The sequence below is a fragment of the Polypterus senegalus genome, chromosome 13 (genome assembly GCF_016835505.1).
Source record: "Polypterus senegalus isolate Bchr_013 chromosome 13, ASM1683550v1, whole genome shotgun sequence".
Lineage (NCBI taxonomy): Eukaryota > Metazoa > Chordata > Cladistia > Polypteriformes > Polypteridae > Polypterus > Polypterus senegalus.
Window position 1 is genome coordinate 28,835,926 of NC_053166.1, and position 144,179 is coordinate 28,980,104.

The window sequence follows — 144,179 nt, forward strand, 5'->3', positions numbered from 1 at the left end:
AAGGCGATACAGACCATCACCGCCTTCACAAACTTAGTGTTGTACTGAACAAAAGTCAGATCCCACAGGTTAAATTTGTAGAAGCCCATGTAGTGACAAACGGCACAATTAAGACAAGTACTTGTACAACATAACTAGATTTATGTGGCACCACTATTAATAGACCTGAATTTGTTTGGTGAATCTTCAATAACGTGTGTGAAGCGCGGTCAAATTAATCGAATTAAATTAACGCATTTAGGGTTTTTTTTTTTTTTTAAATTAACATGTTAATCGCACTGTTTAACGGCGATTAAATCAGCAGCCCATGTTATATTCACACACGTGAAAACCAACCAAAATGTAATTGGCTAAACATCCATCTATTTTCAAACCGTTATATCTTGAACATTGGGCACAAAGCAGGAACAATCCCTGGAAAAGTGGCAGTCCATCACAGGGCTCCATCTTACACACAGTCGTTACAAGTTACCTGCATCCATTTGTCCGATTACCCACAGTCCATGACAAAATAATTTGAAAATGGTGTATGTATGCTGCACCGAGTATGAAATCGGGAGAGCGGTAAACTTCTCTAGTATGAATAAGTGTGGATGACATGAACGGATATCCTGGATTATCTCCTCTCCTTACGCCTGATGGCCTAGAATAAGGAGGACGAGAAAATGTAGATTAAATTATACCCACATCGAGCTCCAGTGACTCCGAGTTACACAAGATTACCAAACCACCTTGGATCAAAGTAGGGTTCCTGGAGTCTGGCCTAGTAGCACTGGGCACATGATAATTGCAGGTCCTGCGCTCTCACACACACAGAGACAGATGTTAATTTAACGTGTATGTCAGCAGGGGGAAAAAATCGACAGGGAACCTACAAACGTAATATTGATACACCTAGCCAGGGCATTCAAACCTATGACAGTGTCCAAGACACAACTGTGTCATCACAGTGCCATTCCAATTAGAAGGTGGCCTTTAGGAGTAAAGCAGCTGTATTCTGTGAACGATGACCTGCCCCACTGCAACACACTAACCATGCAATTTCGATGCAACACGCACACAACCAGGGCCGACTCAAGGATATATGGCGCCCCCAGGTCGGTGTCAACTCGACCTTAGCCAAGAACAGGCCCTGCAGGTCACCATACTGTGATGGCACAGATCACACACGACATCGTCTTCTCTTTACATATGTGGCCGCAAGGGTTGGCCAGTTTCAGATGATCTGTTAAATTTGAACATCAGCTTAATAGAAGGACTTCATACCTGAAGCTGCATATCACCACATTATAATTATAGCGCCCTGCCGTTTGCAGTGTTCGCTGTTAGCATCCTACTCAGTTCATCACTGTCACGGTGTACGATCTCAAAGAAATCGAAGTGCAAGAAAGAAAGCAGCGTTGGTTTTAAATGGTACAAAATTTTCTGCGCCCGTTTGAAAATGTCAAAGAAATACTGCATCTATCTAATAGGGAGTTAGTATCGAGCTGTACCTTGCAAAAATACAATTTAAAAATTTCCTCCATAAGAATGTCAATAGTGAAGTCTTTTCTGAAAATCAACACCAATTTCTAACAAATTTTGAAATGTCAAAGATTTTGGCTTTGCCAAAATTCCAAATTAAATGCAAGGATCAAATATAAGCGCTCCTTCTCATGTCTAGAGCGAGTTCTGCAATTTCATTAGGTCTTTCCTTCACGCAACGTGACAATTAAGCTTCCGGGTCACTTGCGTCATTCGCGCGAGTGTTCTTAACGTTGGACCAATGAGAGGAGTCTGCGTGAGAATTCCTTTAGTCTGATTGGCCCACGCCACCCCAAATGCCAGCGTGTTATTGAGCTGGCATGTCATTATCACTATGTTAATAACGTGCAAAAGAAACAGCTCACTTTTAACAGTGCTCGTCTTATTCATGTTTGATACATTTAAAACAATACACACACGCCACAGCATTAAAAGGAGAAGCTAAATAGAAGCGGAAGAAAACGCACACTACAGATAACTGGGTGATGAAACAAGTGTACGCCGGTGAGTTTACTTTAAGCCTTGGTAAGAATGGACTTCTCGAGAAAGAAATGTTTACAAAAACAACTTGCTCTGTGGCCTGTACGTTCAACATCATTAGCAATTACATGTAATGACTGTACGCTATGTAAGTTACGACAGAAGTGGTAATATATTTTAACGTATCCGCTAAATAAAATTTTAAACAAGAAAGTGATGAACGTCCGAGGAGGTTTACCTTTACAATTGTTGGTCTTCGGCAGGGGTATCAAGCTCAGTTCCCAGAGGACCGCAGAGATTTAACTTTTCTTCCGGCCACAGTCTTAATCAGCAATCAATTACTGCGGCTGATTTGGCAGTCTGCTTTTGCCGTCAACCTAAATTTTTTTTTCCTTTAACCGGCTAAACCAACAAACAATATTGTGATGTAAAGGCATCCAAACTACCAAGCAGCTAACTTCGAGGTGTTATACCATTATTCGAAGACCACCAATTTCAATCCAACCAATCTCTTGTTCATCTGTTAATGAAGCCTTGTTATTTAATTTTCTGGCCTCTTAGTGCTTCAATTCTTCCATATCAATCATTTGTAATTTTCTCTTATTCATATGATTTGCCCACCAAATATTTCTCGAACCTTCACTTTTTTTTTCTTTTTACATATTTTATTAAAGCATAATAAATGAAGTACACACACTACTTGGAAGTAGGATCTCAGTTAACCTGTTCCAATGCTGGTTCACTTTACATTTCATTATTATTTGGCTGCCAGTTAAAAGAATCAAAACAATTAAAAGTCAAAACAAGTTAAGGTGTCCGATTAGCATCAGATTAACATCAATTGTGCCATAATTCTCTGGATACTGGTTTTTAAACCATAAGGCTGTCTGTTTGATTCTTGATCTTGGCACTCTGTCATTCTGAGCAAGTTGATAAACTGCTGTGTTTTTCAGTTGTTTAAAGACAAAAGTGCATAGTTGTAGCATCTCTTAATCTTGTAATTAGCTTGTGATAAGTGTGTCACACAAATGGGCAGTAATGACAGTGAAAGGTAAAGCAGTGTGTGACTGCTTCTCTGTCACTGCCCGTTTCAAAAAGCCACTTCTTAGATGATGAGGGTTATTTAAAATGGAGAGTAAAATCTGGAAATCACACTCCATGTCAGTACATTCAGTATTCCTATAAAACACGGGTGCCGAACTCCAGTCCTGGAGGGCCACAATGGCTGCAGGTTTTCATTCTAACCATCTTCTTAATGAGTGAGCTGTTTTTGATGCTAATTAACTTTTTCTATAATTTTAATTAACTTGACTCAGGCCCCTTAGTTGTATTTCTTCCTTAATTAGCAGCCAAACAATAATGAGACACAAAATGAGCTGACCCATGATCAGCTCACCTATCCCCAGCACACAATATCTGAAAATAAAGAAAGGTGGAGGTCTCAGTAAGGTTGATCTCTCAGGTCACCAGAAGATCTTGATGGTGTTCTTAGAAAAAACAGAAAAATCAACAGTTTTGGAAATGTCTGCTGTGGTAGAACAAGAGCAGCAACAAGCCATGGAATTAAATAACGGTGTTTAATTAACAGCAAGAATCAACTTCTCGTTAAGAGACTGGTTTGAGATTTGGTTGGAGTTTGAAATCCCAGTTTAGTTGGTCATCCATTGGCTTGTTTCACATCTCATTTCTGTTTGGCTGTCATTTAATGAAGAAATGAATCTAATTTAGAGGACTGAATCCTTAAAAACTAGGGTTATTAAAATGAAAGGAAAAGAAGTTAATTAGCAGTGAAAACTGGTCACTGATTAGGAAAACAGAATGAAAAGCTGCAGCCATTGCTGCCCTCCAGGCCTGGAGTTCGACACCCCAAAAGATAAGCAATTCCAGATATTTCTGAATTTTTTTTCATGTTCTCATGCTCACCATCTGTCTTGATGTCACAAGTACACTACCAAGTCAAAAGCTATTAAAGGAAATTAAGTCTTGCAAGTTGAAGCAGACAATTTGTACAGGTTTTCCAACTTCTGTCGAATACTTAAAATCCCCATGTCTGTCTTAAAACAGAGTTGGAAGAGACTGTGTTACCACACCCTCTGAAGTCCTACTTGGACAATATTACAGTGATAATGGCAAGAAAACAAAGCAATTTACAAATGGCTCGGTTCATATGAATATGTTGGTTTGCATGTGTGTGTATGTGGCCTGCCAAGGAATACTAATCCTCTCAGGATGGGTCCTGATTTGTGCCCAGTACTGCCAGGGCCTAGACTCCACAGGCAGGTTCTTAATATGGATGGATTATTTTTTAAGTTTTTTTTACCACCATGAAAATTTAAATTAACAAGGCCCATTTGTTATAACAACATTTTTTGTGTAGTTTATTTCAGCAAAGTACAGAAATGATGACAACACGAAACCTGCCCCCTTCCACTTCCAAAAGAATTAAAATGGTTTCCCTGGTAATAGTAATACTTATCCTCCCTATTGGCGTCGCTGACAGAGCTCAAGTAAGTGATTTTAAAATGAAGTTTGTAATCTTCAAAGCTGTGATTTGTGAGGGCACACTTTAAACAGTTGCTTAAGTTTATTTATTTTGCGTGTACAGTACATAACCCGATTTGTAAAATCCATTTCGAAGGTGATTATTTCTTTTAAACATTTTACAGGATATAATTTTTTTTAAATTGGTAAAATGTAGATAAAGTCTGCAGGGCCTTATATTTGACGTTTCGGTTTCCCTTTTCACCATGATTTATTGCTGACCATCATATGTTTTCCATTTCTTTCACCATTCTTTTTTTTTCCCCATTCTTCTACAGGAGACATCAGCCCTTACGGTTACGCAGAATGACGGCATGGATGAGGATGTTCAAGTAGATGATGACCTGGACCCTGAAGATCTGGAAGTATTTCAGCCTACAAATCAATGGCAGTCTCTCAAGCCAGGTAAAGAAAACTACTGTTGTGTTTTGATCCAAATCTGATGTTTAATTAACAGACAACTCTGGTTTGGATCCTTCCTGAAATTCAAAATGGTCTTGAGTAGCATTTAGGGTTTAAATGTCTGCTGTGTCAAATTAGAGATAATAGACTGCAGGATTGTTCGCCTTCTGCATACATCTGTGTGCGTGTTATCTCAGCAGTGCCATATAGACCCATGATGTGAACGGCCTTTCTTTAGGTATGTAAGCTCTGTCTTGTTTCTTTTGTATTCACATTTTAATTGCACCAAGCTGACTGATTACACCTTCACTTATGAGCTTGCTGGAACACAAGTCACAGTCAGTCATTATCCAACCCGTGTTATCCTAACACAGGGTCTCTTGGGGGGGGAGGCGTCTGCTGGAGCCAATGCCAGCCAACACAGGGTGCAAGGCAGAAACAAATCCCGGGCAGGTTGCCAGCCCACCGCAGGACTGGAACACAAGTTTTATCAGAATTCTTTTCTTTTTGGACTTACAGTACTTCTGTATTACTTCTTTATCATTGTCACAGCACTGGGAATTATTTTGTTTCTTTCACGTGTTCAAGTTCAAAGTTTATTGTCATGTGCACATTAAGGATCCACATTTCCCGGTACAATGAAATTTTCTTTGCTGTCCACACCAAATGACAAAACCAACGCATAAAGATAAACATAAATAATAAGTAGCAGATAGATAATAAGTAACAGAGGCAGCATAAAGTATAAAAACAGAACAGAAGTTTAAAGTGTAATGTGCAGGTAGGTGTGTGATGGACAAGTCAAATACAGTTGTGTGAGGTAGATAGAATTAGGTGAATCATTGTTATAAACTGCAGTCTGTTATTTAGGAATCTAATGGCCTTTGGGAAATAAAGAGTTCTTTAGCCTGGAAGTCCTGCATTTCATACTTCTATACCTCCTGCCTGAGGGTAGAAGTGTGAACAGTTCATGATGGGGGTGGGTGGGATCCCAGAGGATCGAGGAAGTTCCCCTGCGGACTCTGCAGTTGTAGATACTCTGCAGAGAGGACAGTAGGGTCCTGGTGATCTTCTCAGCAGTCTTTACCACTCTCTGCAGGCGTTTGCGGTCCATAGCAGTAGTGTTGCCGTACCTCACGGTGATGCAGCTGGTCAAGATGCTCAACAATGCAGCTGTAAAAGCTGCTGAGGGTCTTAGTCGACATACGAAACTTCCTCAACCTCGTTTGAAAGTACAGCCATTGTTGAGCCCTCTTGACCAGCTGTGTGGTGTTAAGTGTCCACTGCATGAACTGAAAATTCCCTTGCCCTTAACGAGCGTGCATTTGAACGAGGAGTAGCACCTCATCCAGGACTGGCTCCTATTTTGTGCCTTAGATTCCTGGGATAGGATCTGGTGCCCCCTAACATCCTGAATCTAATTAAGCAAGTTTGAATTGATTATATGGAGCAAGAGTAGCGTTTGGGGGTGGAAAGTGGGGTGATATATTATATAAAATTTGAGATGCTTCTGAGAGGAACCATTTTAAAATCCCTCTTCAAGGTCATATTCTGCCCATGTACGACTTTGAAAACATTTCATAGTCCACCTTCATCGCCCGAAAAGGGTCGCCAGTATAATCCCTTCCTAAAATAAGTTTAGCCCATTAGTCACTGGGTTGGCTTCTGCTTTCTATAGAAAAAGACATTGCATCCAGATTAGACTACAAAGGTGTCATCAATGACTTTTCCAATCGCAAGGCAAGAAAAGTGGATTTTCGTCTCTGAACCTGGAAACCGGTAAGAGATTTCATGATGATTCCTCTATGTTAATTTCACACTTCCTGTCGAAACACTGAAACTCACATTTTATTTGTATGCCATAAACATGTCCGAACATTAATGCACAAAAACATGACAACCAGCTGACATGACATCAACATGTGTTACAACTGTGACTTTTCTAGAAGAGGCCATACTAATTTACACATGACACCATATTGTCATGAATTATGGTATTGTTATGAATTATGAATTGCACTTTTTTAATAGATTAGATGGTTATAGTTTAATATCTTGTTATCTTGTAAAAAGTTACCTGAATACTGTAATGAAAAAATCCAGTGTATGTTAGCATTATTTTTATTAAATTTGCGTGCAAGTTTATATAGTCGACACATACCGGTAGCCGCGTTTGATGTAACCGGCTCCGCGTGGGGTTGGTCAGCCCTAGGCCCCGCACACCCCTAAGGCTGCCTCTGCTATGGAACTACATTAAATTTTTTTTTTTCCACTATTTATTTATTTATCACATCTTTGTCAAATAAATATTTTTTATGTTATCGAAGGCTGCACATTTAGCAGCTGTTGCGGGAGAGAAATCAGGGAAATACGAATGTGATTATTTTCATATATAATCTCTTGCTTGTGTCTGAGGAGTGCCATCACCTCTAGTTTAAATAATAATCTCTCGAAGTGGATAATAAAAGACCTAGGTCTAAAGGTATTTGATCCGCGTATGCGATAAGCCGTTGCTATCTCAGAATCTGAAATTAAAGTCCTCTCCAATTATTTTAGAGAATAGTTCAGCAGCGAATTTCACTAGGTTTGGACTTTCACGATTCTCAGGTAGACTTTTGATTCCAATATTATTCCTTCTGCTTCCATCTTCCAGAGCAGCAAGTCTGTCTCCGAGTTTTTTGCATTCGTCGTTGGCTGCTGTTGCTTTTCCTTCAGCAGTGGCAGCTAGATTTTCGGCTGTTTCAATCTGAGTCGTGAATGTCTCCTTGACATCCTCCAGCTGATCAGCAAGTGTGCTCAGTTTAGACGTGGTTTCCTGAATATGCTCTTCAATTTTACCCAGCATATCTTTAAAGACTGCCTCAAAGCGAATATATATGCGTTTCTCCAAGTCTTTATTATCCTGCTGCAGCTCCCGTCGCAGCTTCTCATTTGCCTTCTCACTTGCCTTTTCATTTGCCTTCTCGCTTTTCCTTATACAGTTATCCCTCCTCGATCGCGGGGGTTGCGTTCCAGAACCCCCCGCGATAGGTGAAAATCTGCGAAGTAGAAACCATATGTTTGTATGGTTAATTTTATATATTTTAGGCCCTTAGAAACTCTCCCACACTATTTATAAATATTCTCCGCACAGTTATACAGTAAACCCTCGTTTATTGCGGTTAATACGCTCCAGATAGATAAATGAATTTCCATGAAGTAGGATTCTTTATTTATAAATCTAATATTTTCGCAGTTAGAGCATTGAAAACCTTTTTATGACCTTCTAAATACGTTTTTTTAATATTATTAGAGCCCTCTAGACATGAAATAACACCCTTTAGTCAAAAGTTTAAACTGTGCTCCATGACAAGACAGAGATGGCAGTTCTTTCTCACAATTAAAAGAATGCAAACATATCTTCCTCTTCAAGGTGCACGTCAGGAGCGGAGAATGTCAGAGAGAGAGTAAAGTAAACAATCAAAAATCAATAGGGCTTTTGAGCTTTTAAGTATGCAAGCACCGCGATAAAGCGGCCACAATGAAGGGATCGATGTGACGGTAGCCTTTCAGCATTTTTTAGAGGAGCGTCCGTATCTTCTAAGCAAACAGCCACTGTGCAAACAGCCCCTCTGCTCACACCCCCTCCGTCAGGAGCAGAGAATGTCAGAGAGAGTGAAATCAATACGGGCTGTTAGAGCTTAGAAGTGTGCAAAGCACACGTATCGTATATCATTGAGGAGTTTTATTTAATATGTAATACGTGCTATGATTGGGTAGATTCTCAGCCATCTGCCAATAGCGTCCCTTGTATGAAATCAACTGGGCAAACAAACTGAGGAAGCATGTACCATAAATTAAAAGACCCATTGTCCGCAGAAATCCGCGAACCAGCGAAAAATCCGTGATATATATTTAGTTATGCTTACATTTAAAATCCGGAATGGAGTGAAGCCGTGAAAGTCGAAGCACAATATAGCGAAGGGATCACTGTATCTTTCTTTATCTCTTGCTTGAGGTCAGCGATCATCACCTTCAATTCAGACAGATCATTTCTGCTTTCGTGCACCGTAGGTGAGGCGGCGGGCTCTATTACAGCTGCTGTTCCTGGCTCGCGTGGAGTAGTTGAAAGCGCGGACTGCAAGGCCTTTTCCAGTGTCAGATGATCTTCTCCAATCTGCGAGCTATCGTGACCTGCGTCACTCTCACTCGTACATTCGCTCCCCATTTTGCTCTCAGCCGGAGATGATGTAACGGGCCGTGGTCCCGAGGAGTCTGGGCTTTCGCCCATCTGATCCAGGTCAGTCTCTGAAAAGCCATACCTTGAGTTTGAACTTGGACTTGTCGGTCTAAGCTTGAATGTAGCTTTATTTTTCATTTCTTTCTGAGGCCCTTTCTTGTTGGCCGTGTTTATATATGCTTGCATATACTGTAGTAGTACCCTCAGGTTGGATACAGGATATCTCAGGATTATAAGATGTTAATATAAAAAAAATAACATCGCTGCTAACGGAGCTCCGCTTCAGACGTCCATCTCTGATGACATTTAACTTTTAAAAATGTATTCTTGAAAAGTAATTACTAAACAGTTCTTTTCAGTTTGCATTTTTACATGAAAGAGGGCATTAATCTTCTCACCATTTTGAACATATTTGAATGTTAAAACCATAGAGATTTACATGTAAAGCTGCCCAGCGTGCCATTAAATAGCAGAATAAATATAGCTGCTTTGATCGTAGCTAAATGGCTAAATACCCATGGCCTTTATAAGTTTTTGGCAAACAGCAATACAACATTTTCTTTTTCCTTACAATTAAGCCTGTGTATTTTTTTTTCTGTAACTGATCACAAATTTTAAACATAAATTGTGGAATGTGCACTGTTTGAAGACATTACAGAATATGGAGTGTACGTTCATTAGATACCTTCCAATGAAAGAGTTTGCTCTGTAGTGGCCTATAAGGTCTGCTCACTTTTTGGCTCGTGTTTACTTTAAAGCTCTTACTGATTTCTTGGGGGCAAATCTCTTTTGTGCATAGCTCATTCTGTCTCATCCCCCACTTGCTAGATGGGATTGAGATCTGAAGACTTGGGTTGTCACATCATTAGCCCAAATTCAGTTCCGCATTTCTGGAAAACCCACAGAACCTTTTTTTTGTTTACTAGCACGGAACATCATCCTGCTGAAAAACCCCATTCAGCACTTTGTTTATTACACCTGTTACACAATTCATCCAATCAGGGATGTTGAAATAGCCTGTGGCATTCAAGCATTGTTCTGCTCATCGTAGAAAAGTGGTTGAGAGTCTGGAAAGTTGGAGCCAACAACAACCTTCCACTCAATTCCAAGAAAACAAAGGAACTCATTCTGGACTTCAGGAGACTGAACTACAATGGCCACCATCCCATAAGCAATAACAGCAAGAGGATGGAGACAGTCCAGAGTTTCAGATTTTTGGGAGTCCACATCTGCCAGGACCTGTCATGGACAACAAACCAATGACCAAGAAAGGTCTCCAGAGGCTTCAGTTACTGAGGAGCCTGAAGAAATCACAACTCCCACAACAGCTGCTGGTTAACTTCTACAGGTGCACCATAGAGATCTGTCATCATGTATTGCATTACAGCGTGGTACCAGATCTGGCTGCACCTCTGAAAACTGGAAGACCCTCCAGTGTATTCTCAAAATGGCTCAGAGAATCCCTGGCACTCGGCTGCCATCACTGGAAAATATCCACTAATCGCTGCAGCACAAAAGCAAAGAACATTTGTAAAGATTCACCTATACCGGCCATAGCATTTTCACTGTTCTGCCCTCTGGCAGGTGCTTCAGAGCTCTGCATGCCCGCATTGCCAGGCTGAAGAAGAGTTTTTATCTCAAAGCAATCAACTTATTAAATGCACAGTGATCACTGCCCCTTTCTATAACAGAAGCCACAGCTGATTGAACTGAACATGTGACACAACCACACATGTCACACACTTATACATGACCCATGTGGAACTCATTTAGCCGGTTAGTCATTCTCCAACCTGCTATAACCTAACAGAAGGTCACGGGACGTCTGCTGGAGCCAATCCCAGCCAGGACAGGGCGCAAGGCAGGAACAAATCCCAGGCAGGGCGCCAGCCCACCGCAGGGCACACACACACACACTAGGGACAATTTAGGATCGCCAACGCACCTAACCTGCATGTCTTTGGACTGTGGGAGGAAACCCACGCGGACACAGGGAGAACCCGGGAAGCGAATCCAGGTCTCCTAACTGTGAGAGGCAGCAGCGCTACCCACTGCACCACCATGCCACCCAGAACTCTCTGTATTTACGCTTACATGTTTACCTTTACTGTGTATACTCAGAACTGTTAATAGTAACTGTGCTTCTCATAGTTTTAAGGTTTAGTTTATTATCTACTCTTGTATACCTTTATTTAAGGCATCCATAGGCTTACTCCAAATGATATTTCATTGTATTGTACAATGACAATAAAGGCATCTTGCATCTTCAAGGTATCAAATATAGAACCTGAAAGCGCAGGCCAGACTTTTACACTTGTCACTACTAGCCTGCATTGGCGACAGCTGTCCTTTTCATCTGGATGACTTGGCAGAAACTAGGGTTCATCATGCTAGGTGGTACTTTCCCATTTTTTTTTTAGTAGTCAGTGTTTGTTGAAACTCTGTTGGGTCATTGAATGGATATAAAGCAAGATGGGCTATCCATTATTGTGCTGCTTTTGCTAACACTATTATCCATGGATTTCATTTGACTGAGGGTAGCCTGTCCATTATTCTATCCAAGTAGCGTAAGCCATGATTGCCCCTATCATTAACAGTGTCTTTTTCTCTCTGATCACTGAGCCGTTACTGATCATGCCAACAGATGGGAAATCCAAGCTGGCTAATAGTTCTTGAGGTGCTCATGCCATTGTATCTGTGGCCCATTATACTATTTCACAATTTTAAAGCCTTTTAAATCTTCTCCAACACACATACACTCACACCAACACTCGGGGGGGCCACCTGCTTACCTGGTTTGAATTTGTCGAGATTGGTGACGTAGTCCCTGGACAGTCACTTATGTAGAGAGGTTGGGTAGACCACTTCTTGTATATAAATATTCTAGTGATAAATGCTGGTATTTTGGAAGAGTCCCGTTTAAATGTTACACAAAGGTGAGGTATGTATTTGAAAATTGTTTTGATTATGACCTCTTTAAATGTCTTCAGTTTTAATTTTATTTGTTTCAAAAATGAGTGCGCTTTTTACATTGTTGTTTTTAATCTTCTTGAGACTTTGGATTTTTGTCGGATCTTAGTACTTATTTGCTGTCCTTTCCTACTTCTGAGTTTCTTTAAACTTTAATTAAAGTTAAACATTTTTTAATCCGCTTTGTTCACATGAAATTTAATTGTGTGGATCAATTTGACTGTGCATTCTGTAATATGCCACTGCTTTCTCTGTTATTTTTTAGGCCAAGCAGTTCCTGCAGGATCCCACGTGCGTTTGAACCTCCAGACCGGAGAGAGAGAAGCCAAGCTACCTGACAGCATAAAAGAGACCACTGGACTAAAGTAATGGAAAGGAAAAGGGGCATTTCGGAGCATTTTAAAATATTTTTTAGCTTAAGTGTTCCCAATGAAAGGAAGGGACTTGTTATTAATTCTATATCTTACTGACAATGTATGAAATGCAGGCATTGTATAGAATGTCTAGGCAATATATAGAATGCCTGCTGTTTTTGTGCAAAGAATGAAAAATCTAAAATTATTTTAAAATTATATTTACTTCCCCTAAGCATTTTATGCAATACCTAGACATTATATAGAATGACAAATGCTGTTTAGGCAAAGAATTAAAAGAGAGTCATGAAAAGGATTTTATTTAAAAGGCGTATATGAAAAAGAAAGAAACACAAAATAAAGTATAGGACTTTCTTATTGAGGTAAACGAGAGAAAATAAAATATGAACCTGCTTGTTGCAACAAGGAAGGAAACATTTTATTTTAAATTGCACTGAAATGCAACTCGGGAATTCTCCATCTGAGGCAAGCGTCAAAAGTCGCGTGACATTAGAAACGTCATTAGCGGGAGTATTTTATACTTTGCTGGTTTGTCTTGTGGCATTGCATAGAATGCTTAGGAAATGCGTGAAATGTTAAGCGTTTCATACTTTGACGTCCAATTTTTGGCATTCTCTTCATTGCCTGCATTTCATACATTGCCGGTAACATATACTGTACATTAAAAGCTATAATTGTATGCACCTAATGTAGTTACTTCCTTTTTAAAATTTGAATTGACATTCATTATAGGAGTTTTTCTTTCTTGAGCATAAATCATTGATTATAGTATGTCATAGTTTGTTGCATCATGCTGTTTTGGTAAAATTGTTTCCATACATTAGTCCACTGTTAACTTTGTTCATTTGAGGATACAGGAGGCAAACATTCATGTAAAAAGTGTTTCTGTGCAGGTGTCTTAACTACATTATCAGACCTTCTGAGTTAGCCTGATAACATACACAAGTGTACTTGAGTGAACTGGTGTCCTGTCCATCATTGGCCCCTGCCTTGTGCTTTATGCTGCTCTCACAGACTACATACAACCCTAGTGTTTGTGAACTACATGTGTTTGGTAATGGATTAAGTATATTCCAAAATGGATAGATGGATTCATTTTGTCTTTTTTTTACAGTAGGAACAAGGTCACAGCTAAAGACTCACACTCCTTTTCAGCTCAAGAACTCAAGGAGGCTCTGAAAAAGTTAAAAGAAGAGGCAATCAGCTCTGCAGATGAGGTAAAAACATTTAGTTTTTATTTTCATTGCTTAATACAACTGGTGCAAACCTTCACAAAGTGGCTCATCAAACTGTTACTAAATTATTTGTCATATGTTTGGTTGACACTTAGTTTATATTAAAATTCAACTGCCATATGTTTCCTTAGTTCCAAATTGTACCTTACTTATTGATGGCAGGCTCTAATGGTGGAGGTCGCTAGCACTGCTGCCTCATAGCTTCTTCCCATATCACGGCTAATTTGTAACTCTAAATTGGTCGTTTGTGTGACTGTGCTGTGTGATGGACTGGCAGCCCATCCAGGGATTGTTCCTGCCTTGTTCTCAATGCTGCTGGTATTGGCTTCAGTCCTACACATCACTTCCATTAAGAATGCCAACCATCTTTGCATCTTTGTGCTCTGCTAGAAAAGAATATTTGAAAATTAACTTCAAGTGAGATGATGAGTGAAAAAAGCAGCCTTAAAAAGTGATTTGGCTGTTGAAATTTCTGGAAAAGAAGATTATCTCGAATGCCTGGCATTCACACATACTGTATTCTTGCCAGTCCCATTCACAACTGTTTTCTACCTTAAAAAAACAAAGAACCCAAGACCATAGATCGGACTGAGCAAGTTAAGAAAATAGTGGAAGGATTATTTATAATATCCATTATGCACTTCAAGGCTGCAAACATTACATTCCTTTTTTTCAACCTGTTGTCCTTATTTTTACACTGTGATTAACTGGGGCTTAGCTGTCAGTAGCTGCACAGACAGTTGGGTGGAAACCAGTTATGCCATTTTATACATCATTCTGAACCTTATATAATGGCATTCCAGTGTGTTTGTGAATAAATGTGTTTTTTGTTTTTAATGGTAGACCTTGTTACAATTAAGGTTTATGGCTTATTGTTAGCATAAATAGGATTTAAGAGTGAATATGTTTATGAAAATAAATAGATTGTTTAGGAATTTGTTGAAAATGTTTTACATATAGGTTGCCTAATAACTGATAGCTGGTTTTATTAATGCCTGCTAAGTGTGTGTGTGTGTGTGTGTGTGTGTGTATAATACATCTCTATAATGAATAGAACAATGCCTGAATGCCACAGGGTATTCCATACTGATTGGATGAATTATATAATAAGCAAAGTGCTGAATGGGGTTTTTCAGCAGGATGACGTTTCATGCTAGTAAACAAAAAAGGTTCTGCAGCTTTTCCAGGAACAGGGAACTGAATTTGGCCTAATGACGTTACACCCCAAGTCTTCAGATCTCAATCCCATCAAGCATGTGGGGAATGAGAGAGAATGAGCTTTGCACAAAAGAGATTTGCCTCCAAGAAATCAGTAAGAGCTTTGAAGTCGACATGAGCCTAAAAGTGAACAGACCTTGTAGGCCACTAGGGAGCGAACTCTTTCATGGTAAGGTATCTAATGAATGTACACTTCGTCTTCTGTAATCTCTTCATTCAGTGCACATTCCACAATTGTTGTTTATAAATTTGTAATCAGTTACAGAAAAAAAAAATGCACAGGCGTAATTTTAAGAAAAACAAATGTTGTATAGCTATTTGCCAATAACTTATAAAGGCCATGGGCACTTAGCCATTTAGCTATGGTCTAAGTGGCTAGATTTATTCTGATATTTAATGGCACGCTAGGCAGCTTTACATGTAAATCTCTTAAATGGTTTTAACATTCAAATATGTTCAAAATGGCGAGAAGATTAACACTCCCATGTAAAAATGCAAACTGAAAAGAATTGTTTAGTAATCACTTTTCAAGAATACATTTTTAAAAGTTAAATGTAGCTCCATGTAATCATTTCAAACTTGCTTAATTAGATTCAGGATCTTAGGGGGTGCCAGATACTATCCCAGTAATCCAAGGCACAAAGTAGGAGCCAGTCCTGGATGAGGTGCTACTCCATCACAGAACACATTCAAATGTGCACTCGTTAAGGGCCAATTTAGGGCGATCAATTAAAAGAATCCACACATCTTTGGAGATGAGGGGTAAAAATACAAGTAATGCAGAAGAACACACACACACAGGTGAGGGGAGAAAGTGCAGTTCCACAGTTAGCAAAGCCAGGATGCTAACCATTGCACCACCGTGCTGCTCATACTCCACACGCGCCGAGCAAATTCTTAGGATCACTGCACTCATACAGAAAGGCCTTCCTTTTTCTCTGAAAACGACTTCAGTTCTTCATGGCTTTAATTCCACAAGATGTTCGACACATTCCTTTGAGATTCTGATCCATGTTAACAGGATTGCATCACGCAGTTTCTGCAGATGTGTCAGCCACATGTACATGCTGAGAATCTCACATGTTAAAGGTGTTTTATAGGATTCAGATCCACAGACTATCTATTTATTTATTTAGTGAGCTTCTGTAAAAAGCCGCAGTTTTCCCCCTGTGGACAAATAAAGTTCTGTCTAACAATTTAGAAAGAGCAACTTAGCAACCAGGAATTTCAGTTCACGCAGTGAACACGTGAAGGAAATAAAATAATTTCCAGTGTTGCGACAATGATAAAGAAGTAGTACAGAAGTACTGTATGCCCAAAAAGAAAAGAGTTCTGATAAAACTTGTGCTGTAGCAAGTTCTTTAGTGAAGGTTTAACCAGTGAGCTTGGTGTAATTAAAATGTGAATACAAAAGAAACAAGGCAGAGCTTACATACCTAAAGAGAGGCCGCCTGTTCACATCATGGGTTTATATGGCACTGCTGAGATAACATGCATACAGACGTGTGCAGCTGGTGAACGATCCTGCAGTCTGTTATCTCTAATTTGACACAGCAGACATATAATATATAAACTCCCCAGCTCTTAATCTCATTGAGAACCTGTGCTCAGTTCTCAAAAAGCAGGTGGACAAGCAGAAGCCAACAAATTGTGATCAACTCCAAGCACTAAAAATGCAAGAATGGATCACCATCAGAAGCTGATACAGTTATGAAGAAGGGTCAACACTGTACACATCAATTCTTTACATATATTTCATGTATTTGTCAATAAAAGCCTTTGAACCTTATGAAATGTTTATAATTGTTCTTCAGGATACCATAGAAATGTAAAAAAAAATAATGTGAAAATGCTGAAGCAGCAAAGTTTTTAAAACATCGCATTTGTGTCCCTGCCAAAACTTTTGGCCATTACTGTAGACACAATCGTGCAAACTGTTGACTTGCAGAAGGTTGTCTTCTGACTCTGCTGTGGTGTTGGGTCTGCCAGGCCTGTTCCAGTTAGATGTTCCTGCAGTTTCCAGGTTCCTCTTGATGGTGTAGGACACTACACTCACTGACAGCTTGGCTCGCTTTGCGATTTGTCGAAAGGAAAGACCTCCGCTTTTGAGACTTACAATGGTCTGTGTGTCTTCCTTTGTCAATTGCCTTTTGCGTGAGATTTATGACAGCAGTATACAGTGAAATATTGGGTGTAGTAATGCAGTTTGTTCAAACATTACTTTGTAAGTATTCAACAAGGGTTGGAACTTCTGTAGGAATCGTTTACATCAACTTCCAAGGCTTAATGAACTTCCATTGCTGAAGAAAAGCTGTAGGTTGTTACCCATTACGGGTTCCCTGATAAAGATCTTTTGGTATAATTATGAAAATTACATTCTTTTTTCAGTTTTTTTTTAACCTCCTGCATTTTGTACATTTTCAGGTTATTCACTACACTTGAAATGTTTAAATTACAGTAAAAATATTGGTGTTGTAAAACTTTATGACTTGAGTTTGTGTGTGTGTGTGTTTTACATATACTTTACATAGATTAATCTATCTTATCGATTTGTACTCTCCACCTTAATAAGAGGAAAAATGTATGTGTCCATCCAGTTGCAATGTCTCTATCATTCCAACAAATGTCACATCACAAAAATTAACACTACTTTTATGAATCTCATACCAAATGGCATATAACAAGAGACTTGTGCATTGCATTTGCCATTCCAACAGCTGGTACATCACAAATGTTTTTAGTAATGCATTTTATCACACATAATGTTATATTGTGTGTGTGTGTGTGTGTGTGTGTGTATTTGCATGGGTTTCATTTCATTAAAAAAGTTTCAACACATAATTTACTTACTTATGTACGTGTACACATGCTTTGTATATAGTGTATGTATGCATCTGGTAAAGCACTTTGAGGTATATTCTGTTTATGAAAATGTGCTATAGAAATACATGTTATAAGCACATTCACATGTCCTCTCCTTATAATTTATTTTATTTTATTTTTTTAAAAATGTATATTTTTATTTATAAATATTCTGAAAAACTCTCTCTTGCAGGAGGCACAGGCAGCTGTTCGCTCCCAATATCGGCCACTGGAGGAACTAAAAAAAGACCTGGAAGATCTGAGTGCAATGATGGAGACTGATTTTCAGGTCATGACAAGGCTTGTGCAGCAGTTTAATAATTCACAGGCCTCTCTGGAGGAAAAGGTCACTGCACTTCTTGATCTTGAGTACCTTGTGCATCAGGTAAAGCCTACAATTTGTTACCAATTTCAAGACTGCAGTTTAGTACACCACAATTTATGCACTAACACGATCTCAACACATTCATCTGATTTTTGTTTGGTTGTAGTTTAGCCATTCCGCTGAAGCTGTAACTGTTGTGTTAGATCATTGTCATAACTGCTTATCTTTAACAATGGCTTTTTTTGTTTTGCTGCAGGTTGATAATGCTCAAGATTTGATCTCTCTTGGGGGCCTCCAATTGATTATCAATACACTTAACAGTTCTGAGCCCATCTTGCAAGAGCATGCTGCCTTTGTACTTGGTTCTGCTGTCTCTAGGTAACGGAGTTGACATTTACAAACAATGCTTGTCATGTTTTCTTGATGTTGTGATCTTACCCGGCACGGTGACGTTTGTGCCTCCCCCCTGTACTCTTCCCATGTTTTCCTATGGATGTTCTAGCATTTCACTTGCATCATGAAGGAAGAAATGTGTTGGGATAAATGCCAGCTCTATACAGACCGGATGTTCGTGAAATTGTGAGTGTTGTGTCTGCCATATGACAGACTATTGCACCGTGTAGAGTTTGTCTCTACCTTGCACACTGTGCTACAATGACTTGTTTTGGCTGGATGGATAAATGTTGTGAACTCTGTCTTACAAAATGAGATTCTCAAATGTAAGTACATTGTATAGTTTATTTAACCTTGCCTTTCAGTAGCTGTTATTTGCTTTCTTCTCTTTAGAAAAATCCCAAGTCCAGAGTTCTGTATTGGATTTGGCAGCTTCTCCTGAGATTTTTGATGAGATATAGGTTTAGTTGTAACTCGGATTCCTTGTATGCTTGCATACTTGGCCAATAAATCTGATTCTGATTCTAAAAAAGCCATTAGCCAGAGCCCTGTAAGGATCGTAAACCAGGAGTCAGTCCAGAACAAGGGGCAAAACAAGAGCTCAGAACTGAAGTCCTTTAACCAGAAAGGCAACAAAAAACATTTTGTGGAAAATAACTTTATCCAGTCTCGCATACAATGTAATGGATGCACTGAAACTTTATATGGTCACAATAATAGCGTAGCATAGCATTAAAAATAATACACTTTCACATGAAATCTTGATTCCCCAAATAAATGTCAGAATTGAATTCCATAGGTGTCATAGAGTGGCTGATGGAACTGTCCTTACGTATTATACTGCAGTTGTGACCCACTGGGCTGGCTACTTTGAGCAGTTGTTTAAAGCTGATCCTCTGGCTAGGACGTTGGATATCTCTGGGTCTACGGTTCTTGAGGCTGATCCTCCAATTAGCTGTGAACCACCCAGTCTCACTGAGATTGCACAAGTGGTGAACCAGCTGAGGGGAGGAAAGGCTGCAGGGATCTGTGGTATCCAGGGTGAACTTCTCCAGGCTGGTGGTAAGGTTGTCCTCCTGGCATTGCAAGCAATCTTTTGTTTCCATTTGGGAGACTGGCATCATCCCAACTGACTGGAAAATGGGTCTTGTCCCATCTGGAAAGGGAAGGGTGATCGCCTGGATTGCAGCAACTACAGGGGGATAACACTGCTCTCAGTGTCAAATAAGGTCCTTTTTAGGGTCGCCCTCAATAGGATCCGTGATCACTTGCTCACCTACCAGCGACTGGAACAGTCTGGTTTTACGCCTAAGGAGTCTACCATCGACCGCATCCTGGCACTGAGGGTTCTCACGGAGCACAAAAGCAATTATCGGCAGAGTTTCTTTTCAGCCTTTGTCGATTTTCATAATGCACATTGAGCTGCCCTGTTGGACATCCTGAGGGTTTGCGGGATCCCCTCGAGGTTGCTGGATATCATGGCTGGCCTGTACACTGGTACTGTGAGTGCTATGCAGAGTAGAGGCAGGACTTCTGTGTTTTTCAAAGTTGATTCTGGGATTCGTCATGGGTGTGTTCTGCTCCTACTCTGTTCAATGCATGTACGGACTGGGTGTTCGGCAAGGTCGTGGGGTCCAGCAGCTGTGGGGCATCTGTTGGTGAAGAAAGATTCACTTATATTGACTTTGCTGATGATGCTGTGATCTTCGCTGAGTCAATGGAGGCTTTGATCTGGGTGCTCGAGAGACTGAGTGAGGAATCTGAGTATCTCGACTTGTGAGTGTCTTGGATTAAAAACCAAGATCCAGGCCTTTAATGACCTCTTGGGCACAGCCATCAGCAGTGTGTCTGTTTTCGGAGAGAGTGTTGACCTTGTCGAGAGGTTTAATTACCTTGGCAGTGACACTATCCAGTAACCTAAGACGAAGACTGGACTCCTTTGGTACTGTGTCTCTCCGGAAAATCCTTGGGTACCACAGGTTTGACTTTGTGTCGAATGAGCGGTTGCTCATAGAGTCCCGAATGAGGCACATTACCTGCATTTTGAGGGAGCGTCAGTTACGGCACTACGGCCATGTGGCACGATTACCCGAGGTTGACCCAGCTCGTAAGATCCTCATTGTTGGGGACCTGAGTGGCTGGACCAGGCCAAGGGGTCGCCCACGTAACACCTGGCTGTGGCAGATAGAGGGTCATTTCCAGAGGGTGGGACTGGACCGCGTGTCTGCCTGGGGGGTTGCAAACCGGAATCCCGAGTTGTTTTGTCATGTAGTGGATGCGGCAACACACTGTAACAGTGTGTGCTCCCCGACTTGACTTGGTGTCACAAAAGATGTATAAATTGCCCCAAATAATTCCAAGTAGGTGTGAGAAAAACGAAATAAAGAAATTATTCATAACACTTCCTGCCTTGTGATTGGTTTCCACCTTGAATCCAGTGCTGCTAGGTAAGATTTTGGCCTGGTGTAACCCTAAAAATTAGACTAACCATTTTCAGAAAATGGATAGAATGTAAAAATATGAATTGGTGTATTAAGATTGTGTTAAATGGTGGGTAATTTAAGCGCCTAATCTTAAATTTCTTACTTATATACTACCTTTTGAGTAGTGGTGTTACATAGTGCTGTACAACATATGTTTTTCTTAGGAGTTTTGATGTCATTTTAAAGTGCTTGCACTATATAAGGTGTGAAAGAAATATAACAACAAAGAAAAAGGTTTGGGGTTCCACTATGTAGATTAACAATACGGTCTCAAAGATGAAGTGAAAGAAACAGAGTAGTCTCAAATGACAGTCCAGGATGGGAATGACTGGGGGAAACCAATGAGCTGGCTTTATAGACAGAGGGGAGGAAGAGGAGTGTCCAGATGGCTCTAGGTGGAAGTGAGGTCAGAAACAGGGCGGGGATTGGAGCCGGACATAGAATCTGTTTGGGTGTTGGGTTTAAGTAGGCTTTCTTTCTGATGATCTGCAGAGGAGGGAGAAAAGAGGTTAGTGCACTTTGTCACCCCCCGAACAGCATTTTACAGTTAGTTAAGCTCATTGACTGCCTACCATGCACATGTGTGGCAAAGGTTATGAGGTACGTGCTGTAGCTGATATGATGTGCTCAGCCTGTTTTAGAGTATAAGCTGTTTTCAGATAAAATGGTAAATTGCATTTAATTTTTTTCCTTGCTAACCTGTCTTCAGTAACCCACGGGTTCAAGTTGAAGCAATGGAAGGAGGAGCGCTGCAGAAACTGCTTCTTTTACTAGGTACTGATCAGCCCCTACCTGTCAAGAAGAAGGTAAATGAATTTGATCACTGCCACATTGAAATTCAGTTGTTGTTTAATAACATTATTTGTTAAATTTCAGGTATTTTGTTTTAAATTAGTGTTTTTTTAATCTTTTGAAAACTGTGTAATTCATTACCATACCACATTTATTTAGAGGTTTTCAGGTATTACTTGGGTGATGTATTTTTTTTTTTTGTTCTACTGTAACTCCTTTCTGCCATCCAAGGTGAATGGTGTGACAGCATTTCACACCCAGAATAACACCAAGGATGTAAAATAAACATTGGGGAGAGATGAACACAAGGAGAAACGTAAAAGACAAAATATCTAAGCTTTCTTTGCCTACCTAAATGGTAGTTGACCTTGGTCTGTCACCAGAGGTCACCAGTCATCCCACCAGTAAGACTTTGTCTCAGTCTCCTTCTGACTCAAACCCCAATGTGTGTGTCCAAGGCTTCAGACAGATTTTAAACCCCTTCTCAAGCTTACTTCTCTTCAAGTTCTGGAAACAATTTCAAAGTCTTGTGTGACAAGTACACCAGGCTACAACTGCAAGTAGAGGTCCCTGATGACCCTGAACCTCAAATATCTAGCTGGCTTGAAGTAAGGCTAGGGTTTTCCGGTATCTTCTATCCTGTTTGTGTTAGAGAAGCAAGCTGATCTTAAGTTTTGAGTTACAGTCCTGGAGGTTCATCAACATGTCCGGTATCTCACTCACTTATCCTCTTTGGGAAACATTTCAGTATTCTTTCCAGAATAGCTTTCACTTTTGCCCACTTGGAACCTTACGTCCACTTATGCTGCATCTATGCAAGTCAAAGCCACTGTTGACAGTGTTCTCTTTGCTATGTTTTGAGACTTGACACAGTCATATGCCTTTGTTACCCCAGGCAGTCTTTTTAAGCTAGGCACTCTGTAGTGAGGGCGAACAGAGAGGGAGTGCCTGCTTCATATAAGACATCCTTACAGTTGCAGTTAAAAATCTGAAGTTTTCCTTTTCTCACTTGAACAAAGAGATTTCCCTTCTAAGTCAATTGGGGTTTATGACTCTAAGGCCCCAAATTTGTAACCAGCCTGTCATTGTGAGGATGGCTCTGTGTGATTTCTCACCTGTGACAGCATCTTTCACAGTATTTAAACATATGACCTATGAGACAATGTGGGATTATCTGTTAGCTAATTTATGTTTTCTATTAAATACAATGACAAGCTTATATTTTAGCAAATTCTTATTTACCCTGGTGTCTGCAATGTCTTGTTTTTGGTTGGACAAACTGATAAGAATTTCAAAGTATTATGGGCACGTAACAATTCTACTACTACTATTTTATAATGGCAGTGAGAGACAAAAAGCAGAAACAGACAAGAAATGCGAGTGTCTTCAGGGATAGACGCTGGCTTGGTTCAAGAAGGGTCAGAATATCAGGAGCTTTTGTCAAAGCCAGAAACACTAAATCAGATGCATCATCAAACAAGGGAAATGCAGAAAGGTCCAGACACTAAAGTCCTCATTGAAATACCTTTTTGCTTCCACTAACAATAAACGGGAGGCTGAGAGGCAGAATAGAGGAAAATATTTGTGGATGAGTAGATAAATAAGCTGCCAACTTTTTAAAAATGTATGTAATAATGTAGCAATTGAACACCATTGACATCACAAACCTGGTGCTGTCTGCAAGAAAACAAAAATCCGAAACAGCACAGACTTTGCCACCATCATGACAACAGAGAATATTAATGACCAGAAAAAAACGTCCAAATTAGGAAAACACATAAACCAGATCCTGCTGAAGAAAAACTCTGGATTACCACCAATACTATTATTGCTACTATTATCTGATTGACATTGTACTGTACTTTTCAGATTGGTTTTATCTGTGATGGCTTCTTGGTGCCTGCTTGTTTTTTATGGGTATAACCGCTCTCTTAAAGTGTGTAAATGAAGGTTGTTCATTTTTGTGTCTAGTTCTTCCTATCATTATATATAATACGCTACTGTGGCTGTCCGTTTGTCTGTCCAGGATTTTAAATCACCTGTAGCTCGCAAACCGTTTGAACTATTGACCTGAAATTTGGTACACATATACTACGTGACGTCTACTATCCTCTTTCAGGCTGATGATTGACCTCCAAAGTTATTCTTCTTTTTATTTTTATTTTATTTTATTGTAGAATCAACTCTCGGCAGTGGCCAGCAGGGCAGCCATGTGGCGCATGTGTACAGGCGCTGTTCTCATGCCTACCACCTTCGCTGTCACTTATCTTACCTCTTCATATCTTAAGTCATCAATCAGCCTCAAGAATGATTTAAGTGCCAGCTTAGGTGAAAAATTAAGGAAAACGTACTAAGTAATTGCAACACAAACACTGACTTAATCAGTTTTAATGGAAGAAGATGCCAATGAAAGAAGATAAGAAGCGGGCCACTACAGTGGAGAAAAGATGAGCTGCTCAGGAAGCAGCAAGCACATCAACCTCTGAGCAAACGAATGCTAAACGTACAGAGAAAGAGGATGAAAACTAGGAATGCTCAAGTCAAGTGGATTCACTGCACGGCACGTTACCGTGCAGTGCGCTGTTGCTGGTTCAGTCATAACAATGAAAAGGGCACAAAGCGTACAGTAAATATTCACGTATAAGTCGGTCTTGAAAAATCAATCTTAAAATGAGACCCCGACTTATACACCTGTTCAACAATATGACACTTACATTTTTTTTTTTGTTTTGTTTTACCTTCCCATCCACCAACCAGGACATACTTGCATGTTTTTGTGGAGACCACTGTGAGTTCTAAAAGAGCTTACAAAATTCACATAGATTCCAGTTTAGAGTCAGAGAAGAGTGTTCTAAGTGTTGTCCCTGCTGCCATATTGCCAGATAATCAGTTTACTGTTGTATATATTTTATGTATATTTTGATACATGTTCCTGGTTGTGGGGGATCGGGGGGGGGGGCTTTAAATGTATTTATCCCATATTATATGTCTTGCAGGCACTCTTTGCTTTGGCCTCCCTTCTACGTCACTTCCCCTTTGCACAACAGCACTTCTTGAAGTTGGGGGGATTACAGGTGCTGACGGCATTATTTCGTTCCCGAGGGAGTGAGTCCCTGCGTGTGCGTGTAGTCACTCTGCTATATGACATGATCATTGAGAAGGTGAGTGGAATATTGGGATCCTAGGTAGGTTTTGACTTCCGTTGACGTTCTCTGGTCTCCATTGTTAAAGTTGTGTTTTTGTTTTTTAAATGTGTGTCTCATCTTCTTATCACTAATGGGGAGGAAAATGTAATTTTTGTCAAGGAGTTGGTACATTTACCGCATGTCTGCTTGGGTTTTCCTTTAAAATCCCATATCCAGCAGTTGTGGCCCCCTATGAATGAGTGTACATGACCTGGGTGGGTGGGTGTGCTGACCAGGGTCGTTGTGTTCCTTGCTCCCAATGCTGCAGGAACAGGCACTGGCTGTCGTTTACATTGAACTAGATAAGAGTGTTGGAAATGGATCGGATGTATTCCCGAACTATTAAATTCTTTGCACCATTTTTAAAACCTTATCATTTGACCTGATGTGTATGTATCATTGCAGGAGCTAATCTCGCAGTCTGGACTGGATGCTGTCCCAGATGCCTCTCATGAAGAGCGGCTACGGCAGTACTCCCAGGTAGCACTTCTTCCCCTGTTGTCTGAACAAGGCTGGTGCAACCTCGTCCCTGAACTGTTGGCCTCCCCAGAGCATGACATGCGTGAGAAGGCTCTGCGTTCCATCCTTGTAATAATGACGCCATGCAGAGACTTCTACCGCCAGGATAGTGGGCTGGCCAGCTTTTTGACTTCCATCCAAGAACAGTACACTGCACTAGCAGAAAGTGAACGGGAGCACGGAGAAGATGATGGCTACTTTGGTGAACTGCTGGCATTGGTTGAAAGTGTTCTTGGAAAGCTGAGGTAACACTGGACGGATAGACTGTTGTCACAGAAGATGGAGTCACAAATTTGGAAATGCAAGAGTTCTCCGAAAATGTTACCCCTTTAATGATATTTAATTGTTTGTACGTTTAAATAATGTGGACGAAGCTGACATTCAGTTTCATCCACATTAGTTTTTTGAGGGAGTGTTTGTTTCTGAGGTTTATCTCAGTCTGTCCGTCATTGTACACAACAGAGAAAACACCCAACAAGGTGTATGATGCTCATACACATGCCCAGTGAAGGGAGTATAGGCAACATGGAGTGCTTTTAAAGAAGTAAAACCAATAAGACTTGTACCAGAATCCCTCCCTGTGTGTGTCAATAACTTGCTGTATTGCTCACACACTTCTTTTCACCCTCATGTCTTTACCTGGTCACCGTTATTCTTGTCAGTGAACCTTTGACAAAACTTGGCTCTGAAATTGAGACTGTGGATTGGAAGACTGAAAACCTTCTTTAAGGATCTTAAATCACTAAAAAGTGTATCGATGCAATCTTTGTTAAAGTAACATTGTGTTGTCCAGACATTGTCTTGCTGTAGTTTCTTATGGGTGTTTATCACCATTTCATGATTTTAAATTGCAGCACTCCAGACCTGCCATCACAGCCCTGTGGTCAACTTTAAACTACAGTGTAAAGCAGTTATCATACACTTGACCCATGGGAGACCAAATCCTGGTTAGTTATCCCATGAGTGTATGTGGAACGGTCTTCATCTTGAACTTTGTTTTGGGAGCTTATGCTTTTATTTCTTCACCAAATCAAAACAGCTTGCCTGTCTATTCTGTAAAGTAGATTTTATAACAAAACCAGAATCGATAAAGGCCATTAAAATAATCGGCAGGTTTTCAACCAAAACTTTTATTCACAGTTTGTGCAGAAACTTTCAGTAAGAGAGATTCATGGTGTTCAGATGTGACGGTTTGGTTATATATTCACTGAAGGGAGGCTGATATCCTGTCACCGAATTAAATTAGAGACAATGTGGATTGTGGATTTTTTCAGTGTGCATTCCCTTGTGTTGCAGATGCTTGAAAACCCTGGATTAGTCCGTGTAATTAATTTGCTTTATTACAGTTTGTGGCAATCGGTTGTATGCACTTCTTTTGCTTTAATAAATTATACTGCACTTGGTATTTATTTTTTTACATATCCGTTAAAAATCATCCAAGTAATGTGCTTATGCATTTTTTTTTTTATTATTGCTTACAGAATAAATATGTAGGGGTTTTTCTGTTTCAGTTCAACAAATGGCCTTTGCCTCATTTGGTTCTGATTTTGATGAAACCCATCGTATGAATTTTGTTATCTGCAATGTGGGAGAAGCAGGTATTGTTTAGAATGCCTTGGAAATCTATATGAGTGATGTGTGATGTTTTTAGGCAAAGCATGAAATGTCTGTGTTACTTTAATATGCTATAATATTTTCCCTGTGCATTGTATATACTGTAATACCTAGGTATTATACAGAATGACAAATACTATTTAGGCAAAGTATGAAAAGTGAGTCAGGAAAAGGCCTTTATTGAACAGACATACTGTATATGAAAATGAAAAAAAGAAACACAAAATAAAGTACAGGACTTTCTTACTGAAAATACTGAAAATCTATGAGAGCGACCTGATAATGGAAATTGAAATCCGAAAATAACGACTGGTTTCAGTGCCACAAGTTTTGTTTTGTTTTCTGGCTCAGCTCACAAAGGTGAATTTACGGTTTGACATCATGACGTTTAAAGTTCTCGTACTTGGGTGAAAGTTCTTTCAACGTTCTGTCACGTCCTCCATGGCCGATGACCAAATGAGAAGAAGTATGCCTTTTGGCATTGCATACAAGGCCTAGGAAATGTTTGAAATTTTGATTGTTTAATAATTTAACGTCCCATTTTTGTCATTCTATAGATTTCTACACAATGCCTAATTTCACACATTGATTTTAACATATCTGCTCTGAAATGTTTCTCATTTATGTTTTATAAACTTTCCTTTGTCATATAGGAACCTTACCACCAATGGCGTAAAAATGATCAAGTGGAGTATTTTCTTACAAACTGTTTTAACTTTTTTTTTCTCCTATCAAAGCTACATAGCTCAGCTATGGCTCATTAGAAAGTTAAAGATATTTTGTGGTTCAGGAAGGGGCAGGTGTACTTAATTTGGCAACTTTCATCTAAATCAACACACTATGCGACTCTTCAATTCTACCCGGGGGAGTAAATGCTAACATTAATTTTTTTTTTCATTTTTTCATTTTTTTTTTTTTCATTTTTTCATTTTTTTACTATTTAATTTAATATTGTTTCTTTGTATCAGTATACTGCTGCTGGATTATGTGAATTTCCCCTTGGGATTAATAAAGTATCTATCTATCTATCTATCTATCTATCTATCTATCTATCTATCTATCTATCTATCTATCTATCTATCTATCTATCTATCTATCTATCTATCTATCTATCTATCTATCTATCTATCTATCTATCTATCTATCTATCTATCTATCTATCTATCTATCTATCTATCTATCTATCTATCTATCTATCTATCTATCTATCAGTGGTGACGTAAAAACTTTTCTGAGCATTTGTTGAATTAAAATAGAATGACCTGTGGTGACAATGCATTGATAGAATGGGATGCTGCTACCATCCTGCCCAGGATTGGTTCTTGATGTGCAGTTGATGCCAAAGTGCTACTGGGTGACGTGACTTCAGGAATGGATGGATGGACTCTGTGACCCCGTACTGGATAAACGGGTTAGGAAATGGATGGATTGATAGTTCAGTAAAGAAAAAACTGGGAGTGAGCAGCAGTTCAGTTAATGAAAGACATCAGAAGAATGGACAGAATCAGTCAAGCCATAATAATTCAAGTGGCAGCTCTTTATAAAAGTGGCGCTGCCTTGATCTGCTGATAACAGGAAGGTGAGACCACAGAGGGCACACATTCTCAAAAACGTGGTGACTCCAGACTGTCGTCCAAATGTCAGTAGACACAGTAATGTCTACTGTGACATGCACAAATTCAAGACTTTGTCATAAGCACCACACGTCAGTTACAGATCGGGACAAACCGTGTATTGCTGTGGACTTGAATACCACACGACCTCTCAGTTTGCAAAGTTGCACTGTGGTGGCCTGGCAGTAAAAAAGCATTTCCTCTTGTTTTAAATACATTTTCTGACACCTTGTTGCAGGATTCACATGTTAGGGAGTACATGTGTGCTTTTGTGTTGAGAATTTAATTACAAGTTAATATAATGTTACAATCACTTATTTATATGTGTGTCCCATCACCATTTTGTGACGTTTGTTTCTGTGTCAGTTGCATTGTTGTTAGGGCCCCCAGTCCACTCACCAACATTGAAGGCCCAATGTGCATCAGTAGACCACCTGAGATTACGAATTCATCTCTCAAATGACGCTGCTCTAGCGCTCTTCATATTTGATGTCTTTGGGTTTGCAACTCCAAGCGTTCCACGTCTCAGCTCAATGGTAATCTTCAATTTAGTGACTTAGCTTAGTATCCTTACTCAAGGGCCCAACGGAGTAGAGTGGTTTAGTCATGGATGAATTGGGTAAAAGAACATTTTTAACTTAACCCCCTTGATCAGAGCCGAGGTTGGGTCTTTTTTGCCGTCCGCCCACCACCCTCTACGGCCTGCGTCTTTTCGTTTTGACGCTGGCCGCTGCTCATTTACAGGTGACGGAGAACGCGGTGCCACTTTACTCACTTCAATGCGATTCACACTCGGGCCGGCTGGAGTGATTGTGTTTTTATTTAGCTACACACTTGATTCTTTGTGAAATACATTGTTTTGGTTTTTTCTTTTTTTTTTTTTACTTAGAACTGGTAGTTAGTAATGTCCTGCACTCTCCACGGTTCTTGATTTTGATCTTCCCCCTGAAAAAGAGAAATAAATAGAACAGCTTGATTAAAGAAGTGGAAAGGGGAATGTAAATTCTACACTTGTTTTCATTTAAGGGATTAGTCCTTTCAAAAATGATTCTTTTTTTAAATTCTATGTTACCGCATGTAGTTGGTAGTGGTGGCCGAGAAAAATATTTAATCTCACATTTTTTTTGTGCAAAATGGAGAGAAAAAAATGTTTGGGAAGTCAATAGTGAGCAGTGCTTTAAAATGGCAAGCGATGTGAAAAATAATCACGAAAGACTAAAAGAAAACCTCACGGTACTCGTGTCACATAATCCACATGTCGGTATCCAGTTGTATGCTAAAAATGTGCAAAACGCATGTCTTTTTTGCTAAAATAATGTTAAATAGTTATTTCCAAAATACTCGCCGGACGTAAATAGAATAGCTCGAGCCTCCTGGAGGTCACATTTTGTACTGAAGACCCATCACCCCCTGCATTTGTTGGTCAAGAGTCCATTCTTCAGTTCAAAACGTAACTCCCATGAGGCTCTACATTTCATGTTTATGATATGCGCTGATTATTCCAGAAATGTCTACTGTCACACACATGGGGGGAGCTTAAAGGCTCTGTGCTAGTAAGTCCTTGCCGAACCACTGGGTGACGCTCTATTCTAACACTTCTTTTCTTCCTCCCACTGCAGATTGGATGATCGACAAACTCATCGTCTTTAACAATATTTTAGCAAAAAAACACGCGTTTTGTATGTTTTGAGTATACAACTGGGTAACTGATGTGTGGATTTGGTGCCACAAGTAACAGAAGATTTTTTTTTTCCTTTGTTTCCATGGACATTTTTCAAATTGTTTGCCATTGCACAGCTGTGGTCACTTTTGGCTTAATAATAATAATCATAATTCTTTACGTTTATAGTGCTTTTCTTGCTACTCAAATCGTTCTTCACGCAGGGAGGACTTAGAACGCAAACTGTTATATATTTTATTTTCTCTCCATTCTGTATTAAAACATGAGATTGCAATTTTTTCTTAGCCACCTATCTATATGCAATGGGTGACTCCTCAGCATCACAATAGCTCAGATGGAGTGGAACAGTGTTGAGGATTTTTATGGTGGCCGGAGTGTTAATTCTGCCACTAACCCCCAAGTTTTTCCCTGCAGGTTGGAGGGCTGGGTGCAGATTAACGTCATACCCAGGACAGAGCAATTGCAGTGTAAGGGCCTTGATCAAGGGCCCAATGAAGTAGAGTCACTGTTGGCGTTTATGGGGTTTGAACCGACAACCTTCTGATTACCAGTGCAGATCCCCAGCCTCAGAGCCACGTTACATTGAAATGCTAGAGAACTTTTTGCTGCCCCAACTGGAAGAAATGGATCAAGCAACAGCTCATATGATGCAGAGATCCATGCAAGTGTTGTGGGAGATGTTTCCCAGTGAAGCTGCATGGCGATGTCGGATGGCCTTCACATTTGCCTGATCACGCTCTCTGCGATTTCTTCTTGTGGGTTTATCTCAGGGTGAAGGTAAACATGTACCAACCTCAAGACCTTGAAACCCTCGATCACTATTTTCCACAAAATCGCCGCTATTCCCCTTAAAATGGCTGAATCAGTCATGCAAGTGTTCAGAAATCGTCTTGAGGAGTGTATCGCTAATGATGGCCACCATCATGAAGACATCATTTTTAAAACAGTGAAAAAAATCTATTTTGTATACCCTTTCTTGTGTCATATTGAAATTTATTAAGTTTTTGTAGAATAGACATTTGAAATGTGTTGCTTTTTTGGCTCACCCTGTGTGTGTGTGTGTGTGTGTGTATCTCATTTTGGGTGAAGATTTCCTTAGAAGCACAGAAAGGTCCTTACACCATCCCCACCCTCACCAAATCAGTAAAGAGGTGTCCACATTTATTTACTTTCCTCCATGTTGCCCCCCGGGTGCTGTCACACAGGACGTGTACTCGGCAGAAGACGCGGACAGACCCTGGGTGGGCTGGGGGGAATTATAGCTTCTGCCTGGCCTGGAACTGTCGCTAGACCTATTTGAAGAGTGTCTGCTGTGTTGAACTCCTTGTGTTGTCACCATGATCATAATAAGAACAAATGTAGTGACCAAGGATTAGCTCCAGACGCAGAGACTAATTCAGTTAAGAACATGCTTGAGAAATCAGCCAGGGTGACCATCTGCACTGTGCAGCCTCCCCATTGTGTATTTGTTGTATATTAATTATGTTCCATGTTTTTAACCTCAGCCCTGAGGGGGCTGAAGCTTGACGTGGCAGTACTGGGCACAAGGAAGGGAACAGAGCACCAGTTCATTGTAAGGTCCACTTCCATATCTATGCTGACATTCACACAACAACAACAACGTTTATTTCTATTACATATTTTCATACATTGTAGTACAAAATGGACATTGCCCATCCTGCTAGACTTTTTAGTGGACAGCCGGCCTCTTAGGACGGCTGATTACCAGGGATGCAGAAATCTAGCAACTCCAGACAGCCTTCTAATTCATTGGGCCACAAAGGTGTAACTCAGAGTTGAGCGGACATCTTTGCAGAAGCCCCTTCAGACCAGAAGGCACCAAATGGGACACTTGACTTCAGAGAGAGTTATTGATTCAATGAATGAAACCTGTGAAGGACAAAATAACGCGCCTATGAGTAGCTACTAATTTTGTAACTGGAAGTGACTATAATCCAGTCCTCTTATGGGGGATACCTGGTGGCACTTTCCAAAATGACCTCCTGCACGCTCTGCAACCTGCTTATCCTCTGCAACCAAAAAGCTGATGAGCCGCTCCCTCTTTGGGGGGTGCAGAGAGCTGTAGTAATACAGTTTATTATGAGAAATGTTTGTGAGGTACCATCTGTTGGAATGACAAATGCAATGCATTTTATTACTGCATGCATTACAAAAAGCATTCCAATAGATGGTGCACTGTAAACATTAATGCTGGGGTCTATGATGGGTAGCGTAGCTAGTAAATAGATAAATATTTAATAAGTGAATAGAGTTCCTGCCTTGTGCCCTGTGTTGGCTGGGATTGGCTCCAGCAGACCCCCGTGACCCTGTATTCGGATTCAGCGGGTTAGAAAATGGATGGATGGATGGAAATCTGAGGGTAGGAGAGCAGCTCAGAGTACAGAGTCTGGACCGCCAATGGGTAGAAGCTGTTGCTGAACCTGTCAGAACTGGTTTGGATATGCTACAGTACCTTCTGCCAGATGGAAGTGGGACAAAGAGAGGTGGGAGCGATCCTTCACAATGCTGTAGGCTTTACGGATGCAATGCTTTATAAAGATTTCTTTAGTGGAAGGCAGTGGGGTCCTAATGATCTTTTATGTTTTAGGGGCACCAGAGTTCCCAGTGGACAATCCATTTAGACATGCTGGACGAACCTGCAAATGATCCTCGGAAGATTAAGATTCAGGTGCAGGATTTGAACCCAGGATGCTAGACTGTTGAGGTAAATCCCCACATCCTGTCTTCCATGTTGTTAAGACACTTCTCCTCAGTGAACTTGAGCACCATGTACAGAATGCAGGCACCACACCAGTTCAGCAATAATTGAATTGCTAGCAAGCTGTCTTAACTATGGGAAACACATTATGAGGAACTTTTGTAGCATTCCCACCACTTGAACTTGGGCCATTTGTAATTGTCCTACTTCAGGGTGTGAACTTTTTGCTGACCAAAGAACTATTGTGGGTGGGGCTCAGGCGATGAATTGTGCTGATTGGTTGACCACAATCGCTGGCACTGCCTTACAAATCTGTTAGTAGTTTGAACTTTGGAGAGTTAGTGGTGAAGATGGAGAGAGAATCGTTCTTCATAGCCGCCTCTCTGGTGCGCCACGCCATGCGCCATATCGAAGCAATTCTATCTCCCATGAAGCTGCGATTGCTTTGAAGCAGTAAGGTGGAGGCGTCACTTCTGAACTCCTCAGTGTGAATCATTTTGCACCATATCTCTCTTCTGTACACCTCACATATTTTGTATAAAGGCTGCAGTTCCTGTTGGGTTGGTGTGAAAGTGGCCTGGGACCACAAGTGGTTTCAGGAACTCCTTGATCCCTGTGGTGGGGAAGTGCCTCTAGCTAATGCTCTCGCAAGATGTGCACAGCAGTGTGAGCTCACAGATGCCAGCATTACAAAGCAGGGCTTTTAGCACCACCTGCTGTTTTCTTTATCTGTGTCACCGTTTCACCTTAAATGAGCCAGCTGCAGCTAGACCCTTCTCAGAAGTGCCAGCTTGTTCTGTTACAGCCACGGTTTGTTCCCTGGTTTATTTATTATTTTATTTTTGATTTATTTCTCATGTGTTTCTTGTTTTTATATTCAAATCACACTACATACGCACTGTGAGGGCTTTTTTATACAAAGTTATTGTCTGTTATACCTGCATTTTTGTCACTCTTTCATTTAATATTGTTTTTTATCAGTATGCTGCTGCTGGAGTATTTGAATTTCCCCTTGGGATTAATAAAGTATCTATCTATCTATCTATCTATCTATCTATCTATCTATCTATCTATCTATCTATCTATCTAATAGTTTATGCGCCTGAGTTTCAGGTTTTGGTGTTGAAGATCTGAAGTTGTCATTGTAGATCAGGACATGTCTTGGCAGGACAATCCTGCACTTTTAAAGTCATTTCCTATCAAGCGGTCAGAGAGAGAAGATGGCAAACACATCAACTGCCAAGTCTACGAAGAAACGGATGTATGGCAGCATTGTTCCAACATTGAATATCTTACAAAGGAAATCCATGAGAGGTTGAATGCTGTTTATGGTGAAGATGCACCTTTATACTAGAAGGTAAAGTTTTGGGCCAAGTTATTTAAATGGGGTCAGGAGTTGAATGAAGATGACCCCTACATGGGGTGTCCTGTGGTGGCATCTTCACTGGAAATGTGCCAGAGACGGAGAGTTGTAATTATGAAAGAACATAATTTTAAAGTTAATGTTATGGCCCAATGAACTGGACATTTCAGCTAGCATGCAGTTTCCACAATCAGTCATACTGCTCTGGTGAGTTCCCAGTCCTGCCTTAGAATCAGAAAGCAGGAATTCACTCACAAGAAGTTGGACCTTCATCAAGAAAACCCTACTGATGGATTGTTAGTGAGGATGAAATGTGGGTTCACCACCATGATTCTCAAACCAGGTGTGCCAGGGGGAATCCTTTGCTGTCCTGAAAGACCATCAGGGTAAAACTAAAGGTTGCCCACCTCGGCAAAGACCAAAACCTCTGAAACACTGCATTCTCGAAAGACAAACAAAATTATTTGGCCAAAGTACCAGCAGAACTTTTTGGTGAAAACCAAAGCCAGCATTTCACCAGAAAAAACCTGATTCCAGCTGTAAAGCATGGTGTTGGATTTGTTCTGGTTTGGAGCTGCTTTGCCGCATCAGGGTCTGGCAAACTTGACATCAACGAATCCATTAGCTCTTGGGGGCTTGAGGATAATGTGAAACCCCCTATCAGAAGACTGAAACCCAACCAAAAGTAGACCTTGCCGTATGATAATGACCCTAAACATTTCAGGAAATCAAGCAAGAAATTGCAGAAAAGCAACACATGGAGAGTTCTGGAATGGTTAAGTCAAAGCCTGGAGCTGAATCCCATCGAGATGCTGTGGGTGGGAGGATTTGAAACGAGCTGTGGATGCAAGACACCCCCTCAGAAATTAAACAGCTGAAAGAATTCTGCACGGTGGAGAGGGGAAAACTTTCTCCCATTCGATTTCTAGACAGGAATGTTTACTTGAGGGGGCAAAAATAAAATATTTGGAAAGAATTAGAAAGGGAAAAAAATGGTAAAGACCTCAGTTAGTTGGAGGACATCATAATAAAGGAAACATCTACAAGAAGAGGACTTGACGTGGCAGAATGAAGCCCACTGTTATCAAAGTGGAGGAGCTACTAGTTAAATACAAACAGCTGTGCCCTGGGCAGCCCCCAGGACTGAACCTGAGGAAATGACCCAGAGGTTGTGGTCTTCACACACGATGACAAGGATACAGGATTCTAATGTGCATAGCGCACTGCCACGTATTAGTATTCTTATGGTTTATATACAGAGGAATGCAAAACTTAGGGCCCCTTGTTTAAAATGTCTGTTACTGTGAAGACTTAAGTGAGCAGAAGATGAGCTGATCGGCAAAAGGCATCAAGTTAAAGATGACACATTTCTTTAATATTTTAAGCAAGATTACGTTTTATTTCCATCATTCACAGGTACGAAATACCAATGAAATGAAAAGGGCCTGAAGCAAACGTTTAAGCACCCGACATGGTCAGTACTTATTAAGACCCCCTTTGGCAAGCTTGTAAATGCTTTTTGTTGCCAGCTTAGAGTCTATCAGGTCTTACTTGGGGTATTTTGGCCTATTTGTCCTTGCAAAAGGCTTCTAATTCTTCAAGATTCTTGGTCTGTCTTACATGCACTGCTCTTTTGAGAATTGTCCACAGATTTTCAGTGATGTTTCGGCGACTGTGAGGGCCAAACCATCAGCCTGCACCACCTGAGGTATTCTATTGTAGATTTGGAGGTGTGTTTCAGATCATTATCTTGTTTAGGACCCATCCTCTTTTTAACTTCAATATTTTTACAGACTGTGGTGTTTGCTTCCAGAATTTGCTGGTATTTTTAATTCTTCTTCTCTCTACCAATGACATGTTCCGTGTGCCACTGGCTGCAACACAAGCCCAAAGCATGATCGCCTGACTCCCATGCTTAATAGTTGGAGCGTGGTCTTTTCCTGGAATTCTTTTTCTCCAAATATACCTTTGCACATTGTGATAGGGGGTCTGCTGTGTTGAACTCCTTGTGTTGTCACCATGATCATAATAAGAACAAATGTAGTGACCAAGGATTAGCTCCAGACGCAGAGACTAATTCAGTTAAGAACATGCTTGAGAAATCAGCCAGGGTGACCATCTGCACTGTGCAGCCTCCCCATTGTGTATTTGTTGTATATTAATTATGTTCCATGTTTTTAACCTCAGCCCTGAGGGGGCTGAAGCTTGACGTGGCAGTACTGGGCACAAGGAAGGGAACAGAGCACCAGTTCATTGTAAGGTCCACTTCCATATCTATGCTGACATTCACACAACAACAACAACGTTTATTTCTATTACATATTTTCATACATTGTAGTACAAAATGGACATTGCCCATCCTGCTAGACTTTTTAGTGGACAGCCGGCCTCTTAGGACGGCTGATTACCAGGGATGCAGAAATCTAGCAACTCCAGACAGCCTTCTAATTCATTGGGCCACAAAGGTGTAACTCAGAGTTGAGCGGACATCTTTGCAGAAGCCCCTTCAGACCAGAAGGCACCAAATGGGACACTTGACTTCAGAGAGAGTTATTGATTCAATGAATGAAACCTGTGAAGGACAAAATACACGCCTATGAGTAGCTACTAATTTTGTAACTGGAAGTGACTATAATCCAGTCCTCTTATGGGGGATACCTGGTGGCACTTTCCAAAATGACCTCCTGCACGCTCTGCAACCTGCTTATCCTCTGCAACCAAAAGCTGATGAGCCGCTCCCTCTTTGGGGGGTGCAGAGAGCTGTAGTAATACAGTTTATTATGAGAAATGTTTGTGAGGTACCATCTGTTGGAATGACAAATGCAATGCATTTTATTACTGCATGCATTACAAAAAGCATTCCAATAGATGGTGCACTATAAACATTAATGCTGGGGTCTATGATGGGTAGCGTAGCTAGTAAATAGATAAATATTTAATAAGTGAATAGAGTTCCTGCCTTGTGCCCTGTGTTGGCTGGGATTGGCTCCAGCAGACCCCCGTGACCCTGTATTCGGATTCAGCGGGTTAGAAAATGGATGGATGGATGGAAATCTGAGGGTAGGAGAGCAGCTCAGAGTACAGAGTCTGGACCGCCAATGGGTAGAAGCTGTTGCTGAACCTGTCAGAACTGGTTTGGATATGCTACAGTACCTTCTGCCAGATGGAAGTGGGACAAAGAGAGGTGGGAGCGATCCTTCACAATGCTGTAGGCTTCGGATGCAATGCTTTATAAAGATTTCTTTAGTGGAAGGCAGTGGGGTCCTAATGATCTTTTATGTTTTAGGGGCACCAGAGTTCCCAGTGGACAATCCATTTAGACATGCTGGACGAACCTGCAAATGATCCTCGGAAGATTAAGATTCAGGTGCAGGATTTGAACCCAGGATGCTAGACTGTTGAGGTAAATCCCCATCCTGTCTTCCATGTTGTTAAGACACTTCTCCTCAGTGAACTTGAGCACCATGTACAGAATGCAGGCACCACACCAGTTCAGCAATAATTGAATTGCTAGCAAGCTGTCTTAACTATGGGAAACACATTATGAGGAACTTTTGTAGCATTCCCACCACTTGAACTTGGGCCATTTGTAATTGTCCTACTTCAGGGTGTGAACTTTTTGCTGACCAAAGAACTATTGTGGGTGGGGCTCAGGCGATGGTTGTGCTGATTGGTTGACCACAATCGCTGGCACTGCCTTACAAATCTGTTAGTAGTTTGAACTTTGGAGAGTTAGTGGTGAAGATGGAGAGAGAATCGTTCTTCATAGCCGCCTCTCTGGTGCGCACGCCATGCGCCATATCGAAGCAATTCTATCTCCCATGAAGCTGCGATTGCTTTGAAGCAGTAAGGTGGAGGCGTCACTTCTGAACTCCTCAGTGTGAATCATTTTGCACCATATCTCTCTTCTGTACACCTCACATATTTTGTATAAAGGCTGCAGTTCCTGTTGGGTTGGTGTGAAAGTGGCCTGGGACCACAAGTGGTTTCAGGAACTCCTTGATCCCTGTGGTGGGGAAGTGCCTCTAGCTAATGCTCTCGCAAGATGTGCACAGCAGTGTGAGCTCACAGATGCCAGCATTACAAAGCAGGGCTTTTAGCACCACCTGCTGTTTTCTTTATCTGTGTCACCGTTTCACCTTAAATGAGCCAGCTGCAGCTAGAACCTTCTCAGAAGTGCCAGCTTGTTCTGTTACAGCCACGGTTTGTTCCCTGGTTTATTTATTATTTTATTTTTGATTTATTTCTCATGTGTTTCTTGTTTTTATATTCAAATCACACTACATACGCACTGTGAGGGCTTTTTTATACAAAGTTATTGTCTGTTATACCTGCATTTTGTCACTCTTTCATTTAATATTGTTTTTATCAGTATGCTGCTGCTGGAGTATTTGAATTTCCCCTTGGGATTAATAAAGTATCTATCTATCTATCTATCTATCTATCTATCTATCTATCTATCTATCTATCTAATAGTTTATGCGCCTGAGTTTCAGGTTTTGGTGTTGAAGATCTGAAGTTGTCATTGTAGATCAGGACATGTCTTGGCAGGACAATCCTGCACTTTTAAAGTCATTTCCTATCAAGCGGTCAGAGAGAGAAGATGGCAAACACATCAACTGCCAAGTCTACTGAAGAAACGGATGTATGGCAGCATTGTTCCAACATTGAATATCTTACAAAGGAAATCCATGAGAGGTTGAATGCTGTTTATGGTGAAGATGCACCTTTATACTAGAAGGTAAAGTTTTGGGCCAAGTTATTTAAATGGGGTCAGGAGTTGAATGAAGATGACCCCTACATGGGGTGTCCTGTGGTGGCATCTTCACTGGAAATGTGCCAGAGACGGAGAGTTGTAATTATGAAAGAACATAATTTTAAAGTTAATGTTATGGCCCAATGAACTGGACATTTCAGCTAGCATGCAGTTTCCACAATCAGTCATACTGCTCTGGTGAGTTCCCAGTCCTGCCTTAGAATCAGAAAGCAGAATTCACTCACAAGAAGTTGGACCTTCATCAAGAAAACCCTACTGATGGATTGTTAGTGAGGATGAAATGTGGGTTCACCACCATGATTCTCAAACCAGGTGTGCCAGGGGGAATCCTTTGCTGTCCTGAAAGACCATCAGGGTAAAACTAAAGGTTGCCCACCTCGGCAAAGACCAAAACCTCTGAAACACTGCATTCTCGAAAGACAAACAAAATTATTTGGCCAAAGTACCAGCAGAACTTTTTGGTGAAAACCAAAGCCAGCATTTCACCAGAAAAAACCTGATTCCAGCTGTAAAGCATGGTGTTGGATTTGTTCTGGTTTGGAGCTGCTTTGCCGCATCAGGGTCTGGCAAACTTGACATCAACGAATCCATTAGCTCTTGGGGGCTTGAGGATAATGTGAAACCCCCTATCAGAAGACTGAAACCCAACCAAAAGTAGACCTTGCCGTATGATAATGACCCTAAACATTTCAGGAAATCAAGCAAGAAATTGCAGAAAAGCAACACATGGAGAGTTCTGGAATGGTTAAGTCAAAGCCTGGAGCTGAATCCCATCGAGATGCTGTGGGTGGGAGGATTTGAAACGAGCTGTGGATGCAAGACACCCCCTCAGAAATTAAACAGCTGAAAGAATTCTGCACGGTGGAGAGGGGAAAACTTTCTCCCATTCGATTTCTAGACAGGAATGTTTACTTGAGGGGGCAAAAATAAAATATTTGGAAAGAATTAGAAAGTTAGTTGGAGGACATCATAATAAAGGAAACATCTACAAGAAGAGGACTTGACGCTACTTAGAATAAAGCAGGTTTTGAAACTGGAGGGAAGGATGGATGAGAACCGAATACTAGAAATGTTAGCAATGTCCTCTTATAATTTCCCATTTTAAGGTATTCACATGATGTGGATGTCCTTTTTTAAGTATACAAATCCCACTGTACTGTATTAATTACTTGAGTTGCACAATGGATCGGTATTTTCACATAAATCAAGCTTACTTGGTTTCCTTGCAGAACACACACTCATTTGCATAAAGGATGTTATTGGCGCCACATACTGGGCCATACTCCTTGGTACAACCAGCGTCCAGGTACTTCCCACAGTCAGCCTAAGGAGAAAAAGAAGATGATTTGTGGCACATTTCAGCTTTACATGTTTACAACAGAACACAGTGCCCCCTGGTGGTTTAAGGTTTAAATATACACTGATGAGCAAAAACATTATGAGCACCTGCCAAACATGCTGTTGCTCCTCCGAGACACCGAGGCATGGACTCTGCAGGTGTCCTGTGATATGTGGCACCAGGGTGTCAGCAGCAGATCCTCCAACTCCTGTAAGTTGAGAAGTGGAGCCACCAGTGATCAGACTTGCTGAGCTAACACATCCCTCAGATGCTTAATTGGATTGAGATTGGTGGAATTTGGAGACCAGAGCGACACCTTGATATCTTCATCATGTTCCTCAAACATGGTAGGGTGTGTTATGCTGCTACAATAACATGTCATTTCCATCAGGGAATACCACTGGCATGGAGGGGGGTGTACTTGGCCTGGAGTTATGGTTAGGTAGGTGAAATGTGCCAAATTAAAATCCACATGAATGCCCGGACTGAGAGTTTCTGAGGAGAGCCTTAGCTATACCATCACACTTCCTCCACTGGCATATGTTCTTCCCATTTGTTGGGTATTTATGTGTATACGAGCCACAATGCATATCAAAGACAGGTAATAGAATCATTTACAAATATTGGCTATCTCTAGCTCTTGTCACGCATGCACGTTGGAGGACCTCCTCACAGGATCAGTCAAGATATGTAATAACCTGCTGAGACGAGAGGGGGCGCTGTTGTTAACCCTGTCATCTTTTTCCTATCTCCACAGTGCTCAAAAGCTGCCCAGTGAGGGCTATTGACTCCGCCCCTTCTGGTTCAGCAGCCATAACAACCCGGGCGTCCTGGAAGGAGGCATCATTACTGGCTCGTGCGAAACGACCGAACAACTTGCCTCTCCAGCCCAACAAGCTTACTTTATTGATTTATTTATCATCCTGCATAACAGGAAGTACAACAAAGAGTGTTTTCTTCTGTTGTGCTTTGTTCTGTCTCCGGACAATAAGCAGGACAACACAATTGGCGCCCCCAAATTTTTCCGAGTAGTGGAGCTTTCATTCCTGCATCCGGCCACACCCTATGTGTAGCGCCTTTCCTTTTACTTGCATGTCTCCGAACCTCTCTTCACCGGTGCTTCCTTTCTCTTGCGTGTTCCCATAAAACCTGCTTCTCAGACTCTCTCATTATTTTCGAGGCGCCTTTCTCGCCTCCTGTCCTCTATTATACTTTGAAGGCGACTCTCTCAGCGTGCTCCTTTATTCCTCCTCGTGGGTCTCACACTCGCACTTCTTCTTTCGTTGCGTCAGTAAAGCCAGACTGACCAATCAGGTTGCTCTGAGGGACTGGACACATAGACCTTAGTGTTTTACACAGTAGGTATGTGTTTCATTGTCATCTCTGTTAATTATGAATGATTATGTGTCTTCATTTTATGTTATTTCTGTTGATTTTGTTTATTATTAGTTAATTATGTACTGCATCTTTAAATGTCACCATGTGCCTTGTGCTTTGTGGGTGGAGCCCCAGGAGGCAAGGGCACCCTGACGTCACTCCTGCTAGACCAGCAGTTTCAGGATGGAAGTGACGTCACCATTTCTAGGCGAGCACAACATTCTCGAGCACAAAGCTAATTCAAAGAGTGATTATTACTTTTATTGTAATCATAAGAAGTGTACAGTTTTGAAAATGTATTTACAAACAGGTGAAAAAGTGAACTTAACAGTACATATATATTTCCTTTGTTTTTTGGCTAGCCAGCTAATTGTTAATGACTGTAACACTAGTTACGGTGTTGTTCAGTTTGGCTCGTAAATACTGGGGCGATCAACAACTCATGTCGTATTGCCAGCAAATTACTATAAAAGGACATTTTGCCCAAACAGTCTATTTTCCTGTTGAATGGAAAATTCCCAGTACATCTTTAAAATATTTTAATCACATGTCTTATTAACTTTTTCATTAAAATGACGGTGACATGATGTATACATTGTAATTTTATTGTTTACTGTGTTCACGAAGGTAAGCAATCTATTTTCAAGTAAAACACATTTTAATGATTTTAATTTTGTCTAGATGTTAAATGATTCTCACAGGCCCAAACGCAAGGTAAAGGTTAATAGTGTATTTTACAGAAATGATGTGTGTTGTTTAGTTTGATCTGTGACACGACATGAGGGCAGAAACCCTCTGAACTTCACAATGATGTGTATTGTTTGGTTTGATGTACTGCTTTTCCTTCTCATTTTTATTGCTTAATTTTTGAAAGGGTCCATGGCACGACTTCCGGACTTTGTTGAGACCCACTGAAATCTTCCGAACGTCATCTTCTGAAGTCTGTTGTGAAATTGCGCGACGTCTGCCCTGTAACTGCTGGTCTAGATCTGTGGTGATGTGTGATGCTGTGGCTCTGATGTTGCTTCACTCTGGCTATTTAAACCCCAAGCTGAGGAAGCTGCAGCAGGAGAACGTTCTCATGTGTGAGGGAGTTTATTTTGTGAGTGTTGCCATTTCTTGTTTTTTTGATTTTTGCTAGTTTTTGTGATCTTTCTGCTCTGTTTAGTGAATTCTGCTTCTGTTTTTGGACTTTATTTATTTTACACAACTCCCTTTTTACCTGTCTTGCTCTGAGAACCACTCTACTTGTATTTTTACTATTTTTGTTAATAATTTTTTTTTAATATGTAAAGGTAATTTTGATGCCTTTTTGTTCACAAGCCGAGGTTTACATTGACCCTCTTACTTGTGGGGCTTCTTGGTACTAATTCTTTGGAAGGCTTCAGTCCCCGCCAGGACTGCTAGACCTTAAGCAGGCCAGTTAAGCAAGTTATTAAGGCCCACTTGGGTGAGGCTTGTTGCAGGCAGACCCTGCCCAGTAAAGCTATCAACGGAGACACCCATCGTGCTGTGTTTGGGACTCCATATTGTATCACCACAGTCCGTCATAGTGCCATCTCTTCCCCAGAATAGTGATGCAGGTGAACCCAGACGCAAACATTATACAACAGAAAACTGGATTCATCAGAACAGGCACTTTTGATTGGGGACAGGAGTTAGCAAGGGCTCTCTGACTGGCCAGCAGCCTCTCAGTCCCATACACAGTAGGGCTTGATGCATTGTGAGGGCTCGTGACACATGACTCCCATAACTGTCATTAATATTACACTAAATCCTCAGTATATGTGGATTCCATTCCGGCAGATTTGCTTATCTGATGTAAAAAGTGTAACTCATTTTGCTTGTCCTTGTGGTTATGTTTGGCAAAAAAAAAAATTCTGAGGGACCTGTCATGCAGTAGCAAAACGGGAGACTGCCCAATGATGCCTTTAGACGTGTGCTACACTGAATGGATCCACATGTGTCTGCATGGCGCTGAGAGGTGTGGGTAAGCCGTTGAACTCCATTTGTGATGGTGACTCGCAGTTGTTCTCCATGAAGTAAATGTGAATCATAAGCCTGTACTGAAGAAGTCCATGCTTTTAGTACACACTGCCCATCGCTACTACAGATTGGATGGTTTAGTGAGGTTTTTGCATCAACTATCCTGCTGCGGTCGATTGTGGCCTCTGGCAGAATGCCTACAAGACAACTGAACTTAAGAGGAAGTAAAAGTACTGTACATTAATAAAAAGATGTGCATAGATGAACCTGTGAAAGGAACAGTACTGAACCTCAAGGGGAGATAGTGGTGGGTTGGCATGTCCTCCAGACCATGTCTACCCACTCCTGGTCCTCTCCCTGAGCCGGCGTTCTACCAGAACCTAACCCCATTTTTTTCATATCTGCAGGTTCCATTTTCTCTGGTTTTTCAGGTATGTAACCCACCGCGGATAACAAGAATTGAGTGTTTCTGTGATTTGTGCCACAGTAACCCTTCCATTGGGTCATAGCAGATTAAATGGCCTTCATTGACCTCTGGCATCAATGAGCTTTGGCTGCCCAACACCCTGTTGGACCCAACAAACCTTTGCATTATAGAAATGCTCTGACGTAGTCGTCTGGCTATAATGATTTGGCTCTTCTCAAAGTCACTCGGGTCTTTACACCCAATCAGGCCTTCTGTACTGGACACATCAACTCGGATTACCTAATGGCAGCTTCCTGTCTAACACACCCCTGTCCATGGCATGCGCCGTTGTTACGAGAGAGCTGATGGCATTCGCTTCTAGTGTGAGCGCTCAGAACATTTTGGCTCATCAGTGTACATTTACTTTCATTTACTTTGCTGACACTTCTGCCCAAAGCAACTTACAAATCAGGTCAACATAATCGATTCAACATCAGTTATGGATCAGTTTTGAAGCAAGTGTTACATAACTAGGAAACAAAAATTGACCAAAACATGGAAAAAAAATGCTCTCAACAACAAACAAGCATCAAAGCAATTAAAATCCAAGTCAAATGAACCTTAGTGCAACCACAAAAGAAGGTCACATCAAAATCAGTTTACACTGGAGCACATAAAACTCGGCAGTTACATTTACAGAAATTAAGAATAAGAATCGCATACAGACAATAAATTACAACTTAATCCAAAGAAGACATAACAATGAGAAAACAGGCAAGGAGAGAACATTGTAGATAAACAGGGAGACTTTGATGGGGTCAAGTCGCCATATTTGGGGACTGCAATGGATTCACAAAGTATTCTGACCCCTTCACTTTCTGTGCCATAGATGTCATTTTAAATGGATACATTCAATAAACCACAACGACAAAGCTAAATTATGTTTTCAGAAAGGTTTGCAAATTTACCAAAAACCAAAAATGGAAACATCTCTTTCATATAAGCATTCAGACCCTTTGCTGTGGCACTCCTGGTTGTGTTCAGGCGCCCCCAGTTTGCTGTAATTGTCCTTGAGATGTGTCAAGTACTTGATTGGAGTCCAATAGTAGCAAACTGCATTGATTGGATGTCATTTAAAAACACCTGCGTATATGAGGTCCCACAATTCACACTAAATGTCGGGAGAAAAACCAAAGACCATGAAGTCAAATGGACCTTTCTGTAGACCTTCATGATCAAATTGTGGTGAGACACAGAGCAGGGCAAAGGGATAAAACCGTTTCTAAAGCTTTGATTGTTCCCAGGAGCACAGTGGCTTCAATAAGTGAGATTCAAGATATGCTCTTCTTAGAGTTGGCGATCCAGTCAAACTGGGTAACTGGACCTAAAGGGCCTTCTCATGTGCAATGGGAAAAACTAGTATCTGCCACTTTTTTCAAAACTGAGTTTTTTTTTAGTTTTTGGAACTACTAAGTCTTTCCTTATAGTATAAGGTAGTGGTGATGGCCAAATATGTCTTCATTTGGTCATAGCACGATGAAAAAAGCTAGTATGTACACAATATTTTACATATTGCAAGACAAAAACCTAGCAACTCCACTGACCAATGAGGAAAGACTGCCAACCAATGAAAATGTTGGATTACGATCATGTGGTACTGCGTGATTTAAATGGCAGGTGTTGTTGATTCGTGGAAAAAATAATATTGTGTACGTGAAGCTCGGGAAAAACAAAATCTACAGATTGTTAATTATGGGGGCGACATATTTTCTCAATTTGCCAAAAGCTTGAAAGATGTGGTATAATAGGTTTTGTCCATAGTTGGTGAGCCTTAATCAAGGAGGAGACCAAGAACCCAATGGTCAGTCTAAAAGAGCTTCAGATGTCCTCTGCTGACACGGGTGAAACTCTCAGAAGGTTGACCGTCACAGTAGCACTCCATCATTCGGGCATTAATGGTAGAATGGGTGGATGGAAACAGCTCTTGAGTATAAGCGCTTACCAAACGGTATTCAGAGGACAAAAATGGAACTCTTTGGGCAGAACTGATGAAAACCAAGGACTGTTCATCACCTACCTAATGTCATCCCTAGTAAGTAAGTAAAAATGTATTTATAGAGCGCCTATCGCTGTTGAACTAGTGTGGTGCTGAGGTGTCACCCATTGCACGGCTGCGCTTGGGTCCTAATTTGGGATCCTGAGGTGGTTTGTCGTGTGGTGGGTGCAGCAACGCACTGTATCAGTGCATCGTCCCAACCTCTCACAGACAAAAGTCACAAAGCATAGAACAATAAATCATAGAGTAAAAAGATATATTAAAAACATAGAGAACATAGAATATATCAAAATGTAAATCATAGAATAAAATGAAATATCAAGAAGTAAAATATAAAGCAAGGCTACCCAAATGCCTGTCTGATCAGATACGTGTTAAGCTGACACTTCAACATTTCAGTGGATTCTGCGAATCTCAACGACAGTGGAAGACTGTTCCATAACCTTGAAGAAATTGCTTGTAATGTGCGATCCCCATGTGTCTTTTCCGAGGTACGAGAAATCGAAAAGAGATGAAAATGAGCTGATCTAAGAGCGAGGCCCGAGGTGTACTGCTGGAGGAGGCTCGTAATGTACTGGGGAGCTTGACCATGCAGAGCTCTGTAAGTAGGACCCAGAAATTTGAATTTCACTGAGATCCAATGTGGAGAGTGTTAAAATGTGGGTCTGTTTGTATGAACGTGTTAAAAGCCTGGCAGCTGCATTTTGGACAATCTGAAGACGGGACAAACCAGCTTTATTTAGACAGGTAAAGAGGGAATTGCAATCATCCAGACGGGATGAGGTGAAAGCAAGGATAAGCATTTCCACCTCAGTCCTGGTAACAACGGACCTCAGCCTGGATACATTTCTTAAATAATCAAAAAAAAAAAAACCAAAACAAAACCACGACTGAGACACCTGACATGAGCATCAAACAAAAACAACATTTATTTCTATAGCACATTTTCATACAAAAGATGTAGCTCAAAGTGCTTTACAGGATGAAGAAAGAGAAAAAAAGACAAAATATAAAAATAAAATTAGGCAATACTAATTAACATAGAATAAAATTAAGGTCCTATGGCCAGTGAGAACAGAAAAAAAAACAAACAAAAAAAAAAACTCCAAACGGCTGGAGAAAAAAAAAAGCTAAATCTGCAGGGATTCCAGGCCACGAGACCACCCAACTACCTCTAGGCATTCTATCAAACATAAATGATCTCAATCAGTCCTCAAAACTCAAAGATTGAGCAAATATGACATCTAAATTACGTAGGGATGCATGAGAAAAGGCAAAGATGGTGGAAAGTTTTTGAGAAACTGCCAGGTGCAGATCGGGAAGGGCAAAGATTTAAAGCGTCAGTATGTTTTCGGAGTAGTTAACTAAGTAGTTGGCAAGTAGCTCATTATCGACATGATATTCAGACAGTCGACCACAGAAGACAACCTGTGTATTTCATTTGACTTAAAAAAACAATAAAGCTGAATAACATCAGCGTAAAAATGGTAGGAGATACCATTCAAAAAATCTATTAGAGTTGATGATCTCTATAATGAAGTATGGTGATGGAAGCATGGTGGTGCTCCTTGTTGGTAGGGACAGGGAGACAGGTCAGATTGGAGATCAAGGATGAATGCAACCAAACACAGAGAAGCCCCTGCAGAAAGCCTGTGAACACAACCTCAACTTTCAACACAGCAATGACCTAAAGCAGAGACAACACTGCGATGGATTCAGGAAAAGTCTCTGAGTGTGTTTGAGCGACCAAGCCAAAGCCCAGATGTAAACTCCATAGAACGGTTTCCCAACATGTGTGCTAGCCCAATGTTTCACAGCTGATCGTCCACAGCCTTCTTCACTCATTGTGTTGTTAGTAAGTCTGGACACTCGAAATTCAAAGTGTGAATCCCCCAACCCAACACCCTGGTAGTACATCTGGATGTTAGGAACTCCAAGAAGGTCTCCCCCGAGACTCCACCCTTTCCAGTTCCCACCTACATAGTTGATGATGAGCTTCTCATACCTCAGCTGGTTCACAAGTCAAAAAGGATGAAAAGTGCTGCCATAGAACATCTGGGGGGGAGACCTGAAGTTGGCCGTTTATGGACGCTTACCATCCAATCCCGCAGAGCTTGAGAGGATCTGCCAGAAAGAATGGGATCAACTGCCTGAATCCAGGTGGACAAAGCTTGTAAAGACTTGTCTAAGAAGGGTTAAAGCTGGAACTGCTGCCAAAGGGGCTTCTACAAAGTTTTGAATTGAGGGTCTCAATACATATATGAAAGAGATTTTAGTTTTTTAATCTCTCTCTCTCTATATATAGATATATATATATATATGAAATCCAATGTCTGTCTGTCTGTCTGTCTGTCTCTCCGCTTTTCACGAGAGAACTACTTCACAGATTTAGATTGGGTTTTTTGTATAATTTGCTTGAACATTCCGGTTGATTTTATGACTTCTCTCATCACGCTAAGTATCGTAGTTTGTTTGCTCAAAGCCAAGAGAGATGCTGCCCCCCTTAGGAGATTGGGGAGGTCCCTCCTCCCTCATGCGCCAGCCTCCAAAGTTCGAGTTGCTCTACCTGTCCCCACGTGTTGGAGCGCACCTTGCCTCTGCTTAGCTAGTGATGCCTTTTTGTTCAACAAATTATCATCTAGAGATTGTTAAAGAGTAGCGTTTGATGTTTTTGAGAGAAAACAGCTAGTTTTTAATAAATGTGCAAACCTTTCTGAAAGCACGTTTCCACGTTGTCATTGTTAGTTATTGAGTGTAGTGGGCATAAACAGCAAATGTATACTTTTTAAATGAAATCTACAACAGAATAAAGAGTCCAGACCGTGAAGGACCCGAGTACGTTCTGAATCCACTGTAGTGTTGTTTGCCAACTGGAATTTCTAGGTGCCATCTGCTGCATGAGAGCTCATCTGTTTACGGGCCTCCATGACACAGTTTTCAAAATGGCACCCTTGGAGAATTAAGGCATCCTGTCCAGCTAGAGGGGGTTACTGCCCACTGCTGTCTCCTGCCTGCCCAAAGAGAGACTTTCCTATTAGTATTCTTTTTAAATGACTTCCCCTGTCGCCATTCTGCCCCATTATTTACATTATACAGTACAAAAAAAATAATCCAAAGAGCAGGCAAATTTCTATGAGTACATTAGGGTAATTACTTTTAAAATATAAATGAAATAAAAGTTAGATAACCTCTTCGCCTGTGCCAGCAGGTATATCTTCTGACATGATTCCTAGAAAAAGAAAAGAGAAAAATGTAAATAGAAAGATGTGACTAGCTGCTCCGCGTCATTTTAGCTCGTCTCTGCTGTGCAACCTGCGCCACTCTTTTATTACAGCACACAGTCCAAGATAATATTTGTCACACACGTCTGCATTGGATACGGTTTAAGGACTCGAATAATTGTAATTACCCGTCAAGCCAGGGGTTGGCGCTGTCCACTGATACTTTCTTTCTTACTCCCTCTGCAGACCAGCAGACTGAACTCCATACCTCTGATGTCACTTCCAGTTCCTGTGCCTCTGAACCCGCCCCATCCTGTCTACCGACCATATAAACTGCCATCTTGTCACTTGTACTCTGTTCTGTTTTGAACTCCTCTCTGTAGTGAGAAGTTAAGGAAAGTGACACCTTTTACTGGGCGGCATAGTAGCGCAGTGGGTAGCGCTGCTGCCTCGCAGTTAGGAGACACGGGTTTGCTTCCCGGGTCCTCCGTGCGTGGAGTTTGCATGTTCTCCCCGTGTCTGTGTGGGTTTCTTCCCACAGTCCAAACACATGCAGGTTAGGTGCATTGGCGATCCCAGTGTGTGGGGCTGTGTGTGTGTGCGCACCCTGTGGTGGGCTGGCATCCTGCCCAGGGTTTGTTTCCTGCCTTGCACCCTGTGTTGGCTGGGATTGGCTTCAGCAGACCCCCGTGACCCTGTAGTTAGGATATAGCGGGTTGGATAATGGATGGACAACTTTTAGTAGCTAACTAAAAAGGTGAGACACAGGGAACTCCAGTCTCTGTATTACATCTTGCCTGAAGACGGGGCCTGAGTTGCCTCGAAATCTTGCATATTGTAATCTTTTTACTTTGCCAATAAAAGGTGTCATGTTGCTTAACTTCTCACTACATCCATAATGGCAAGCACGGTACAACAAACTAATACTACAAACTCCTCTCTGTTAAGACAAAACCTTTTATTTTTCCCAACCAGATTCAACTATATAGGGTTTTCACAGCGGCAATCCTGAATCTTTATTGGTCTTTATTTCACATCTCTCTATTGTAAAAAAAAAAAAAAATTGCGACAAGACTTTTTCCTGGGGACGAGACGTGGGACCGAGAGACACTTTCACGTCCCGCGAGACGGACAAGTCACGTCATACTTACAACCTTCAGATGCAAGTCCCGTGATACTCATGCAAAGCAGGTTAGAGATAATGGAAGCAGGAAAATTCAAAAATCTCAAAAAATGAGAGTAAAGATCGCATTAGTGCAAACAATCTGAAAATATTACTTGGGGAAATAACGAAACAGCGAAAAGAGGTTAAATATTCAGATGCAGTGCAGGCTTTTAAACGTTTGAAGCTCCGCACCAAATGCAGATCATGTGATACGCAGCAGCAGCAAGCCAACAGCTGATCGAGTAAAGAGGAGGTAAAAAAAACACCTGTTACTTGTTTCCCAATGTATCGCCATTTAAGAAGGGTTTCGGAGGAGTAGCCGTGTCTCCTTGGTGTGTGCTCAGCCTAGGAGTATTATAAAAATAAATGTTTACTGTGCATCCCAGGGTCTGGTGGCATTAGGAGCAGGGCAGGGAGCAGGATGGGACACACACCCTCACTCACTCCAGTTTAAAAGAACCTTTCAAAATGGAGGTGTGCACATTGGATAAATGAAAAAGCATGCGACAGATTGTGATGTGACCTGTCAAAAAGTGTGCCAAGGCAGCACGCAACAGGAACCCTCCAGAAACACGGCCCCTCTGTCCACAGTGAAGACCTTGACATGTCAGACCCTCCTATCAGGTGTCCAATGAGCTCCAAGAGCAGGAGCAGGGAATTCCGAGGACGAATTCAGTGTTTTATTTTATAAAAGATAAGTTTGGTTACCTTTTCAGATAAGTCACAGTTTAATTCTTCATATTCATGGCATTTACTAATTTCCCAGATAAAATTCTGTTCTAAAGTTAAGCATTATTTTATAAATGTTAAAATAAAAGTCATGTGGCAGGGGTTCCAACGGGAAAAACCAAAGCCTTAAAACTCACCAAATACGTCCACTTTGAAGCAGCCAAGGTTTCCATTGAAGTAAATGTGCCTTCTGCATTTCTGAGGCGTTCTTATGAGCGCAAAAGTAAGAAAAAAATGAAAGTCATCAGTGCTGGTGTGCCGGAGAGGAGACGTGCAGCATTGTTCAGAATCGCACTCAGCTTCATTTTAGTTTTCTTGTTTGCCACCACCTCCTGGTGCTTCCTGTCTTTCTATATGGTAGTGAGACATGGATGCTATCCAGTGACCTGAGATGAAGACTGGACTCCTTTGGCACTGTGTCTTTTCGGAGAATCCTTGGCTGCCGCTGGTTTGACTTTGTGTTGCTCATGACCTGCATTGTGAGGGAGCGTTAGTTATGGCACTACGGCCATGTAATACGATTACCTGAGGGTGACCCTCATTGTTGGGGACTTGGACAGCATACAGGCTTGGGCAGATTTGTGGCAGATGAAATTTAATGCCAGTAAATGTAAAGCATTAGGCTTGAGTACACAATGGGCAGTCGGAAAATTGTGAGTACACCTTATGAGAAGGATTTAGGAGTCGTAGTGGACTCTACACTATCAAAAGAAGCCATTAAGAAGACTAACAGAATATCATGTTATATAGCGCCCTGATGTATGGAGTACAAATCCAAGGAGGTTCTGCTCAAGCTGGTGAGGCCTCATCTTAGGTACTGTGTATAGTTTTGGTCTCCAGCCTACAAAAAGCACATAGCAGCTCTAGAAAATGTCCAGAGAAGAGCGACTAGGCTGATTCCAGGGCTACAGGGGATGAGTTATAAAGAAATATTAAAAGAGCTGAGCCTTTACAGTTTAAACAAAAGAAGACTAAGAGAAGACATGACTGAAGTGTTTAAAATCATGAAGGGAATTATTACAGTGGATCTAGACGGTGACTTTAAAATGAGTTTATCAAGAACACGGGGACACAGCTGGAAACTCTACTGGGACTTTGTTCACCTTGGCTTGCCTTCTCATTACAGGATATCCCCCTCTAGTGGCCATTATTGGAAGTGTTTGGGACTACATAGTGCTTGGACCCCCACATGACGGCGCACAAGTTTGTGCCCTGCCCGTGAGCTGAGCCCAGGCTTTTAAATGTATGAGGTAGCAGACTGATTCCTTCTCCACTACCTTTTGTGAAGTATGTGATATCTGAACTCATAACACAGTTTTCAAACTCTGTCTGTTTTCCCACACATGTTAAAGTACCTCACTGTTTTTGGGAAGGATGTGGTTGCATGAAACCTTTGGAGAGCTCTGCTGATCAGATCTCCTTCAACAGTGCATATAATACCGTAATTAATAATTTAATCCAATTTATGTATTGCAGAATTCCTAAGGGGTCCAGGTGGTCTTTTGGCCTTAGCTTTATTCTCTTCAGCATCCTTCCAGCTGCAGTTTTTGATTTCCTCCCCTTCCTGGCCATCTGACCATAGCCTCGAGCTCTGACTTTTACCATTACAAGTTGCAGAGACTTAAAAAATATGTCTAGGTAATAATACTGTAGGTTATACTTTAAATTCTATTTTAATTTTATCTTTTGGTTTGTTTGCTAGGGGTGGCACGGTGGCGCAGTGGTGGCGCTGCTGTCTTGCACCAAGGATTGCAACGCTTGTGTCCCTGGTCCTTGGGTTCTCCCCGTGTCTATGTGGGTTTCCTCTCACAGTCCAAAGACTTGCAGGTTAGGTGGATTAGCGACACTAAATTGGCCCCAGTGTGTGTTCGTGTTCGCTCTGTGATGGCCTGGCACCCCATCCAGGGTTTCTTCCTGCCTTGCACCCTATGCTGGCTGGGATGGGCTCAAGCACCCCCATGACCCTGTTCAGGACAAAGCGGATTAGAAAATGAACGAATGAACATTTGATAGATAGATAGATAGATAGATAGATAGATAGATAGATAGATATTTTATTAATCCCAAGGGGAAATTCACATATTGATTGCTAATTTGTGTTTTCTATTTTTTTTCTTTATAATTGTAACTCTTTTACTTCTCGTAATTCACTTTCAGCTACGCTTTGTGTATGAAAATGAAAATAAACCAATATTACTGTTGTTTGTTCAGTGTCATTGTTTGACTTCTTCCTGTAAAAATTCCGTCTTTCCTTTTTTTCTTTGTTAACCTAACAATCACCAGATACTGTTTTCTGCTAGCAATTGTGAAGGAAATTACGTTTTTATATACAAGGGTGGACCCCAAAATTTCTGGAATTATTTAAAAAAAAACCCTTTATTATAAACCTACCAGAGAGTCCCTTGAAGCCCCCTTCACGTACTCTCCTTGAGATGCGATGCCCGCTCTCCTCCCACTCCTGTTAACATTTCCTGTACTCGTCTTTTGTCGCTGTGTCTGGAGTCTCCTGCATTTTTTCCTGGATTTCTTTCATGGTACCAAATCTGCTTCCGTTCAGTCTCAATTTTGAATTTCTAGAGTGAGATCTGGTGAATGTGAGGGTTTCAACGCAACAAGCACATTGTTTTGGATCAAAAACTCTTTGGCTGACAACGTGGTGTGTGCGGGTGCACCATCGTGGGTGAGCCACTGCTTTTATTTTCCTGATGCTTTCCATTTAAAGTCTCAGCACTTCAGTTTAATGTCACTGATTATCAGTCGTTCATGGGGAGCAAACTCTTTATGAACTTTATGAATGAACAGGTCTGCCCATGTCAAAAAACGCAAAGATCATTGTCTTTTGAAAATCTGGCATGGTGGCTTGGAGCAAAGCAAAAATGACTCAAGTCACGTGCACGATTGTAGAACAAATGCAAAAATATGCACAGTGCCATGATCATTATAAACACTATACACCCTCCTCCTGTGCCATTGTCTGATTCTGGGATTTTTTGGGTACCCCCTTGTATATTGTTATATGTGGTGGACAGCTGGGACTGGAGAATGGAAGGACCGGGAGAAAGACAATACCTTCCCTGGGACACGAGAGGGCAGCCGCCCTGGTTTGTATCGGGGTCACGGAGTCAGAGCTTAGAAGCCACCAGGGGGCACTGAGATGGTTATGGAGCCATGGACGGCAGCACTTCCACTACACCAGGAAGTGCTGCAGGAAGGTCATCAGGAAGCACCTGGAGCACAGCTGAGTGAACTATAAAAGGGGTCACCTCACTCCATTCAAGGAGCCGGAGTCGGGAGGTAGAAGACGGAGCTTGTGGGAGAGGAGTGGAGAAAGAAAAGTCAAAGTAAAGGACTGAGTTTACTGTGGTGATTGGTGCAGAAGAAAAAGAAAATAAACTTGTGTGTTCTGGACTTGCGTGTCCTGCTGTCTGTCTGTGTCGAAGTTGATCTTCCACACATAGAAGATAAAGTCAGGCCGGCAATCTGCTTGGGATGAATAACGTTGGCTTACACAGGCAGGGGGCCATCATAACAAATGGAGAGCAGGAGATGGCCTCATGTGTTCTGCCAGTACACTGGGTGGCAGCGTCCCCCTCATGGAGGTCCCATCTGAACACCAGCAGAACCGGGTGGGAGCCGCAACTCCAAGGGGCAACTCTGCTGGGTTTCTCGGGTGCCATGAGAGGGTACTGCTGGGGGAGTAGGGGGGACTCCTCTGCTCTCGAAAGGTTCCATCTCATCCTGAGTGCTTCCTGGACGTAATAAATTATTTACTTAAATTCCCTTCAGGATCAATAAAATATCTATCTATCTATCTATCTATCTATCTATCTATCTATCTATCTATCTATCTATCTATCTATCTATCTATCTATCTTTCTATCTTTCTTATTGCACAGTTTAAAATTACAAATCAAACAATTCAGACGAGGTTAAAGTGCACATTGCAGACTTTCATTAAAGGGGATTTGCACACATTTCAGTCCCACCATGTAGAAATGACAACACTTTTTCTGTAGAGTTCCCCCACTTTAAGGCACCGTAATATGTGGGACAGTTGGTGTCCAAGGTGTTTGTGATTCCTCAGGTGGGTTTCATGGCTTCATCAGATACCTCAGCTTGCTTCTGCCCTTTGGAGTCTGGTGTTGCTGTTGTTCAGCATTAAAAGAGCTGTGCCAATGAGAGTCAAAGAAGCCATTATGAGTTTGAAAAACAAGAGTTAAACCATTGGTGACATCAGAAAAACCTTAGGATGACCAAAATCAACTGTCTGGAGTATCATTAAAAAGAAAGAACACACTGGTGAGCTCAGTAATTACAAAGGGACTGGTAGGCCAAGGAAGACCTCCATTGCTGATGACAGAAGAATCCTCACTATGGTAAAGAAAAATCGCCCAATGCCTGTGTGACAGATCAGAGACAGTCTTCAGAGGACAGATGTGGAGCTGTCAGAGATGACTATCAGCAGAAGACTTCATGAACAGAAATACAGAAGACACACTGCAAGATGCAGACCACTCTTTAGCCACAAAAACAGGATGCCCAATTATAGCTTGTGAGAAAAGGACTTCAAAGAGCCAGAGACTGAAAAGGGACTGCCCAAGATCCAAAGAAGACCACCTCATCTGTTATGGCTGCCACAAGTCCTGGCACACTTCTCTTCATTGATGATGGATCTGCTGATGGCAGTGGTGCAGTGAATTCTGAGATGAAAACAAACATCTGATCTACTCATGGTCCAGTAAATGCCTCCAAACTCATTGAGCGGCACTTCATCTTACAACAAGATAATGAGCCAAACATTACTGCTGAGGGAACTCACAAGTTTATCAAAGCTAAGAAATGGAGAATTCTTGAATGGCCAAGCCGGTCACCCGATTTAAATCCAGTTGAGCAGGCCTTCCATATGCTGATGAACCCCCTGAAACAAGCAGGAGCTGAAGATGGCTGCATTAGAGGCTTGGCAGAGCATCACTAGAGAAGATCCTCAGTGTCTGCTGACGTCTATGAACTGCACATTTCAAGTAGTCATTGCATGTGAGGGATCTGCGACAAAGAACTAAATATGACAATGGCTTTAACAGACCTGCCATTGCTGTGTCCAAACATTATGGTGTCCTGAAATGGAAGGACCTTGTAGATAAAGTGTTGCATTTCTACATGGTGTGACCAAAATGAAAGTCTGCAATGTGCACTTTAGTCACGTCTGAATTTTTGTAATTTTAAACTGTGGAGCAGGTCAAGAAAAACTGTGTCTTTATCCCAAACATTATGGAGCGCACCGCATCTCCATTTTTATTCATATATACAGTATATTCTTATATTCATCATTTACACATCCTTCTGTTTTATTTTCTGTACCTTTTGTTGTCCGTTGCAGGATCATGGGAACCTGGAGCAGTTGGTTCAAGACAGGAACAAAACCTGGACAGAATGGCAGGTCATACTGGGCAGAGTGCCACACACAGTCATACTGGGGCACGTTTCAGTTATAAAAATCTTTTGAGACTGCCATATTTGTCATTTGTGGTAAAGTTAAACATTTTTCTTATCGGTTTGGCTATCATCATTTGCAGATACTTATTACTGTTACCAGAATTATTTTCCAAATGATCACAATATAGACCAATATTGTCTCCAAAAGTACTGAATTATTTTGAAAATTTGACTGTGTCACTTCACAAAAGATATTTCATTATCCCAAAAATCTATTTGTGATATCTCTCTATTATAATAAAAAAATTTTGGGAAGAGAGACAAGATGTGACTTTCACAGAGAGATACTTTCACTTCCTGCAAGACGAGACTTTGTGCCAAGAGATTTCACCACACCCGGAGCCGGAAATAAAAGACAAAGAGTAGATGGCAAAGTAGAAGTCGTAAAGAATTCAAAAACTTTGGCGCTATACACATTCAGAGCAGATTAGAGATAATGGAAGTATGAAAATTCAAAAGTCTCAAAAAATGATAGTAAAGATTGCATTAGTGCAAACAAACGGAAATTATTACTCGGTGAAATAACGGAACAGCGAAAAGAGATTGAATATATTTTTCAGATTTAAAGTTTAAGTCAGAGACTTGTAGATCATCTAATTCATGTTGCCGTCAGGGAAAAGTAGTGTTGCCTCCCAATGAAGAGGCGTATCCGCGAGAATTAAAAGATTTGTTGTTTGGTGAAAGTGAAATTCCGCAAGAAAAAATTTCAAGCCCTGCGAAACAAGACTTTATGCAAAGAGATTTGGAAAAGTCCTGCCCACATCTAAAACATTTATAACCACGCACACGGTTCAATCATTTCTCGTTTATGTGAATGCTATTGTCAGACACAGTTCGTGTAGAGAGAAGGATACGATATTCACTCACGAGCAGTTATACATTGTGTTGTCATGATGTAATTCCAAACACGGAATCAAAATTCAATGCGATATTGACGAATAGGTAAAAAGGGAAAAGAGATCAAATGTATGGACAGAGGTGATATGACAGAAGTATGTAGATATTGTTTGGCTTTAAACTTTAAGTTGGTGACTTGTAGATCGTCTAATTCGTGTTGCCATCAGGGAAAAGTAGTGTTTCTTTCCAATGAAGAGGCATATTCTCAAGAATTAAGTGTTTTGTTGCTTGGTGAAAGTGAAATCCACATATACAAGCGGCAGAGACACGAAGTTGCTGGCGCAAAGTACAGATAGGGGGGTTGCCGAGCAAAGCGAGCAGGGGGCAAAGCCCCCTAGTTTCACCAAAATAAAAATCACTGCAGAAGGCTATGAACCCAAACCTGTCTATTCAGCTTTTTTGCAGATTGAAGGTTATTCCATGTGACCTTGATTATTTTGTGCCCAAGCCAAGCTTATTAGTGCACCAGCCGACTGTCCCGTAGCTTTTTCTCCCCCTTATGATCTGCGCCCTAGTCAAAAAGCTTAGTGGGGGCACCGGCCCTGCATGTGACAGACTGCCAAGATACTGCAGATTTCATATGAAGGTGTCTATTACTGTCTTGAGAGACGAGGGCGGACTGGATCTAACCAGGACAGAAGAAGAAGAGGATGGTCCGGAGGGAAAACTGCATGAGAGGAGAAGAATATCAGAGTTTGTAGTGTGAGAAATAAACACCTTACAGGTCCTCACGGCATACACACTTAATATAAACTGTCGATTATGATGTACTTCTCCTCTTACGCAGTTGTGCTTATGGGCCTTCCCCATCTTATTTTATCCTGGTTACCTCAGTTTCCCCTCTTCTGCTAAAGAGAAATAGACACATTTGTATGAACTCTTCATTCTCTTGCCAACCTGACACATGGAATAATATTCATTCAGCACATAAACATGCTCCTCATGGGCTCACCACCTATGGGAGGGGCCAAGGAGGTTGGGTGCAGTGTGAGTTGGGTGGTGGCCGAAGGCGGGGACCTTGGCGGTCTGATCCTCGGCTACAGAAACTGGCTCTTGGGACGTGGAATGTCACCTCTTTGAAGGGGAAGGAGCCTGAGCTAGTGCGCGAGGTCGAGAGGTTCCGGCTAGATATAGTCGGACTCACCTCGACGCACAGCTTGGACTCTGGAACCAATCTCCTTGAGAGGGGCTGGACTCTCTACCACTCTGGAGTTGCCCCGGTGAGGCGCCGAGCAGGTGTGGGCATACTTATTGCCCCGACTCGGAGCCTGTGCATTGGGGTTTACCCCGGTGGACAAGAGGGTGGCCTCCCTCCGCCTTCGGGTGGGGAAGGGTCCTGACTGTTGTTTGTGCGTATGCGCCGAACAGCAGTTTGGAGTATCCACCCTTTTTGGAGTCTCTGGAGGGGTTGCTAGAGGGCATACCTTCTGGGATTCCCTCGTTTTGCTGGGAGACTTCAATGCTCACGTGGGCAATGACAGTGAGACCTGGAAGGCGTGATTGGGAGGAATGGCCCCCCCGATCTGAACCCGAGCGGTGTTTTGTTATTGGACTTCTGTGCTCGTCACGGATTGTCCATAACGAACACCATGTTCAAGCATAAGGGTGTTCATATGTGCACTTGGCACCAGGACACCCTAGGCCTCAGGTCGATGATGACTTTGTGGTCGTGTCGCCGGACTTGCGGCCATATGTCTTGGACACTCGGGTGAAGAGAGGGGCGGAGCTGTCAACTGATCACCACCTGGTGGTGAGTTGGCTTCGATGGTGGGGGAAGATGCCGGTCAGACCTGGTAGGCCCAAACGTGTTGTGAGGGTCTGCTGGGAACGGCTGGCAGAGTCCCCTGTCAGAAGTAGCTTCAACTCCCACCTCCGGCAGAACTTCAACCCGTCCCAGGGAGGTGGGGACATTGAGTCCAATGGGCCATGTTCCGTGCCTCTATTGTTGAGGCGGCTGACGGAGCTGTGGCCGCAAGGTGGTCGGTGCCTGTCGTGGCGGCAATCCCGAACCCGTTGGTGGACACCGGTGAGGGATGCCGTCAAGCTGAAGAAGGAGTCCTATAGGACTTTTTTGTCCTGTGGGTCTCTGGAGGCAGCTGATAGGTACCGGCAGGCCAAGCGGAACGGCTTCGTTGCTGAGGCAAAACTTCGGGCATGGGAGGAGTTTGGAGAGGCCATGGAGAGCGACTTTCGGACGGCTTCGAGGAGATTCTGGTCCACCGTCCGGCGTCTCAGGAGGGGGAAGCAGTGCAGTGTCAACACCGTATATGGTGGGGATGGTGCGCTGCTGACCTCACTCGGGCGTTAGGGTCGGTGGGGGAGTACTTGAAGACCTCCTCAATCCCACTAACATGCCTTCCAATGAGGAAGCAGAGCCTGGGGACTCTGAGGTGGGCTCTCCCATCTCTGGGACTGAAGTCACCGAGGTTGTCAAAAAACTCCTTGGTGGCCGGGCCCCGGGGGTGGATGAGATACGCCGAGTTCCTTAAGGCTCTGGATGTTGTAGGACTGTCTTGGTTGACACGTTTCTGCAACATTGCATGGACATCGGGACAGTGCCTCTGGATTGGCAGACCGGGGTGGTGGTCCCCCTCTTTAAAAAGGGGGACCGGAGGGTGTGTTCCAACTATAGAGGGATCACACTCCTCAGCCTCCCTGGAAAAGTCTATTCGGGGTTCTGGAGAGGAGGGTCCGTGGATAGTCGAACCTCGGATTCAGGAGGAACAGTGTGGTTTTCGCCCTGGTCGCGGAACAGTGGACCAGCTCTTCACCCTTAGCAGAGTCCTGGAGGGTGCATGGGAGTTTGCCCACCAGTCTACATGTGTTTTGTGGACTTGGAAAAGGCATTCGACCGTGTCCCTCGGGAATCCTGTGGGGGTGCTCCGGGAGTATGGGGTACCGGACCCCTGATAAGAGCTGTTGGTCCCTGTACAACCGTGTCAGAGCTTGGTCCGCATTGCCGGCAGTAAGTCGAGCCCGTTTCCAGTGAGAGTTGGACTCCGCCAGGGCTGCCCTTTGTCACCATTCTGTTCATAACTTTTATGGACAGAATTTCTAGGCGCAGCCAGGGTGTTGAAGGGGTCCGTTTGGTGGACTCAGGATTGGGTCACTGCTTTTGCAGATGATGTTGTCCTGTTTGCTTCATCAGGCCGTGATCTTCAGCTCTCTGGATCGGTTCGCAGCTGAGTGTGAAGCGGCTGGGATGAGAATCAGCACCTCCAAATCCGAGACCATGGTCCTCAGCCGGAAAAGGGTGGAGTGCCCTCTCAGGGTTGGGGGAGAGATCCTGCCCCAAGTGGAGGAGTTCAAGTATCTCGGGTCTTGTTCACGAGTGAGGGAAGAATGGAGCGTGAGATGACAGGCGGATCGGTGCGGCATCCGCAGTGATGCGGCTCTGCATCGGTCTGTCGTGGTGAAAAGGAGCTGAGCCGTAAGGCAAAGCTCTCAATTTACCAGTCGATCTACGCTTCCTACCCTCACCTATGGTCATGAGCTATGGGTAGTGACCAAAGAACGAGATCGCAATACAAGCGGCTGAAATGAGTTTCCTCGCAGGGTGTCTGGGCTTTCCCTTAAAGATAGGGTGAGAAGCTCAGTCATCCGGGAGGGGCTCAGAGTAGAGCTGCTGCTCCTCCACATCGAGAGGAGTCAGATGAGGTGGCTCGGGCATCTGATCAGGATGCCTCCTGGACGCCTCCCTGGTGAGGTGTTCCGGGCACGTCCAACGGGAGGAGGCCCGGGAAAGACCCAGGACACGCTGGAGGGACTATGTCTCCTGGCTGGCCAGAGAACACCTTGGAATTCTCCCGGAAGAGCTGGAAGAAGTGGCCGGGGAGAGGGAAGTCTGGGCCTCTCTGCTTAAGCTGCTGCCCCAGGGACCCGACCTCGGATAAGCGGAAGAGGATGGATGGATGGATGGATGGATGGATGGATGGACATAAACAATAAAGGGACTTGCTTCTTGAGAAAGCTGTTTCATTTTGGCCATTTATGAACTTTAGGAATGCCAGTACCTTTAAAACTAACGTGAACACAATAACCGGTGTCATTGGTGCTAATGCACTTGCAAAAATGTTTCTCTAATAATCAATTAGCATTTAAATATGATTAATTAAGTATAAGCTAAGGGAGTTGAACAGTGAAGAAATGGCTACTTAAAATGAATGAATAATAAATTAAAGCCCTAATAGCTACTAGCAACATCAATACATAAGAAAATAAGAAATTTGACAAACAAGAGGAGACCGTTCAGTCCATCAAGCCTGTTTGTTTAGCTAATAGCTAAAATGTCCTAATATCTCATCCAGATACTTCTGAATTGACCCAGTAGTTTGTTTCAGATTCCGATTAGCAACACTATTAATGTCTTGGCTGTGTTTTAAAATCAATTTAATGGAATTTTGATAACCAAAGGCATCAATTTCTATGAAAAACATAGACATTTCTGGGTGTGTCCAGATATTTGCTGGAAGTGTGTATGTATGTGTGTGTATGTATGTATGTGCGTATATATGTATATATATATATAGACCCATGCACGGCTGGGATGCCCCTTTGGCATTGGGTCCGGGCGAACAGTCATGGGATGCAACCTACATCCCTGGAATGTGTGGTGGCAGCCCTCCTGGGTTACATTGGGGCCACAGATATGGGATTTCAGGGCTCAGCCCTGTTGGGCTCCATGGCCACCACCTGGACGTGCTGCAGCTGGGACTCCCAACCACATGGAGCACTTCCAGGTGGACAATAAAAGGGGCCAGCAGCCACCACTGAAGAAGCCAGAGTCAGGAGGAGGAGGACTACACTTGCCGGGAGGAGTGGTGGTGGGGCAAAGGAAAGTGTGTTGTGGTGACTTTCTATCGGTGTGCTTTGGGATTGTGTTGTGCCTGTGGGACACGGGGAAGATGTGCCCCACAGGGGAAGAAAAATCAAAGTTTATTTGTTTTTATACGTGCCTCCGGTGTGAGTTTGTGTTGGGTCAGCCACCCATATAGCACCTTTTGTTACTATATTATATATTATATATATATATATATATATATATATATATATATATATATATATATATATATATTGTGGCAGACAGCTGGGGTCCCTACCCAGCCTGGATGCCTGGACGGACCAGGAGAGGGACAATACCACTCCTCGACCACGAGAGGGCAGCCGCTCTGGTTTGAATGGGGGGTGCGGAAGCAGAGCTGGGAAGCTCATCCCTGTTAGGGCCCATGGCCACTGCCAGGGGGTGCCCGGAAGACTAACGAGTCCTGGAATGCAGCACTTCGCCACAACCAGAAGTTCTGCTGGAGCTAAGTCCAGGAACACCCATAGTGCTTCTGGGTGCTCATAAGGCACTTCCGCCACACCAGGAAGTGTCGTCAGCAAACAATCAGGAAGCACCTGAAGCACATCCAGGGTGCTATAAAAGGGGCCGCCTCACTCCTGCTGACGAGTCGGAGTTTGGAGGAGGAAGACGAAGCTTGCAAGGAGGAGAGTAGAGGCGAGAGAAGAGACTGTTGGTGAATAAGGCATTGTAATGCTGAGGTTTAAAATAAAGTGTGTGTTTTAGAACATTTGGTTTCTGTCTCTCTGTCCGTATCAGGGGGCTGTCTTTCTACTATATATATATATATATATATATATATATATATATATATATACAGTATATATAAATATATATATATATATATAAATTTAGCATAGTTTTACTGTCAAAAACACACTCACTGCACCCCCAAGAGGCTTCGCCTGTGACGCTGACATCCGAGGTTCGATTCCCGAGAGGGGATGCAGTGAGTGTGTACGCCTGATGAGCCCAGAATTAGGGCGAAATACGTGTCACCTACTCTTTGCATTATTTGACAGTGAACTATTCAACCATTCTATGATCTGCTTCTCGCAATTGAAAGAGGGCACCATGGCGGAAGGTTGCCGACTTGCAGACCAACCACAAGTGTTATCTGGTAGGTAACCACCCATACAATCAAATTGTGATTCAGATAAATGCCATATATATACAGGTATATATATATATACATACACACATACATTTAACCAATTTGCCATGTAACCGGTCGACAATTTTCGCGTTAATTCATTTTACTTCATATTTAGATGAATGGGTGATTCTAAACTGGATCTTCTTAAGTGTGTGCGTGTGTTCATAAGTAAGCCCTTTAATGGATTTGTGTCTGTCCAGGTTAAGTGCCGGAATGCACCTGATTACTGTGGTCTTGATTGAAAATACTTGTAAGTATGGCGTGACTTGAAAGAATCCCATGGTAAAAGTCTCTGTCTCACGGGACTTCCTTCCAAAAAGACTCTTCAAAAAGTCACGTCAAGTCTTGTGTCATTCCAAGATTTTGTTATTATAATAGATATATATATATATAAAATATATATATATATATATATATATATATATATATATATATATATATATATATATATATATATATATATATATACAGTATATAAATATTTAATGTGCATATATTTTCTTTTTCTAAACCCTCTTTATTTGCATTAGAATCACAGGGGAGCGTAACCTAGAAAACATGGAGTGCAAGACAGGATCAATCTCTGGACAGGGTGCCACTTCACCGCAGGATGAACACACACACACACAGATGTCACAGGCCAGTTTAGCACTGCCAGTCTATCTAACCTGCATGCCTTTGGACTGTAGGAGGAAACTCACGCAGATACGTGAAGAACCCCAGGCCTCCTTTTTGCAGGAGGCAGTGTGCCCACTATGCTGCCCCAATACAGTATGTACATACATACATACATACATACATACATACACAGTAAATACACTATATAATTTCTTACTCAATAAATGTTTGTATTACTACTCACCTGAACAATAAAACACTCCCACAATGGCAAATAAGAAGAGAGTCTTCATGATTGTTCCGCTGTGCAGATCTGTGTTCGCTTTTCCTACCTGGGCAGGTAGGCCTCCTCTCTGTCTCTTTATGGTTCAAACTTCTTTTGTTCTTTAGCCTTGCTGTCCCACCCAGGCCGGCTCTGATGTTTCCTGTCGACAGCTGTACTCTCAAGGGCACAGCCTTGAAAATGGTGCAGATGGCCTCTTTTTTCCTTTGATTGTTTCAGCTGCTTGAGGGATCCATGCTAACCACAATAAAACAATGAGCTCCTCGTAGACAGACTGCACCCTGTCTGTGACACACTTCACAATGACCGCCCTCTTCCACAGAACATACAGAGTACAATGCTTGTGAGAAATAGATTATAAAAGAACAACTGTAAAGCTTTATGCCCGTGATTCTCCGAATTCTCACTGACCATTTTGTGGAGGATAGTAAATGCATCAATATGTTCCAGAGGATTTCTTGATAATAAGGGGATCAGTTGGTAGCCTACTTGAAAGGTCTCAAATTTTAGTCTCATATTCTTAAATTGGTCATTTTTGTTCTGCTTTAAGAAAAAATACTCTCGATGAAAAGAGCCTTTTTATACTTCAGAACATTCTGAACTTGGTGTATATTTGGGATGAGTTACAAGCTCTCCAAACCAGAAACTTGTATACGAATGCAGCAAGAGCTCAAATGAGAAAGAACAATTATGAAATACTCAATGGTGACGACACAAATAATGTCCTTATTGTTACAGGATAACAGAATGAAATCATAATTGTGGAAGAGTGGAATCATAATTACCTGAAGAAGGAATTTGATTTTGTTTCTCTAAAGACATCTTGTTATCTACAATGCCCTCCATAATGTTTGGGACACAGCAATGGCAGGTCTATTAAAGCCGTTATCTTATTTAGTTCTTTGTCACATGTCCCTCACATGCAATGACAGCTTGAAGTCTGCGATTCACAGATATCAGCAGGTGCTGAGAATCTTCTCTCGTGATGCTCTGCCAGGCCTCTAATGGAGCCATCTTCTGCTCCTGCTTGTCCTCTTAAATTTTCTCTTCAACATAAGGAAGGCCTGCTCAATTGGATTTAAATCAGGTGACTGGCTTGGCCATTCAAGAATTTTCCATTTTTCAGCTTTGATAAACTCCTGTGTGGCCTGAGCAGTCTGTTTGGCTCATTATCTAGATGTAAGATTAAGTGCTGTCCAATGAGTTTGTGAGACTTACTGTAAGACCACCATCAGCAGCTCCATCATCAATGAAGATTAGTGTGCCAGTACCTGTGGCAGTCACACATGTCCTACCCATAACACCCCCACCACTATGTTTAACAGGTCTGATTTAGATCTTGGGCAGTTCCTTCTGGTCTCCACACTTTGCTCTTGTCATCACTCTCATACAAGTTCAACATTGTCTTGTTTGTCAGCAACACCCTTTACCAGAATTCTGCAGGCTCTTTTAAGTCCTTTTTTCCCAAACTGTAACCTGGCCATCCAGTGTTTGTGACTAACTACTGGTCCGCATCTTGCAATGTGATCTCTGTATTTCTGTCCATGACGTCTTCTGCTGATAGCTGTCTCTTGACTCACACACATCTACCTCCTGAAGACTGTCTCTGATGATTTTATTCTTGTTTTTCAAACTCATAGTGGCTTCTTTGACTTTCATTGGCTCAGCTGTTGTCCTCATGTTGAACAGCAGCAACTGTGGACTGCAAAGGGTAGAAGTAAGCCGAGGTATCTGATGAAGCAATGAAACCCACCTGAGGAATCACAAACACCTGGGACACCAATTGCGACAAACATTATGGTGCCCTGAAATGGGGGGACCACATATAAAAAGTGATGCACTTTCTACGTGGTGTGACTGAAATGTGTGCAAATCTCCTTAAATGAAAGTCTGCAATGTGCACGTTAACCTCGTCTGAATTGTTTGATTTGTAATTTTAAACTGTGCAATAAGAAAGATAGATAGATAGATAGATAGATAGATAGATGTACAAGGCACTATATAATAGATAGATAGATGATAGATAGATAGATAGATAGATAGATAGATAGATAGATGTAAAAGGCACTATATGATAGATAGATAGATGGACATGAAAGGCACTATATAATAGATAGATATGAAAGGCAGTATATAATAGATAGATAGATAGATAGATAGATAGATAGATAGATAGATAGATAGATAGACAGATAGATAGATAGATAGATAGATAAAGGTGAAAGGCACTATATAATAGATAGATAGATAGATGTAAAAGGCACCATATAATGGATAGATAGATAGATGTACAAGGCACTATATAACAGATATCCATCCATCCATTGTCTAACCCGCTGAATCCGAATACAGGGTCACGGGGGTCTGCCGGAGCCAATCCCAGCCAACACAGGGCACAAGACATGAACCAAACCTGGGCAGGGTGCCAACCCACCGCAGGACACACACAAACACACCCACAGACCAAGCACACACTAGGGCCAATTTAGAATCGCCAATCCACCTAACCTGCATGTCTTTGGATTGTGGGAGGAAACCGGAGTGCCCGGAGGAAACCCACGCAGACACCGGGAGAACATGCAAACTCCACGCAGGGAGGACCCGGGAAGCGAACCCGGGTCTCCTAACTGCGAGGCAGCAGCGCTACCACTGCGCCACCGTGCCGCCATATAACAGATAGATAGATGTAAAAGGCACTATATGGTAGATAGATAGATAGATAGATAGATAGATAGATAGATAGATAGATAGATAGACCATGAATAGTTATTATAATGAATTGAAGATACAGAGTATCAGGATTAAATTCAGGATTAAATCAAGGAAAATTGTGTCTTTGTCTCAAACATCGGGGCGCCCTGTACATTAATTATTCCAGTTTTGGCTTCAGGGCAGCGGGACTGCCGGGTCCGGCCCTGATGACATCACTTCCTCTACTTTCATTTAAAGGCCGCCATTTTAAGGCAGCAAGGCAGTTCTGTTTTGGACTCAGTCGTGTAAACATTTTGCAGCCAGGAAATATTATACAGGTGGCTGCCCCAAACCTTTCCAATGTCTCTTTGTCGTTCTTGTGTGCTGTTGATTATATTAATGGTTTTGATTGATGTAAAATCATGTTTTTCTTTGATTATATTTTGTTTAATCATTTGATTTGCAAGTACTGTGTTTATATGTTGTCTTTGTGGATAGAAACCCCCAAGAGGCAGGACCACCATGACATCAGGTCTGAAGGACCACCCTCACCCTTTATATTGTGAAAATAAACAGCAGATCCAGTAACGCTCAAAAGTGTACTTTGTAAGGACTGATTTTTCTTACTTTTATGGATTTTGCTTCTGTTTTATGGATTCTGTGCAGATGCACGGTGCCATTTTGTTCTTTACTCCATTGTTTGATACTTTCTTGACTTTAAAATAAATACCCTTAATTGTAAAGATTCTGCTTTGGCCTTGTCCTTCCAAGCTAGATGTTTTTCTTTAATGTTTCATCTCTCTTTGCCGGTTCAAATCCCGTAAATGCCAAAAGTAACTCTCACTTTGTTGAGCCCTTGAGCAAGGCCCTTAACCTGCAATTGCTCCGTCCTGGGTATGACGTTAATCTGCATCCAGCCCTGTATGTCAGCCCTCCAACCTGCAGGGAAAAACTTGGGGGTTGGTGGCAGAATTGGCACTCCAGCCACCATAAAAAACCTCACACTGTTCCACTCCATCTGAACTTGTGTGGTGCTGAGATGTCACCCACTACATGACTGCACTGGGGTCCTTATCTGGGATTCTAAATTGGTTTGTCATGTGGTGGGTGCAGCAATGCAGTGTATCAACGCCTGCTCCTAACCTTCATCTCTCTTGAAAGGTATCTTTGACATATTTAGGATATTTTTAAACTGTAAAAACCCTCTCCCTCCTTTATAAGCCTGTGCAGGCTGAAGCCTGTCTGTGAAGTTGGGAGCTTAGGCTGCCTTGGGTGAGGTCTATTTTAGACAGATTAGGCAAGACACTGGCCTGGTTTAGGGGTTTTCTCAAGGCCTCAGCTCTTTTTGCTATTTCTTGTGCACTCAATCACAACATTGGGCTTTGAAGATATTGAGATTACAATTTGTCTGGAAACTGCCACTGTTGAAATGACAGTTAGTACAAGGGGCTATTAATTATGTCCATGGCACTTTTCAAAACATTCTATGGTCATCCAAATCGCTTTTCAAATTATGACAGCACAGTATCATTTCTGCCAGTGGCTGCTAATTCCACATGCTGTAGTCTCACAACCCTTTTGTGCTGTTTATCACTGCTTATACAAAAGTCGCACACAACAGGGATGGAGTGAAAACCATGAGCAAACCCCTCAGTGTGTACTTTAGTAAGCTTCTGAAAAACCTTTTAGTTTAAGGACCTCATCTAATGTTTTTCAATTCCTTAGATGTTTTTCATTTTTGCCATTGGCCGAGTTTAAGGTGTTTCCAAGCGGGACCTGCCCCTGTCAACAGATGCACTATGCTATTAAAATAAGTCTCAAATAAAGGGTATTGTTTTCCCTCAAATGTGTTGAAGGACACAAAAACATTTAAATATGTTAATAATTGGGCTGGGAATCAATTAAAAAAATGAACTAATTAATTGCATAAATGTATGCAATGACGATTAATCGCATTTAACATTAAAACATGTAATTATAAAGTCAATACATAAATCATGAAGTAAATACACACTGAATCACAATTTAATATCCAGTAGAATCAACACAAAGGAATTGAAAAATAGTAATGGCATAAGTTAAACTTAAACAGTTACCTTAAACCTGAACTCTGTTAACACAATACTACTTGAGCAAGTACTGTACAACATGAATTTGAATGCCATTGTAAAAGGCAAGTTGAAAAGAAGGCAATAAGAAAACGAGGCCAATGTATTAATTCTCACATTGGTGTAGATTATGAGACACAGACGTGTCGAAGTAAAACACAATCAAAATGACTGTTGACTTTGAATGCACTGCTAAAGACTGATTTAATTGAAATAATATACAAAACTTGTGTTAAAACTCCACAAATACTATCCTCAATTGTTCATCACAGTCAACGACTTAATAATTATACTCTACACAAGTGTTTTTCAACGGGTACGCCATGGAAATAACAGTGTAGTCTGGGTCCGGACCTGAGAGAGGCATCCTGCTCAGGTGGTCGAGGAGGAGGACGCGACTACCTGGAGAAGCTCTGTGATCGCCGGTTTGCAGATAGTTTAGCACGTGTATAGATTTAATGCTTTAATATGAGATGTGCCTTCTGATTTTGTGTGTTACAGAAAAACGGTTGGAAAACACTGCTCTGCCTACACATTTGCTCCTGGCACACTAAAAATGATCTTGGTAGCTTTTATCTCGCTTAAAAACTGACACCTGTCACACACTTACAAGTAGGAGGCAGCTACAGGGCTCGAGTAATTGTAATACCTCATCAGACCAGGGGGCAGCAGGGTGCACTCACTGTCTTTCTCAGTTCCTTACAGACCCTTTCTTGGAAGTCTGGCCGGGTTCCGGTGCCTTCGATGACATCACTTCTGGACCAGTTCCGGCCCATTTGATGATGTCACTTCCTCTACAGGCCTTTAAAGCCACCACCTTGCTTTTAGTTAATCAGTTCTGTTTTGGACTCAGTCTTGTGAACAACTCTGTTTGAAATCTCAGCCTTTTGCAGCCAGGGTATATTATACAGGTGGCTGCCCCAACTTACACACCATACATCATTTGGATGATAAGATACTGCAAACTACAGTAATGGGTGGGGGTAATCATTACACTTGTACTTTGTAGAATTGTATCATTATATTCTGGCAGTCAGCACTGAAAGCTACCTGACAGTTCGGTGAGTTAAATATAGAGGTACTGGAGACTTATTTTGGTTTTAGTGCCACTCAAAAATAACATTTTGCACTTAGGTGGTATGACTTTGATTTGATCTTCTTACAGGAACATGAAGAGAGAGAGTGTGTAATTTTTACCATTAGATAGATAGATAGATAGATAGATAGATAGATAGATAGATAGATAGATAGATAGATAGATAGATAGATAGATAGATAGATACTTTATTAATTCCAAGGGGAAATTCACATAATCCAGCAGCAGTATACTGATACAAAAAACAATATTAAATTAAATAGTAATAAAAATGCATGTAAAAGCAGACAATAACTTTGAGTAATGTTAGCATTTACTCCCCTGGGTGGAATTGAAGAGTCGCATAGTATGGGGGAGGAATGATCTCCTCAGTCTGTCAGTGGAGCAGGACGGTGACAAAAGTCTGTCACTGAAGCTGCTCCTCTGCCTGGAAATATTATTATATTTATTATAATCATTATAACGTTTCTCTAGCATTGCACCATGACTGCCATAAACCACCCTTCCCACCCCCTTTTCCTTCCACTCCCCTGCACCAACTATGTTAATTTGTACAAATCAAAGAAATGAACACCAGTGCTACATATTGACACGTGGCATACTGTCGTGAACCACATAACACAAAATGTTAAAACTTTACATGAAAATTTTATTTAATAAAATTTTTAAAGGTAGTCGGCGGTGGGCTGGCGCCCAGCCCAGGGTTTGTTCTTGCCTTGCGCCCTGTGCTGGCTGGGATTGTCTCCAGTGGGTTGGAAAATGACTGACTGACTGACTGACTTTTCAAGGTAGTATATAAACACGGTACTGGATGTGTATGTAATTCTTTAGGTACACACTTAATTTTTTTGTATTATTGTTTTGTAATGTTAAAAAAATAAATTACATGAAAATGCCACCCTGACCAAAGCACTGCCTGAGGCGTTTGCCTCATTGCCGGCCCTGGATGTGACAATATGTTTCAACTCATTAAACAGACCACATTAATAGCACAAATTAACATGTTAACTTTCCCAGGCCTAGTTAATAATTAAAGATTACACAGCATGGTGTTGCAGTAGCGCTGCTGCTTCACAGTTTGTGGTTTGTGTCTCGGGTGTTCCCTATGTGGAATTTGCATGTGGGTTTGCTGCTCTTTCCTCCCACCATCCAAGGATGTGCAGGTTAGGTGAACTGGTGCTTCTAAACTGGCCTGTGTGTGTCTGTATGTGTGTGCGTATTCAACGTGTGATGGGCAGACGCCCTGCGCAGGGATTGTTCCTGCCTGCACCTGCTGCTTGCTGGGATAGGCTGCAGCTGCCTTGTGACTTGGCAAGCAGGTTTAAAAAATGGATGGATTATCAAATACTCTAATCTGCCCTGTCCTAAGTAACACTCTCTCAGACAGAGAAAACACTCTGTACAGTTTCAACTGGGTGGCACAGTGGGCAGGAGACCTGGGTTCGCTTCCCGGGTCCTCCCTGCATGGAGTTTGCATGTTCTCCCCGTGTCTGTGTGGGCCTCCTCCCACAGTCCATAGACATGCAGGTTAGGCATATTGGTGATCCTAAATTGTGCTTGGTGTGTGTGTGTGTGACCTGTGGTGGGCTGGCGCCCTGCCCAGGGTTTGTTTCCTGCCTTTGCCCTGTGTTGACTGGGATTGGCTCCAGCAGACCCCCGTGACCCTGTAGTTAGGATATAGTGGGTTAGAAAATGACTGACTGACTGACAGTTTCAACTACGGATTAGTTTACTGTTTCAGATTTAGCTTGAGGAAGGTTATTTCGACTGGTATAATTTGCATGCAGTACTTTAGTTTTGTTTTTTTATATACACTTCTGATAGCTGCTTCTGTCAGCACAACAGATCCCTGCTGCTTATCCCTGCCTGTACAAACTATGGCATGGTGGTCTGAAGCAAACCTCCATCACGCTCACCCCTATGGCAAAATATTAAACCAAAAAAAGTGATATTGTCTCATTGATGAAGCAAATAAATAACTGAGAACACTCCAACTTCATTGATGAACTCTCCCATTTAAACTCAGCTAAGTAAGACCAAAATCAGAATGTTACTCCATGTGTAAATTTTCTAACTTATTAGAGAAAGAGAAAGTGCTTATTATCCCGCAATTACAATAAGTAGACATACAAACTTAAAAAAAGATTTCTGTCAATTAAATATCATTAATGATATGTGTGTACTTTTTTGTAATTTTGAAGTTTAGATTAAGAACAATTTCTGATATCTGGCATCTGGGATGGAAGGCAAATTCAGTATGCAGCAGTGCAGCTGTTACTATAAAAATGCAGTTATCTTTAAAGGCTCGTCTGCCCCCTAAGCCTAAATGTCAAACTCTTTCCATGATTTGTGAAAGTTTGGATTTTTTTCTTTGCTCTTCGTGTGCCTTTCTCTTTGTTTTGACTTAAATTTTGATTTCGTGCTTTGCTAAAATGTATGCAAATTGTTTTACTTTTATCTGTGGCTTTTTGACATTACACCTGTCATGGCTCCCATCTTTGCTATCATCCATAAAGCTCACCTGAATCCACAAACAATACTCTTCTCACAAAGTCAGCAGTGCCTTGATTAAAGGTCTCTGGACTCAAAGCTGGCCTCCTGCAGGGAGTGGGGTGGCATGGAGGCTGGTTCCTCCCTGTATGGGCCTTGCATGTTTTCCCTGTGTCCGTGTGGATTTCCTCTCACTGTCTAAAGACATGCAGGTTAAGTGAATTGGTGACGCTAAACTGGCCCCAGTGTGATTGGGGTTTTGTGTGGACTGGCACCCCATCCAGGGTTTCTTCCTGTCTTGCACCCTATGCTGGCTGGGACGGGCTCAAGCACCCCTGTGACCCCGTTCAGGACAAAATGGATTAGAAAATGAACGAATGAACATTTGATTGCTTTTTTGTGTTTTCTCTTTTTTATTTTTTTTTTATTTTTTTTTTTTTTTCTCCGGCCGTCTGGAGTTTTTTTTTTTCTGTCCCCCCTGGCCATTGGACCTTACTCTTATTCTATGTTAATTAATGTTGACTTATTTTATTTTCTTACTGTGTCTCTTATTTTTCTATTCTTCATTATGTAAAGCACTTTGAGCTACATTTTTTTGTATGAAAATGTGCTATATAAATAAATGTTGTTGTTGTTTTATTTTTCTTTATAATTGTAACTCTTCTACTTCTCGTAATTCACTTTGGGCTACACTTTGTGTAGGTTAAGTGAATTGGTGATGCTAAATTGTCCCTAGTGTGTGTTTGCCCTGTGATGGACTGGCACTCTGGACTGTCAGGGGTGTGTTACTGCCTTGCACCCTCTGCTGGCTGGGATAGGCCCCAGCACCCCACCATGACAGTGGTCTGGGTTAAGCAGGTTAGAAAAGGACATGACAAGACTTTGCAGTACTGTGCTATGTACCAGGTGCAATCTAGTGGTGAGGCCGTGCAGCAAGAACGTGACATGACCAGCATGCCACCATTTACTATAAAGGAAAGACATTTTCTTAATACTTAAGGACAGACTTACCCACATTTAAAGTGAGGCCAAAAGTGTTACCCCCATCCTCCTGCCCATCACTAACGTTTGAACTGAAATGGATACATCATCTGTGTAAAAAGTGACCAGACGGAAGCACAATAAAGGGCTAACAGCCGCACTATAAAACACCTGGTGTTTGTAAGAAAACACCTGGCAGACGGAAACAGTGTGACAAAAGATCCCGTGGCTTCATGAAATTTGCATTGAATTCAAAGTGAGCAAACGACATCACCCACATAACAGCCTCTCTGTCGTGAAACGCAGTGTCAGCATTACATGGTTCGGATACTTGTCAGTATCCAGTACTGAAAACACTTGATAGAATAGAAAAAAGCAATGGATAGCAAGGTATGGAAAAACAGGTGCTGCACTAGGAATGAGAGACTGAACCACCTAAACCTGGCAGCATGGTGGCGCAATGGTGGCGCTGATGCCTCGCAGTAAGGAGATCTGGGTTCACTTCCTGGGTCCTCCCTGCGTGGAATTTGCATGTTCTCCCCGTGTCTGCTCCGGTGTCCTCCCACAGGCCAAAGACATGCAGGTTAGGTGCATTGGCGATCCTATATTGTGCTTTGTGTGTGTGTCCGTACTGACCCCTACTCTCTCTTCTGTTTCTTTTTCCGTTTTCTCTGTGGTGGCGGCCTGCGCCACCACCAACCTACTCAAAGCACCATGATGCCCCAGCATTGATGGACTAAAAGCCAGAAGTCCACGTGATCATCATCATCATCATCATCATCAAATCCTTCCGTGAGAACCCTAAATCCAAAGAGGACTGTTTCATTTATGTTAGGTAGATTGCCCAGAGGGGACTGGGTGGTCTCATGGCCTGGAATCCCTGCAGAATTTATTTTTTTTCTCCGGCCGTCTGGAGTTTTTTTTTTTTGTTTTTTCTGTCCCCCCTGGCCATTGGACCTTACTTATTCTATGTTAATTAATGTTGACTTATTTTATTTTCTTACTGTGTCTCTTATTTTTCTATTCTTCATTATGTAAAGCACTTTGAGCTACTGTTTGTATGAAAATGTGCTATATAAATAAATGTTGTTGTTGTTGTTGTTGTTGTGTGTGCGCCCTGCGGTGGGATGGCGCCCTGTTCCTGCCTTGCACCCTGTGTTGGCTGAGATTGGCTCCAGCAGACCCCCGTGACCCTGTGTTAGGATATAGCGGGTTGGATAATGACTGACTGACTGACTAAACCCCATAATCAAAATTTAAATCTGTGAAAAGTACTAAAAATAGCAATTGAATTGTGCTCTCCTTTCAGTTTGACTAGGCCGGTGATCACAGACAGCACTGAATAAATGTTCATTCTACATGCCAGCTTTAAATGGACAACTTCCCATCTTAGTATGTCCCAAAATCCTTGAAAAATACCCACAATGCTGGTCTCAATCGAGTCTCCTTGAACAACATAAATGTATCTTCAGGCTGCACTTGATTTATGTCTTACTACTGATGCATTATGTGCTTAATGCTTCTATCTAGTCAAACATACCATGTCCATTTATTGTAGCACATTATTATTTTCATGTGGTTAATGTTTTGTAATCGGTCTGAACTCAAAAATCTGCACAGCATTCTAATTTACCATAAAAGACAAACTGAAATGGATTATCTAGGGAGTTTACCTTGCAGGTAGCTGGTGTCCCATTCTGACCACTGCTAGCTCAGATCATCAATGCTGGAGCGTGTTGACTATGATTAGTATAAATGTGGTTGAGAAAATAAATAAAATTGAAGCATATGAACAATACACACTGCGAAATTATTAGAGAAACCTCAATTATCTTTTATCGTTTATGCAATTCATTTCATCCTTCAAAAGACCCATTTTCCACACACTAATTACCAATATAGCAGTCAATATCTAACTCACAATTATATTCAGTAACATAAAAATGAAATATATGCAAGAAACATGCATATGTACTACACATACTTTCTACTGTACTAGTATATAATTTCTTAAAGTTTTTAAAGATCCACTGTAACTCTCAGATTCCAATGTATTATGTCTGCTATTCTCTGAAATGAACTGCGACTCAGGTAACTGCTGACAATTAAAGCTGAATGCCACAAAGGTCTGATGATGGGTCCATCACTGCCAAACCCACATATGCACACACTACAAGGAAGAAAAAGAAACAGGAGATACTTAATAATTATCAAAATGACATTCATTTAAAAAGCAATACGAACAGTATTAGCAGCCTGTTTAAAAAGTGTACTCTGTCAGGTCAAGTCAAGTTGGGGAGCATGCACTGATACAGCGCGTTGCTGCACCCTCCACATGACGAAACAGGTTGTGATCTCGGTTGGCAACTCCCCAGGCAGACACCCGGTCCAGTCTCACCCCTCCGGAAATGACCCTCTATCTGCCGCAGCCAGGTGTTAACTGTGCGACCCCTTGTCTTGGTCCAGCCACTCTGGTCCTCAACAATGAGAATCTTGTGAGCCCAATTACACTCAGGGAAACGTGCCACATGGCCGTAGTGCAGTAACTGACGCTCCCTCAAAATGCAGGTAATGTGCTTCATTCGGGACTCCATGAGCAACACAAAGTCAAACCAGCGGTACCCAAGGATTCTCCAGAGAGACGCAGTACCAAAGGAGTCCAGTCTTTGTCTCAGGTCACTGGATAGCATCCTCTGTGCTAAAATAATAAAGAGTGTTGTCCCTAAAACTGACTGGGACAGTCTGATATGCTTAGGTGGATCACTTCAAACTTTACAGGCTCTGCCACCTAAAGTAATTTAGCAAAGATAATATGATTTGGCACTTAATTTTTTTACTTTTAATTCTTGTAGACAATAAAATGTGTTAAACTTGAAAACCCAAGGTGGTAGGTTTGGATTCTGTTGTGTGGTCCTGGCAATTCAGTTGTGTATACTACCACCAGCTTTGCTCAGATTACTAAATCCATTCCTCCATCACTCACATCCCCAGGGCAATGTTATATATTAACGGGTTTGAATTGTGTCTGCTACAGGCTTGTGCCCTGCTGGATTTGAACCCACAATGTGGAAGACTTAACTTAGAATGCTAAAAGCACATTCTTTTACCCTGGCAACTCACGCATCATGAAGTGCACTGGCCACTACATGGCCCTTCAGACAGATCATCCCCATCATATTTTCATTTCTCCAACTAGGGGGCTTTACCCCCTGCTTGCTTCGCTTGCCAACCCCCCCGTGTGGGCACTGAGCACAAGCCACTTTGAGGCTCTGCTGCTCGTGTATGCGGAAGCGGATGTACAATTTAAACAGATTGTTATTTTCATGGGAATTGTTACATATGCATAATAGAACTAACTATTCTACATTACAGCAAGTAATTAACCATATTAAAAAAGAGTCAAATGTAATAAATTGAAAGAAAATTATGTTTCATGCTGCGTTAGAGGTATTTGTTGAGTTATACATTTTTGTTCTATTTGGATTTGAAATTAACACGTAAATACCTTTTAAACTTACACTTTTACTGTAAAACTTCAGTAACAACAATATTTGGAATTAACTTTTCTTCAATATTGCACTGAATTTTGATTCTGTGTTTGGATGTACATCATGACAACTCAACATATAACTGCCTGTGAGTGAATATCGTTTCTTTCTCTCTAATAAATAAACCTGTGATTTAGCAGTCAAGCTCCAGCCTCACTGGGTCACATGTTCTGGGCCTGCACCAAATTAACATCATTCTGGACCAAAATTTTTAATTACCTCTCAGACAGCCTTGGTGTCACAATCCCTCCTAACCCATTAACAGCTGTGTTTGGTGTTCTTCCAGAGGGGTTTAAAGTGGAGAAGGACAAACAAACTGTGATTGTATTCACAACACTTTTGGCACGCAGACGTATCTTGCTAAACTGGAAGAATCCTGACTCTCCTCTTTTAAGTCAGTGGGAAACTGATCTGTTATACTAATTGAAATTGGAAAAAATCAAATACTCAGAGTTTCTGTACAGATTTTTTCTAAAACATGGCAGGATCTAATCAATAATATTTTAGAATAAGCTCTTAAAGCACCGAGGAAGCAATTATTTCTGCATTTCTTTTTCTTCTCCATTCATCTCTATTGGCCTATCAAACTCATCAATTTAGGTATGCTTACAAGCTTTAAGCTTTACCCCGTTGGCCATGCTCTCTCTCTCAGGGGTGGGGGTCGAATTTTCTCAATCCTATTTTTTGTAAAAATTGATCGATTTGTATGGAATGATTGCAAAAAAATTATTTAAAAAAAAAATAAACCTGTGATTTGTTAAGCTATTCTAATGGGAAACTGTAAACGTTTTAATACGAATGGCATATGAAGAACTCCTTTGGTGTCTAATGTTATCCACGGAAGATGTATTACATTACCTTTCTTGTGGCCAGTTAAAATTTTACATGTCAGAATTGTTCGACCAATTTTGAATACAACTAATCTTGTCCTATTGCATAGCCCATCACTCAGACATAAATTACACAATAACATTACGATACATCCTTCTTTCAGCAGTAATTTGGCTGGTGGAAGACCGGATGGTGTTAACGGTTGTAGATATTCTATGGGATATTATAAGTTGATGTTTTCATCTTCCACACCATCACCACCAACTGTTCAGCACAGTCTATTGATATGCATTTAAACAATTTGCTGTGTAACCGATCAACATTTTTCACGTTAATTCATTTGACTTTGTTTCTTGGTGCTAGGATTGCCCATGTACTCATTTCTTCTGATGATACCTTTGGGATGAAATTCTTCAATAAGATTTGGACATAATACATCTTCTTTTATTGGGAACTTAAGGTGAGGAAAACGTAAAAATTTATAAGAGCTGAGAGCGCAGGAACTGTGTCTGACAAAGGCATTTAAACGAATGAGAAGTGAGAGGACCGTGGGCCATTAACCATAAATGGTTGAGAGGAGGGCGGGACTTGAAAAAATCTCTTGGCAATTGTTTCGTCTCGTCTCAAAATTTTAATTTATAATAGAGAGTGTCCAATAATCTGGGATGGATTACCAATAGATTTGATATATTACAATGGATTTAGAAGCTCCAATAGTCCCTACTAAATTAACAGATAGTGAAAGCAATCCAGAATATCTGGCCTGAGGTGAGTGACCCACTTGGTCATTTTACAAATATAGACAATTCTGGTCCAGGAGGACTGCATTGGAACGAGGATGTTTTTGCAATCAGCCTCATAATGAGATACCAATGGTTTTAGTTTCTGGAATTCTTATACTTGTTATTATTCTGATGTAGGAAGGTCACCTTACACATAGATAGATAGATAGATAGATAGATAGATAGATAGATAGATAGATAGATAGATAGATAGATAGATAGATAGATAGATAGATAGATAGAAAGTATTGTATTTCTTATACTTGCTATTATTCTGATGTAGGAAGGTCACCTTCCAGATAGATAGATAGATAGATAGATAGATAGATAGATAGATAGATAGATAGATAGATAGATAGTATTGTATGTGTCAGCCTGCGTCTGCAAAAAAGAGGTAAAGGAAATTTACATACTAAAAAAATACAAAAGAAGGATAGTGACATAATGTTTTTCCTGTATAGCCTTCATCATTGGCTTAGTGTATTACTCCATGTCACACAAACAATAGCATTTTTTTCTTACTTTCCTTCATTAAAATTTATTTTGTTTTTAACAAAAAGAGATAGTAAACAATGTAAAATCCCTGGCAAGAAACTTAATTTTGAAGCAAAATAGCTCAAAAATAAAGAAATAACTGTTTGCTAAAAGCCATCGCAATTGCAAAACATCTTTCTGGATTTCATGGTGAAGTAAAAGTCACATTATTAGTATTTTCTAAAGAAGCAGATAGAGTGCTAAAGAAGGCTTCAATTAACAGCTAGATTGATGTTAAATTAGATCAAATGAAAAAAAGAGCTGCGACTCTCCTCAAAAGTACACAAAGGTATGTTTTTGAACCACTAGGTGGCAGCAGGACACTCCAGGAAGAACTGCAGGGCTCTGTTAGCTGATGACAATGACAGGCAGCTCATCCTGCTTAGTTGGCTTTTTCATACAATGTCAGGCATAACTGGATCCTAGGACCTCAGGAGGACATGATGGCCTGGGGGCTGGAGGGGGGCAGTACTTTATATGGAAGTCTTGACCTTGGAGTTAATTCTTAAGATTCCTCTAGAAGAAACTCGAGGTGGAAAATAAAATGACACTTTATCTTTTCTCTATCAAATATGGAGTAAAAGAGCAGAGTCTAGCCTTCTCTGTTGGGGTTGAGGCCTTGAAGCCGAAAGCAAAAATATTTCTAGTAGAGGATGAATTATGGATTTATGAACTAAGCAGGCAAGCTGTCTCCATTATATTGTGAGAGATTACATTGCATTTGTCCCACTGAAAGACATGTATTGTATTCTCATCTTTTTTGTGTCTTATTCATCGCTGTTTAACCCTCCCTTATTTGTATTTAAATAATAGACCTTACTCTCTTTTCTTTCAGACCTAGCCTACATTTGCTGATTCCAGGAGAGCTTTATGAAAAGCCGGTGCCAGCCTTGCTCTGACTAGGAGTAAAAACTCGTTCACACGCTCAAATTACTTAAAGATCCCATTTATAGAGATTACCTGCATGAATATACTGTACATATTGTTCATTTTATCTTTTACAGACAATATATGCACTACCAGTTAAAACTTTGGGCACACCTAGACATTTTTATGTTTTTGATTAATATTGATTCGTTTTTTTTATCAAGATACCATTGAATTGATTTAAAAAACCAAGACATTACTAGTGTTGCTAATGGCTATTATAGCTTGAAATGGCTGACTTTAAATTATTATTCATGCAATTGTTCATCTGGGCCTTCCCCTTCTTTTTCTGTCCTGCTTAATTCCAGTTAGCCTTCTTCTCCTGAGTCAGTAATAGATAGATAGATAGATAGATAGATAGATAGATAGACACCTTTGTATGAAACCTTCAGTTTCTTGCCAGTCTGTCACATGTAATTACCTTCGGTCTACAAAAAAGCAAATACACATGTTTCTTGAGAAATCTGTTTTTTAACTTATAGCTGAGCTGTCCCAGTATCTAATCCAAATACTTCTTAAAGTTGTCAAGACTTTTGCTTCAACTGTGTGGCTTGGTACTGTGTTGCAGATTCCAACAACTCTTGCCACAAAGAAGTGCTTTCTTGTTTTAGTCCTAAATCCACTTCTTCTTAATTTCCACTGGCGTCCTCAAGCACATGAAAGGAGTCTGCTGGATCTACTTTATCAATGCCTTTGATGATTTTGAAGACCTGGATTAGGTCACCACGCAGTCTCCTCTGCTTAGACTAAAACAGGTTTCATTCTGTGAGCCTGTCACAATAGGATATGTCCTTAATGCTGCGTAACATTTTAAGTGGGAAGTCAGAATTTCCAGGTTCCTAGTTGGAATTTTCAACTGGAACACCCCCTTAAGTTCGATTTCCAAATTGGAAACTCTGTGCTGGTTTGTCAAGTTCTAGTTTGTCCGAATTCAGATAGTGACATCATTCCAAAATGGTGACGTACTCCACAAACTTTAGTGAAAGCTGTAGTATTATACTTTTTATTAGCACTTCTGCCTATTTATGTCTTAATAAATTAGTCGTACACACAGTATTGGCCAACTTCAATTTGTGGGCATGTTGCACTGCTGTTTGGATATACAAAATACCATGTAATGTTTTGTTATCAACTGCTATTTATTCCAATGCAGCAAGCACAACAAAGGTTTTCCTGGACACGTCCATATTGGTTTTATGCATGTTTTACTGGAACGTGATTGACACTGGTGTGATATCATTCCCAGCTCCAACATATGAATTCTGAGGTAAGTGGAAGACAGTGCAATTCCTGGGACGCATGTCCTCTGCACAGCTTCAACTGCTGCTATGTCTTTTTTGTACAGTGGTGACCAGAATTGCACATAATATCCAGATGTGGTCTCACTAGTGTGTTTTATAGTCTGAATATTAATGTCTTGGCTGTATTTTAAAATTAGTTTAAATTGTATCTTAATGAAAAAGGTATCAATTTCTATCAAAAACAGGAAAAACGGTGGGTGTGTCCAAACTTTTGACTGATAGTGTACATAAAACATTTCAATACGTATATTTAAAAATTTCATAATACACTCACTTAGCAGTTAAACTCAACTCTTTTGATGTATGCACCACATCTACAATGTGTAGATGAAATAAACATTTTCCTCCTTTGATTGACCCACTTGGTGATTGTATTTACTTCTATGTGTACTTGCTTCCTGTCTACTGGTTTTTGTACAGTGGTGTTAGTATTTGCCTTGTATACACCACATTGTTGTATTGCTTTTGGTGAAAAGCGATATTAAATAGTGGCTAAGTAATATGACAGTGACAGTTGGCTTAGTGATCTACTAGAAAGGTCAGTCCACTGGATAACCTGCCTGTACTACCCAATACGTATAAACAAACTGTGCTAATGCATTGATCTAAGATAGTGATAAAATGTTTGCGGTGTTTGATTTCATTCATGTCCTCTATGTATGATATTCTAAAATTAGAAAAGTACAGGCGCATAACGTTGACATGCGCAGAGACAAACGGTGACTCACTGCTGAGTAGTGGACAAGCAACCTATCGTTTATTTCCAAGTATTTATCCACAAAGAATTACCTGTGAGCATCCTAACCAGACACGATTGATTTCATACAGCATTCAAATGTCTACCGGATGTTTTGCAGTCACACGCAAACTGCGATTAAGCAACACGGATACAGGCGTGAGGCGATGAGTCATGACGCAATCCCTGTATGGGGCGGGGTTACCTTGCACGAGCGCAGGCGCAGTTCGCTCTCCCACGCTTTAATTTTTTTTCCCCGGCGAGCGGATGAGTGTGACGTCCCGACACCGCCCCACGCGCCGAGCCATCTCTCCCAGAATACCTTGCGTCACCCCTCTCTCTGTGAAGAAGCTCATCATCGCGACCTGACCAAAGGAATGACAAGATGGCGGAGTGAATAAGCTGCGAGTTGGAGTATCAGGAATTTGAGGGCTAAAAATTCCAGTGTAGCAGCGAGTTGGAGACGACTCGGCTCCAACTCGAGCGGTAACAGTGGGGCAGGCAGCCGTGACACAGCTGAATTGCCGAGTCATTTTCTGCCCTCTTCATCTCAAATATTGTAGGACTTCTGACGCTGGAAGAAAGGAACAGAGTAAACAGCGGCTGGAAGAATCTCTATATGTAATCCCTGTATTGTAGAAAAGATACTTCTTATGACTGTACCACAGTCTTAAAAATCGGATTTGCCGGCATCACTGCGGAACCTTTTCATTTTTAAGCCGGGACCTGCTTTGGGACGCTTTATGTTCGTCTAGTAGAAAGGATAAAAGGACGGCGGAGATTCCCAGACTTTTATCACCTTTTCCCTGCTCGGGCGTCGCTGGCGATTCAGGGGACATGGCAAGCAGTAGCGGCTCGAAAGCCGAGTTTATAGTCGGTGGGAAATACAAACTCGTACGGAAAATTGGATCCGGATCTTTCGGGGACATTTATTTGGCTATTAATATCACAAATGGGGAGGTAAAGACAATTCGAGTAGTTATATCCATGTGTTGTCAGCCATTTTTTTTCGTAGCCCCTGTGTTTTGGGACTGCGAAAGTTTATTTGCTCATATTTTGCTCTACAGTACATCATAATTGTATCTTGTTTGTGTAACAGTTAACGCTGAAAGGATACGTGTCGTGTTTCTGTTGTCAGGTGCGGATGTGTGCTTGGTTTTAATACTGCGTTTGAACTGACTTTTGCAATGAATATATTTAGGAGTCGAGGCTGTTTAGTTACCATAACTTGTTATTGTTTGTTAACAGGAAGTAGCTGTAAAATTGGAGTCCCAGAAAGCCAGACATCCACAGCTACTCTATGAAAGTAAACTGTATAAAATTTTGCAGGGGGGCGTCGGAATTCCACACATTCGGTAAGTTTTAATTTTTTTTTTTGAGTAACATTCGTTTAACCTTTTAAACTTCCAACAGACAGTGTAAAATATTCGCGGGTGTGGCGGATGATTGTGGCTGTTATGACCATAAAATGACACTAGTTCAGTGGTCGGTTAATATCAACGTATTGGGTTGTTGAAAGAGTTTTACAGTTGGGCCTGCTACGGGTTGGGGGTGTATAGGTCTTGTATCCAACACAACAATGAAGCGGCGTTTCGCAAGGGCAGCTCGATGCTACCTTAAAAGGGAGGGCGGGGGATATCCTGGCGTTTTTTATTTGTCTTAAAATGACCCCTCCTAACCCACCCTCGCTCCTTTTGTCTTTACTGAAATCCGATATCTCGTTGCCTTGGCCTCCTCGTTCGAGGTTATTTCCTCCCATAGTAGGCTCTTTTGGAAATGGCCGCTCCTCTTTTGTGTTTGCGTTTCAACATGTCTTCCTACTCGCCTAGAAAATGGCGGCGGGAACGCGGGGCAGCAAAACTTTGCTAGGTTGTCTTCTTTCCTGGGGGATTGCGTCTTGATGGTCGTTTTCCTGCTGCATTCTGGTTGACCACCACCTAGTAGTGGAGCTAGGCTAGGAGCTCTTTTCAACAACGACATGACAGCTGTCAAACTTCCGTTTTAAAGTGTAATAAATCTGTACGTTCGAATTTGTTAACGTCAAGACTTTATTATTTAAAACCCTAACTGATTCTTTTTGCAGCTTTTCCCTTATGCCTGTGTGAGAAATTTGCAAAGCGCACGCGTGTTGTCTTTGCGGTATCTGCTTTGCTTTTTTTTAAATGACGATTTTGGCCGTGTTCCTGTTTTTAGATTTAAAGGAAGACGATTAAATTACACGTACCGAGTTTATCCGTTAATTCACACTTGTTACTTCAGAATGTTTTGACAAGGTTTATCACATAAAAACAAGTCCTCATTCTTACATGGAATTGTTCCTAAAGTAGTTTTACGATTTAAGTGACCTGTCCTAGCACTGCTTAGAGCTAGGTTTGGAGGAGTAAATTTGAAGAAATCTTAGATTTTAGGTTAGTTGAGTAAGATGAATAGTACAGTTTTTAACTGTCATTGTCGAATTAAGGTAATGTGGCCTATTTTACCTTTGTTACTTTTGGATGAAGGAAGTCTTAAGGCTTTTGGCCTTCAAACCCTGAGGATGTGGGTTCAGATCCTGATACTGTGTGACCGTGAATCACTCGCCTAACCTGCCCTTCAATTGAAAAAACCTAAGAATTGTAACAGTGCAAGTCTCATTGGATAAAAGAATCATGAAATACAGTGATAAAAGGGACGCTAAAACCTTTTTTCGCTTACAAATATGATGCCCCATGATCACAGACCTCTGTTGGTAGATCTTGTAAATCATGACAGAGCTGCACCAGTGGCAAGTGAGGAGGCCAATAAGACTTCAGTACAGAAGTGAATAGCTTTCATTGAGAAACTACAGAATTAAAGTGGTACAGTGCAGATACATGAATTATCTAATTTGAAAAATTCTGTCCATAAAACCAATGCCTTGAGGAGTGTAAGATATCAAAATAAACACTTTCAAAATCCAACAGAAACTCTTCGCAATGTAGTCCCTACATTTTAACTTTTAGGGCATCAGAACAAATTCCTCCTATGTAGCTCTCTGAATCCCGAATTGCCAGCTCCATCCATACCTGCACCAGACTCTGCTGTTTGCCTTCTACCAATGCATCTATGCTGTGGATCCCGTTTCCCATTCCTGCCGCAGCTCCATTCTCAACTGCTCTTTCACTGAAAATCAGTGTGCTCCAATTCCACCAAGCAGTGAAACGTTTTGTAAGTCATCGTTCATTTTCCCTATCCTGTTTCTCTGAAGGGCCAATGCTGCCTTTTCTGACTACTCCTCACCAAATATACCCCACAAGCTCCTGTTATCATGATTAATCATTCTTTGTCTGTTTCTCATATTCTGGTCCTTTCTAGCATTTACTGTGTTCCTATTTATATCTGCTTCACCCCAGTTTGTGTCTATTAAATTCCGTACTACTTACCTTTAATCTAGCAGTCAGGCTTTTTTCATGTGCGCACTTGTACAGTGTTTAAAAATCTCTAACATCAATAAATAAGTTAGTCCTTTAAAATTCCCCATGACCTATTACAAGTAACATGTTATATTTACAATTACAACAGCACATTTACTTTTGTGTCTCATTTTAAATGCTCAACTAAAACCCTCTCTACTGTGTTGTCATCATCATCATTATTACTACTGCGACGACATCTGTCTTGATTCCTTTATCTAAGGTGACTTGTAACCTTTTGAGATGCAAATGGTTGCATTTATTTTGTTTTACCCCACTTTGGGTAAACACAAGTGACTTCTCATGTGCACACCATGTCAGTAGTAGAATTCAAGCCCATAGGGTTTGAAATCCAAAATCTTAACCACTACTCCACACTGCTTTTCTTACTACATAATACCTTTTTGGTATAGACTTAAATGATTAGTGTTTACTGTTATGAAATCTTGCATTTCAAAAAAATGACATGGTAATTTGATGACATTAATTTTATTCATTAAATATTTTTGGGAAAAACTGCAAGTTAATGATTAGTGTCCAGAGTTTAAACCATCTTGGGTTATTGGCACAAACTCTTACTTAGTTATGAACCTATATGTCAGATAGGATGAGGGTGGTTACTTTTTTTAATTGTATTAAGTTGAGGTTTTATTTAAAGTGACATTTTGCATTTTACATTTTGTTTTTAAACTACCCAGGTGTACAGGCAGCTTAAATGAGGAATTATTTTTATATATTGGTATGGCTGGAAAAGCCTGCTGTTTTAACAGTGCTCTCTCATTTGAAGTTTAAATTCTTGGTTTATGTGCGCTTTTTTTTTTTATATAAACACATTTGTGTTTGGAGGAAGTCAGCTGGTGAACAAATATTGATCACTATGCTTGGCCTTTACTAAAAACTGGTAACAAAAGTGAGAAAGATAAGACATCAGTCTTCTTCTGTAGGGTTTTCAAGCACGCCCAAGTTAAGGTTTTGTTTAACATTAACTTTTAGTATTTAGTTTTGTATTTTCATTATAAAGTGTAGTTTAATCACCGCCTATGCAGTTTTGGATGATGAAATTGTTTAGAATTGCAAATTCAAAATAACTTGCCTAAATACAAGAGAGTTTTTATCTTTCTCCCTTAAAAAATTCATTCCCTGTTAAATGTATTCAGTTTAGAAAAAAATATTCATCCTTGCCTATTATACATATAACCGGCTTACAGACTATCTAATAATTTCAAGAATAAGAAATGTTATCCATGTTCTGTATGTTAACACTTGTGTTGGAATCAATAGTCAACTTTTTTGAGATTGTGTGTAATAAATACAATAATAATCTTGTGTACATATCATTAAATTTGACTTGAATGTGGAGTTTGTGCTATTCCTTAACTTGGAATGCTACAGATGCCTAATATTAAAATTCCAAAAATGTATTTACACTTGCCAAATATGGTAAAATAACACTTATTTGTTTAGCACGTTTTCATACAAATGATGTAGCTCAAAGTACTTTACAAGATGGAGAGAGAAATATTAACATTAGGCAATGCAAATTAAAGAATACATTCAGGTGTGGTGGCCAGGGAGGACAGAAAAAACTCTTCACTCCAGAGGGCTGGAGAGAGAGAACCCAATCTGCAGGGGTTCTGAGTCCACAAGACCACCCAGCCCACACTCTGCATTCTACCTAACAAATTATCTAAATTAGTCCTCGTGGTTTTCAGGCTTCATGTGGAAGAATTTGATGAGTCATGTAGACTTCTGGCCTTCAATCCATCAGTGAGAGGACTGCAAGGTGCAGGAGGTGGTGGTGCAGCTTGCCGCCACAGAAAACTGGAAAAAGTACAGCAGAGAAAGTAGTGGTTAGTACGGATTGTGGAGGCATGATAAAAAGAATTAAATGCATATTCAGAATATCAGGGTCATATTAAAATGAAGCTATAAGAAAGCCATATTAAAATAATCGGTTTTTAGCATTTTTTTAAAAATGTACCTCTGTATTAGCCTGGCCTTTTGTTGGTAAGCTATTCCAGATTTTAGGGGCATTACAGCAGAAGGCCACCTCACCACGTTTAACTTTAGCTCTTGGAGTTATAAGCAGACTCATTTGAAGATCCAAGGTTACGATTTGGAGTGTATGGTGACAGACATTCTGAAATAGAGGATGGAGTGAGATTATTTAAGGCTTAGTAAACCATAAGCAGTATTTTAAAGTCCATTCTAAATGGAACAGGTAACCAGTGTAGTGACATCAAAACTGGAGAGATGTGCTCGGATTCTTTTCCTAGTTAAGATTCTGATAGCTGCATTCTGCACTCGTTGTAACTGATTCTTTTCTGGTTAGTTCTGCAAGGACTGCATTACAGTAATCTAGTCTACTAAAAACAAAAGCATAAACAAATTTTTGAGCATCTTGCAAAGTTATAAGGGATCTATGGCTGTCCTAGTAATCTGATTAATGTGATTTAAAATTTAGGTCAGAGTCAACAATTACCCCTAAATTCTTTATCTCTGTCTTGACTTAAGCCTAATGGATCAAGTTTATTTCTAATATCCTCATTATATCCATTTTTGCCAATCACTAACATTTCTGTTTTCTTGTTTACTTTGAGAAAGTTTACTACTCATCCACTCAAACACGAGTAAGACATTGGGTTAGTGAACCAAGAGAGTCAGGATCATTTGGCAAATGGCAAATTTTTTTATGAAAAAAAAGTGGTTCACTAATTAAAATGTCTTCAAAGCTTCCATTGTTAGTTTTATTGCATCATTTACTGAGAGCTCAAGAATAAAAATACATGAATTATGTATTTTGGGTCCTATCGCCAAGCTCTTGATTTGATCCTGTTTTACCTTGCATCTTGATCTCGAATGATGATTGTAAATGGTAGCAAGGTAATTAACTGGCTAGTAAGATGATTGATTACTCTGATTGGTTGCATAACCTGTCCTTTGAGTGTAACAGAAAAGGCTATGGGTATTTCTTTAAATCCACTTTTTATCCTGCTTATTGGGTTCATGGTGGTGGGAATAGATGCCTATTTTGCAGTACTGAACACGGGTCAGATAATGACCTTTTAATGGGTGCCATTCAGTTGCAAGGCACATTTGTGGGACACCACACACATGCTCATAAGGAAAAGTTTAAAGCTACCAATTAGTGTAATCTTGATGTCTTGTGGATGGGGTTTGGAGGATGTTGGGGTTGGTTGACATGAAAATGCGGGGAGGACAAACTTAGCACAGGTAGTGCCATTAATGGCTGTTGCAAATAAAAACTGAGATGTGCTTTTAGAAAGTATTTTACAACAGTGATATTTCCTGATAATGTAAAGCCCTTCAAACACCACGGTATACTGTGTCTGAAATAGCTTTTACAGAACTTCCAATGATTATACAGAACTTTCTGTTTTCAGTATGAAATATGCCAAGTTATGTGCCTTGCATTTCCAAAAATGTCAATGATTTGAAATAGAACACAGGAATGTGTTTTTTAATAACATTTTGGTTTAGTGACATCTCAGTTAATTTTAAAAAATTATAATTTTTGAGAATAATCAAGCAACCAGGGTTGAACCCTTTGGGTTATTTATTACATATTGTATGAGCTAATGTTTCCACTTTTTGCAAGCAGCCACACTGGCCCAATATTTATGTTGCTTAGATGTCGCATTGAAACAGACTGCTGAAATAGTGTAGCATCTGATGTGTCAGCATCACAGATTCAGAGGTGCACAGTCCACAGGATGGCTTAGTCAACAATTCATTGTTAAACAAATTTATAGGGTACTTTTGAGTTTTGTAGTTTTTGAAGACAATTCTGACACGTGATATTAAAGCTCGTGACACTAATTTGAAAGTAAAAAAGCAACTGATTTGCAGTCTTGATGTTACAAGTACATTGCTGCAGTTAAAAGAGAAGAGCCAAGCAAAATGACACCTTTTATTGCCTAACTAAAAATATTACAATATGCAAGCTTTCGAGGCAACTCGGGCCCCTTCTTCAGGCAAGATGTAATACAGATGTAATTCTTGCCTGAAGAAGGGGCCTGAGTTGCCTTGAAAGCTTGCATATTGTAATCTTTTTAGTTAGCCAATAAAAGGTGTCATTTTGCTTGGCTCTTCTCTACATTCATAATGGCTAACACGGTACAACACCCTAGTACTGCAGTTAAAGACCAATTTTTGTCCAGTAGCTAATTCTCATTAAGTCCACTGGCATAACAAACAACAAATGCCTGATCAATTGTTTGTAGTACTTTGAAAGGTATGTGTTTTCTTTTCAGAGATTTGGTTTTTACAAAGACAATCGTAAAGTGAGAGTAAATGTAAGAAAAAAGGAGTTATTCATAAAATGTGAAACACAACATACTAATGCTGCTTCAGACTAATACTTTTGGCTTGTCTTAACTATTACTTTCAATAAGAGGTATTATCCAGCTCATGTGCGATTTGTATCCATCAGTATGTGCATGAAACACCAAATGTCAAACTTGGCAAAGTGACTTGCTGATATCATTTTTAAAGTGTATCATTACACTTTTGTAAGTTGATTTTAAGCAGTATTTTTTTCAGTTGCCAAATAGGGGATGAGTTATATAAGCACACACATTTTTTAATACACATTTGTAGTTTTATCTAGGGAAATTTGTTCCCTTTACCCTCAGATGAAATTCCATACATTTTGTGGTATGGAGGTTTTTCTGTTGTCCAGTGTTTTGTATTTTCAGAGCATTTCTGTTTTAATTAATGCGTGTGCTATTTATTATTAAATTCGTGCCTAGATTGGTGATTCTTAAGGTTTGAATCGGGTATGGATATATGGTGGATTACTTATGGTCAGCAGTCATTTCCTTGTGTATTCCAGCTTTAGTTGCCATATTTATTTTGTTACAGATGTTCATGTGAAAAATACTAAGATTCATGTCTGGTGGTGTTGGGTTTGCATTTCATAGATGAGGATTTCACCGAGTCTTCCAATATAATTACTTGTCTGTGAAGTGAATTGGCAGCCTGACAGCTTTGATATAACGGATATGGTGTGTCTGTGGTCAAATGCTTTTTATGGGATGGACTTTGTTGGGGTTGGGCTGCTTTGGCTTGACGACGTATATGCTTGACATATTGACTTCAATGTCCTGTTTGTGTGTTATTAATCTCCATGTAGACACCCTTCAGCTAAACTGTTAACCAAATTTATTCCCCTATTGGATATTTAAAGAAATCAAAGTTACAGCTGGAGCACTTGTCTCTTTGATTCTACAAGTTACACATCTTTAGTAGCTCACTTTTGTATCACAAACTGCTCTGAAAATTCCCCACATCTGTTTTAAGTGTCTAAGATGCTTAAGAGATAATAATAATAAAGAAGAAACCATTTTATGCAAAGTAGTAAAGTGCTTTTCTGTAGAAAGCTTTCAGGTGCATTAGTGCAATCTACTGGATTGGATGCCCAAAACAAACATAAGCAAAAATCTACATATAGTAATTGAGTGGGTTAAAGATTCATTAGATCGATCTTGAGATTATAAAAATCTGTATAAAATTTAAATGAAAAATAACAATCAGAAAATCAATATTCTTACACAGGCCTGGCTGTGATAAACCTTCCACTTAATGGGACATTTACATTCTTCAGTTTTTTTTTGTAGCCATTTCCTGCCATGTACATTTAAGATTTGTTTTTCACATCATGGGGTCGATGGGGTGGTGGTTTGGGGTTGTGAAAGATGGGGTGGTACTGTCTGCTAATGGTTCTGTTCCCACTCACTGAGTTGAAATCTGGAGGCTCTATATGATGAATCAGAATTTTCATATAATACAAGGTTGGAATTTTTGCAGTTCACTATTTTAAGAGATCATTTATTTACATTTAGGTTTCGGAACTGCGAGCTGAATGAAGAGATGACTGCTTGTATGAAGGCTTAAACGGTTGATATACTGTATAAAATGACATTGTTTATATCCAGTAACTTTTTTGGTTAGAAAGTAGATAACTGTTATGCTTACATCAACATTCCCGTTCAATTTATGCATATGTGGATATACTAGTGCAGGCATAACTATTACTAATCTGTATACAGTAATCCCTCCTCGATCGCGGGGGTTGCGTTCCAGACCCCCCTACCCGCGATAGGTGAAAATCCGCGAAGTAGAAACCATATGTTTATATGGTTATTTTTGTATATTTTAAGCCCTTATAAACTCTCCCACCCTGTTAACATAATTAAAGCCCTCTAGACATGAAATAACACCCTTTAGTCAAACGTTTAAACTGTGCTCCATTACAAGACAGAAATGACAGTTCTTTTTCACAATTAAAAGAATGCAAACATATCTTCTCTTCAAAGGAGCGCTGTCAGGAGCAGAGAATGTCGGAGAGAGCGCTAGCTAAGAAAAGCAAACAATCAAAAAATCAATACGTGCTTTTAAGTATACAGAAGCACCAGTGATAAAGCAGCATTTTGTAGAGGAGCGTCCGTGTCCTCTGTGCAAACAGCCCCTCTGCTCACACCCCCTCCGTCAGGCAGAGAGAGAGCGAGAAAGATAGAGAGAAGCAAACAAGCACCGCGCGGGAAGCATATCTTATAGCATTGAGGAGTTTTAGTTAATATGTAATACATGCTCTGATTGGGTAGCTTCTAAGCCAACCGCCAATAGCATCCCTTGTATGAAATCAACTGGGCAATCAAACTGAGGAAGCATGTAACCTAAATTAAAGACCCATTGTCCGCAGAAAGCGGCAAACCAGAGAAAAATCCGTGATATATATTTAGATGTGCTTACATTTAAAATCCGTGATAGAGTGAAGCCGCGAAAGTCGAAGCGCGATATAGCGAGGGATTACTGTACTGTATTTTAAAATTTACTAGAGGCAAAAAAGTCATACTGGGGTTACTTTTTATATGCAGGTTGAATTTATTACCATTTTTGAGTTTTACTTGGTGCACAAACTAAATTTTAATTGAATGTCCTAATTTTCTTGTTCTGGTGAATGCTTGCAGTGGATAGTGTTGCTCCCGCTTAGCTCCAATATTCTGAGGTTGATTTTTTTGCTGTTTTCAGTTAGTCTTATATGTACATTACGTTATGTGTAAATTGGACCACTTTTGGGATGTTTGATAATGCCCTGCAGTCACCTACTACTTTGCCCAGTGTCCATGTACTGCTCTGGCTGCTGCTAGGGTAGATGTTGTTCTTGTAACCCTAATCTGGTGTTTGCACTTGAAGTTGGAAAAATGAGTTTCTTTTTATTTCTGTTTCACATAAACGTACATTAATTGCTCCTTTTTCAGTCTCTCAAAGATGTTAGAATTTTGCTGGGAGGTCTAAATCACCTTGCTGAGTGTGAGCTTACCTAGTAGTAAACTTGTATCCCACCTAAGGTTGCTTCAGGTTTTATAATTTTGATGCTGCCTATCTGAAATCAGACTTAATTTAAAAAGTAGTTTTAACCATTTCTCTAACAAAATATATTTTCACACAATTGCCATTGGCAATTAGACACTGCTTAAATGTAAATATACATGCACTTATAGGTTTTGATAATTTTAAGTCATTGAATACGCTACACAGCTTTTTTGCTGTTAACTACATTTTTTTTCTTTTTTTAGCGTATCCGCTAGATGTTTAATTCTTGATGTTCTAAATATGGGTTAACATTTTATTTGTGTTGTACTTGTTTCTTACCAAAATTTGTACTGTATTACATAAAGCAAGAAATGATAAACATAGTCCAAATCTTTATAAAAGGCACAAATGTATCAAATGATCATCAAGTGGACATAAGATTAACAATCTTAACAAGTTTGAGTAAGATGTATTTTGCTGTTAATCTAACAAGCCTGTTTGCTAAGCAGTAAATTCAAATTAGTTTTTCTTTTCCAAGTCGAAATGTAAACTGCTGCACTTAAAATAAGCTCATTGTCTAAACTCAAACGGTGTCCGTTTTTAATTTAAAGGACAAATTAAAAAAAGGTCTGAATTCATTAAAGAAGCACTTATTGCTGTTTTGTCTTAATCGCACACAACTCCTTTGATTCCTTTTTCTTTAACTCCACTTTCTATAAAGTAAAGGCTAATATTCCAATCACCTCTTGCTCTATGCTATACATAATAGTCTTGTTGCTAAAACAAGCCTCGATTTGCTGCTTGTTTATACTGCAGGAAGTGTGATGCAGAAAAAGGCTGTGCTGGTACATCTACCATAATATTGCGTAAAGAAGCACTGCAACTAAATTACTGTAATGTTCAGATTTTTTTTTTTTGTGTGAATTGATAGATGTAGGTTGCTGGCCAGTCAGACCATCTCTTCTATTAAGATATAAATGAAAATGAAAGCATTTTTTTGGTTTAACAGTCGCTTTTGATTATACTGCTAGACAACATAATCCATTATTGTGAACAGTTGTTTTGGTTGGTAAAAATGTACTTGTTTGTTGCTGGAATATATGTTATCTTGCACCATGTATTTAACGTTGTTGAATGCAAAAATTTTTAGGATAAATTTTGAGCATTTAATTTTATGTAGTTCAGTGTTCCTTTCTTCATCTGTTGTAACTTGACTGAATTACATCACCTTAGTTTTGATTAAGTATTTGAGAAGTTTTGATTTATACTGAATTAAAAAGAGGCTTTGTTTGCATCCCCCAATGTGAAAACTGGCAGTTTACCTGCCAGTCCTTTAGTATGTTGGACATTGTGTTTAAGGTAGCACTTTTTAAAGTTTAGTTTGTACACCCTTTTCCCATGTTCCTAGCAAGTTTCTTCAGTCATGAGTGTGAGAGTACTTTTGCATTGGATGTTTTGTATTTTAGTTATTACAGTTTATTTCCAAAGTAAAAGTTGTAAGCCTGTATAGATTTCTCTCTCCTTGACAGAATGGTTATTTAAGAAGGAGCTCCCTAGCACTTTGGTGTTTGCTGTATTTGTTGCTTGGATACCAGTTACATTAACAATGCTTGAAATGCGGGCATTTTATTCTGGCAACAAAGCACCCTGGTGTCCAAGTTAAGGTAGCAAATAAAGGATGGCCACAGTCACTTTTATCCTCTTTATATTGTCCTGTCCAAGTATTCAGGTGTTTTTTTTTTTTTTTTCTCTTCTTTAAAATCCAAGATATGTAATACAAAAACAATTTTGGTTGGGTCCATAATCCTGTATTTTTAGTTGTTGCATTTTCCAGTTATTTGTTGGGTATCTGCTTTAATATAGAGGTAAGAGTATAATTAGTTCAATTTCTGTTTATGGAAAGTAGTAGAAAGGAGTATTTATATATAAGATTGTCTAAAAACATCCTTTAATACTCCTAGGAGACTACATATTAAATGAAGTAATTCAAACTAACTTTATTCTACAATGTCCCTTTCTGTTACCAGTTTTAAAAAGAAATCTACACTGATTTGTCCTTTGTCATACTGATCAGTATTGCCTTTAACATGAATTCCTTAAATAGGGGAAGTGTAGTTTGTTACCAGTTGCAGAGGAGTGGGTGCATGGTTGAGTGTGGCATTACATTCTCTTCTGACACAGCTGGCTTTTCTCAACACAAAACTGCCACTCTCCCCTCTTCCTTCTGTTGAGCTGGGTACAAGTTTTTTCATCAGTCTCAGTATTTATCACAATATAAAACATTATAGTACTGTTAAGTTGTTAGAGTATAACAGACTGAATAAACAAATTGTTCATAGTTTAAAATATGATTTATTATGAACAAACATGCACAAAACATACTTAGCAAAAACTGAAAATATTTTAATGGCACAAGTGCAGTTATACAGTAGCTAAGATTAACAAGGTATTTAACAACTTTAACAGTGCATATGCATCATTATGTCAGGGGTAGTGTTACCTCTACAGTGAGAGCTGGAAGAGACAGTGGAACTGATAGTCGTAGGTGTGTGTGTAACAGAATGGTCAGCACTTTTTCTCTCTTGGATAAAGCAGAGGATTCAAACTGCAGCAGTAGTTAGTTTTTAAGAATTGGGCAGCAGTAAACAGCTGATATAGTAGGATCAAAGCTTTCTTCTATGACTGTGTGTCCCTGAGCAAATCACTTGTGCTCCAACTGGAAATTTCAAAAGAATGGTAAATTTTCTCAATTGTTGTAAGCTGCCTTGGGTAAAAACTGTCAGCCAAACAAATATGATTAAACATATGTACATTCATATACACACACTCGCTCATCATGCATCTGCGCTAATGTAATACTTAATGTCTGATTGTAGAAACCTATTTTCTTTACAAAACATGAATACTCTATGATAATTCTGATCTAAATTATTCTTTCTAACACATGCTGACTGTTCATTTTTCTTTGGACACTAAAAGCAATTAAAGAGGTTGTTTGTTGTAGGATATATAAAACTAACCATTTTAAGCATGTTTCATATCACTGCAATTGCATGTCTGCCCCAAAAATGCAGTATCCCAAGCTGTTTCATCATGCGATAGGTGCAGCAGCACACTACCAATGCATGCTTCCTAGCCAGTTTTGTATCATTAATGAAGTGAAAAGATAGCATTGCATTTCAGCTGTGTTTTAGATAGTATGATGTTAATTGTCCCAATGAAACTCCCACATTAAAGGGTGTTCATACTAAATTACCCACTGAGAAACTAGTATTTCACATGGCCACCATAGTGCCTGAATGTACCATATAGCCACAGAGTCTATAGTTGTGCATTAAGCATAATGTCTCTCTTGTTAAATATTAGAATGCAGAGTGGTCAGGAAGGTTTTTTTGGAGCCCACAGGTTAGGAATAACCATCTGAGAAGATGGTGGACTTTTCTCCTTTAACCCAAATTACTTTTATTTGTTCTGTGACTTTTGTTTTCAGAACAATGACCCCAGGTGTACTGCAAATGGAATTAGTGCTGCCTTCATATGATTTTGGAGTATTTGGACTCCTACTTCAGTGTGTTTATGAAAATTTTCAGAAAAAATATGAGGTGAATAGATAAGTATGCTTTTTGTGAAAATAAACTATATTAAATGTTTATCACTCAGCTCCCAGTACAATTCTACCACAAATATTGTATTAGTGACTACAAGTTATTTTTATACAGTTGACGTTTTTATATAGATTTCCAGCTGGTAGCTCCAGGTTTTTTGGGTGTTAATGTGCAATTTGTGACTGAAACTTGTTTACTGTCTATTGAATTGCATATGAAAGCAGCATAAGACCTAAAAGGAGTGGTAGTCTACAGGTGTAACAGTTGTTGTAGTCTATCGCTAAGTCTCTGTCAACATAATGCACAAACTGTGTGGGAACATTTGGGCAAGTTAGAGGGATAAGCAGCCAATGTCAAACGAGCATTTGTGGCATATTCTATTAAGTTTGAAAATGTTCCACAGAATAACTAGGAAAATTATACTCTAGTGTACCAAGGAGAATTGCTTTACTTGAGAATTTTTTCCCCCACTTGTATCAGTGCATGTTTGTGTGTGTGTGTGTTCCTCATCTAATATTTCCTTAGTAAATTACAATTTTCATAGACATTTGTACCCCGAATAACTAGCTTTAAATTGTTTGGCATAAGGGCTTGTTTATACCTCCCGCTCAAAACGCGTACGCATCATGGCTGCCACGTGTTCCCAGCGTTCATTTGACACGTCCTCTGAGCAGGTCCTCTGAAATTAATGCTGCGCTAGCGTGAGTTACAGTACTAGCAAAAAGTCTGGGGGCGCAGTGTGATAAAAAATGGAATGTGACGTCCGAGTCTCTGTTTACTATCTACATGTGACTGAAAATTAATGTACACACTTCGATGTTTGATGAATGGTTCAATGTAGTGAAGCAAAATGCTGACATACAGATGCATTCGTGGTGCTTTTATATTCAAGCGTCGCATATTCCCGATTGTAATGACATGATTCATTTTTAAGTCTCATACCATCTTTTGTGCCGTTCTTTTTTTTTTTTTTTTTTTTTCCTGGGACTTCCTCCTGACCTGACAGCAGCGGCAAACAGCAATAGATCACCACACAGAAACACATAAAATGTATAATATTCCAACTCCCTTGACATTTAGAATCCTTAGATTTATATTTGGTATCATTTTCATGATGAAATGCATTAAATTATGTATGTTACATTTTTCAGATAAATCGTTAATTTCCTTTAAATAATGAATACTGTTAATTACACACATGGGGGTGGCACAGTGGTGGAGCGGTAGCGCTGCAGTCTTGCAGGGAGTCACATCGCTGGTATTCCCTGCCTGGAGTTTACATGTTTTTCTGCTGGGTTTCCACAGTGTGCTCTGGTTTCCTTCCAAAGATGTGCAGATTTGGTGACACTAAAATGTCGCTAGTGTACGAGTGCTTGTATTCACCTTGTGATGAATTTATGCCATGTCTAGGGATTGTTTCTGCCTCGTGCCCAATCCTAGCTGGATTGGGCGCATCCCTGGATTGATGAAATTAATCATTAAACATCCTTTTCAAAGATATTGTGGTAATGTGACATTGGAATTTAATGGGTGTTTCAAGCAATTCACAACACGGTGAAGCCGAACCTGTTCTCACCGTGATAATATTCTGCACTACCACCTGGTGGATTCTTCCAGATTTATGTAAAGTACGTGCGCAAGTATAAACAGTAAAACGCTTGCGTAGCAGGAGCCTCCACTGGCGCATAAATGGCGTCATGTGAAGTATAAACCTGGCCCTAGACTTGTGAAGTGTGTTCAAACTTTGCGTCATTTTCCCAATCTGTGTCAGTGTCTGATGGCCAATTTACATCATCACTACACTTGATTTGAGCAATGATGGTTTGTTTTAAAACAGCCTTTTTGACATTTTTTTACTTTGTGTTTTTAATATTGATGAGTTACCGAAAACTTGCAGAAAGTATAGAAATTGTTTCATCTACTAGATGACAGTAGAATACTGTTTGAAATCATTTGGGCGTAACACAAAGCATATTATACATCACTCCAAGCATGACTCGTGGTTAACTTCAAGCCCAAGTCGTTGTCAGGGTTAATGCCATGGTAGTTAAATACATTTATACACTCTTTCTGGTCTGAACAAACACCAGAATAACACATTTTAAAAGAAACATTTACTTGGCAGTTACTGTCAAAGTGCGGCAATATGTAGCTTAAAGGCGTAACCATAAGCAGCAAGGCCATATGAAATTGTCGTCAGCTCTGTTTTTAGTATGTATGAATGTAATGCATTTTAAGTGGAAATCAAAGTATGATAAAGGACTATTGAACCCGACAACTGTACCCAGTAGTTTGCATATTCACAGTTCAGTTGTGTGCTCATTTACTGCCAACTGAATTAAGGCAATTTATATTTACAGCCTAAGGCCATAGGAAAACTGGGTAACATTCTAGAATTGGGCAAAACCAGCCACAGTAATAAAGCTTTCATTACCATTATTTCACAGGGTCTCATTTTTGTCTTTTGGAAGGCCCTTTAAGGTTTGTTTTGATCAGAGGTGCACCAGTATTGAGAAACACTGGCAACTATGACTTGCTTGGGAACAAATGGCAATCCGCAACCCACTGGCAATGAGATAATGGTTGAAAAACACTGCCTTATGTGGGCTTGTGGATCGATTTGTGCTTTACCATAGTTGCAGTTCAAGTGTGCATATAAGTGACCCACGCTAGACTCGCAGAGCCTCAGTTGCAGTGACCTATACACCTTGCAATGGACATACGGCCAATTTACAAATGGCGGGTCCCAAATGGAGCCATAAGTCAGAAAGTGACTATACCTAAATTATATGGTGACATGGAGAAACATTTTTAAAATAAGTACTGGGTACTTCATTTGTACGTCAGATGTACACAGCACTCTTTACTTGGCTACTGCAGGCACTTTACAAATGTTCATTGAATAGTGTGAAATGAAAAACATGGATGAAAAGTTATCATTGTGCATTATGTTTTGGAGTGTGTTTTTAGAATTTGTTTTGAAAAGATTTGTTAATGCTAGAGTAGCAACAGATTCAAAATAGGATTTGTGCATTACAAATTTTGTCAAGAGCAAAATCTGAAAAGGTGGGTTGTTGAAAGTAGTTTAATGCAGAAGAACATTTGAAAGTGTAGTCTCCGCACCCTATAACTAGATAGGTTAGTAAACGGATACATAATTCTTTAAATCACATTTATACTTCTTGCTAGACACTGTTTCCTGTAGAACAGGGGTGGGCAGTGTTGGTCAATTATTTCCAATGAAGAAGCACTTAATGCTTCATTTTAATGGTCTCGCTTGTTAAGGTTCCCCCACCCTTTAATTGTTTATTTCAATCTTAAACCGCTGCATTCACTGTTTTAGTGGCTCCTTATTAGCAATAAGATGTAAATGACAAAGCAGCCAGCAGTTCTCCTTTTCAATTTTAATCCATGTGTAGTCTTGCACTGTTTGATTTAATAAAACACTTAAAAGAAAAATGTAACAGACTGAAGATTATCCGTTTTAGGCTTCATATCATTTGGAGGATATCCTTGGAAAGGAAAAAAATGTGATATAAGAACTTAACATTACAGACTAACAAGCCGTAAAATTAAATGAGGTCTTAGATTGGCAAGGATTGGTTTTCTAATGAGCAATTGGGTTTGAACGAAAATTGTAGCCACTGTGGCTCTCCAGGACCGACATTGCCCACCCCGCTCTAGAATATTTTCATTGGTTTAATAGCAGTCATTGCTGATTAAGGAAGGTAGTCTCTTAGAGAGGTGACTTTTATTGTTAACAGTAATAAGTAATGCAAAGAACCTCTTTTTACGAGAAAAGCAATAACATTTAAAACTGACTAAAAGTAAAGACATGTATGTAGGGGAAATTTTAAAATACATGTGCTTATTTGTTTTATCTATACATAATTGCTTTACAATAGTTCAAGTTGTGTTAATCTACAGCATTCCTTCTATGAAAATCACTAAGCTGATAATCTGATATGTGGGACATTTTGTATTTGTGGATTCCTTTTTTTTTTTTTTTTCCTTCCTGGGGTATGCTGTTAAGTCCTTAAGCAGAAGGGAGTTTTTTTTTATATATACTAGTACTTCATAGGATTATTTGATATGAAGCTTTGCATTGCGGTGATTTACCTGGCAAATGAGTTTCTACGAGTTAGCTAAGACTTTGGTTGGATTGCTAATGTAAAAGGATCATAAATATTTATCTACAGCAAGTCTTGTTTAGTTTTGTCAGAGCAGTGTGGTTTAGTTAGGAGGCAGTTTTTTTAAAGAGTTGGCTTTTTTTTTTTAATTGCTGTTTTTGAAATGTTGAGGAATGTGCAGAGGGTTGGTCTACTGGCAGTTAAAACAGCTTAATATGCTAGATTCAAATGAGGGGTATCTTTTGAAATTTATAGACATTCATAGCAAGATTCTTTGAGTAACTGATTTGATTCCTGTCTTGCTGGCTGTTTTATCTAAGTTTATTATGAATGACTGTGGCTAGAGTGTAACTGGCATCCACATTGTGTTTAAGAAACATTGATAAAAAAATCATATAGTAAAACTTATTAAAGCCTTCACTTTTTGCATGTTAACAGTAATGGATAATTTGTACTGGGAGGCTGGCACTAATAACTACCATTCTTATTAGTTTTAAAACGACTAAGAATTTTTATATTTTTTTGTTCAGCATAGTTTAGTTTTAGCGAAATGTAATTTATGATTTCCTGTTTAAAATATTTTTGAAATTGCACAGTTTCAGCACTGGCTATGACCGAAGGTAACGGAAACTCTGTTTCCCCACTATATGATCTCTTTGGTGACAAGTAACAAAGGCGGCTTGCAGATGTTTTCAGCTGCAATAAAAGTGAACTTTTCTATGGGTATCTTGTTTCTACTGGTGTTCTGTGCACCTCTAATTCAGTACTAACCAGTGTTCACTCTGCATGTGTATGCAGGCATGAACAACTTTAAGCATCTAACATTTTTCAGCTGTCTAAAGAAGTGAGTTGGAACTTGGTATGGAAAGGCTTTGAAAACATTACATTAAAGTCCTGTTATTCATGTACTATGTGGCAGTTATTTGCTTTGAAGTAACTTTGGTTTGTGAAGCACAGTGATGAAAAGCTTGATAACCAATCGCTCATCAGATAACTCTGATTTGAAAAAGAAAGCTTTAGTTTTGATCTGAGGTAATCATTTAATCAGTGAAGAGCCCTAGAGACAATGGTTTAGAACTATGTGGGCTCACTTTCAATTTGGCAAAGCTTATACCAATTAGAATAATTTGAAAATGCTTTTTGTATTCAGTTGTATGTGAAGTGTAACTGGCTTGCAGACAACGTTGAAGGAATGGCAGGAAGAGGACTTTCTATAAAATTTACGAAGAGTAAATTGAACTGTGGAACTTACATAATTGATATGAACATCAGGGCAAACTTTAATATCAAGCTCGCTCATTAGATTTGTTAATGGAAAGACTAACTTTTTTTCTTATACTTGAATGCTTTTGGTTGGTGAAGTAGCTTAGCCCCTCACACTCCCCCGACATGTTCTTGTATTTTAGATCCTTTTTTTTTTTTTTTTATGAAACAACTTTTTTTCTAGTTTTCATTTCTGTCATGCCCCTGATGTCCTCTAGTTATTAGGTTTTGAAGGATTCAGATGATTCAAGCATGAATTGATGTTCGGGTGGATGAACACAGTTCTACAAAACCTTTCTAGCCAGTAGTCATTTGAGATTTGTATCAATTTATAAATTAGAATAATTTTTATTGTTGTATATAGTACCTGTTAAATATGTGGTGGTTGTTTAGATGCCACTTTTTTTTTTCACTTTTAGTTATAAACATTCAGTTCAACTTCCTGAAAGAATGCAATCATTTTGTGCCTTAATAGTTTAATATTTCAATTAAATACATTTTCACGTGTATGCTTTAATGCCTAAATTTGTTAAATTACCACATTTTAAGCTTTAAATTATTCATAATAGTGTAAACAGGAAATTGTAATTGAAAGTAAGAAGGCATTGCTTTTTTTATATAAAGTACATTGCAGTATAGCTTAATGATGCCTCTAAGTTGCCTAGTTGGAACATGTTTTTGAACATGGATTCACACAAAGGTCATAAATGGAAGATACTTTCTTGGATTTTTTTTTAGTATGGCAACCAAGTGCATAAATTGCTGATTTATGGAGTTTAAAATGAGTGCACCCAGCTATTTAAAAACACAAACACTTGAACTGCTTTCATTTGAAACACAAACCTATCCAATTTCATAAAATGACAGGATGATTGCTCAAACACAGTGTAGAAAGTAGGTTGAATAACCTGCCATCATAAGGTAATTTTATGAAATTCATACTTGAGTTATTCAAAGGCCTGTTGCTGCCAATGTAAGCAGTGTAAGCATGAGTAAAACACATTTTACACAGCAGTGTAATGCTGTCAAACTGCATGGGCAAACTAGTGGGGTTGAGTTTCTCCCATAGACACCTTCTGACCGCAAGAATAACAGCAATCGTAGCATTTTTCGCAGATCTTAGTTTTGTTCCTTCTCAAATAGTGAATATAGTGCTGAACTGTTGCTAGTTCATTGAGACTTGCATTCTCTAGCCTGAAGTGGCAAAGGTCGCAAATTGGAAGGCTCTGTAATAGTATAAAAGTGCCATCTATCTTGGCAGTCAAGTTATTTTATTTGCATTTGTTATCAAGGTTTTTTTTTTTTATATATAAATACAATGGCAAATGTACTTACTGTGAATGTAGCTTTTTCTGATATCTAAATATTTTTATGAATAGGTGGTATGGACAGGAGAAGGATTACAATGTCCTAGTTATGGATTTGCTGGGGCCCAGTTTGGAAGACCTCTTCAATTTCTGTTCTCGTAGGTTCACCATGAAAACAGTTCTTATGTTAGCAGACCAGGTAAGGAGAGGAAGATGTCTTTTTTTCAATTTAATTTATAAATAACATTTATTCGATATAAAATTTCAGTTTTTGTTTTTTACCACTAATTTTACCATAACTTAAAAAAAAAAAAAGATAGCTGAGAGTCTTGCTGTCTTTTAGAAAGCACATTCCTCACTTTGTGTTGACAAAAAGTATAGCTTTTCATTTCACTATAATTTGTTTATCTTTTGTGTGGTGTGTTTTTAACATCTAAATTGCAGCTATTCATGCTCCTTGGTTTTTGCTTATGTAATAAGCCAAACTAACTAGGGTCAGGGTCCCTTGTTCATCCATACATTTTGGACAACAATGAGGGATTATAGGTTCTTTTTTATGTAGTAACATTAAAATGATGGAATCAAGGTTCCTCAGAAATATATTTTTTTAAGACGACCTGCATTTCAGTTTTTCTTTCAAATAATTCAGTGTCTGACACTTTACATATTGCTTTTATACAATCTGTGCCCCTTTAAAATGCATAATTTACCAGTTTTGTGGCATATTCATTGAGGGGGAAACTTTAATTATGTATGGTGTCATTATGCTGCATTTGATTGTGTTATTTTTGATACTTCACAGATGATCAGCAGAATTGAGTATGTGCATACAAAGAATTTCATCCATAGAGATATCAAACCAGATAACTTTTTAATGGGCATTGGGCGCCACTGTAATAAGGTAAGATTAATATTACTGTCTTCTTACACCCCCCTATGCCCCACTTCTCCTTACTGTTAGTTTTTAACTATGAAAATGGCAGAGTGTGTTCAATTAACTGTTTGAGTTATAATTGGTTAAAAAAGCTCGATGTTTTAGTCTGTTTTTTTAGAGACTGAGAATTTTTTGTGTCTGACTTACTCTTTACTTGAAACTGACTAGCAGTTCAAGCTTGCTGGTAACTTGAGATGCTCCCTGTAGCACTTAGCAAAAGGTGTATAGGCACACATTCTTACTAGGTAAATTTTGAGTCATCTGTTACCTACCTAAAGCCAGTGTTACATTACATAACTATTTGTCATTGGATATGTCAGATTTTCCGACTGCAGTCGCTAATCTTGTTGCTTCATTATGTCAAATTGCACAATTGAAAAATGGCACTCAATCAGTAAATTTGACATGGGCTACAATCTTCAATCCATTTAGTTCATGCCAGTTTTGGTGATGACTAATAGTGTGGCTCCTGACAGCTGGTGTTTCGCTTTTCTCTTTTCCATTCTTTAATGGTATATAAAGTGAGACCCCAGAAAGGTGAGCTTCCCTTTTGTTTTGTAGGCACACAGCTTAAAGTGTTGTGTGATGAAGCTTATGCAGTACAACAGGTTAATAGCTGCTTTGAGTTCAGCTGCAGTCTCTGCTTAATCCCCTACCCCCAATTCTATTTTTGTATGTAAAACACAAAACCTCAGACAGATGAGCTTCTCTTCTTTGTGTGAGTTGCAAAATGTGCATGTTATTTATTCTTAGGTGAGCATGCATTAGTTGTCAGCTCTTTTTCACACACAGACTGTTAATTTCAAAGTCAGTTGCAGAACTGATTGATTAATATTGTATAGACTTGCATACTGGTTGGTCTCAGTTGCTCGCTGTCATATTAGGAGATCCGCATCATGGGAGTGTGTTTACCACGCGCCTCCGACTTGATCAGATTATGTAAATGAAAGCTACGACTGAAAATTGCTAGAAAAGTCGCATACTGTGACATGATTTTGGAAACCTTTTCAAAAGCAACCTGTGGGCTGCTGTTTGAAACCAGGATCCCTGGATATGTGCAGTTGTGATACATATTTAGCTATTTTTGCAACTGTTTAGCAGCTGCACAAATGAGTCTCATACATTACATAAAATATCGTGAAAGTCATGCTGTTTTCAGAATAAAATTGTACATTGTTTGTAATAGTCATTACAGCCCAGGTTACTAACAGTATTTTGACTTTTAATAATTGAACATACTTTTTTTTTTTTCTCTCTCCCCTTTTTTGGGAATTTGTGGCCCAACTAAGCTAGATGTATCTGTGCATGCTGTTCATTTCTACGTTTTGTACAAAATAACTTGACCAGCCTGACTTGAATAGAATTTGTAAACCAGGAGAGGTGTCGAGATATACGCACTTTCAGGTCAAGATGTAAATGCAATACATTTTTATACTTGTGATTTTCATATAAACTGTTGAATTTGTTTTTGGCCAACATGTGCAAATCACACTAAATATCTTCTGTTTAATATTGGAATTGCACTTACATTCACACTTGGCCCAGTCACTTTTTATTTTACTCTAGCCTTTTTAAAAAAATTCTTTGCCTTTTTATTTTGAAGTTTAAATGGAATGGTAAGTGATGGCTCAGGTCTGTGATTCATCTTTAGGTATCAACTTGGCAGTTGCTAAATCAATGGCTTACTTAAATCTAACTGCCCGTTAACTGAATGTGTACCATCTCATTATCAGATGTGCATGAGAGTGTTGAGGATTTTTTTTTTGTGTGAATTTTTTTAAGACGGGTTATTAAAATTTTGGACCTCCATGTATTATATACTTATCAGTATTCAGTTAGTAGTTAAATTTTTTTATTTGGCTCAGGTGGTTTGGGGGTTTATTGGCAATCGTGGAAAGACCACTTAAGGTTAATGCATGCATTTTCTTTTTTTGTAAATTTTGTCTTTTCAGGATGGAAAGCATTAAATTTTGGGTTATATTTTTGTTTTCTTTTGCTTGTAAAGTTGCCTGATTTTTTTTTTTTTTCTTTTTTATGTTGAGCCCTTGCAGACAGGCAACATTGGCAAAGATAAAGCATGATGCATCTTAGAATTTTAAACATCAGAAAGTGAAATGCGCTATACAGTGTTTTGGCAAAACAAAGCCTGAATATAGATAAGAAAAGTTTCCTACTTTAACATCATGGCTCAAAATCATTTTTGACACTGCTTTCTTAAATCTTGTTTACCATTGTGTCTGTGTGAATGCTAGTCTCATGCTTTTTCAGTTTTGTGTTCAAATAAGGATGTTACTTCTGTGATTATGTGCTTTCCATGATGTGGTAAAGCACTTCTTTAATCAGTATTCCATATGCATTATCAGAATTGTAGAATAAGTTTTCTATCTCTGGTAGCGTGGACTCTGCTATTTGAGGGCCAGCTTTGTTCTTTTGCTTCTGCTTTTTTCTTCTTGCCTTTTTGCTTATTTGTAAGTCCATATGTGTTTGCCTTTTGAAATAGGAGGGATTTCTTAGTAATGTGTAAGGTGTTTTTTTTTCCTAGACTACATTATTAGTGAAGAACCAACTCTTGACATTTTTATATTAGGCCCTTTTTATATGTATTTTTTTTGAGGTGTTGGTGGTTTTTGTCTGTTTTTACTCTGTTAGTGAACCCATTTTGGAAGTATTGGGCAATAGCACCAAAATGTTAAGGGGTGATTGCATTGCTTTCCTTGCTTTTTATCCAATTGCATTTCAATAAAAATGTAATACTTTGAAGTAGGAGCTGTTAGTTACAGGTTATGTAATGAGGTCTAGAAAAAATTAATTTGGCTTATTCTGAAAAATTTGTGCCCCCCTCTCCATTTCCTCCCTATTTTGAGTGCTGAGGTCGAAATGCCAGCTGTCTTGTGCTGTCTTGCTTTTCACCAGCTTCAGGCAAATGCTGCTCTTAGCTTTCTTTGTAGTCTATCTATATTTCTCAAATTCATCATTTAGTGTTTGCTTCTTTTCAGCAGTTTCGCCCCTTCCCCATTCACCCACCTCCTTTTCAGCTTTTCTATACCTGCTGATCAACTTAGTGATCTTTAGGATTGGTGCCAACGTGCTTTCTTCCCTCTTCCTTACTGAAGATGTATTTCTGTAGTGACAACGTCTGAGGGTGGGTATTGTATTTGGGTATAGGACTCTTTAAATTTATTAAGCTTGGAAGTTTTTTTTTTCCTCCCCCCAATGGTATGGCTTCTGTTCCTGTTAATGTAATGGGGTGGACAGGTTTTTTTTTTTACAAAAGACAGGGTTGTGTGTGTTTTTTTTTTTTTTCCTCTCCATTCATTTAAGGAAAAGTATTTGTTCCCAGCATGGTCATGCTCCAGTCCATAGCTTTGCAAAGGCCTGCTGTCTTCATTCCCCCTTTTGGTTTTCTTTTAGTGTACGTCTCCTCAGCCGGTTGCTTTGGCTTTAGAAATTAGTTTAACATTGCATGACCATTTATTCTAGTCGCCAAATCTGCTGGCAAATATAAAATAGTGAGGGGCTAGACTATGAACTATTTCAAGATGAAGAAGTGATGTAAGGGTTAGTGGGCTTCTGAATGGGTTTCTTTGTGGATCCTGGGTTTCTTTGTGGATCCTGGGTCTCTTGGTAATCTGAAGTCTCTGGGGTAAGCTAGCTGACACAATAGTGGAAGAAGGCTAGTATTTGACTTCCTCCTCCTGCTGCTCTGTTCTTTTTCTGAGCCTTGGTGTTGCCTGTCTGCGCTGGCCTTCTTGGGTTGTCAGCACTACTGTTTGATGCACTGCACCCTCTATTGTTTGTTTAGTGTTTAGAATATCCAGTGGGGAAGAGGAAACGAAGCTTGGCTGTTAGTTCTTCTCAGGACCCAGCTTTCTCAGGATTAAACCAGGTCTGAAACAACTCCTGTCTACTCCTTTCAGCTCCTAAGACTCATTTTGCTTCAAGCTTTTTCATGTTATTATGAGTGTAATAGCAATGTGTAGTTGTATATATTGTGGCATTTTATTCAGACACATGTAAACAGTCATCTTAATTAAGTCTAATATTGATCCTGGTAGCTTTTTTAAGTAGAAAAGCTTGAGGTGCACACCTGTATGTACCAGTAAGTGTGTGGTGTTCTTTTGGTGTTTTGTTCTTAGCCTCTTAAATCCATGCTAAATAGGCTTGAGCAACTAACAATGGTATTAGTGGCAGTGTGCCCATGCTTAGAGCTTACCAGTATGAGAGAGTAACTTCATTGTTGTTTTAATTAAAATTTAATACTGCACACTACAACTTGCTTCATGCATGTTGCTTTACTTAAGTCATTTAAGGAAAGTATTGCTCATATGTTCATTTTCTTAAAGTGCAATAAACATTACTTTTTAGCAACACTATTTTTAATCTGAACTATGGCTTTAAAAATGTAATTTTAGACTTTGTATTAACTGTTCTTTCTTGTAGGTCTAAGTGATTTACTAATTTTTTTTTTTTTTTTTAATAAGTTGAAGTATTTGTCAATGTAGTATTCAGTGTTATTCAGTAAAGCTTAGGTTTGGAAGGAATCTTTACTGATAATGACAAGTTTTAGTCACACAACCTGTGTGTGTGTGTGTGTGTATATATATATATATATATATATATATATATATATATATATATATATATATATATATATATATATATATATATATGTATGTATATGTGTGTATATATATATATATGTGTATATATGTGTGTATATATGTGTGTGTGTGTATATATATATATATATACTATAAGCAAAGTAATCTTTTCTACTTTTTAAAATTAAGTTCTTCAACATTTATGGCTTTGTGGGCTTGCCTGTGGGATACTAATGTATGCACAAGGCTTTAGGCTCTTAAAATTAAATGTTTAAAGCTGCTTTAGTTTAGCTGAATCAAGAAAACTTGCGTAAATATTTTCAGTGCCATTGTTTTGTCTTAAGCATCTTCCACAACCCCGGCTCCTTGTGGGAGGTAACAACTTAGTGAATTTACATTTGCTTTTGGGTGGCAGGCTGCAAAACTATTCTAATTCCAAGAGAGCCCCCTTAAATCTGAAGAAACCCTATCCAGCGTTTTTGTCATCTGGAATGAGAAACCAGACTCAATTCCTATTTAATGAATTTTTCTAGAAATAGACAACTTTTGTACCTAATTCTCTTCTGTTTTTAAAATTAACAAACATTGATGCCTGTTTATTGATGTCTCTGTTCTGCAGACAATTACACAGTTGTCACTGAAAAAAGCTGTACTTGCAACTGACATTGTTTCACTTATGTAATGAAGGCAAATCTGAGACTGTCACCCCTCCAGTTTCCACCCAGTACTACGGAACATATTTACATTACGATAATGAATACAAGAGGTTTATGCGGCCTACCATATTATAGGCTTCAGCGGCACTATTTGAGAACACCATAAAGATAATTTAATATCATTCAGATTTGTTTTAAAACTGCTCTGAATCAACTCGGAATTGGCTAGCGCAAAGGTCTACTGACAAATAGTAGAATGCAATAATTGCTTTTACTCTCTCAAAAATGCTGTCCTGTCCTCAACATGATTGACTTTGCATATGCTTTAAAAACAATTAATCTTTTTTTTTTTTTTTAGGCACAATCTGTCTTTTCCATTTCCTCTATTTTTTTTGTTGCAAGTTCACATGATACCAATGGCACAAAAACGGCACATCAGCGGTAAATTTTAAATTGGACATACAGTACAAAAATTTGTTTCTGCTTTGGTTTGTGCTAAGCAGAAGAGTGTTTTGGGCTTCAGAAACTGAAGCAGTTTTCTTCCAAGCAGCAGTGTGACTCTGGACGCTTTTTTTGACGATGTCAAACTATGCTGACATTTTAATTGAAAATATGCAAGCATTATGTATTATAGGATAAAGTATGTTATAAAGTTATTTTAGATTATGTATTTTTGATGTCTAGTATGGCAGATGCTCTCAGGATGCAAAGCTGATGGGCCATTAGTGTGAACATAGATACGTTTGGCATAGCTTTGGTGGTGGTACCACCTAAAAAATGCATAGCAATTCTAGTGTTTTCATGTTAATAATTCATAAGGTTGACTGTTTTTGTTTTGATACATCAAAAGATAAAAACTCTTAAGATTGGACTTTGTAAATTAACATTCACTCTAAACTCAGTTAGCTGACTAATATTCAGATGGTCTCTGTGCCATATCCTTTAACATTGGATTTATTTAGCTTCAGCAGAATGATTTCTACTTGAAGGATGTACACTTAAGATGCTACTTAAGAATTCTGCTGTATTGGCTGTAATGGTACATTTATCGCCCTGTGTGGTTAGTGACAAATGTTCAAGAGGTGTTCTGCAAAAGCGTGAATAGCATTGAACTGTAAAATTTGTAAATGTATTTGGAATACAGAATGGGCACTGATATTAAAGTGTGTTTTTTCTGTTACTTGCCCCCCTTTTCTTTCTGATTTAAACTGACAGAAAATCAACACATTAACAGAGTCGCTTAAAGTAACTTAGTTCCCTGGTGAAGAGAAGTGTAGTGCAGTAAATACTAAATCAACACGAATAAATGGAGGAATTGTTTAAGTGACCTTTTATAGTGGCCACTCAGTGTTCTTTTACTGCTTGTTATTTCTTAAATTTGTAAAAAGTAGCCAAAGAACGAAATTTAGTAGATAACATAATTGGAAACTCTCTACTGTATTATTGCAAGCAACTTTTTTAGTTATGTGCTCTCAAGCCAATTTTGTTAAACAAAATGGGGGAGTGAACATTGTAAAAATCATGTTTTGCTTGTTTTATGTATAAAAGTGCTTATATGAAACAAGCCTACTATGAAGAAACTGACATTCTTGCAGTCTGAAGCCTAATTAGTCACCTAAGTCAACGTAGAGCTCTTTTGATTTAGACTGACTGAGATTGGTGCATTTTGCACTTTACATTGTTTACGGACTGGAGATTGCATTACAAGAGAACATTTGTATTAGTGGCATGTTAAGCAGTCAACTGTCTGTGTTGGTGTGCGTCGTTTATAAACATGACTAATGCCTAATTTGGTTGCGCGGCTTCTACTGAATACAGACATGGGTCTTATTTGGTGTTATCAACATTAACTGAAAAATAGGATGCACAAAAAAACAACTCGGTGCTTTAATCGTAGTCAGTGCTGTAGTTTAAGTGGCTTGCAGACAGAAACGTTTGATTCAGGTTAAGAAATGTATGTATAAAACATGGGCAGCTCCCCCAACCCCATTTTAAACATGGAATTTGCGCTTTCATTTTAAAAAGATGTATGTATAATCTACCCATTTTATATTAATATCCTAACCTCTAAATGATGTGAACATAATGGCATCTCATTTATACACTTGTTTATGTAGTCTTGCAGTAAATGAGTGTAGTAGGTTCTCCCCCACCTGTTCAATCTTGAAGTTTGCCAATCAGGTTAGACCTCTGTTTCTATTGCAAGTTTGCACACAAGTCAGTGCATAGCATCAGGCAGAACAAACATTTGAGTGCAAAATAAATCAGCCGAATGCATTTAATTTTTAAATATTTGTGCATCAAGTCCTTTTAATCTGCTTCCCTGCTACCTTAGTCAATGTACATCAAACAGTTGTCAATGAGGCACATTGCTGTGATGTGGGAAGGTATACCTAGTTTAGAAATCTCTGTATTGGAGTAGGCAGCTGAAAAGAATGTTACCAGGATTAAAAATACTCTTCAGAGCATCATTTTTAACTTCCTTTTTTGCTTTAATGATATGACATATTGCAGATATAATACTGGAAAGTAGATGTAATTTATTTGCATGTTTAATCCTTTTAGTATAGAGTTGCTGTAATTTGTGTCCCTCACGTTCGAGTTGGCACTTACTCATCCACTGTTGTGAAAAGGCTAACCAAGGTGTAATTCAGAACAGACAAGTGAGCTAAAATTAGACAACCAAAATGTGTTTAATTTGTCTAGTTATTTTACAATGATTACAGATCTGTCTCGCTGAATTGTCAATTATTGTATATTTGATTACCTTTTTCCAAGGCTGCTTAGAGTATCTTAAGATTGTTAGCAAAATTTTTGTATGCAATTGGAGTCCACTAAATATCTTTGCTTTGTGACGCTGAGCAAAAGTAGGGATTGCAAAAACATCTATGATTTGATTGTCTAATGCCTTTTATATTGCACCATGTTGCTTGTCAGTTTAACACATGTTGGGAACAGTATATTCTCTCCAGCTCAAGACCCTGGCATGTTCATGCAGATGAGATTCTACTCATTTAATGATATAATTTGCATTCTTGAGCAAGGAAGGAAAATGCTGAAGCTTGGTTTTCACTTTTTCAGGTTAGTTTTTATACTAACTTCCCACAGGTTGTGTCCTTTACAGAAAGTGTTTACTTTTTAAAATTGTAATTGTTGACTATTTCGTGAGGCTTCCAGAATAACTGAACTATAAAAATTGAATCTGAGTCTTTGCTTTATTCAGTGTATACTAGACTGCTATGCCGCATTGGCATAGTTGATTTAAGTACTTCGGTTGGTGCGGCATGCATCGAAACATTGCGTTCTAATCATCTTTCAAGAGATCAACATCCCAGAGTCTTAATTTATCTGTATGTCCTTTGTGTAAAAGACAGTGCACTAAAGTATGGGATTACTTAAAGCAAAAGCCAAATATTGTGTTCTTTACACTCGTAAGGTTAAATGGTGCATCATAGCAGCAAAACGGCTATGCAGTAGCATCTAAGATAGAAGCATCTAAGATAGAAGCATTCAGTTTTCTATTAAGACTCTGCTTAGACAGCACCATAAGTTCTAATTTTGTTTGTTCTGATTGGTAAATGGCTGCTTTCTACAGTCATTTTCCTGAGCGCTGGACTTAATAAAGAACCCATCAACCCTGAACTGAAATTTATTTTTATTTGGAAAGATTTTGAATTTGCATTCCTTTTTGCCCTTTATTACACAAATTATTCTAATAAGCTTTTCATGTTTTCTTTTTGGTATTAGTATTGGTTAGACTTATTTAGATTAGTTGACTAATTAAAAAAAAAAAAAAAGAAAAAAAGGCGCTTCTAATCCATAAAAAAAAAAGTTAGGTCCAGCCCTAATACTAGCCCCTAGCCCCTGCTAAATGTTTTCAATGCAGGGCATTTCAAGGAGAGTTTAGCTTTTTACCCTGTCTGAAATAGCACTTTGTTGAATGAAAATGTTCCTGGCACAATTCTTTGAGGTATTCAGAGATTGTTTGAAAGACGCTGTACATGGAGTTGTTTAATAAATGTTATAGATTTAGAAGAGGACTGAAAATACACAACTTGAGAATGAAAAAATGTTACAGTAGTTCCTGAAGTTTAATCAAGTGCTGTCTACTGAACTGGGAGGTACCCAGAAAATCTATGGAGGTTAGGCATGCTGAAATGCCACCTCTACTACTCCATTATCTGGCTAAGGCACTTAGTCACACTAGCTCTTTTAAATTAATTAATACATTGAGCCATGAAGAGGCTTCAGTTATTCTGCCCGTGCTGACTTGTAAACTGCCTTGCAACTAACTAAAAGAGTGGCAATAGCCTGAGACAGGTCATGATATGGATGTTTTTGAGGCCCAGTGTATTAAACATTACAGGGACCTGTCTGTTCTGTTTTGTCATCTTTGTTTCCTCACATCTTTTTCCCTGCTACTTAAGGTCACCCAAATTGTCTCACTATCACTTAAGCGTCTCTGCTTTCATTATAACTGACTCATCTCACCATCTTTAAATGTTTTTCTGGCATTCTAGCAGAGAAACTGATGCAAGTATCAGTTAAGTGCAATATTTCAACATTTTTACATTTTATTTTACTAAATGTTTTATTGATCAAAAAGCACCTACCTTGTTGGACAATTTTAAAATATGCAAATTGTAATCATTAGTTAAATACTTGTGTGGTTCCCCTTAACCAAACTGTTCCTCTTTAAACTGCATTTTTTTTGCTTTTAGGTTTAATCCTTTTTGTAGTGCTAAGGGCAATCTGTTTCTTAATGCAGGTAGTAGCAAAACGTTTATACTGCAAGGTATTTTTGAATAGCAGAATTGTTGAATTTATCGTAATCCAGAATCTATAATGAAGAAACCTAAATGTGTGCAGGTACAATGCTGTTAGTAACAGCACTGCTTGTTGTTGAGGTTTGTGAGTCAGTTTCGGAGAAGGGCAGAACAGCATAATGACAAGACTTGCAATGGCCAGCTAAAACCAGCGGTCATCCTGGCATTCTTTCATCCTGATGAGATAGCTGGTAGAATACAAGCAGAAAGCTTGTGGATGAGCTGTAGGTATTCATGGTAAGTGCCAAAAATTAATATTTTATACTTTTGGAAGTTCAGAAGTGTGTGGATGTTGATTTCCATGAATTTTAACTGGTGATAAGGAAAGTGTGGAAAGATGTGTTCAGATCTTTTTGTTTGTTAGGGTGAAAACTGTCATAGATCATCATTTTTAAATGGTGACCTAAAATGGCTAACTGATGAGAATTCACATTCTCTTTGGTTATAAGTTCATTAAAATCATCACTTTAAGGAAAGCCATGGCCATTTGTTTGATGCAGTCGGGTTGAATTTCATAGACATTATTCAATACAGGCTGTTAATTCAAAACAGTACGTTTAATTTGCTAAAGTGTTTTGAAAGATTTACCTCACAAATGTTGCTAAATCTTCATTCTCACAGTATGTTCAAACTTATCAAAAACATTTAAAAAAAACAGTTAATGACCTATTGTAAAATTTGTTGGAATAAATGTCCACAAGAACCCTAGGGACCAAACTGTCTTGCACAGGTCTGTGGAGTCGGTAGATAAATCCTTCGACTCATACTCCTTAGTTTCTGGTACTTCTGACTCCTCTGTGTTTTAATATGCTAATGTATTTTCCATGTTGATTAAAGGAAGGCAACATACATATCATTTAACCACTGAACTAATGGTTAGGAAGCTGACTCTGTATTGTATTGGCCGGTTTAAATAAAAGATAAGAACACCTGAACACGCATCAGGCCATAGCACACACCTGCACCTACATCATTACACGTATTTACACTCAAATGAAATTGTTAACACATCTGAAATAAAAACACTTTTTGTAATGTACCAAAATCCAGATTACAATATGTGAATGTCAGGTTATATAATATCTCAGCTGACCTTCATACTAGTAGTAACACAACTGCACTGGGCTTTATTCTTACATCAGAGAAGTACTTAATTATGACTGTTTGTGAAATGGGACATTTGAACTTGCTGTGTTTTATTTTTTCCATTACAATTTAAATTTATTAGGAGTCGGAGTTGGTACATTTTTGCCGACTTGTATAAACGGTCCGTACACACACAAATGTTGAGTACAAACGTTTCCACGCTCAAATTGCGATGTAGAAAACCTAAACTTGGCGTAAAGCCACCCACATTTTCATGGTAGCTCCAACCCTGTTGTACGCAACTTCTCCACTCGGTTTTGCAAACTGGCAGCACCCAGCCTCAAAGTAGTGCTACTGTTCCAATGTGGTTTCCCTTTCATTTTTAGATCCACATCCCCCGACACGGCTTTATAAATACACTGAAATTAACCGCATATTGTTTATTAGTTTAATGCATCTGATTGTAATTAACCTGTAACAATACAATTCACAGAATGTTCAAACTATTCTAAATACCATAGCTGCTTTATCTTTGTTACTCACTGCACCTTCTTTCAGCTGCTCCCTTTAGGGGTTTCCTCAGTGGATCATCTTTTTCCATATTACTCTCACTGCACCTTTCAGATCATTTATATCCCTATATCTGAGTGTGGAATCGCAGCTCTACTGTACAATAGCTGACAGGAAAGAGAATTATCAGGATACAGCATCAAGCACACGCTGCCTCAGCCATGCTGTCTATTGAACTACTCTCATACGTGGTACAGAAACAGTTTCATCCCAAGAACCGTAAACACACTCGGCCAGTCAAGTGCTCCTTGTAGAATGCTTTGTACTTAAGTACAATTACCTCACTGTAAACTTGCAATAGTTCTATTATTGTACAACCTGAGCCACTTTATAAAGCGCGTATTTACATATGATGACGATATCACTTTTAAGATGAAGTGCAGCGAAATGTTATACAGATAACTTCCTTTTAAATCTATATTAATAATTAAACATGTGAGGACACGGTGCCATATCGCTAGCAAGGAGCTGGCGATCCGTTCAGATTGTTCCTGCCTCGTGCTGTATTCTTGCTGAGGCTGTCGCGACACTGGAAGGATAGATGGATAGAATAATTAAACATGTACTACGAAGTTATTTCAGTGTTCCTTAAAAGTCTTAAAGAATCTGTGTTCTAAGCTTATAGATGGTTTAACGTCTATTACAAAGCTGATTGTGTGGCGATTGGGTATTTGGAGAAAAAAGTAAGGACAGGAATTGAGGGTTAGTACGTTTGAAAGAGACAGTGCGTGAGGCATGAACAATCACTGCGACACCGTGTTCCCATGTTTAGTAGCATGCTTTAACTCCTATTATCATGAAAATATCAAGTATACATCTCAGTATTTTAATTATTCAGAGAGCTGTAATATGAATGTAATGAATTCTGTGTCCTGTCGGAGGAAGAGAGCCCGTTTAAGAAGCATGGACTGATTCTCACACACACACACACACAGCGCACATAGAAGATCAAGTACAAAACAAAGCATTTAACATGCTACTTTAGTTACGATGGGATTTGAGAAACTAATAAATTAAACGATTTAAAGATGAAGTTTGATATTCTACTTTAATGACAAAATAAACTACATGTTTAAAGTGGAAATTTCGAAATTGAAGTCGACATTTTGTGTTTTTCGCGCCCCAACCCAAAACTGTGCCTATTTTTTTTTTTCTTTGTACCCTAATAAGCTTTCATATGATACTCGGAGGGTGGGCTACGACTCGCCTTTTCACACTAACTTTGATATTTGACAACTTTTTTTTATTTCAGGTATTGTACGACTTTGTGAATTTGAGCTTTTGAGTTTCTCCGACACTGTCACTCGATCAACTTCCTCTTGTTTATACCACTGTTTAAACCAACCACTTTGTATTTGCTGAAATTCTTCTATTCTCACCGTGCTTTTGCCATTGCCTTTTCACAGAACGCTGAGCTTCAAAGAGGCGTAACTGTGGGAGGAGTTGGGGTGAGGCAGCAGGCACATCCACGGGCGTTACTTTTCACACTGACCGGGATTTATGTAGCAGAAGAACGTGGAAGTTGGCGTTCACACAGATTTATGCCTCGGATTTATTTTGTGTGTAAGCACATTTCCGCCTTTATCCGTACACCATGTCATAGTATGAATTCTGCACACGGCGTTATGCATGAAGCCCCTGGTCTTGCATACTTGCTTTGTGGTAGTTTTAAGTTGAGGGCAGTGATTTCTGTGGGAAAAATCACTTGTGTATGTAATGATTTTAATGACCTTTAAGTGTTTTATTTTAAAGATCATAATTTATTAAGTATATACAATTGAGACATTCAGTACTACATCTTACTCAGTTTAAATGGGCTACCCCTTTTTATCCTTTAATGAAATCCATTTATCTATCACAGAGGCATATTTGAGGACCGCAGCAATGTCTGACACAGGCAGATCTTTTGAACTTCTTCCTGTAAAGTGAATTTAATTTTCCAGTGTTTTTTTTTTTTTTTTTTAATAAAAAAGGCTGATAGCGGTCACATATTTCATGTTGTTTGATCAGCCTTTAACGTCCTATAAAAATGTTTAACTTTGGTATTTGTATAGTTAAACTACAGACCACAGGTGTTAACTGCTATTTTTTTATTAACAAAATGAAATTCTCTAGGCTTATTCAGTGCCCTTTAAAAATGGTAAAATAAAAATTCTTTAAAGTATTTATCCATAATACATATGGGTTAAAAAATGCTGCTTATAATTACAAGCTGTCAAGTTTAATGTACTTGCCTGAAGTAACATTTACAAAGTATTTTTCACCATTTCTCTAACAAAAAAAACACGCTCAACAATAGAATAATTGGTATTGACATTTTAACACTGCTTAAATGTAAATAAGATGAACTCAAGTTTTTAATCGTTAATTGCACTCCAGCTTTTTGCTGTTAAATTATACATTTACTATATTCCGCTGTTTATTCATCAGTGTACCAACTAGACGTTTGTAATTCTTGAGGTGTAATTATAAATGTGGATTACCATTTTAATAATGCAGTCCTTGTTTCTTGACAACTTGCACTACATTATGATGGGCATAAATAACACAGTACAACCCTTTAAAAAGGTGCAAATTTATCAAATGTTCATTAGGATGCTAATCAAGAAGATACAAAGCCAACAAGCTTAAGTTTACAAGACAGACACATTTTGCTGTTAAGCTAATACGCTTGTTTGCTATGCAGCAATTTCAGATTCTTTTTTAATTTAAAAAGTAAACTGCTGTACATAAGCTTGCAGTCTAAACTATGATAAAATGGTGTCCTGTTTGTGTTAATTGATTTTTCTGATTCCTCTTCCTCAGTTTATTAATCCACTTTCTTTAATGTAAAGGCTAATCTTCCAGTCTTGCTCTCTGTTTAAACAAGCCTTGAATTGCTGCTCTTTGCTTACACTAAAGTAAGTTTGTGCAAAACAGACATGCTGGTTCTTTTTTGTGTTAGACCAAAATATCGATCTCTGATCGAGCCTTTTGTGTTTTAAAATCTGCCAATTTAGATTGGCATCCATACTTAAGCCCCATCCTCAACCTCCAGTGCTTACCTCAGTGGGTTAGAGTGAAAGAGTAGGTAGTGTGCTAGTGGTATAGTACAGCAAGTTATCACAGATTGTTCCTTAATAATGTTACCCCAGCGAGAGGTGCTGGAGGATCAGGGATTGTTGTAAATCCAAGACTGAGATTTTTTTTTTTCCCCTGAGTTATCCTCCTTTTGAAATACATTAATTTTAAATCCCAAAGACTGACTCTGTATCTTTTCTGCTATGTAAGGCAAAGTGAGGTTTCAAGACAGCATTTTTGCAGTGAAAAAAACTCGCCCAGAAGTGGAGATTTTTAAGCTCTCTTGTTGCTTCAAATTGATGTATAGTGAACTTTTTTTTGCCAAGTGAGAGCAGAACTTGTATTTAAATAAAATAAGATTTTTGTAAGCAGGTCTTTCTAAAGCAGTTAAGCAGTTTACAGTCTGCTGCAGTTTAATCCCAAAAACATTCTGGAAAAGGCTTCAAATGTTCAAGCCATGCGAAAAACCTTTAAATGTATATTAATAAACACTACACTGTTTTATTAAACTGCCTTTGTACACAGAACACACTAAATGTTAAACTTTTTGTTGTCTTGAAATTCTTTTGAAATGCTCAACATTTATAAAGAGTGTATAAAATGTTAACCTGCCCTTGGATAGTGTGGGTTATTTTTTTGGTTGTGGTAAAATTTTCACAAAGCAAGATTAATTTCAGGCTAGGCTGATTCAGCTTTTACATAAAGTAATGTGCTGTGTTGAGATGGCATAATGGAGTTCTGTGAGCAAAACACTGTAAAAAGAGGTTATGTAGCATTATCCTAAAGCGAGTTTTAAATTGGATAGCAGTTGATTTTAGATTTGTTTCCTCAATTTTGCTGCAGAGGATATTGAGCTCTTATGAATCAACCCTAACCATGCAACCCTTCTCTCCCCCCAAGTAAAGGTGTCTTAAATACTGTAATCATTCACAAGTGTGATTAGAAAGGTGAAGATTAGAGTGTGTTTCATGAATTATAAAAGTTGTCCAACCAAAAATTGAATGTTCCTGGAAATTTTGTTGCAATCTTAGATTGTTACACTGTATCAATTGGGTAGAATAAGAGACATGTGAATACTTGCAGATTTTGAAAAATTTAGATACCAGGTTTTTAGAAGTTTTAAAATATAATACTTTTCAACATGTCATCTGTTTGCTTGATGAAGGCACATGTAGCACCCTTAATAGGCAATACATTTTCTTAATTATTGGTCTTTAGCCAAGCTGAGGCTTAAGAATCTTTTCCAGAGTATGACAATTTTTTGGGATGGGAAACGGTTATTTTTGAGTTAATATTTTTAATGTAGATTTAAACACTTGTTCAAAGAGTGACAAATACTCTTCTTAATTCTTAGTAAATGTAAATGAATATTTTTTTGGAAGCAAAACATTTGATTATCTGACCTATTGTAAACAAAATATTCCTGTACCTGTATCTGGCTTGATTGCGGAATCTTTCTCTAAAAAATAAATGCAGAAAGTTAATTTTGTATCATTTTCTCTATTATGACAGATATTCTTATCTAGCTGCTTTATGAATTTAAAATAAAAGCCTAAATGTGCTGAAATGCTGGTAGAAAAATGCAAAACCGCCATACCCATTAACTTCTCTAACAATTGGAGTCATTATGATATCTGCAGGTCAGTCCAGTCAGGATCTAAATAATATAGAATTTTCACATTTTGTTTTTCAGCTTTTTCTTATTGACTTCGGTTTGGCCAAAAAATACCGGGACAACAGGACACGGCAGCACATACCTTACAGAGAAGACAAAAACCTCACCGGCACTGCTCGCTATGCAAGCATAAATGCACACTTGGGAATTGAACAGAGGTAAGCCTTTTTTTTTTAAATGCAAACACTTAGTTTGTCAAATCATTTCATTGCAGGTGTAGACCATTTCCTTTTTTCCTAAACACTATTCATTTAGCTGTATTGATAATGCAAAGTCATGGTCTGCTAAAGCACACCTGTTTTGCTTTCAGAAAATAAAATTCTTAGAGATCAAAATGAAAGTTGGACGAAAAAGTTAAGCATGGACCTTGGCTCTGTTGCATTTTTAACGGCGTGGGTTGTTTTGGAGAAGACAATACAAATCGAAAATTTTTTTTCCTCCTTGGATTGTGTGTTTAAGAATGGTGGTTAACATTGTTACTGTTGAGCTTAATTTTATGTTCTGAGCTAATGAGCTGTAGTAATGTAAAATTAATTTAGTTCTTGGAGTTGACATCAATTAATTAAATCAGCGGAACCATTGCTAATGTTTTGGTTATTTCAGTATATCTTTCATACTTCGACTGGTCGAATTAATGAGAGAAAAATTTCATGTTTCCAACAGATGTTTTGTTTTAAAGATGTTAGTTGCCAGCTGTCTCATCAAATTACATTTATACTAGAAATTTAGACCCATATTCTGCCCAGGTAATTTTATTAACTGAAAAGTCACTGTTTATAATTTTTTATAATGTTAATCAATTTTATTGCTGCCTTGGCCATTACAAGCTTCTTATGGAGTTTAGGTGTCATTTGTGAGTGTTGTGCTGGCAAACTTTTGATTTATTTCACATTCTGAGTAGGGATTAGGTGTTGTATGGTTTTGGGAATTGTCACATACAAATTTGATAACACGAATCCTAGTTTGAAGTGTTCAGTGTTCATAATCATATACTGTACTGCTGTCTTCTGGGTCCAGTGCTCATAAATACTTGCTCAAATAAAAACAGTAAAGCAAGCATTCCCTGAGGGTCTCCAGCATGTTGTTGAAATAAAGCACGAAGTGCTGAGATAAGGTTGTTTTAAACCTACGTTTACTTCCAGTACTGAACTGCTAGTACCACACTGTTTTAAAAACAGTTTTTCTGTGCTTTTTTGGTACTTGTATATTGTGCAACCCTAGTATATGCATTATCTTCTACTAAGGCCAAGTTCACAGGGCTAGGGAATTAAAGGACACCATGCTTGGTGAGTATGAACATGCTTTACTATTTTGCTGGAAAGATTCTCCATGTCCACATGGCAGCAGGTAGTTTCTCAGCAATGCCGACAGGTGTATGCCAAGCTGAAAAACTTAGTCGCACCTATTTTTATCCGTCTGTCTTTTTGAATAGGTGGTTTATTTTGATGCAACTCTTGATTTGTTAGCATGGTCTAAAAGTCAGAGTGGAAGCATGTTGGTTGTCATTTGCTAGATTTTCATCTCTGTTGTAAGCTGCTATTAACAATGGCTTTAGATGGAATGTGATAGCCAGTCTCAAGAAAACTGGTTACCTCCTTAATGCCTATGCCTTCATCCATGCTGATTTGGTAATTTGTCTTTTGTCATTATGTACATCGTTTCAGGGATTTACTCTAGCCAACAGAAGAAGTCATTTTACCTTACTGGTGCTGCAGCCTTTCAGTTAGCATGCTAGTGGTGTTTGTGGTATTGTATACACGCCTTGTAGATGTGGTACTTTATTTTAGTACAGTTTTACAAGTACATATTTTGCAGTAAAAAGTTTTGCCATGGGGCACTTAAATTGACCTACATATAGTACAGTCTGGTTTTGTTAAAGGCATAGTTTCTGCTTCTTGGTGTAAAAACAATGATTTGTATCTTTTTAAATGAATTGTCTAAGTCTGTATCAGATAATGCGAAATGATCATTGAATCTTTCAAGGAAAATTTATCAGTTGTATAATTTGCTTATACTTTGGTAGCTAATTGGTTTTTCTAAACGTTTCATTAAAGACACGAGAAAATATAAATTGTCTTAATTTGCTTTATCCTCCACATGTAATGGTGCTTGGTCAGTTTCCAGTAGTGTCCTGTTAAACCAAATGTTTTCCTACAATAAAACATTCAGATTCCCTATGAATGTTGTAGTTTTATGTAGCCAATTTTAGGAACTGCAGTAGAAAAAACATTAAATGAATATATTAAGAAGCAATGGGGGCTGTTAACATCAGATTTGTTTTGTATAATCACTGCTGTATTCTATATTTTTCTAACTTGGGTGTACAGTAGTCTGAATTCGCATAAGCCACCTTAATTTGGGGTGTTCATAAGAAATGTAAATATTCCCATATGAGGTAAAAGTGTATAATCAAGAATAGTTTTGAAATATTATAATGTTTCAGTTTAAAGGTCAAGTCTAAATGTTCTTGCCTCTAATAGGATGTCCATAGAGGGCTATATCACTATTAATGGATCAAAAATAACCTCTCATTCTTAACCACTGACCTTGAAATAGTCAAAAATAACTAACCCATGTGCTTGTGAAATTTGTCGTTTGTAATTTTCTGGGAGTGAATCTTGCAGGGCTAGGACCGCAGTAAGAAATCGGATATTAAAAAAAAAAAAAAAATGCAAAATAACATAAATGACCATCCACATGTCTGATCATTTAATCTGAAGACACCAATTGGTTTACTCTTCATCATAAGGGTGTAATTTCCTGCACAATGTTATAGGGCCAGATATAGGGGAAGAAACCCAAAAAGTTAAATATCTTAAAATAGACATCAGAATGAGCTAAGCAGTATGTGTGAGGGATTTTCACATAGTGATGGGTTGGGAGGCGCTGGACCAACAAAGTAATTTCAAAGCATTGAGGAAGAACATCAAAATATTGGAGCTACATGGTCTCCTGCCTTTAATATTCATGAGTTCTGGTAAGAAACCACAGACTTTATAAAGTATGTGCATATCTACAAAAAGAACTGACTGGAAAAAGATCCTGAGGGTTGTGGGTTGAGGTTGCAATAGGGGATCTGTTTAGCGCCTGTATACCCTTCACATCTGTGCTTGTAAGACAGAGAAACCTTGGTATTATACATGCATACAGGAAAAAGTACTCATTTCTTATACTGGCCATTGCGTAGTAATTTGTTATGAAACCTACCGGGCTATTAATAGTGCTTTGTGAGAAAATGGATGAAGCTACAGCTGTGCTGAATGTTCGCTTTTGACATTTCCAAATCTGAAAAGTTGTTGAAGGGTGTCTTGGACATTCTTCATTAGAGTCCTCATTATCTAGCCGATTTATAACTAACTGTTCAGCTACTATCATTTTTGCATGTGTTTTACCTTGTAGTATTAGTTCTTAAATTTAGCTTGTTTTCATGTTATGTTTGCATGTGACAAACTTAGATCTTATTTTTAATGTATGTGGTTTACATTTACTGTAAAATTTTATTTTTTTGCCGCCTTTAACCGTATTCTTGATTCTCTCTTGTAGCCGTCGGGATGATATGGAGTCTCTAGGATATGTGCTGATGTACTTCAACAGAACCAGCCTGCCGTGGCAGGGATTAAAGGTAGGCCAGGCAGGTACCCAAAGGTTCATTGCAGATTTCATGAATTTTGATCTAGCTCTTAACTATTTTAAGTTTGTTTAATGCTGATGAGTGAAGCTTTTTGCAAGTACTCTAAAATAGAAGTTGAGTCTGGAATATACATAAGAATATATTTTGTAGCAGGTAAAGCATTTAAGCTAGTCTATGTGCTTTGGAGAGGTAAAGCCTAAGATTTCTAAAATTTAGTTCATTCTGTCATTACTAGTAATTTCAAGATTAGTTTTTGTAGGTAATGCAGAACTTAGGTTAATTTTTTTTTTTTTATCTCACTGAAGTAAATAACATTACATTTGTTTTTACATCTGGACACATTGCATTATATGAGAGATTTTGTATGAAGCAGTACAATATTGATGTACATCTTGTTGAAGTATGTTTACCAGTTTACAATAGAGGCAGAAAGACAGTATTACCACAGCTGAAGAAGCCTATTAAATATTGGAATTACTGGAATATTTGTTAACTTTAAGTGAGACATTGGTCTGCCTCTACGTAATTGTGGACTGTTATAGCATTTAGTCTTTCTTTGTTTTGCAAAGTATTAAGTTCCCATCATGGTTTTCCTAGGAGCAGGTGGTACATTTTTGTATTTGAATCAACCTAAAAGTCTTCAATTTTTTCATTTTATTAAAAAAAAATTTGGATGTAGTCAAGGAATGAAATAGAGTAATATGTAATTTACCCTAAACTACAGTGAGGAAATATTTTAGCTCTTAGAGCTGCTTAATCTGGAATTGGATTGTGCACTAATTGAAAATGCATTGTTCACCACTTGCATGACTTGGATGTTCCTTAAAAATGGCAAACTAATACACAAACACAAATCAGTGTTGCACAACATTTTATATTCTCGTCCACATGTTCCGCAGGCTGCCACAAAGAAACAGAAGTATGAGAAGATAAGTGAAAAGAAGATGTCTACTCCTGTTGAAGTTTTGTGTAAGGTATGTAACAGCCTTAACAGTCTGGAGAAATGTTTTATATTATGCAATACCTATATACTCCTTATGGCAAAAATGGAATACAGTTATAAGAAATATATATGAAATATTTTATTTTTGATTAATTCTTAATATCCATCTCTTGTGAGCAAAATAAATACTATGCAGGCAAAATTATGTTCTTTAAATCTGCATTGTGTCTGCTTCCCATTCCTGAGATGTTCTGAAGCATTCACAGGCTTGCATCAGTGCTGCTGTCTTCATGTCTTTTCTGTATAAATAAATTAAAAAAAAAACAAAAAACAAACACAAAACCTGTTACTCTAGAATCCTTGAAGCCAACAAATATTTGTAATATTTACTGGGCCACCTTAACTTCCCTTGCCCCTCCTAATCAGTTTCTTAGTTTTGCAAATGTGTAAATCCGCGCCAACAGTAGGCAGCCTGCACAATCATCCCTCACAGAGGCAGCTGAAGTCAAGTCAGATGCAAATTTCTCAGAGCTGAAATCTCTTTATCTGGGATTTAGGTGTCGGAAATTGTGTAGGGTAAATACATTGATATTTGGAATACATACATTTCATGTGTGTTCCTTGTCTACAGTGATCTGTGTAAATGTAGAATGACAGGAAAAGCCAGGCAAGAAATGTTGAACACATAACTAAAACACTTTTTCATGTTATAGTAATGACAAAATGCTGATGTGAAGTGTATGTGTGAAGACTGACGTTCAAATATCAAACAGTTTCACAAAAGGTATAATGAAACAAATGTGCTTTTATTTGATAATATAACCAAAGAGAAAAATTATTCAATTTTACATGTTGCTGTCAGTTTGTAAAAACTGAAGCCCAAATATCAGTCGATACAAAGTAAACATGTCCGCTTAGCTGGTGCAGAGGTAAGAACTGCTGTCTTGTATTCGAGAGGTTGCCGATTCGATGCCAGGTCCTCCCAGCATTTACTGTTTTGACTAGTGATCTGCTTTTATTATATAATATTATATAATATTATTATTATATAATAAACATACATTTGATTTGAGTATGTAACACCTGGTGTACATATTTGCTACTTGTAAAAGGTATTGCTGAAGGGATATAAGCAGACACACACTCTGGTGAATTGTTTTATTGGTATCTTGTCGTGGCTTTAATTTTTTAAAATTCATTTTTATTCTTGAATAAAAGCACACTTGTTTTGTGTTATACCTTTGAAAAAGTGTTTTTTATATTCAAGTAACCACTTGAATGACAATGAAGTGTCAATTCCAGCCAGCAGTTTTTTTTTTTTAATCCTCTGCAGAGATATTTAAAACTTGCTTTTAGTGTTTTAATATATCTCATTGCGCTATTGGCAGATACACTGTTAAAGTAATTTGTCTCCCAGTCAGTGGGTGGTTTAAGCCAGCACAGCAGTGGTACAAGATCATAAATTGTGTGATGAAATGCTGCACTTAAGGTAGGTGGAGCAGAAATGTGCTTAATTGCATCAGCTGACCAGCAGTATCTGTCAAGTGTGCTGTGTGCACACAAAGGTCAAAAGAGGATTGTGGTTGTGCATAAAAGCACAGTCATCTCACAAAGAAACTTGCTTAGATGCATTGCATGTATTTAGTTTTGGGGATGCTGGGTGGTGATTGGCTAGATAATGTTCTAAAAAGTTAAGCCATGAATGCTTGTGCATAGGTTCAGATTTACTTGCCTGTCGTAATATGCAATTATTGTACATTTATTTTCTGTCTTTTCTGTGTCCTGGGTAAGGATTTAGGGAGTATCAAATCAATTACATGAAGGGATGAAAATACAAATAGGTGAAGTCTGGATCTGGGTGATATTCTTTTAGGCATCATTCTGAAATAAAACAGACTAATAACTGGTTATAACAAATGCCTCAATTTCTTGCCACATTTAGACTTGATTGAGGCTTTTAGAAGATTTTAGATTTATGGTAAAATGGCCATGTCTCAGCTAAAATTAAATGTGGGAGGAGAGGAATGCACATATAGCTTGACTTTCTCAAATGAAGTTTTTTTTTTTAAACACTGCCAATATAACAATTCTATTCAAACTTTACCTGTTTGGAAGAACTGTCAGCAGTAACTATTGTAAAGCCAACAAGTTGAACATAATTTACTCATTTCAGACAATGTAGCAAAAAAACCTTTCAAGACATGCAGCTGCTAGAATTCATAAAGTGACATTGCTCAAAAGAGTAAGACCCATAAGCATGCTTGGATATATGGCACTCTTTCGTGTTTTTGTCATTTGAATTGGCCTGTTGTATATTGCTCAGTTTTTTTGAAAGAGTTCTACTGTAACAAATGCTGCTGTTCTCTCTCGATTCCACACAGGCTAGGAGTGTAAAACTTTATTTTTACACTCAACCTAATGGTCTACTTGAGACATTTTTCATATTAGCTGGTTAAAGTTTACTTCAGCCATGTTGGATCAGTAAATAAAGTACAAGTAAACAAATGACCACACATCAAAGTCAAATCACTGCACCTGCATCCAGGCAAGAAAGCGGTTTGTCCAATGTTATAGGAGTTAAACTTATGTTCTCTTGGATTTATCCATTAAACATGTTGGTTTTCAGCTTAAGCATTACCATTAATTTGTACTGCTCAGAAATCTAGAAAATGCATGAATGTTTTATCCCCAAACCCATTCACTTAAACATACTTGAAAACTCTTTTCTTGTTAGGGATTCCCAGCAGAGTTTGCTATGTATCTGAATTACTGCCGTGGCCTCCGATTTGAGGAAGCACCAGACTACATGTATTTAAGGCAACTCTTCCGTATTCTCTTCAGGTATTTGGATATTATCTGTGTTTTATCTATCTGGATAATCAGATTTTTGATTTTAATTGCTTTAATTGCTCTTTTCCCCTAGTACAAACATTTTTTTTGAAATTTGAATATTTCCATTGTTCGAGTCGTGTGCAGACTTGAATAGAAACTGATACTTGAATTTTCAACATGTATATCAATATTAAAATAGAAAAATCTTTAAATTGAATATTTAACTATTAGCTGGGGAATGTTCGAGACTAAGTGGTGTCAGTTAACTTAATTTTAGCATTTGCAAGTAATTGCTAGTTTGCATTTGTATTATGGTGTGTAATGTTTTGCTAGCTTGCTATCATTGTCCTTTGTTATTGCCAATTTAAAGCTGTTTAACTTAAAATATATATTTTCCTTAATGTTTAGTTTACCTTATACTGTTTCTTGAAAATGTCCTGATCTTATCTGTTTCTAAACATATTTTACTTGGTTATCCATCTAAGCTGATCTAGTCTGAAGAAGTCTTAATATTTGATGGTCGTCTTTCTTTTACAAGATTCTGCTTAGATAGACTCCAGGAAAATTGAATTGTTTACTTACCGGCTGGGAAAGTACTTTAATAAATATGCGTCTTTTTTTTTTTTTTTTATTTTGCCTTTTCAGAACATTAAATCATCAGTATGATTACACGTTTGATTGGACAATGTTGAAGCAGAAAGCCGCCCAACAGGCAGCCTCCTCCGGAAGTCAGGGGCAGCAGGTTCAAACTCCCACAGGCAAGCAAACTGACAAACCCAAGAGTAACATGAAAGGTTAGTAGCAATGAGCCAAGCGACGTTTTCTGTGCAAAATAGAGACACCAATTGCTTTTATTTCAAAAATTAAAGATTGGGCATATTTGTTTTAAATTTATTGCTAAAAGTCAGATCTAAGAAATTAAAACGGTGTTAGTTCAAGGAGTTGATAAACCAAAGTGGTTAATTCAATTGGTCTGTCTTGCAAAAGCAAAGACGTCCTTGGGAAATTTGACTACTAACTTTGAACCAAAAATGTCTGTTGTTCTTGTTTTGGTCAAAAGTTTTTTTTTATTTATCTTGCTCATAGATTAAATGTGAAACTTCTTTCTTGGATGAATTAACCTCTTTCTTAATGGGGTGTCCTTCTAAATTGTGAATAATCAAATCTTCCTGGACCTAACACTTGTTACTATTGATTGGAGTGCAGTAAGTCAGGTGAAGGCATTGAAATGTTAAAGCAGAAGGATTTTCTAACCAAAAACTAACTTTGGGTTTGTATGTTACTGATTAATTAAAAGTCCTGTTTCTATTTTTAGTAATGCACAACCTGACTAAAGAGAGAGGAAATTTTCTTTAAGCAATTGTTCTCGTTTTGCTCCTGGCTTTTCCATGTCCTTTCCATTTCATTTTCAAATTAGTTCGAGTTTAATATGCATTATAATGGAAGTTGATAACTAAAGGTGTGTTTGTGTGTTTGTGCCATTGTTTGCATTTTAACATGTGCATGAAAAACGAATTAAAATGTTCAGTTCACTTTCTAGTCATTTAAATGTGAGTGCTTGTTCCATGTGACAAATATTTGATTATGACTTAGACAAATGTTTACAATTTTAATGCATTTCTTTAGTTTTGTTTAAGCATTTTTACCTTTTTGGTGGTGGGGAACCTGCCAGCATCTGAAGACTAATTCTAAACCAGTAGTAATGATCTTAAATTGGGTTATTTACCGGTTATTTTGGTATCTGTTGATGAAATGCATTATCAGTAAGTATTTGGTAACAACTGGAATTGTATCAAACTGTTTGTAATAAACAAAATTGCAAATATTGGTTTTAAAATATTTTCTGCAAATGTTTGGTTAATTGGAGAAACCTAATAGGGTAGCTATGAAATCTGACTGTTAGTCAAAATGATTATATTAAAGGGCTTGGTGGCAGGTAGATGGGAGATGCGTTGAAGTCTAGGAAACCGTTATCGTCACTGCTGTGCTGGAGTGCTTCTGTTATTGCACTTATAGTTAGTTTAAAGTGAGTGTACCTTACAGGGTATTTCATCCAGGACAATGTGACCTTACTGGCCATTCAGTATCGAAGTATGATTTTATATATATATATATATATATATATATATATATATATATATATATATATATATATATATATATATATATATATATATATATATATATATATATATAAAATAAACAAAATTCACTAAGACACCTATGGCGCACGCAGGAAGGAGCCACGGCCACCAACTCCTGGCACCTCCGAGCCACGTTGACTGTTCATAGAGGCATGTTTCTCGCGGAGGTGAGTCACCATACGTAGCGTGTAAAACGGTTTTTGAGGGGTATCCCATGGGATCCGTAAAACAATCCTTTCCAACTGAGGTTAAAACACAATGAAGTAAGCAGTCTTTAAAAACCGAGTTTTCGGTTACGACGCACGACCATGTGCACCATAACAAACTGTTTTACACGCTACATATAGCAATTCGCATCTGCGACAAACATGCGTCGTCTTCACTCACGGACAATTATATGTTGCTCTCTCCAGAGTTCCATCTTTTCATTCACTTTCTGTTATATCCTCAAACCCTCCCTTTTTAGACTACTGTGTCTTTCCAGAAGTGTTCAACCATCAATAAATAATAATGCAACGTTTGTTATGCTGCGGCTTCACTATTGTGTTGTATTTTGCTCTCTCCAGAGTTCCATCTTTTCATCCACTTACTGTTGTATTCTCACACCAACCCGTTTTAGACAACCGTGTCTTTCCAGAAGTGTTTAGCATTCAATTAATAATTATGCATGAGATTGAGCGTGTGTCTACCAGGCACAAAGAGGAGTGGGTAAGCCATTGAACCCCATTCGGGCTGCAAACCGTGGAATTTCCACTAAGTGCGACTCATGTGCTCTCACTGGTTGCGTCCCTACCCTTTGTGCACACCCCCCTGCCACCTCGCGACTACCGTGGTCGGGTGTCTTGGTGGATTATATATAGAAAAGCAGCCAAAACTGCACTGAACAATGAAACGTCTACGTGAGTTACAGATGCATCTGGACTGTGTAAAAACGACGGTGACTCCAGTGACAAGTTGGAGGTGGGCATATGAGCAGGCAGTGCATACTGAACGAGAAATCGGCAGACTAGTATGACGGAGGGAGCTGAGTGGACGTCCTTCTCCTCTCCTGCCGTTCCACACTCCACGCCTGAGCGCAGTGCACTCGCATCCCTCGGCAGGAGAAGGCACGATGAGGGTCCGCCAGTTTTCAGTCATGGACGATTGTGTGTTGGTTCATTCCGTGCATTGTTACAATGTTGCTTTTCTTGCTGACTTATTACATTACCGATTTTTTAAATGTTAATTTTCTCCATGTGCTTAATCATTAAAAAATTGGCCTGATTATGCGGTGTATGGTACGCCGCGGGTTGGCTAGTACTTATAAATAAACTGAATTTGGAATTGGACCTTTTCATCTTGAAAGACAGACCTAAAAAGCAATATCAGAACAAATTTTTAAGGCAAAACACTTTTCAGAGAACTGGAACCAACTTGATAATCAGTAGAAACTTTGCAGTTTTCCCTCTTTATTTATAGGTAATTGATCATTTGAATACTTGTAGGTAAGGTGATTCCACAATCTTGAGACAAATTTAACATCTCATCTCTTGATTAGAGCCATCTCTTAGTGGAAAATGTAAAACTTAAAGCAGTTGTTTTGCTTACCTGTGATACTTCGGTCAATTGAACCATAGTAGCCAGGTATAGTAATCCTAACAATAATTATGATAAAACCTTTCTTCAGTGTCATGCTTCAGGGATGTCATCTTTCCAAATATGAGTGTTTTTTGCTTTTTGTTTTTCAGTATGAAACGTAGGAGCTTTATAAGATAATTCTATCAGAATGTAAGCAGCATTTCACTGGTGTTAGTCTTATGGATATCTGCGCGTTCAGAGAGAAACTGGATGTCAAGGATGTTCTGTTCACTTGACCTTTTGCGGCGTAACCAGGGTTGTGCAGGTTGCCTTTTCCTTGACATTCCTTGTTCTTGTTGCTTATTTATATTGACTTCACAACAGGTGGTTCTTTGGGCTGGATGTAGACAATTGCTTTGAGGTTGTTTGCATACTTGTTTCTATTAATTGTATTATAAGAATTATTTTCATATTTGTTTTTTAAAATTATGCAAACACCCCATTTGTTCACTGGTGAAGTTGCTGATTTCAGTTTTCAGTCAGAGCTATTGCATTTTATAAAACTGACTGCACAGTGTTAGATCCACAAGTTGCTTTAGTACAGCCTCAATCTTTTTGTAATTTATAGGGTCATTATAGTTGGAGTACAATAAAACAAGCAATGTTCTGAATTAAAATGTTCCTTTCTCTCATACCTGTTTTTTTTTCTTTGTTGGAAAAAACGAAGCTTGTTAGCACGACTTTGAAGGTCATGTTTGTCTTGAAAAGGTGAAGGATTCTCTTCATTTACTGACGGAAGAGCATGCTTCTAACCAGAGTGTTGTAACAGTGACTTAAGTGCTTTATTCTGTAGAATTTTTTTTTTTCATATTTACACATTTGCATCTTGATATTTTCTGGGACTTGGACAATGATGAACAATATTTTGCATTCTTTAAAACATGTTTATAAAAGTCTTGCTTATTAATTGCAGCTTACTACTGAGATTAATGGAAACAGTGAAAGAAAATTTCTTATTTACTTAAAACTGAATCTAAATAACACAAACGTTAAAATCACCAGTGAAAGTATTGCTGAGATCAAACAGCAAGTTTGAGTAAATCGTTTCAAAGTGACCTATAGGATTTGCACAACATGCACTAAGACCAAGAAAACTATTATGAGTATTAAGCAGATACCCTTAATTTAAACATATGAATCCACATAATTTATTAATCATAATTGAACTACAGGGCTTGAACATTTCTGTCTGGATAAACATAAGCTGCTCTGCTGTAAGGTCAATTGTGCAGCATACAAGCAAGAATAAAAATCTTACAGTATACTGTAGTGTAAACATCCAAAGTTATTTCAAATACTACACAGGATAAAAGCTATAGTAGCATTTGTACATAAATTCTGTCATTTATTGCACAAAGATGCAAGCATATGTCCAAAACAAGGAAGTCTCTTTCACTATTTTGCAGTGTGATTCCTTTTAAGTTTGCTGAGTGTTTTTCTGCATGTATCTTGATTTAGACCTGTCATGGAGAACTGAGGCCTGAAGCTTTTCGTATTCTTATTCTGTGCAATGGTTAGTTTGCTGATGGTAAATTAAGTTTGCTGTTGAGCTGTCTTTAATGGCAACTGATTTTCTGTTTGGTTTGTAGATTGCCGTCTTTTGAGCATCATCAGTTTTTTCAAAGCCAGCCCACCTGCACAACAGTGATGATGATCTATGTCTTGCAATTAAATCTGACGTAGATTGCGAGGCTTTTTGTATCCCTTGGCACTGTTTGCTCAGTGATGTTTAGGCAGCAAATATGTTCACTATGCACATCAATGCGCTTGCTTTGCAGATGCACAGTTGTCTGTCTTGTAAGGTTACACGAGACAGTAAATGTATACACTCAACGTGTTTTTTGACTTTTTTGCAAAGCTAATGATATATTCAATAATATCGGCTCACACATAGTTAAAACAACAATTAAGATGTTACTGTAGACACATTGCACACTTTTAGTCACTACTTAGAAAATCTGTTAGGGAGTAGCACAAGTAAGTCCTATCCATGTTGCACCATATCTCTTGGAGGCAGGTAGAGATGAGACTTGCTTGTCTGTCTGTCGCAGTCAAGCTCCATTGCCTTTTATTCAGAGTTACTAAAGCCTGGTTCACTGCTAGTTTACCACTTGTACCGTTCCTATTTTTCATTTTAAATTGTTCGTTTTATTAGCAGTTTGTCTTGTGTTCTTATCTAAGTGTTGAGCGAGTTGAGATTGATGCATGATAGCTTTCTTCACAAATGATTGCCTGGCAAAATTCCTGTGCTTGTTGCTAATCTGAAAAATTGCCAAGTTTCTAGGAAAACTCTTCAGTAGCGTGAAGTTTTAGGTAATGCATTCATTTGCAGAAATAGGACGTCAAGGATGAAATTAGTACTGATTATGGTTTAGAGAAGCCCACCATAAGGAGCATAATGCTGTAAAAAAATGAAATGACTTGCACTCACAGAATAATTCTGGTTATTTGACTGAGCTGAAACAAGAATTATGCCTACTATCTTGACTACTACCTGGAACATTCAATAAAGTCTGAAGCCTAAGAAATGTTGTGTATTTCGAATAACTTTGGGCTCTGTTACACAAGTAACCTTGTTCTTAAAAAATTCTATAGATTTAGGAATATAGTTTGTCTTGAAATTGTACATTTTTTTTTATATATCGAAGTGACTATAAATGGTGCAGGCCAATAAGGTTTTTGTAAAATTGGTAATTCATGGCTGTTTGGTCATTTACCAATAGGCACTGCCTCTTACATTAATGTTATTAATCTTTAATGTTTTAAGTAAAGCTTTATAGTGAGATTGAGGTGTATTCACTGGATTGTTTGTGTTCCAGTCTAAGACCTACCTTTGACAGTCACCCAGTTCCACATTACACTCTGCCCATCTTCTTCCTGCAGGTGGTGGACCCACAAAGCTAACTGTTCAAATTCTCGCCCTTCGGTATCTTACAACATCTTAAGTGCTTGCTGAAATCTGCAACTGTTTAAACTGAAAAAGGAGTTCTGATACTGTGTTAGTAACAGACCAATTATTTGGTTCTCAGTCACTCATTTCATGGCAGTGGCAATAAGTAGTTTGGCAATCAACAATAGGTCAAACATAACTGCTATTTAAATAGGCAGATTACTAGTTCTGATCAGGATATCACAGAAGATTAGAAATGTTTCATGTTTGAGTCCAATTGTTTTAACTCTTTTAGGGCTAATTTTTTTTGTTTTCTCCCAGGGCTGAATATTTTTCCAAAACCTAAACCATTGCTTTGTGCGTGTGTTTTTTTTTTTTTTTTTAACACATCAAATCAACAAAAATATTTATTTTTTATAAATGTTACAGCCTTGCATGTTGTATGAGCCTGCATACTATACGATTTCACATACATATCATATATTACACCGCAAAATCCTGCAAAGTGTGTTCTCGCTCAAAGCAGCCAAGTTCATGCATTGCCACATTGCACTGCTTACAATGTGTGTTGCACTGGTGCCTCCTTTTCAATTGTCTGTTGCTGCACTTTCTCACATATATTGTTAGTGTGTACTGTAGAGAGACTAGTCACCCGTTTGACATTGTGCCATGCCTCTAAGTGTTCCGCCTACATGAAAACCAGATTGTCACCTCTTTTCCTCTCCAGCCTGTCTGGCTTCAACTGTGAAGGCCTGTGTCTCCTGTTCACCCACACTGTGCCACAAGCTCTAATTCTCCTGCTCTGTAGCTCCATGAACAATTCTGGTGATGTATAAAAATTGTCCATGTATACAACATGACCCAAATTTTTATAGCCCTGAAGCAGCTCCTGCACAACCTGACTTGTCAAGGGGCAGTTTTCTCTGTATTTTATCATGGATTCATCCACAGATATATCCTGGCCAGGCTGATAAAATTGTTTATATGTTGGTTCCAAAATGTCAAGCAGGGGCTGAACTTTATACATGGGGTTATAGCTGGCTCACCCCTTGGGATTTGCTTCTGGTTATCACAGAAGTGAATAAAACTTTGCAGCAGCACATACCTATCATGTGACATAACGGGGACAAAGCACATTTGGACCAATGCTTCCTGAAGTTATATCACCTGTCTAATCCCATCTCTATTTGTAATGTGTCAAAGCCCTTCATCTCGTCTTTTGTTGTGGGTTTCCACTTTGAAAAATGACAATGTGCGATCAGCTGATGCCAGTTCCTCACTCGATCTCCTGATCACTGTCAACAAAATCAGATTATGAAAAATCAGTCCGACTTGGCCATAATGTGCAAAATATTGTCTGCTGAGTATTTTTTCCTCTCTTCCAGGTTTTTGCAATGTTTTTAATCTGTCACTGCCCCTTTCTCAGGTCCCATCATTGAACTACACCAGTGCTACATACATTAACCCATTTCTCATGGCTTATTCCATATAATGTATGTTCCTAAAGCCATTGATTTATTTTAATCAGTGCTCCTGTTGTACTGGTGTTTGCATTTTCTCAGTATAATTATTGTATGAAAGTTAATAAAATTGAAAGGTTAGCACCGTCATCTTCATTTCATTGTAAAGAGTACTTATCACATGACTGAAGCTTTAAAATAAGTTACTGCTCAATATAATTGGCCACATTAACTTTATTAGTTGACAGGCTTTTTCGGTGAACATACTTCAACCAGCATATTTAGGCATGTTTTGTAAATGTGTAAAAATAGCTAAAAAGTAGATCTGACACTTAATACCTATTCATTGCAGCATGAAGATGTATGTTAATATTTAGCACATCTTGTGTCATGGCTTATTGCACCCTTACAAAATGTTATGGAAGTAAGTGTAAGATTAAAAGAAACAGTTTTGGAGCAAAGAACAATTTATAGAATAGTAATGTCAGTTCAGTAATATTGGAATATTATAGTACATAAAATATACCACAATAACGTACAAGTTATTGGCTGAGTGATAAATGACGGACTAGCAGCACACACCCTCCTCTTCCCTGAGTAGTGCTCCTGGTGGATCCCTGTGAAGTGTCCAGCGCCTCACACCTGCTGTCTGAAAAGACTTTTGTTCCTTTAGCTCGAGCACTGATCTTGTCATAATTGGGTAAATTGCTCACTTATTTGCCCTAGACAGAAACATAGCATGAACTTTTTTGTTCATCATAAAATGAGCATTGATAAAAGAACAAATTTTTGATACGGTCAACAGTTGAGTGGCAAACATAAAAATCTTCAACATAATATTGAAATTGGTGGTGTTGCGCAATAATTGTGATGTAGATTATGTAGATGGGTATTTTTGAGATACTGAGATTAAAAGGCACAACGAAAGGTAAGATGAAAATGGCAAATTTAGAGGGATTGTTTTTCTTTTTTTTTAAATATTTTATACATACAAAATGTAAAATTTTATTAGCCTATATTCAGAGTTAGATTATGTTGGAAATACCAACAAAGTTTTTGTCTGTCTGTCTGTCTGAAAGTTTCTGTATGATACTCTTAACGGGGAGAAAATCAATTTTATTTATAATATAATTTAAAATTAAGCAGGTGAAAGTTAGAATGATACTGCAGTATTTTTGGAGTCTTTTTTTATTAATGACGTAAGGCAGTGTTTGAAGCAGAGATTTTACCTTTTATTTTTTAATGCATCTTGCAACACTGTTGATCAACACTGTTTAGGAGACTTGTTTGTTGGTTCTTTGTCTACATTAGAGCTTGGCAATATGGTCATAAAGATCATGATAATTTACGGTATTAATCAACCTTTGTTTACCATAGGATAGAACTTACTATTACTGTGTATCTTATTACTATAGACTGAATAAACGATGTTCTAGTTTAAAATGATTACCAATGAATGACAGACGCAGACTATAGACATACAAAAAGTCCTTAAACTGAAAAGTTGCAATGAAATAATTGCACTTGTTTACAGTATCTGTGCTGCTTAAGGTATGTACCAATACAGATGTAACTACAAATACATTTAAGTGCAAACATTATAGTCCTATCTTATATACAGTAATCCCTCCTCAATCGCGGGGGTTGCGTTCCAGAACCCCCTGCGATAGATGAAAATCCGCGAAGTAGAAACCATATGTTTGTATGGATATTTTTATACATTTTAAGCCCTTATAAACTCTCCCACACTGTTAACATTAGAGCCCTCTAGACATGAAATAACACCCTTTAGTCAAAAGTTTAAACTGTGCTCCATGACAAGACAGAGATGACAGTTGTTTCTCACAATTAAAAGAATGCAAACATATCTTCCTCTTCAAAGAATGCATGTCAGGAGCAGAGAATGTCATAGAGAGAGAAAGCGAGAGAAAAGCAAACAATCAAAAAATCAATATGTTGCTTTTGGGCTTAAGTATGCCGAAGCACCTCGATAAAGCAGCATTTTTTAGAGGAGCCTCCGTATCCTCTAGGTAAACAGCCTCTGTGCAAACAGCCCCTCTGCTTACACCCCCTCCATCAGGCAGAGAGAGAGAGAGACAGAGAAAAGCAAACAATCAAGCACCGTGCGGGAAGCATATCGTATATCATTGAAAAGTTTTATTTAATACATAATACATGCTCTGGGTTGCTTCTAAGCCATCCGCCAATAGCGTCCCTTGTATGAAATCAACTGGGGAAGCATGTACCATAAATTAAGACCCATTGTCCGCAGAAATCCGCGAACCAGCGAAAAATCCATGAAATATTTAGATATGCTTACATTTAAAATCCGCGATGGAGTGAAGCCGTGAAAGTTGATATAGCGAGGGATCACTGTATTACTAAGTATGTTCTTAGTAATGTAACAATAATAGTTTATTTAAAATGTATTTATCTACGTTGAGAGCCATAGGTGTAATAAAGTGATCAGTGCTTTTTCTTTCTCATGGAAAGGCAGAGGAATCTGACAGCAGCATCAGTTACCAAAGTAAATACTGAATAGCAGTGTGGACCACACAGCAGTACACGCTTTACAGGGCCTGTAGTGTCTGGCATCTTTGTAAAGTCTTTGTCAATCAAATCCTGACATAGTGGTTTCAACCCTTCTGGTACTGTGTGTCCCAGAGCAAGCTACTTAAACTGCCTGTGCTCCAGTTGGAAACAACAAAGTAAATGTAGCCAATTGTGTCTCAATTGTTGTAAGTTGCCTTGGGTAAAGCAGTCAGCCAAATTTGGTTAAAAAATTTATATTTTCTGACCCCTAAGCACTGCAGGCTTGACAATGCTCACTCTGCCGGCATTCGTATTATAGTCCGCTAAGCCCCTAGTATCACAGGGCATGCTCGAGCACCATTGAGATGGTGTCTGCCATGTGATCCTAGGTGTAGCAGTTTGGAAGCTATGGTGTATAATTGCATTCCATGTCAGCACACTGTATAGTAAGAGTTGTGTATTTATGCAATACATATTCATCAGCTGATCTTTGTTATAGATATGACAAACACAACCTACATCCTAAATAAACAAGTATAAAGATATGAGAGAGAGATCTTGGGGGCATGCACTGATTGCAGCACCCACACACAACAGATCGCCCATTTTCAGACCCGAGTTCAGCCTTGCAATTCGTGACACCTCAGTACCACACTGGAGCAGTGCAAGGTGTCCCGTTCTCTACCCGACCAATTTCAGTGGCTGGAGTGCCACTGTAACACACAAACAGACCACTAACACACTTAAAGGGTCTGTATAAATGTATCGCTTTCATTTTTTTTTTTTTTTTTAAAGCTAGCAAGTCAACATGCTCTTCTGCGAGGCATGCCTTTTTTGGACTGCGAATGAGCCCTGACGTTCTAAATACAATCGGGTAGATAAGTATTTGCACAGTGACACAATTTTTCATAATTTTGGCTTTGTACACCTCCACCATGGATTTGAAACTAAACAAGCAAGATGTGATTGTAATATAGACTTTTAGCTTTAATTCAGAGGCGTCTAAAACATTTTATGACCTCTTTATTAAAGACATTTTTGCTTAGTTTTTCCAAATACTTTTGAGGCCCTAAGAATATTGGGACTAACAATCATCATGATCACTTTCAGTATTTGGTTGAAAACCCTTTACAGTCGATGACTGCCTGTAGTCTAGAACCCAGGCCATCTCCAAATGCTGGTTTTCCACTCTAGCGATGCTTTGCCAGGTCTTTTTACTGCAGCTGTCTTCAGTTGCTGCTTATTCAAGGGACTTTCTGCCATCAATTTTGTCTTCAGCACGTGAAATGCATGTCCAATTGGGCTGAGGTCAGTTGATTGACTTGGCGGTTGAAGAATCTTCCTCTTCTTTGCCTTGAAAAGCACTTGGGTTGACTTCACAGTATGTTTTGGCTTGTCTGTCTGAACTGTAAAGTGTCCTATCGGCATTTAGCTGAATATGAGCAGATACTATAACCCTGTACGCTTCAGAATTCATCCTGATACTTTCGGCCACAGTCTTCTCATAAATAAACATTAGTGACTCCCATTTGTAGCAATGCATGGTCATCCCGCAAAACTGCCTCCATCCTCTTTCACAGATGTGGTATTCATTGGATAATATGACATTTTTTCTCTTGTCATCATTACATTCTGGTATATATTTGTTTTAGTTTCCTTTCTCCAAGAAAATAGTTCCACAACCGGACAGGCTTTTAAAGGTTTTCTGTCAGTCTAATCTATCCTTCTTGTGCTTGAGGTTTACCCTTCGTTTGCACACATGGGTTTTAAACCCTGCCTTTACTTTCATGAAGTCATCTTTTGATTGTAGACTCTCAATAGATAGGTTTACCTCGCAGAGAGTGTTCTTGGTTTGGCTAAATGTTGTGTAGATGTTCTTGACCATTGACAGAATTCTGTAATCATCCATTACAGTTCTGTATTTTTCGAGACCTTCCGGTGTTGCCGAGTTCTCCAGCATGTTCCTTTTTAAGAATGTACCAAGTGGTTGGTTTGACCACTCCTTGTGCTTCTGCTATCTCTCTGAAGGGTTATTTTGTTTTCTTAGCCCTAATGATTGCCTGTTTTTACTTTCATGGACAGTTCTTTGGACCTCCTTTTGAGAGTTCACAGTGACAGCTTCCAGATGTAAATTTCACACTTGGAATCAATTCCAGAGCTTTTTCTTGTTTAATAGTTATGAAATGAGGGAAGTGCTCCCACCTGTCTGTGGAACAGCTTGGCAGTCAGATGTCCATATGTCGTTGAGGCCCTGGAATTGAATTAAACGGCTCTTACGTTTTTGGTAGGCCTAAAGCTCAAAGTCTACACTTAAATCACATAATGATTGCTCGCTTTCAAATGCACTGTGGTGGTGTATAGAGCCAAAATTATGAAAATTGTCACTGTCCAAATGTATGTGGATATGACTGTACATGGTCTGAAGGAGAGCTTGAAGTTTATGAGCACATAGGGTTTGTGCCACTGTTTATGCCTTACATCATATAAATATGATGAAATACAACTTTTACGTGCTGCTTTAAAATTATATGTGCTTTGGCAGCAAACTTGACAGCAACAGTTTAAAAACTGTGGGAACGAAGGAGCCCCAGTGCTAAAGACTCATGCCCCTGAGTGAACAGCACTGAGGAAGTCTAGCCCACAGTTAAAAAAAAAAACAAAAAATAAAAACAATTGTAGACACTTGTATTAATGCATTAAATATAACATATGCTTACATTTTTAAATAATGTTTTGAACTTCACATTCCTACTTTAAATGAACAGGTTTACAGGTTTATACTTATTAATGTTTGTTATTTAGTAAGAAGATGCCTCAATTTATTGACTTCCAGAGCTGGGTTAACCCATTAGATGACCATTACTACCTTTAAGTGTTGAACTAAATTGATTGTTTTAGGCCCTTTTATTGGTTTTGTGCAACAGCAAATCTATTATATAGTTTTGCATGTTTTGTGGTTTTCCGGCTTTTCTGTCAGTCAAGCGTGCTAGTGAAGGCTCAGAGGTTACTGAAGTTTACACATTAATAGCTGGAAATAGTTGGAAACAGGGCTGCAACTGTGGCAATGGCAAGTAAGAAGTGCATTTGTAATGCAGGTTGCAGAATTAGTACCATGATAGAGTTGAAAAGCACTTCTAAAATGTCAAAATTGATACTTACTGAAATTGCACTGTTGTTGATACCCCTAGTAGGTACACATTCTTCAGACTTGAATAAAGGTCTGCATGCATTTGCTTAGAATTACTAACCCTAACTAACATTTTAAAATTCAGAAAATCACACATTCATATAATCACACCAGTGCTTCTCTATGCCTTGTTATATAAATTAAAATTTTGCCCATCTCATTGGATGTGTCAGTAGTAAATAGATTATTTTTGGTTTGTAGGAAACCTCTTACCAAGGCTCAATTGTATGTTAACTATTTCTTTTCTGTTTTTTGCAGGTTTCTGAGCATTAAGACCACATGATGAAGCAGTGCAGAATGGTCATAGCAAGATTTGCCTTCTGATTACTCCCCGGAATCTAGGATTGTATCACAAGAATTGCCAGGCGATGTGGGCAACCATTTTTTTGCTGTAGTAAAAAATGAAAACACAGACTTTTGTTTCATATTATATATGTAATCAGTATATATAGATATTCCTGGTGTGTATCTATATATAGCTATGTACATATTATATACAGTGTACACAAAGAAAAAGCTGGCAGTTGTTATGGAGCCTTGAAGCTGTAGCCTTTTGCCGTGTCCTAAATCTAAAGACATTTCCAGTTTCCTTAGCAGCTCCTTGAATGGAGAACTGTACAAACGGTGGGCTCACAGAGAAGGTAATTGTGCATATGCCAATTTTCCTTGATTTCCTGTTTCTGGATTGAACTGCTTGGATGCCACCCTATCCATAACACCACCCATCTCCTCAGAAGTGCCCCACACTGAGCTATTCCTGATGGACAGAGGGGCATGTTTTCCGAATTGTATATCAGTCATCCTTACAGTTGGGGAGGAGGGAAGATTTTGGAAGCACCGTTTTACTTTACATAACAATCTCCTATTTAGCTTTCCATTTGGAATGAGTAAAAAGTGTTCAATTCAAGTAAGGTTTGCATCGTCAGTTAATGGATTTATTAGTTAGCAAATGTTGGGACGCTTTTTAAAATTTTTTTTCAGAAGTGGTAAATAAGACTCTGCCTGCTGACTTGTGCTAGAAAGAGCGTCTAATGTGAAGAAGTAAAACTAAAAAAAAAAAAATGCTAGTGACTACTAGATTTCTCTTAGATCGCTGCATTAACTATATTGTACTTGGTATACAGAATTTAAAGAAAAGCATATTCATGACAGATTAGGTATTCCTGACTGAACCTGTAAGTAAATTGCTTAGACGATGTAATTGTATAAATCCATAATCTGGAGTTCTCCCCCTTGACCATTGTTAACATGATTTGTTTACATGTTAATTGAGTGAAGTAAACAAACTACCCTTTCTGTTAAGCAAAAATAGACCAATTTTACTGCTGTGATTACCACATTGTATGGAAATGTAAAGAGAAATCTTCCCTTCCATTTTGTTTTTGTGTTTTTTTTTTGTTTTTTTTATTTTACAGTAAATATCCAAAACAAATTTACTTAAGTCATTTCTTTACAGGTGTGCTTTTAGATTTACAGAAAATTGTGTTTTTTATTAAATATTGTTTATTTTGTATTTTTTCCTCTTGGGGAATTGGGTGTTTTTATGTTGGTTCTTCTGCAATGAAACAGGTCCTTACAACG

General features: G+C 39.1%; 3 protein-coding genes across 6 annotated transcripts in view; 2 read left to right on the top strand and 1 right to left on the bottom strand.

The window, feature by feature from the left end:
* The first annotated feature begins 674 nt into the window (after positions 1 to 674).
* sil1 (SIL1 nucleotide exchange factor) lies at positions 675 to 26,939 on the top strand. The gene is made up of 10 exons (XM_039776499.1): positions 675 to 2,028; positions 4,382 to 4,511; positions 4,824 to 4,950; positions 12,402 to 12,501; positions 13,625 to 13,727; positions 18,019 to 18,210; positions 18,407 to 18,528; positions 21,736 to 21,832; positions 24,815 to 24,979; positions 25,409 to 26,939. Exons 2-10 carry the CDS (start codon positions 4,404 to 4,406, stop codon positions 25,769 to 25,771), a joined length of 1,377 nt encoding a protein of 458 aa, XP_039632433.1. The 5' UTR covers positions 675 to 2,028; positions 4,382 to 4,403; the 3' UTR covers positions 25,772 to 26,939.
* A 2,680-nt stretch (positions 26,940 to 29,619) lies between these two features.
* On the bottom strand, positions 29,620 to 65,102 carry si:ch211-195b11.3 (uncharacterized protein LOC100334344 homolog). Its single transcript, XM_039774993.1, has 4 exons — positions 64,817 to 65,102; positions 49,642 to 49,682; positions 40,504 to 40,613; positions 29,620 to 29,694 (listed from the first exon to the last, which is right to left on the bottom strand). The coding sequence occupies exons 1-4, from the start codon at positions 64,863 to 64,865 to the stop codon at positions 29,631 to 29,633; spliced, it is 264 nt and encodes an 87-aa protein (XP_039630927.1). The 5' UTR covers positions 64,866 to 65,102; the 3' UTR covers positions 29,620 to 29,630.
* An 18,113-nt stretch (positions 65,103 to 83,215) lies between these two features.
* Positions 83,216 to 144,179, top strand: part of csnk1a1 (casein kinase 1, alpha 1) — a 61,499-nt gene continuing 535 nt past the window's right edge. Inside the window, exons 1-11 of one of the 4 annotated variants that reach the window (XM_039775144.1) lie at positions 83,216 to 83,840; positions 84,129 to 84,235; positions 104,027 to 104,153; positions 104,757 to 104,855; positions 108,691 to 108,774; positions 121,381 to 121,520; positions 124,906 to 124,984; positions 125,893 to 125,967; positions 128,671 to 128,777; positions 129,414 to 129,526; positions 142,857 to 144,179. The exon at positions 142,857 to 144,179 is cut by the window's right edge and continues 535 nt beyond it. In XM_039775144.1, coding sequence (XP_039631078.1) covers positions 83,718 to 83,840; positions 84,129 to 84,235; positions 104,027 to 104,153; positions 104,757 to 104,855; positions 108,691 to 108,774; positions 121,381 to 121,520; positions 124,906 to 124,984; positions 125,893 to 125,967; positions 128,671 to 128,777; positions 129,414 to 129,526; positions 142,857 to 142,864 — 1,062 coding nt within the window. In that variant the 5' untranslated portion in view covers positions 83,216 to 83,717 and the 3' untranslated portion in view covers positions 142,865 to 144,179. Of the gene's footprint in view, positions 83,841 to 84,128; positions 84,236 to 104,026; positions 104,154 to 104,756; positions 104,856 to 108,690; positions 108,775 to 121,380; positions 121,521 to 124,905; positions 124,985 to 125,892; positions 125,968 to 128,670; positions 128,778 to 129,413; positions 129,568 to 142,856 lie in introns of those variants that run through there. The other 3 variants (XM_039775142.1, XM_039775143.1, XM_039775145.1) reach the window with 3 other exon arrangements.

Excerpts from the sequence above, each read along its gene's own strand:
- sil1 (XM_039776499.1), top strand. The coding sequence starts at position 4,404 with ATGATGACAACACGAAACCTGCCCCCTTCCACTTCCAAAAGAATTAAA. Across the intron at positions 13,728-18,018 it reads CAATCAGCTCTGCAGATGAG|GAGGCACAGGCAGCTGTTCG; the intron begins GTAAAAACATTT and ends TCTCTCTTGCAG. Across the intron at positions 18,211-18,406 it reads TTGAGTACCTTGTGCATCAG|GTTGATAATGCTCAAGATTT; the intron begins GTAAAGCCTACA and ends GTTTTGCTGCAG.
- si:ch211-195b11.3 (XM_039774993.1), bottom strand. The coding sequence starts at position 64,865 with ATGAAGACTCTCTTCTTATTTGCCATTGTGGGAGTGTTTTATTGTTCA. Across the intron at positions 40,614-49,641 it reads CTGCTGGCACAGGCGAAGAG|GCTGACTGTGGGAAGTACCT; the intron begins GTTATCTAACTT and ends TTTTCTCCTTAG. Across the intron at positions 29,695-40,503 it reads GTGTTCTGCAAGGAAACCAA|GGGGAAGATCAAAATCAAGA; the intron begins GTAAGCTTGATT and ends TCTCTTTTTCAG.